General features: G+C 39.5%; 2 protein-coding genes and 1 long non-coding RNA gene across 4 annotated transcripts in view; all 3 read right to left on the bottom strand.

Moving 5' to 3' along the window:
- Nucleotides 1-69,113: 69,113 nt before the first annotated feature.
- On the bottom strand, nucleotides 69,114-78,978 carry LOC133972899 (uncharacterized). Of its 2 annotated transcripts, XR_009924495.1 has the most exons (6): nucleotides 78,774-78,978; nucleotides 78,516-78,644; nucleotides 76,097-76,173; nucleotides 75,083-75,275; nucleotides 74,053-74,157; nucleotides 69,114-69,406 (listed from the first exon to the last, which is right to left on the bottom strand). It is a non-coding gene; the product is annotated as an uncharacterized LOC133972899 (long non-coding RNA). The 2 variants fall into 2 exon arrangements; XR_009924494.1 differs by having other exon boundaries at nucleotides 78,516-78,978.
- A 4,610-nt stretch (nucleotides 78,979-83,588) lies between these two features.
- Nucleotides 83,589-132,046, bottom strand: nxph1 (neurexophilin 1). Its single transcript, XM_062409104.1, has 2 exons — nucleotides 131,570-132,046; nucleotides 83,589-85,518 (listed from the first exon to the last, which is right to left on the bottom strand). Exons 1-2 carry the CDS (start codon nucleotides 131,621-131,623, stop codon nucleotides 84,781-84,783), a joined length of 792 nt encoding a protein of 263 aa, XP_062265088.1. The 5' UTR covers nucleotides 131,624-132,046; the 3' UTR covers nucleotides 83,589-84,780.
- Nucleotides 132,047-142,251: 10,205 nt separating this feature from the next.
- The window catches only part of LOC133972728 (thrombospondin type-1 domain-containing protein 7A-like), a 132,957-nt gene continuing 131,029 nt past the window's right edge, over nucleotides 142,252-144,179 (bottom strand). The window contains exon 28 of the mRNA XM_062410306.1: nucleotides 142,252-144,179. This exon is cut by the window's right edge and continues 1,150 nt beyond it. The gene's annotated coding sequence lies outside the window, so the exon portion shown is untranslated.

Below are 144,179 nucleotides of genomic sequence, written 5' to 3'. Positions count from 1 at the left end.
TGCTATCAGTTGGGCCAGTGAGGCTAAAAGTGGTTTGCATTTCATTTGTCAGATCTGCCAACAATGAAATGGAGGATCCTCTTATCACGTTTCTATCTTATCCAGGTCATGGTGTCTCCAAGAGTTGTGTACAAAGGCAAATGGACTTGATTGTGTTTCACCTCACATCCAAAAGGCTTATTTAGTTATAGCTGAAAAAGTGAAATTTTCAGAAATTTAACCACTATGGATTGTTGGGTTCCAACCTCTACTCTGTTTTCAGTGATGTTAGTTTCATTCAATATGACACCGAAATATTTAGATTTAAATATCATTTTAAAATCCATTTCAATTAATTCTGACACAATAATTGCTTCAATAGAAAAAAAATCTGTATATGACACATTAAGTACAAAATACAATTAATGTGTTTGTTTTGTTTGTTCTCATGTGGGCATTTAAAATCTTCCAGAACTTTCTGGATCCATGCTGTGCTCTGCAAATACAAAGTGAAAATATTTCCATTAGGTGCTGTAATTAGCTGTGTAGTAAATTCATGGTAGGAAGAATTACCATCATGGTCTCATTTAAAATGATGCATTACACTCGTCAATTCAGCAGTTTGTTTCTACAAGCTGTTTTTAATGGACTTTTGCAAACAGTGGGAGCTGTTGATTTGCAGGAGGTAAAGCTGATCTGAAGCAGGACCGGCAGGAGTTTCTGACTGCGCCCAATCCATCAGTGTAGACTCTTGATAAGCATTAATGATCCTAGGAAATAATTAGTGCTATGGGTTGTATTAGCTAATGATAATATGTGTATTTAACATTTACATTTCAGGTAGAGTCATGACTTCAGCCTGCAACCTTTCTGACAAAGGTATATATGTGGGATTTTACTGGGGGAATTATCTAAGCTTCATGTTCTGATTGAACTAGTGTCGATCAAAGTAGCTAATGCAGCACAGCAAGTTCAGTCTGACATCATTCACCTCTGCACCCTGTCGTCACTTAAGCAAAGCAAACATGTTTATTTGCATCATAGTAATATTGTTGTTAGAGCTGTATATATAAAGCACTGTCGCTAAAATGAGTACTTAATAAAAGTTGACATCCTAACTATAAGAGTAGGAAAACATTATGACTGTATTATATTATAACTGATGAGTGTTGAAACTCCCTTTAAGTTACTCTATATAATACCCTGTGATTTAAACTTTGTTAATCAGCCAGATTAGATTGTACTTTAGAATGGAGTATCCAAATGTGTGGTTTATGAGGTCAATTGTTTTGCTAGGACATTGCATCAACTTGTATTTCCTTTTCCATTGCTTTACCTTGACCCAAACCAAACCATAAACCTAGTGTGACCCTAAACCTAACCTTACACTGAGCTAAATCGTATATTACACTGACCTAAAATTAACCATACACTGCCGAAAATCTAATCTAACACAGACCTAAACCTAACAATACACTGACTTAAACATAACCTTATGCTGACCTAAACCTGACTTTAACCTTAAAACATTTTTGCTTCAACCTTAAAATAGATTCATTCACATGGAACTTTTTGTCCCCATCAGGGAGAAAAATCTCCGTTATTTGGCTAATGCCGCAAGCGGCGACATTCACCTTCGAGGTCATTCACACACAGTTTTTGTTCTCTGAAGCTGCATTCAGGGACTGTCGGAAATGCTTATTTTCACTAGCTTAGCCACTGTTGGTGGACTATTAAGCTTAAAACATGGTGTAATTTACCTTGTTTTAAGTCGAATAAGTGTGTCAGGGCTTCCGAACTATCGCTTTAACTTCTTTGACCACTGATCCAAAGATAATCCTTTTCCCATTTGGAGACTCCGCTTTTGTCCTTAATTGGACAAACCTGATTTCAGTCTGAAATTTGTCCACAAAGGTTGCCTCTGACACACACAGACACACATTGAACACGTGGCACTAAACCTGAACCACAGATGATCCTCTGAAATAAAATAAACAGCACCAACACTGCCCCTCTTAGAACCCCATCCTCATAATGTCTTGCTGTACATCTTGAACAATACTTATTGGCCTATTTCACTGTAATGCCCCTCCCTATTTCTTGCAGACCCCTTGTGGAAGCGGAGGCACATAAGGTGAATCCTAAAATAAAGTCAGGGGCCTCTCTCACTTTGAAAAGTTTAAAAGGAGGCTGCCCATTCAGTGAAATCCCTCTTGGTAGCAGAAAAGAGAGCTGGAGGTGTTAATTTCATGGGTTAGGTCTTAAATTGAGCTCTGCAATTTTCTCCCTGAGTAGATTAGAGGAAGGTCTTCCTGTCCTCAGGTAAGGGAGCCCTATCCTACCTCTGACTCATCACATATTGATTCCTTCCACTGCTGCTTGACCCTCTCTAACCCCTTCACCACTTGTGCCCCCACAGCTTTGCACGACAAACGTGTTTATGGAGATGCAGCACACGTGGCTGGTGAGGAGGAGGGGGAGGATCAGCCCTCGGGGGTCTGACCACAACAAGCCTTTGCTGTGGCCAAATGGGTTCAGGCCTCTGGAACATTTGTTGATGTCGCAGAGCTACGATCACACAGCAAGAGCATTATTTTGTCCTCCGGCTAAAATGCATTTCATTACTTATATCTGCTGGGTGTGAGTGTGCGCTGCTGTCAGAAATATCAAAGAAGAACAGCAGAAATAGAGCACCAATGCTGCTGTCATATTGTTTGAAACACCAATTATCAAAATAATAAAATGGATTTGTCTCATGAGAACTGAACTGCATGGTAGGCATTGCTTTTCCAAATATGTACACAAGTGTTCTCAGGAGAAATCTGTGAAAATAAAATCACTTGTTTTAAGGGTGTTTTCTAACTAAACACAAAACTCCCACGGAAAAGTTGCAAAGTGAAAATCACAAGCTTTGTTTTCAATCAGCGTCTTCGCCGGGCTATAATTCCTAATTAAATTTTCTCATTCAAACCTCATTTCAGAAAGGTAGAGACAGTGCTCTCTCTGCATTGTAATTGAGTCAGAAATGAGCAGCCGGCACACTGAGCCAGCCTGCATTTTGTATAATGGCGTCATTTGTTTTGTGTCCATTAACAAGGAACGCAGTTTTATTAATTCCTCATCTTGGTTTCCTGCATCTTCCTAATTAATTCCATTTTGTTTTTCCCGCTAAGAAAGCTTCTGCAGATTAATGACGTGGAACAAAAATGTTGTCGAGATGCTGATGTGCTTCATCTACATGGGGTGAAATTTCTGTCATTAGACGCAATTGCATGATGACTACAACTATTTTTTTCTTCTTTCTGTTGGGGTCCTTTGCCCAAAGGCTTCATTCCGTCTACATAATTGATTAAAAGTATAAAGAAATCAAATGACTGTTGTGGTGAAAACGCTGCTGTGACATGTATCTTACCACCTATAGAGCCTAACTATGCACATCTTTGTGTTGTTCTTACAGCAATGGATTTTCACATGGAAGTGCTTGAGTCCACAAAACACTTCTTGAGTCTCAGGTGTAAACTTTGTTAGAGTAGAATCCAATACAAATGAAGTCAATCGACGTCTTCTTCAGACCTAATACAAAACCAAATACCTCCATACTGCGCTGGTGTCATCCAAGTGTAAAAAATAGGCCCTTTAAAAAAGCAACAACAAGCAAAAGATTTTCAAGTAATGTTATTTAACCATAACCTGGAGTGGAAATGTGACTATTTTTGATAGGGTTGATTTCCCAACAAAATTCCACTAACAATTAAAGTACATTTAACTGATAAACAAAATAGAGTGTCACAAATTATTTAAGGAAAACAATGTTGTATTTAGATTTAAAATCAAATCTGACATGTATTCATTGAAGTAATAACTGGGCATGTCTGAATCTGATTGATTCATGGAAATGTGCCTTGCCTAGTCTTAATAAGAAATAATCATACTTCTTTTCAAAAACATATTATTTCTGTCTTTTGTCTTACACAAAAATATGTTCTGAACTTGGGATACAATGTCAGATTTTAACATTTATACTGTAGTTCGCATGAGATCTTATTTTCAACCTCTCTTGTTTCATTCGACTGATAAAAATACTGCTTCCGATGGTTTATGTTCCATTCATTGTTATTCTGATATATGGTTTCAGAATAATCATGAGACCTTTGTGATGATGGAAATAACATAGACCAGAATAGCTCAAATCCAACATATTCAGCAATGATTGTCTGTAACTCTATCGTTATTGGTCCCCAGTGTTAATCAAGTTTGATATTTTCTCAATGTTCCGGAAGTGCTTTTTCCATACAATAGCTGGTGAATCATTTGACTTAGGACTACAAGAACTCCACTTCATGGTCGTGTTAGACAGCCAGCAGATCAAGTCTTTTAGAGACATCATCTGGGGAACATGAACTTGCAGTCCAGTCTTTGTTGAGATATTTCTGACTGGACCAAAGTGCTGGATCCAGAACCACAGAACTGTGGTTGTGAATCACAGCACTAGTATCCACTGGTTGATGATGGTGACCCAATGGTTTGCATGCATTAATGGACCTGATTGCCTACATTTAAATACTGTTCATTCGTATGTGATGTGTTTAGATGAAACACACTAATGATCTACTAATATCTGGTAGCTGAACCCTCTGTCTGGGCAGGTGTACATGTCAATAGAATGAATATTGTGTGAAGCTCATCAAGTGAAATGTTTTTAAACTCTGTAAGCACATAAAATGTTAAAGAAGATGTGTATTTATGTGGACAAGTCTGGAAATATACACTGTAAAATCCAATAGCTGCCCTGACATACATTCATTAGTTAACTTTACTAGGTTATCAACAATATGCACTTATGACTGGTATTTATCAAGTAACAGTTACTTGCATGGTGAAAAACGCAAAATACTTAGTGTTTAGAGTGAAGATTACTTTATTTAGAGTTATGCTCACTTGCAACAATAAGTAGCCAACACAGTCTCACTCCAACTGCGCATTCAAAGAAGAAGAAGAAGTGTGCATGCACAGTAGCAACATTCAGTCTCTCCCGCGCGCCAGTCCAGCACACAGGCCGGGGCACTGAGGGCAGCCTGCTGACTCGACTTTTGCGCCGTCTTGTTTATTCTTTTGAAAAATAATAAGGTAAGTTATCAAGCAAGTGTTTCTGTTAATATGTTTTAATTACTGCTACGACTGTTAGCGTTCGCTAGCTAGCGCTAGCGTTAGCGTTCGCTAGCTAGCGTTAACCCTAACCCTAATTTTTAAATCATGACCTCTACCTCTGATATTTAAAAAAGAAATCTTAAGACATCATTTTAGCCTGAATTTTAAGCAAGGTGCCTCCATTATTAGTTGATTTTGCCTAATGCTATCTTAATTTTTGTGCCCTTGCTCACCTGTGGTTTTTGTTTTTGTTGCAGTGTTTTTCTATCACGTGCAGCACATTGGGTGTAGACATGTGCTATATAAATTAAGATTGATTAATTACATGAATACCTTTGAGGTCTAATAAAATAAAAATGTTACATTTTCATATTTTTCCATCCGCTCCCATTCTAAGCTGCTGTGCCAATGTGAGGACAGAGAACTAATTCATAAAAGGAGCAATAAAAAAAAAATCTGATAATTTTTTTGACCAAAATTATTAGGAAACTATAGCCCAAGGTTGGATTTGCCTGAACTTGTACTTTATTATTAAAAACAGGTTCCTGTAATACCTGTGTTAAGCATGCACATATTAAGGATGCCAGTAGTTTATATTATGGGGGACATTTCATCTTAAAAAATCCAAAAAACTTCTCGTGAGCCATAATCCATATGTCCAGAACCAGCGTCATGTAAATTTATGTGCAAAAGATGCCATTTAATATATGTTTACAGGCTAAATCCGTCTGTATGCTGTTAGCTTTTAGGCACACGTACACGAGCAGTCATTTTGTAATTTTGCATGTTGCAAAATGTTGCAAGTTTGGAGGGTTTTAAACCTTTTTTGGGGGTACTTTTATTCGGTTTTGCCTGTGCTTACCGCAGACATCCATTGTTTGGAAAAATACAGGAAGCTGTTTCCCCGTGGAGCTCCAGCAGTGCTTAAAGGGGGTTAAAAACCTTCACCTGACATCTTATCAGCAAGGGGGTGAGTAGATGATGACCGTATTTTCATTTTTGGAGTTATAACCACCAGCAGTAGAACAGTTTTTGACAAAGTGCTGCACCTTAATTAGATTAAATTGAGAGACTATTCTTACTTATAATCTCCTTTGAAAATATTTCTTGCAGATGCTTTGGAACTGTAAGCAGTGCCTCTTTTCCGCAGACAAAAGAGGACAGTTGTTAAAACACTGTCGCCTAAAACATGGAGGTTTTACTGTAGCTTTTGAATGCTGAATTATCTATAGCTGAATTTGTTCATCATCCACTTCTAGAAACCAGATGTGACAGCGGTAAGCACCGTTGTTCTCCGAGGCCTCCCTGTTCTACTTGGTGATGACCCCAGTGACTTCTACAACACCTGCTTCGTAAGTTTTCATAGGAGCATCTTTAAGGAGCACACACAGTAATGGGGAAATTTGATTTGTATTTACCAGTGTCTCAATGAGAGTGAGATAAAAAAACGTAATACTGAATATATCCATGAGTTCAGTACAAACATTGGCATGGGCTGCTTGCTGACTGACAGTTTGATGTCTACCAGAAGGGTGAAGTTACCAGCCTAGCTTCTTTGAAGTGAGAGGAATACCTTTGATCTCCAAAACTGAGTTATTTAAGTACAAGACCTTGTACATATTCTTTTTTGTGGTTTCTGTTTTATTTTGAATGATACAGTGGAGAGAAACAGTAAATCCAGGGGGAGGGAGAGGGGATAACATGCAGCAAATGGCCCAGGACGGATTCAAACCTGGGGTCGCTGTGGTAAGGACACAGTAGGAGATGTGTCCCCCAGCAGTCTAAGCCTATAGCAGCGTAGCTATAAAATGGTTAAGGGCTACCTGAACCAGCTCTAACTAAAAGCTCTGTCATAGAGGAAGGTTTTAAGCCTGGACTTAAATGTAGAGAGAGTGTCTGCCTCTCTGACCCATTGAGAGAGCTGACTCCACAGTCACTATCAAATAAAGCAGAAATGCCTAAAAAAAATCTTAAATGTTTTCAACTTAGCTTAGCGCAAATCAAGGCAGTGAATATTTTGTTCACGATTACCGAGTATGCCACTGACTTCTATCCACTGCCATTGTTTGCGCTGAGCTAAGCCGTGATGTTAAGAGCTGAAAGCCAGCTACTGGATGTACAGACACAAAAAAGGTATTGATCATGTTGTCTCACTATGAAAATGATAGAGAAAGTATTCCTTTAATGCACAAGGCTGGAAGGCAGTGTCGGGCAGGACACAACAACTGCCAACAACATTTCCCTGTTGTAATGTAATGTTTTTGTTTGGTTTCATCACAGGATTGTGACACTGATGAGACCTGGGTAAAAGTATCTGTCGGGGTGCTGACTGTTCTCCCTGAAGATCTGCAACTCTTCCAAATCAGCTCCACCTTCACCCAATGTCTACTGCCATCATTGTTGAGGGAGGTATTGTAATGGATGAACTCCAGAACCTACCTGAGGCACTTTGCCTTTTGTTTGGAATGTCATACGCTTTGCATTTAGACTACCCTAAAGCCATGAAAAACACTTTCTGCTTCATTCAAAGAGTGATGCTTGGCTTGGGAGAGGACAAACTCCCACCAAAATTGCAAAGTCTTAAAAATCTCTTGTTGAGTTAGAATGCAAATGTACGAGTGGATTCAGTTGTTTTTTATTGTTCACTAAATTAACACACTCCACTCAAATTGTCAGCCCATGGGTTCCTCAGCAAGTATAGAGGCTGTACATGTATGTATATTCATTCACATATATGTGAGATCCATTGCCAGTTATTACCCTGTCAGGTTTTTGCGCTCATTGAGTAAAGCCACTTTGCACTTTTTTTTTTTTTTTTATATATATGTAGTTTTTATTTAGTGATTTTTGAGTAACATTATTCAGGAATACAAAAGTGCACTTGTCAGCTTTTGGGTTATTTCCCATTGGTGGGAAAGAACTGTTAGTCGTTACAGTTTTAAGGCTGTGTTTACTGTATTATTGATCTTGATATTGATATTGAGCTGTGTTTGTGGATGTCTTTCAAGGCAATCTTTAAGAAAAAAAGTTGATATAAATGGAAGAAAAATTAAAAACAATTGATATATTTGAACATTCAACTGTTATTACCTTGATTTATTATGTTTAATTGTAACTCCGATTATTTTAGGAGATTGTAACCTTTTTTTCATTCCTGTATAGATATTTGAGCCACTTAGATTGTTGAAGTAACACTTACTTGTTTTTTTAAGTGCAATCGGTTTGCATGGTTTTAGCAAGTAAGTCAGATTGCTGTTCAAGTAAATATAACTTAGAAATGCTAAGTTAGTCCAACTTAGATAATTGTGTTATATGGACTAAACACAGAGTAAATTTCACATGCAATGACTTAGTAGATTAAAATAGGAATTCTGAGTAGTCTTTACTAAGTCGAGAGTACATCTAAAGTAAGTTATCAAGCACACTCTACTTGATTGTTTTAGTTGCTTAAACTCATGTATAAGTGTACTCTAATAAGGAAGCACTAGTTACATGTTTTTTTAAGTGCAACCGGTTTGCATGCTTTTTTAAAGTAATGATAACTAATTGGATTTTACAGTGTATGAATGAGCTGTGGAAGAAAATGGATAAACTAATCTTAACATTGTTTAATATTAAAATTGTTTTCATATTTAGTTGAAAAAGGTTGTAATTATTGGCAACTGTAAGGTTTATTATTTATTAGAAGTGTTTATGTCACCTGGGTAAAAGAGGACATTTATCCATACACTAATGTGACTGAATAAAAAAAAAAGCATGAATGAATTGACTATATTATCATTGTTACCAAGATATCCATCACGAGGAGAGGCGGTGGTCTAGTGGCAGAAACTTGGACTATGGGCAGAGAAGGTCTCTGGTTCGTCTCTGGTTCGACTCAACGGAGAAACAAAAGACGAACCTGGATTGATCTGTCCAAAAATCCAAGAGTCTCCCTACCCTGTCTAGTGCCCCTGAGCAAGGCACCTTACTCCCCCAACATCTGCTCCCCGAGCGCCGTACATGGTCGCTCACTGCTCTGTGTGTCCTGCACCAGATGGGTCAAAAGCAGAGGTTAAATTTCCCTACCTGCATGAGTGTGCCTTTGCATGTCTGTGCATGTGTTTGGGACTAATAAATGCATTTTAATTAATTAATTAATCAAGATGTTCAAACCCTTGTATAAATACGGCAATGTGTGTGTGTGTGTGTGTCAGAGAGAGAAGATAATAGTTGTGTTAAAGGCTTTTGTGTTGAGGCATTTATCTCCTCTGTGGGATCCTCAATTGCACACAGGTGCAGGTGTGCTCTGGTTACTAACTGAAGCAGAACCAGCCTTGTGACCTGGACAACATGTGTCCATACACCACAGCAACGTCATGCATCATGAATGAACTGATGTGGGTACACCCTGGGGTCCAAGACATTAGAGTGCATTATTTATGGTGTTGTTCAGGTGTTGTCGTAGTCCAGTCTCATGCTCTAACATATCGTGTGTTGCTTTCTCATTTGATGACCTAATGACTGTTCGCAGGGTCAGAATTGCACCTTCCAAGTCAAACAAAGATACAATTGAAAGGCAGACAGATACACAGACAGACAGACAGACTGACTGACACACATAGTCCATATATGACAAATTCATCAAAAATAATGGAAGATTCATATACAGTAGAAAAAAAAATCTTTCTATAAAGGGAATAGACTTAACTTTGTCTAATAATTTTCACTTTATTGAGAACTATTTGATTCCAATAGCTTTCCTTATGGTCATCGCAAATTTAAATCTATTCATCTCCAAACTCTGAACAAAGTATCCCAAACTAGAGAGTTTTAATATATGTCCCCTTTGTTGTTGACAAAATGTGTTAGTTGATTTTATGATTCCCATTCCTTATAAAAGTGTTAACGTGTTATTGCTGATGGCTAATAACTATAAATAATGAGTTCATCTACTGCTTTAAAAAGTGCAGCAGCTCTCACACTTGCCCCTGTTGATAGAAACAGGTATTAAACACATCCAGAGGAAAGCGTCATGGATATCTGGGTTCTTGACTGCATTATTCTTGACTTGCATTATGGAAGTTTAATGGTGAGGGGCTGTGGCTGAAGGGTAGAGTGGTCGTCCTCCAACCTGAAAGTCGGCAGTTCGATCCCCAGTCTGACCCATCTGCATGCCGAAGTGTCCTTGGGAATGGCCCCGAATGGCCCCCCATAGAAGTGCTGCGAATACATGCACAGTATGAATGTGTGTGTGAATGGGTGAATATAAAACTGTACTGTTAAGCGCTTTGAGTGGTCATCAAGACTAGAAAAGCGATATATTAATACAAAACCATTTACCATTTACCATTAATAAACTCGAGCCTCTGTGTGTACCAAACACTGGTAAACAGTGTGGGAATGAATGAAAGCAGCTGAGTGACAGTGATAAGTAACAGATTGAAATGAACACACATGCATGAATGATTTAGATGGGATGGGGGAGTGCAGATTGTTCTCAAAATATCAAAGATTATAACGCCTGAGCATGAGCAGCGTGTGTATGTCGGGGAACGCCTTGCTTTTCAATCAGGCACCCACGTTATCAGGTTAGAGCAGCCACACTGCCTGCGTGAGAAGCGCTGAGAGCTGCGCTGCTCATCGCCTTTTTTCTCCATATGCCGCAGGCAACATTTTTGCTACACTTCCCATACCTGTTTCAGAGTAAAAGCACTCATTTCTGCTCATTGGGTTTAGTAAGGTTTGATTGATATTTTAGATTTTTGATGATTGACCGGAAGATGCACAGCTTCATGCTGTCTTATATTTAGTTCAGTAGATAGAAATACAATCGTCCCACGCTGCTGTGCTGTGCTGCAGGCATGCAGAACACACAAAGACCCCCCTGGGACAGAGTGGATCAGCAGCACAGCCGTCACATGTTGCATGTGCAGCCAGTGTGGCCCAGGCACAAGACTCATTTTCTAAGATCGACTCCAGTGTCATTAGGATCAATGCCAGTCACATTGTTGCGCCCATGATGTGGTTATTGGTAACCAGCCTATAGTCCTCAATGACCACACAAAACACTTTGCATTTTAGTTTTTCCATTCTCCCATATTCATACAGTGCATCTACTGTTGGCAAAGCCATCAGGAGCATTAAGGGGTTCAGCTTCTTGCCCAAAGACACATTGTCATGAGACTGAGATTGGCTTTGTGGTTACTGTGAATACTCAAATATTCTCCAATATATTAAAGACAAGATCTATATGAATGTGAATCATAGTATAAAGCACTTAGAGTTGTTGTTATGACCAAAAAGAGCTCTGTAAATAAAACAAATTTACCATTTTATCAAATAGACTGTGCAAACAATTTCCCTTTGTGATGAACATAAGCACTCTGGGCTTCTCAAATGTTAATAACATCAATTGTCAGACAGAACATCTCCTTTGTTCACAACTAACATGGTTCAATAGGACAAGCAGCTTTAAATGGTAAAAAGTTTCAGTATCAGCAATACTGGCTGTGTATTTATTGGTATTTTGTCAACACACACTCTTATATCGAGCATGCTTCTGAATCAACTAGTTTATTCAGAATGGCCCACATTCTGACCAGGACGAGAGGCGGAGAAGATATTACACCTGTCCTAAAATCCCTATATTGGCTGCCTGTCAGTTTCCGCCTTGATTTTAAGGTTTTTGTACTTTAAAACTACTTGATGGTCCTGCACCGACATATTTGACACACCCACATGGTTCCCCTCTAAGTGGAACCATTTAGAGGGGAACCTCTAAATGGTTCCCCTCTAAGTCCTATGGTATATGACTTTTAGTTTTTACAAAGTGACAGACTATTACCTTTTTTGAGTTTTTGCTTTTATGATCTGAACTGCTGGGACTGTCTGCCAGAGGATCTGAGGATCTTTCTAATTGCTTTTTTAATTTGTTTTCCTAATATAGTTTATACTCCATACGCACCCATACGCCTTTTTATTTTATTATTCAATTTTTGTATTTATTTATTTTCATCTTCATTTTACTGCGTGTATTCTGTCTGTCATATTTATATATTGTGAAGCACATTGAATTGCACTAATCTGCAGGAAAGGTCCTATATAAATAAATAAATAAATACTCTTTTCTGGCTACACACCATATCCACAGATGTGAAGGTGCCGATTCTCATTCCGGCTGCTTCACACTTGATTGCCGATCATCTGAGGCCAATTCCAGAGTTCATGAACTGAACAAGGGAGCATTTGTGAAACAAAAAATATATAAAAACAAACAGGAAATGATTTAATCTCAAGATCAGAGAAACAATTATGGTGAGCAGAGAACCTTGGCAGAGCTCAACAGTAATGACAATGGACACAGCTATCATCATACATACCCACAGACCAATTGGCAAGTGGCTAGAGCCCAAGCAGCCCACGAAGATGTTTTCCCTTTTTCCTTTTTACATCTAATGCAGACCAGAAAGATTATCTCATTGCTCCAGTGCATTCTGGGTTTCTTCCCAGTTGCATGTCCTCCGTAAACATCCACAAGGAACGCCATATGGTGCCTCGAGGAGGGAGGGTGGGTACACAGGCAGAGGAGCAGTGTAATGTTTATTTAAACAAAGCAGCGCTAGAGATTGTCTGTTGCTAGTGCCATGGGGTTGCTAAACTTCTCATTGAACCTAAAAGTTAGGTTTTCTCAAAAACGAGCCATTCCCCACAGTTAAATTTTCTACTGCAACACACATACATCTGTAACATTGACTCTCTCTCCATTTTCAAATCCTGTCTCAAAGCCCATCTTTTTAAACTGGCATATTCAGTCTGATATTCAATGTTTGATTCACTCTTAATTGTTTTGATCTTATTGATACATTGTTATCATTTTTGGTTCTGTTTTTATCCCTGGCTTGTAAGGTGACTTTGAATGCTGTGAAAGACGCCTATAATTAAAATGTGTTATTATTATAATTATTACATATACACATGTGAGCACACATACAGTGGCATACAAACACAATACCTGCTACGCAACAGGTACAATTCTGTTAAACACAAGATGTGAAAGCAGCAGCAAGCAACAGACACTGTTTAGCATTTCAGCCTCAGATTCTAATATCACAAACTAATGCTGCCATATACAAACCAAATTAATCCTAAGTGTTCTGTTCCGTGAACCTAATGTCATATATATAAACATTGCATAGAAATAACCATAAGAGTCAGAATTTGTCCTTAGCAAATGCATTAAATTAATAATAGGGAACAGAAGGGAACAACTATGAAGCACTTGCTGTTAAGACTTTATAACACACATTTTAAAGTGAAAGATTTTGTGGCTGTCCATTACCCTTGTTTCCTCATTGTTCTGAGCCAAAAAAGCCAGGTTATTGGATCGAGAGTCCACGCTGCTGCTCCACAAATGCTTTTTCAAAAGATGCAGTCAATAAAATCTGCACTCACAACTGAGAGATGTGACAGCCAGTGTCAGAGATATGCATATCAGTTTATGGAAGACTATAAATGAAACCCCTCATAACCCCCATCACCTTCAGATAGACTTGTTTGCAGGTTTAAAATCGTTAGTCTTTAGTCTTAAACTTTAGGGAGTAAAAAACGCTCCAACATTTATACGCTTTGCTAAAGCTAAGTCACTAAGAAATTGCACTGTGGCTCACAGGAAATTGTAGCAAAGTAAAAAGTTCAATACATTTGCTGCACCCATTGACTAAATCAGGTCAGGAGTTGGCTTTTTAATCGTGTATTCATTCATTATTAACATGATAAATTGGAGCATTCAAATACTGGAGCTGCTATGGTTATCCCAGGTGTAGCTGCGGCTCCCCCAAGCCCCTCCCTAGTTCCCATGACTGTAATGTTGAATAGACTGGCTGAGCAGAGCACTTAGCAGAGACCGAGTTGGCATTTCATGAAAAGTAGGTCTGCAGGGAATTGGAGAGCAGACTCAGGGCTGGTGATGTACTCGATCACAGACTCGGTCTTGGAGACAAGGAGCTGGGTAAGGCAGGACCAGTGTTGCCCCAGTTACTTTGAAAAAGTAACTTAGTTACTTTACAGATTACTTGATCTTAAAAGTAACTTAGTTACTTTACAGATTACTTGATTTTAAAAGTAACTAAGTTAGATTACAATTTACTTATTAGTTACATTCAGCAGCTGCCGACAACACCCCCGCCGCCTCAACATAAAAATGACAACCGATTTTGCCAACACTCACTTTATTAGAGACCGCTGGAGGGGGCCCCCTCGCGCGAATGGAGGGTTCCTGCAGTGGGTGCCGTAGCTGAGGTGATCCGTGAGAAGACACCGACACGCATGTAAGGTCGCTGCCGCTGACCGCCGTACCCGGTCCCCTCTAACGGCCCACCTTCCGCACCGCCGACGGACACCGCCCCGCAGCCCAAGAGAAAAGAGAAAGGCCCCCGCACCAGTGACGGCGTGATGCGCCACCGGACGAGGACCTCCCCCCCAAAAAAAACGTTGAGGCGTGCCGCACACCGAGCCTCCGGCGGCGTGGAGAGGAGGGCGACAGGGCGACTGCTCCCCCAGCTGCGGCACGTGCCCAATAGTAACACACAGTGACTTGGACAAGTTAATCTGATTACTGGTTTGGAAATAGTAATGCGTTAGATTACTCGCTACTGAAAAAAGTGGTCAGATTAGAGTAACGAGTTAGTTAGTAACGCGTTACCGGCATCACTGGGCAGGACACAGGCAGGCTGGCAGAGGTGAACTCGTAGCACAAGAGGTTAACATTGTACACTGTGTAAATAAAATGATTTGCTCAATAGTAGCCTGAAGAGCCAGAGTATAACAGGGCCTAGTTGATATTCAAATCAAATCAAATCAAAGTTTATTGTCACATGCACCAATGACAGCGTCATCGGAGCAGTGAAATTCTTCTGACATGGTAGGCAAACATCTAATCAGTAGGTGACTTTACAAAATGACAAAAAAATAACATACTATGTAACATAACATATAACATAACATTGTAACATATAACACAGTCAAGTGAATATTAAATTAAGTAATATTAATATATTTAATAACATATAACATAGTCAAATTAAAGTCAAAGTTAAATGAAGCAGCAGTTTACAGGTTGAAGGAGTGGGGAATATTAAATAAAATAATATGAATATATGTATAACATATAACATAGTCAAATAAATTCAAATGAAGCAACAGTTTTCTGGGTGTAGAAGTAGGGAATATTAAATAAGATAAGTATATGTGAAGTAAGTGTATTTGTATTTGTATGATTCGGGGGAGCAGAATGTACATGGTGACTATTCAGAGGATAGAAAAAAAAAACACAACATGCTATCTAACATAACATATAACATCACATCGTAATATATAATGTAATCAAGGGAAGCAGTAGTTTACAGGGTGAATGGAATATTAAATTAAATAATATGAATATGAACATATGTATAAATATAACATAGTCAAGTCAAAGTCAAATGAAGTAGCAGTTTACAGGGTGAAGGAGTGGGTAATATTAAATTAAATTAGATAATATGAATATAGGTATTACATAGGCAGATAAAAGTCCAAATGAAGCAGCAGTTTACAGGGTGAAGAAGTGGGGAATATTAAATAAAATGAATATATGTGGAGTAAGTGAATTTGTATGAGTGTGGGAGCAGAATGTACATGGTGACTGTTAAAGGGGTAAATGTTGATTGTTCAGTAGCCTGATGGCCTGGGGGTAGAAGCTGTTTGTGAGTCTGGTATTCCGTGCTCGGTTGCTCCGGTAACGTCTGCCAGACGGCAACAGTGTGAGAAGTCCACAGCCTGGATGGCTGTGGTCCTTGATGATCTTCCGTGCTTTTCTCAGACATCTTGTATTGTAGATGAGTTGCACGGAAGGGAGATGGCAGCCAATGATGCGCTCCGCTGTCTTCACCACCCTCTGCAGGGCCTTTCGATCAGCAGCGGAGCAGCTACCAAACCAGGCAGTAGTGCAGCTTGAGAGGATGCTCTCAATGGTGCGCCTGTAGAAGTTTGTAAGTGTTTTTGCAGCCATGCCAAACTTCTTGAGTCTCCTCAGGAAGTATAAACTCTTTTGTGAAGTTATATTGATACAAGTTGATGATAAGGAGCAGTTGTGATTTGGTGGTGAAGGAATATGGAAGAAACACACACATGCAGACAGACAGACAGACAGACACACAACACAAGCTGGAGACGGACAGGAAACATTCTGAAGGGGAAACCAGCAGGACCACAGGGAGAGGCAGTGCTCGTATACCTGACAGATGTATAAGAAATGTGGGCTACCGTATTTACCCTCCTGCAAATATGACCTGGACCCAGAAGATCACAAGAAAACAAATGCTCTCTGGCTTTAGTAAAAAGCTCACAGTCTTCCTTTTTTCCTTCATCTTTTTGATGTTTTGTGTTTGTGTGGAATTGTATGATGTCTTATAAGGGTCTGTGGATGTACAATAAAATCAGGAACTTCTTTGAAACAAAAAAAGGGGGAGAAAAAAACTATTCTTAAAGGACTTTCATGTTGCAAACTACGGTGTGCAGGGGAGCATGAAAAGGGCCCTGCACAGAGAGCCAGGGCATCAATGGCAATTAATGCAAGTGGTGTCTCAGACAAGGAGGCTAATGAGTTTTAATATACATGCAGGTGAGGGAGAGCTGAGTCGCTGAAGCCCTTAATGAACCCATGACAGCCTAATTAGCAAAAATTTACAATTCTAGGATTCTAATCAGAGGCACTGAAATGCTGCCACGTATCTTTGTATGAATGAGTCCTTTTAAAGGCTCCAATCTGCTGCCTTGATTGATAATTGCCTCTTTTTTTCTATCTCACTATCTCTGTCTGAATTGTAGCTCAGCCAACTTATTCAATAATAGCCTGGAGAATGTTTTTATAGTCACAAATCCAATCTAAAACACATAGACACGCATGCTGTCACACACAACATTGTCTTGGAGATGACATATTCATCTGTTTTAGTCAGTGAAATAGTATACACTTTTGCAATTGCATTTTTTATGTTAAAGCCCCAACAAGTACTTTTTAATGAAAACATTTTTTGACACGGTTCTAAAATTCTAATATTGCTGCCTCTTTATGACGTACAACAGCAAATGCGACAATCAGGGAGAAAACTGTAACCCAGAGCAGAGAACATAGGACACAGCAACATCTCAGGATAAAGGCTAACCCGTACACACCAGCACGCCAGAGTCTTTAGGTGAGTGTTTGATATTCCAGCCAACTTTAAGTCCCTATACACTGAGTGACTTGATATTGTCTCAGGTGGGATGTTCCATTTTCCCACGATAAAAGGAGGGGGGAAGTATGGACTAATTGTACCTGAACTTACCTATACTAATGGTTATCAGTTGTAATATAGTTAGAAGATTGCCTATACTAAAAAATGTGTTAATATTTTAGGTATCTTTATTTTTATATGAATATGTTGAGAACTTTTCATGTTATACAATACAGTAAAATAAATGCACATGCTCTCTCTCTAAATCAGGTGTCGTTCCAAAGCTTTTTTCTCACTTATCATTTACTGCACTTATCTGTTCTTTTCACTGTGGAGTTGCTTGAGATTTGCTATTCACTGTTTTGAACTATTTCTGGATATTCTGTCTGTTTGTGTGCTCTTGCCTATCCCCACACAGAAACACCTTGGCCAAGCTAGGATTCAAACCGAGAAGCGACAGTGTTAACCACTGCATAACCACTGCACAACCATTAACTGGAACATTCGGAAATATGTGAGACCATACTAATCCTGCGCTCATTATTAGTACTGGTAGCCTTTTATCAAACACAGAAATCTCATTTATATTCTTTATAAAAGCTGCACTGCAAGTTTTCATTGTGTGAGACGTGTTAATATTAGCTGTTATAACAGAGTTTATAGATTGTGTTTTTGCTTATCACAACACCCAGGTACATGGTTTTAGTAGGAGAGACATTCGATTTTTCTATTGGGGGCATGTAATATCGGCACTAAAGAGTTGCTGTTTGTTAAGTCACGTTAAGTAACGTGATTTGAGCTCCTTTACACAGATAAAAGTGATGTTCTAAAGAATTTTTAAACATTTGTAATAAACCAAGGTGCTCAGGTGGGTCGCATTATTATTGCTGTTAAGCAAACAGAGCTACTTGTCTCCTTTCTAGTTAACCTCACTAACTTAAGAGTCTATTTGTTAGTTAAAGATACTAACTGAAGTATCAAATAAAGAAAAATAAAATGATAGCAGAAACTCGTTAGATTTACTCCTCACTTTGTCTTTAAAAAAGAAAAAAAAAACATTTCACAGAGTCTTTGCAAGACAATTGCATTTACTTAATCAACCAGGAATTACAGTTTGTCAGACAGTAGATTATTTAGAATCGTATCAGGGCTGTGCCTTCTGCCTTCGTTGACTGCAGAAATTCTCACGTTGATTTGGTTTCAAGTTTCTTCTCATTACATGTTTTAATCAGTACCTCCTGCTGTTTTACAGTTTTTCTCCATTGCTTTGGCTCATTTCACGAAACAGAAATGACATTCTCAGAGCCCTAAGTGCAATTGGCAAAATAGCCCATATGGTTCAGCACAACTACATAGATCACCTTCAAAAGGTCATATCTCACCCAAAACAGTTAACTCAAGTTTCAAAACCAAATCATTTTCTCATACAAATAGTCAGTGCCCCCAAAATGAAAAGTCCCTTTGGAATTGTTTAGGGTTAGGGTTAGGGTTAGGGTTATCTCTCAGAAAAAGCAGGAGATTCTCTAAGCTTTAAATACATTTGCCAAAATAACAGATGGTTCAGCAAATCTCCATAGCACACCTGCAAAAGGTCATATCTCTCCCAAAACAGACAACTCATCAGTCAAAACTAAATCCTTTTCTCATACAAATAGTCAGTGCCCCCAAAATGAAAAGTCCCTTTGGCATTGTTTAAACACTACAGGTCAAAATGTTTAGATGTTTTGTCAGTATGGCAGTGGACCATAGAAATATCCCTCATGTGCACATTTCAATCTTTGCTCAGTCCTTGAATGGTCACTGAATGGTTACAGTAGATGTTTTCTTTCCAGAATATTATGTGTATCAAACAGAAAAAAGATTTATTCAAGGTTTCACATAAAATATGTTTATTGAACTCATACTGCCATGGAAATTGTTACAGTAATTGCCATACATCATAGTTACAGTAACAGAAAATGTGTACAGCACAATATATTGTCAAACAATAAGCACAACAAAACTAAAATTTGGTATAGTGAGATATGACCTTTTGAAGGTGATCTATGTAGTTGTGCTGAACCATATGGGCTATTTTGCCAATTGCACGTAGAGCTCTGAGAATGTCATTTCTGTTTCGTGAAATGAGCCAAAGTAATTGAGAAAAACTGTAAACTTACTGTGTGATTGGTGATCAGATGTGTAAAACTCAACCTTGATTATTAAAGTTCTAGTTGCACCTAATATTAAGCCGATGATCAAAGATATCCTTATTACAGCATATACCATGATGTTTTTCATGTATTATGTGCCTGTACGATTTTGACAGTGGAGTGAACTATTGTGCAGGTGATGATGTACACAATGAAATTATGCCAACATGTTCTGCAGAGAACGACCACTTGACTGAGAAGCGACAGTCAGTTTTGACCAGCAATATATATTCAATTGGTAATTGGGCTAACTGAAGGCAATTGTACCTAAACGTTTGCAAAGGTGTGCTAACTCATTTGAAATTTGTGCAAGCTGTTGAAAATGTACTTGTCATTGCAAGGATGTGCTAATACAATTGCAATTTGAGTAAAGGAATGAGATCTGTTGTGAACAAGTGCCCAGTGGTTTGGAGGTTTGCACGTGTTGTTTTGAGAATGTCATTTCTGTTTCATGAAATGAGCCAAAGCAATGGAGAAAAACTGTAATACATCAATGTAGGTCATCCTTCCCATTTCTAAATGGTGAATATGTTTCTCAGCTGCCCAGGTGTCAGCCTTCACACTCTTAATAATAAGTAATTTGTTATTTTAGCTTGTTGTATTATTTTTGAATCTTCCTCAATGTTTTCAGTTTTATATTTTCTAGCTCATAATCCTAATTAACGTAAGCAGTCGCCCTGAAACTATGCGTTGCCCTGATGTCGCCAATTGTTGTTAAGCTTGTTTTTGCAAAATTAAGTATGTTTGTTGCATATAAAGACATAGATTATTACTGATTAATTATTATATAACACTGATTTTAAAAGGACAATTAGTGTCTCAATAGAAATAATTAAAATAATTGAAATGTTTAAAGTAAAAAACATGACAAGAAAATACCACACAATATATGTGACAAATGTTTTGACAGTTTTGAGTCCCTAAGATAAGCATAATTAGAACTAAAGTCTCTTCCACCACCACATATCGCAATGTTACATTAATTAGACAGTTTTATCAAATAGATTTTCTAAAGTTGAACAAATGCATGCCCAGAATATTTCCCATACTTTACACAGCATGTAAAACCTTCAATGTGTTCTCTACTTTATGTCTTCTCTATTCTGTCTCTGGCAATCAAGCCCAGTGGTCCCAACCATAGACTGTATATATAGATGGACGGAGGGTCCGTGACGTCACCCATTGGTTTCTGCATAGTGAGAATGAGGCTAGTAGGAGGCGTTCCCCCGGCGCCATCTTGCTTGTGCTTACTCCTCCTCGGTTCTGGTTAACGAATCAATGGGCAAGGAGGAGGAGCGCGAGTGAAGACTGACAGCCGAGCGATGCTCACAGAGCTCAGCGTGTCCAGGTTAGCTCAGAGCTAAGGAGCTAGGCTACATGCTACCCGACGCTGCTAACCGGTTAGCGCTGTGCTGTAGCTGGTCGCGATCTTTACGAACTCACTAGAGGTAAGTAACCTTGAAACTACAACAACAAAACCTATGCTTTATCTATCATCATAATCATATGCTTACATGCCTCAAGTGGTTTTTAATGTTATTGTTATAAAAATTACCGTTTATTTAACATCTAATGAAAAGATTGAAGCAAGTTAACTAGAGAGTTGTGTTTTTAGTTGTGACTTGATTTTAATAAGTTAATATCAATACACTACATGTGTAAGCTGCATGTGATAGTAACTGTTTCACAAATGTACTGATACAGGCTGGTATATCCTCCATTCCCACCTCGTTTATTTAGCCTTTTATGGAATTTTAGAGTGAATTGGACAGATTAGATTATTACACCAGTGTTGTAAACAGTTCTCATTAATTATATAATTATTTTTCCAGAGGGAAGTGGAGAGACTTTATGTGGACTGTTTTCAACAACTCTGTGGGAGATTATCACCTTGAATATTACAGATGAGGTAGAAATACATTTTATCTATTTGTACTATGTTTTATTTCTGTCAGTACATTACATTTCATTTAGCTGACACTTTGATCCAAACTTACTTACAATATGTGGTTCAACTATGAGGGTACAAACCCAGAGCCCAGTACATCGGTTCTGTCTGAAATCTGTGGTGCTGAACACAGAATAAACTGTAAGAACCAGTCTTTGCTGGAACATACACAACATAAGACATTTTATAATGAGTTTCTTCTTTTCATTAGATGAAGCACTGCAGCACCGGATCTGTCCTCAGCAGCAACATGGTGGAGATCGGCGGCTTCAGGCTGGTCATCACGAGGACGACCTGCACAAGCTTCATCGGCCCAACACTTCACGTTTCTCCCTCAACTAAAGATGGCCTGCAACTGTCTAGAGTTGGCAATCATTGCTATGTATCATGGATAATAGATTTAATTTCTATATTCATTATGGTTGGTTAAAAAAATGATTATCTTTTACAATCTGATTTGATACACTTTAGATAAAAACCCAGTGCTTTATTTTTCTAATTCCCCATAAGAGACAGAACACCGTCAGCACAGCTGAGTCCTTCAGGCTCGTCCGTCCCTAATAAAATGACAGGAGACATAAAAGAATGGCATTATTGTATAGGACAGTGATTCTCAAATGGGGGTACGCATACCCCTGGGGGTACTTGAAGGTACTCCAGGGGGTACTTGAGATTTTGTTTTTATATATTTAAAATTAGCATCCATTCGGAAATCCTTGAAAAATTGTTATTTAACAAACATTCAATAAAATATAAGTGTAAGTTCATGAACTAAATTTTATATTCAGTAGGCTTTTCAATCTAATTATCCTTTTAAAAACAGAGTCTCCCCCATACCGATGGTTTGACCCGACCTGGCACACACCACCTGTCATCACCTGCCTTGAAAACTTCAACAATGGATTTGAGTTGAAGTGCAGCAGCAGCAATGCTGCTGAAACACGGAGGGACAAGTACCAAAGAAGGCGAAACCAGAGCAGAGAGCCTTCCCTAAACAACATCGTGAGAGCTTGTGCCTCTTCGGAGGCTCGCTAAAACGTAAAAGTTTTCCGTTGTGAAGTTAATGATTCATAACAAGTCCGCGTCTCTACCGGTACCCTTTCAAAATAAAGCATGTAATACAAAAGCGGAAATGAAATTGTATGACCTTAAAGCGAGCAAATATTTCACAATAAAATAACAGAAAGACACTTCAACAATATTAACAATAACATAGATTGGGTTATTTACACTTTTTGCTTTTTCTGTGGGGAGAGATTAGCCAACAGTGGCATTAAGCCACCACATCTTCAGAGGTATCTCCAGACAAAACATGAAAGTCATGTTGGTAAGCCACCTGAGTTTTTTAAGAGGAAACTTTCTGAATTCAGGTCATCTCAAGACACGATGCGAAAAGCCTCCCCGAAGCAGAGGGAAACAAGCTACCTGTCAGTATTCATTTCGATCCTTAAAGAAGATATTTTAAGATGATAAATATTGAAAAAATATGTTTTGAGCTAATCTTTTATTTAAAACTAAGTTAATAATTTATTTTTTGGGAAGAAGTGTTTAGCTATAATTAAGTTCATGAGTTCAGTTTGAGAACATATCTTTATTATGATCCCAAAAGAGGTCACTTTAAGTTGATAATTATTTTGATGTGCAGAAATCTTTATTTATATTGAGATAATAATAGTTATTTTTTATATCTTTTTATTTCAAAATAGTTCAAGAGAGACCACTAAAAATGAGCAATGTTATGGACATTGATGGAGTTTTAAAATGCTTTGCGCTGGTTAGGGGGTACTCGGCAGAATTTTTTCTTCGAAGGGGGTACGTCACTGAAAAAAGGTTGAGAACCACTGGTATAGGAAGTGTTACTTATGAACAAAGTTTCTGTCCAAAAAATTCTGTGGATATTCAACTCTGTATTTAAATTAAACAGTGCACTACCAAGACAATGCAGTATGGAGTTCTTCCACATTATCTTTGCTTTGATTGTTTGTAAGGTATGAAAACAGGTCTGCTCCTGGAGTCAGTGCATAGGTGATGAAACTTAGTGTTCAGTCTTGTTGGAGTCCTGTTCTGTCTCCTCATGTTGGACATCCACTGGTGCAGGCTGTCTGAGTCACCTGGAGGAAAACTCGAAAACACACCGATATGTGATACGCTGATTTTACAAAATTCATTGTAAATAGAGTAGAAATGTACAGTACACAGTTCATGCTAAAATTGTAGTTGCTATGTAACAATCAAGTTGCTTGATTTCTCAGAAGTTATTAAAACATTTCTGTGTACCCTTTTGTCATTGCTCAAGTGTTGTCTCTCAAGTGTTGACTGCAGAGGCTCGGAATCCAGTTCTGTCTCTTCATGTTGATCACCCACAGGTCTAGCCTCTCAGGATCACCTAGAGGAAAACTAAACGAATAAAAAAATATGTAAAAAACAATATCTGTCAGGTTACCATCTTCATACTTATGTATATGCAAACAATAAAATGTCAATAACTTCAGTCTTTTTAGATATCCCAGTTCACATAATCCATCTGGTGCATTGCCTCTTTGTGTTATTTCATATTCATATAGTTACTATTTCATGCCATGTTCACGTTTCTAACAAACAAGGGAGATAAGTTTAATAGAGTTTGAAAGTGAACAATTATGGAACACAAACTTAGTATTCACTGTAACCACAGATGACATCTAGTGAAAAAAATATATATAAATAACTATTATTATTATCAACTACCCTTGCCAGATGTATATAGCCTTAACCCTGCAAGACCCAAATATAGAAAAACCTAAAAAAAAAATTATTTGACCTTTCAGATCATGTTGTATGAGGCCTTTGATGCAGAAATGAAAGATTTTTTTAAAAAAAAAATGTTTATGTACGTTTTTAGAGAAATGTTGTAATATTGCAACATTGGGCTTAGTTGGGAGCAGGATTTCTGTATTTGTACTCACGTTGTGTGAACAATTCAGAACAACTAAGGGTTCATTTGCAGGGTTGATTGCTTACTTAGCCCCATGACGGTATATAACATTAATAATAATCACACATTAGTCATATTTTTATGAAGTCATTTATTAAAATTATTAAAAATATTAAACAACATAAAACTCTTAAAAAGCGCGTTTTTTCCCTCTTTTTTCTTTTTATGACATTGGTCATGAAGACTTTCATTGGTGGTGAAAGTCCCAAAAACAGTCCCTGTTGTCTAAAAAGCAAAGGCGAACATCACACTTTCTGCATTGCGTGTTGGTGTATCCTTTATTGCACTGTCTGCAGCGTCCTCTCCCTGTCTTCCTTGGGAAATGACCAACTAGGTCCTTGCGTACATCCAATGGGAGGTTTGCACATCTCTTGGATGGCCTCTTCTGAGCATTCAGAGGGCTTCCTGATATCCAGACCAGAAAAATCTGTGTTGGGACTGATGAAATCTTTTTTTCAGCCAGCGATACCTGTCACAAGGCATGGTGTGTTTCCTTGTTTTTGGCTCGATGTCCACGTAATTATCAGCTGGACAGACCATGGGTGGTTGGTTTTCTTTGTCCACTTCTTTACAGACATCTTCATCGGAGTCTTCATCACTCTCATCTGTGTCACTGATTTCAATCTCAACCTCACTCTCTCCATTTTGGACCAGGTCAATAACATCCTGCACCGTGTATCGCGGCTCTCTCCTTGCTGGTGGCATTCTGAAAATAAAATATCAATTAATTAACATGAATATAAGTTTTATATATTGTAGTACATAACCTGAAGGAATAGATAGGGTGGTGGACCAAGTGCTTAGGGTAGAAATGTTTTCCATGCAGACAATGCTGTCTGCCTGGTAAGTCGCTTTGGACAAAAGCGTCTGCTAAATTCCCTAAATGTAAATGTAAATGGTTTAATGGCTCTAATTATCATACTAAAAAGGAAAACATGCATCCCCCCACTTACATCCACACCCCACATTCAGGAACATTCCTGTCCCCAGAACTGAATTGTTCCATGGACAAACTCATGGAATTTTAGGTCAGGCTGATCAAATTAACTACATTTTTTAGAAATAAAACTTTTAAATCTGTCAAATTTGACCAGAACACAACACAAGGGTAGAAGGTATACTATCCATGTATAAAGAAAATACTCTGTTTCAGGCAGTGGTGTAGTGGAGGGAACACAACCTGTTTGAGCCCACTGCAACAAGCCAGCTATTTTGACTACCACATTCACCCAGTGTTGTATAATTGCAACAATTATATAATAAGCTCTAAAAGAAATTTGATGCATTTATTCCACACTAACTACATATGTACATGCTCTAGACATTATAATAACCAAAACAAATATAAAAGACATTTTACTTACATGCATCTGATGAATCCAGTCCAATGAAACCAATAGATGTTGTTCGAAGGAAACCTTGAGAGGTTGTGCGAGTTCAAGGCCAGAAGGCGTGCCTTATAAACAAATGTACGATCCAATAACATTGTGAGACTGAACAATAGGACCCAATGACTATGTAAATGTGGTAAAAAAGCAAGAAAAAAAAAGCCAGATTGTTTTTTAGGATGGTTAAAGGTGACGTTGTAATTTTACAACAAGGGGTGCTACAGGGTTAACATTAACAAATAGGGTTAGTCTCGATAATAAAACTCATGCTAAAGAGATAATATAACATCATTTAAGCTTTCATTCCTGTGACCAGGCTTACATATGTGCGCAGTAGTTTTATATGACGCACCAACATTGATCGCTGTAACTAATTATCCCCATGTCTACATTGAAACACTTCTCCACTATGTCTAAAGTGCGCACCGGTTTACTGTGACTAGCATTCACGCTCCATAATGTAGCATGAGGACCGCATCGGGCTGTGCTGCTCAGAGAGGAACCTACAGGCTATGCGGTGAACACAAGCTTAAACAACATTAGCTTAATCTCGACATAAGCTAACAAGCCATGCATCGTGAGCAACACTACCTGCTAAACATTGCTACGCTTCTAATATATGAATTAAATAAAAATCGATTTTCACTCACCGGAAGAACTTGACAACAGAGCTGTGAGACGGTCTGTTAGGTCAATGAACTGCACAGCCAGCCATGGTTTGTGTCGAGTGAATCGACGGGGATCCGCCGACATGAAGCTACGAGTGGACCGAGCAGCTTGCAGGTGGCTTGAGGGGAGCTAACGAGCGGCTAGTGACAAGCTGTGCCCGCATCGGAGCCTGTGCCCAGGTGTCAATCAATAGACCACGCCCCTAATTATGCGTAATTTTAAACCTCAATATCGCTTAAACGGGAGAGTTAGAAAAAAATTCACCCCCCTCAGAGTTGTCATGAATAAATAACCTCGCGATTGAGACTAAAACCAAAGGTTGAACCATGCTGTAAACAGGTTTAATTCTGCTCTAAAGTTGGGCATTTTAACATTGGAGTCAATGGGACTTTCTGTTTCTTGGAGCCAGCCTCTAGTGGCCACCCAGTGAACTGCAGCTTTTTACACTTCCGTATCGGCCTCATCGCTCAGCCCAGGATGTTGCCCCTTGGTCCCAACTCAATGGATACATTTGAAATTGTATTTAGCAATTGTTACTGCAACAGGAGCAAAATTTGTTTTTTTGTTTGGGGGAGTATATCCACAGCTGCTAATGATTCACATTCAGCCATGTATCAGCCTGATGTTAAATGTGACTTGAGTCAAAATCAACTACAGTGTGTTTGTGTCCATGGTCATGACACAAACACACTGTGTCGTGATACTCTGTGTCACCCAGTGAAGCAGAGTATCTCACTAATTTTGGGGCTCTATGGCAAAGAGGAATGAAAAAATTGTTGATTCAGAAATTATTCAAACCCCATAAATGTTTTGGCTATTTAAAGTGTAAAATGTTTTATTGTAAATTAACATAATTGTTTAACTTACCATCACATATTGATGAAGTGAAAATATGTCTTTGTTTTGCTCATCTGGATTTGTGCAGCTCACCTTCCAGGCAGAACTCCTCAGGCTCCATCAGATTGAATTTAAGTCTGGGATTTAATGGTTGGTCAAGGTAAAAAAACAACAACACTTGTGTTGAAGCCACATTGTCTTAGTTGTATGCTTCAGGTTATTGTCGCCATGAAAAGTGAAGTGTTGCTCCGGTAAGCCCTGGACCAGGTTTTACTCAAGGACCTTGCTGCATTCGTCTTTCTCTCAGATGACCGGTAAACAAATCAGCCACTTGCAGTAGCATCATGTCCTCCATAGATCATCTCCTCTGTTAAAATACTAAGGGCATGGACTCATTGTCCTCTAAGGTAGCTAGAGCCTAGAATAAAAGATCTGAAGTCATAGAATGAATGAAGAAAACAGGGAAACAGTTAAGTCAAAAGAAGACAAAGCCTCATGTCTTAAGGCCAATGGATAAACAAAAAAGGTTAAGAACTGGTCTAAGCCTAAGAGATATACCCTTGTTCCTGATAAGTGATAACTGTGCTGCGTTGCATACAGGATACCTGCTGCACCTAATCCCATCCCGATACCGATGGGTTAACGCCTGCTACGTTGATCTATACTCTCTCTCCAGGCGTGAAATTACTGCTTATCTGTTCTGTGGCTTCTACGCCATGTGCATTGTCCGACTAAGCAGATTCCCATCTTGTCCTCACAGAGGTAAACACACCACCGTGCGTATCTGCTCCATCATGGCTGAATGATTACACACTGCAATAAGAGACCAAACAAAGGCAAGGTATGTAGAGGTGATACAATGTAGTACTTTCTAGATGGCATGTATTCCCATGACCTCAGACTATTAGAAACTGTTCAAATCTGTAAAAGGTTGTCACAAAGTAGCATTTGTTTCTACAATCCTTACTTATTTTTGTTGCTCGCTCCTGGTGTTTGTAGAGTGCTGGGTGCAATTTGCTCATTTCACGTTTATGTTTGGCAGGTGCTCTTATCAAATAGGACTTACAACTGGGGTACAAGTATTACAGTTCAGTGCAGTAGAAGTGGAGCTGAGTCTTGATGAGGTTCTAGACGAGAGTGGGACACCTCTGCTCTGAATATGGCAGCAGAATGACTATGGAGGAGCATAAGGCGCAAGGAGCAAGAGGATGGCTTGTTATCGAATAGGACAGTGAGGGATGGATGGATTTAATTAAATTCAAGCAGATTTTTATCAACAAGAGGTAGCCATCAAGACTTATGAACAAGAGGGCAACATTTTGTCAGATGGGCCCCTCATCAACACCCGCTCCAGCACCGGGGTTTTTAAAACCCAAAGCTTATGACCTCCTTACTGGTCCCTAGAGGGTGCCTGGAATCTCATGAGAGCAATTTGCCCTGTAAATGGATCATATAATTGTCTGACAGAGGTCTCACTCTGCTGTTGTTTTAAAACCACGGACTGGGGCTTTTTAATTTTCCTGCTTAAACTGTTAAGATGGAGTGTTGGGCCAAAGCATGCATGCATGTAATTACTCCTGGGCTTATAGACATTGCCATTCTCTCTCCCGCTCTAGCTCCCTGCTTCTCTATGTATGTGTGCGTGCTTGTGTTATTTTGCATCCACGACATAGCGTTGCACTGGTTGATGTGCAATTTTCAAACTTCTGTTCCACTTCCAGATGACTCCTCAGTGCGATGGCTGCAGCTTGAGCTGAATTTTAAAAGCATTGTTGTGTCAAAACAATGAGTAAGCCGATTTGTATACAAAGGAGCAGAATGTAATTCCGAATGAGAATGTGTGCTATTCATCCCCTCTTCACAGCCCGTGACAGGTAATTCTCCAGGGTTCAAATATTTCTGGATATATTAATCATATTTTCCAAGTTATTTTTTTCATCTGTTGACCTGCACTTCTTGGAGTTAAATCACATCACAGGGATTAAAGGCAGCTATAAAACCAAATCCACCAATGTTTGCTAGAGGATGATATCAAACTTCAATTGGAGTTTGGGCTTTAGCAGTTTCATTTTGATCTCGATGAGATTTTCTGCTCATTCAAATAAAGCCACAAAAAGAGTCCTCCACCTGCCACGCAGCTAAATTATTATGAATCCTTTATTTCATAGGGATTGGAAGAGTCAATCATTTCCTGACAGAAGATATGAATAGTAAAGCGCTGGAATTATATCTGGCACAGCCTATAGAGCAATTCACACACACGCACACTGTCTGTGCATCAACCAGAGTCCATCACCATGAAATCAACATAGGGTGGTCATAGACCGATGCATTTCTCTTGGTCCAAACACACTGAATTTAATGCAATTATTTCTTAAATTTAAAAAAGTCAACCACCCCTTGGCAGTTTCAAAGATTTGTCCCCTGAGGAACATACTTAATGGTATTGGAGACCTTTCCTCCATGCAGTGTCTCCATGGGTGATATATTCACCGGGGACACTCTACCTTTGTTTGACTGTCAGTCAAAGCTAATGCATTTAAGATAGTGTTTTTTTTCCTTTCTTAATCCTTACTATGTGTACAGTTTTTGTCTGTCAATAATCACAATTGCATTAATATCACTTTAATTAACATTAGATTTCCAAATCCTGGGTTTAATTATATTATTTTTTCTATGTTTAATCATGAGAGTATTTGTTTTCTCGTCTTTTTTATTTAGTTATTTAATTCTCAAAAATACATTGTGATATTTTATAAAGTGATATAATGTAAGTACTGCCCTTTTACACTGTCTAGTCTTTACTCTCAAGTTTGATTGATTAAGACATTTATTTGCTGCCGATTAATCAAGACCAACAAAATGCCTTAAAATATAATGACACTGAGCCAAAAATATCATGTTCATATTACGTTGTGATAATTTCTCTGAGGAGACATAATTCAGTAGTATCACAGTAACATTCCATAATAAATGTGTTTCCTATTTATGCTCAGTCCATAGATTTTCAGATTTCCTGCCTATTTGCCACATTAGTCTGAAATCAGTCCAACATGATGTTGATAAGTGTGGTGATTTATCCTGATTTGGCTGATGGAGTGTGGTTGATGCCGTAGATGCTGACTGATTATGGAAATCAACAGTAAATTGTTTTTGAACGTGTCCCACTTCTCCTCAGCACTCCATGAAGGGCATGGGGAGTTGCATGCCGTAACTCACCACCGTGATGTCAGACTTGTAATGTAATTACAAACCCATCTGTCTCTCATCGTATGACAAGCGCAAAATGTCCAATTATGGTTTCGTTTAAACTGTAATTAGTTCGGCCCAATTTGCCGTCCTCCAGCGTGCTGCCTGTGACTAATGAAAGGGAGATGCATGATTCTTTGCTGAAGAACCTGAGAGATTTCTGCTTACTACACACTGCCTGTGTTAGACATACTTTTTGCCTTTGCCTTTTTAGGCAGGGCAGTAATTAATGTGGTTACAGTCTCATTCTTATTCATGCTTCTCACTTATGAGTATTTCCTCAAAATTGTCAGAGGCAGGGATGTTTCTAGCGCCTGAGGCCAAACATCCACTGGTACTCCTGAGGGGATTGATCTTTTCAGAGCAAATCATTTAATCATAGCTTAGTTTAATTCAAACATATTCAACCTCTGGTGAACACACTCACTGCTTCCACATCCCTGAGTCATAGCCATATGTCTCTCGGCCATATTTGGGATACAAGATATTTTTTTAAAAACGGTGACCACAACCCAGGGCTAGTACGTATAAAACCTTTAAGAAATATTATTAAACTTTGACTTATTAGTCAACATATAGTAAGAACAACAATCAAGTCTTTACCCACAATGCCCTCCATGAACCAAAGAGACCACTAGCAGAACTACAAAGGTGATGTGTTGAGGCTGCATTGCATTAATCAACACAGCTGAAAGCATTTTTGGGTATATGCTATGTTGGAACCCTGGAACATGATTGGTTCCTGCTGATGGAGGGGTTTTGTCCCCAGAGACTGAATCATGCTCATTTAAAAAAGAAAACATTAATTGTGTAGTTCTTATCACAGTGACGTTCTTGATAAACCTGGAGACAGAGCCATTTTAGTTAATGACTGATCTTTGAAACACAGGAAAAAACCTTCTACATATGTTCATTTCCGTTTAGATTTTAGTAACAACAGTTTTTCTTCTTTTGGTTGTATGTTTGTTTTTGCTTTTAAATAACACCCAGTAGCTTTGTTTATTTTTGTTTTAAATCTACCTTATGTGTCTTTATATGAATCCTTTATTTAATTATTATTAATTTTTCAACCAAGAACATCAGTTTTTATGTTGCTTTAATGAGCTCAAGAAACATATCCATGTTAAGTGTGAACCATCAGTGGAGATTGTGTGAAAATCCAATATACTGTATGTTTTCTGGTATAGGCTGTGCCACTGTGCCACACAGGAGGTTCTGGGTCCGAACCACAGACTGTATATGGTCCAAACCGACGGCAAGGGCAGTTCTGTGAGGAGTAGCGCCCTGTGCCTGTTTTTAGGTCCATGAGAAAAAATGAGATTGCTCGTAAATGTTCTGTTGATCAACTGATTGTGAACTTCTTCATGTTGTGCAGGTAGTGTGTGTGTGTGTGTGTGGGTGTGGTTGTGGGTGTGTGTTTATCTGACAGACCTTGCTTATTTTATCAACTCATCACCATGCATATTTTCAGTGTTCAGCTGCTGTCTGCTCCCCCTACGTGACTGCTGACACCTCTGCTGCTCCCAAACTATTTAAATCAAGGGAGACTTATAGAGAACCAATCACAAGCGGACAGCAGTGATGTCATTTATAAAGAAAATACAGTAATACACTGCTGCGGCTGCAGATAAAACACTGAATACGATGGAGAACGGAGCTTGAAAGAAAAAAATCGAATTCAGCGGAGGAAAAACAGTTATATGAGGGAACTTGTTGTATCGTTTTAATCATCCTAAACTGCAGGATTATTAAATTCAGAGACAGATGTGATTTCCCCAATGTATATAATTAACACAATTATCATTATATGCACATCTTTATCCGGGGATGGTTCGGTTCCGTCGGTCGATCTGTGTGGTACTGGACTCAGCTCAGCACAAAGATCAAAGATCAAAGATTTATAGAATGAATATCAGCTCACCAGTCAATATTTGTGATTGTCCTCTCAGTATTTATTTATTTAGAGTAATCAGACTGATTATCTCACATCATTGGATCCTAACCTCCACTCTGGGATATTATTTGGAATGGAGCTTTGAAAGTTAATAGCTTTTATTTATTTTTTGTGATTGATACACTGTGCCATCAGGCTCTGTGCGCCTGATGGCACAGTCACGTTCACAGCAGCGATTTTACACACACTCGTCCTTTATGATACACGCACAATGTTAGAAGATATATATAAAAACTATTAATGACTTTTAATAATATATATATATATTGGATGAATGGTAAATTCTCTTTAATATATTTAGAATGAAGATATTAGTTAATTCTTTATTTTGCAACTCACTGCATTTTCAATTAATCCTTGTTTGTCTCAGTACATGGGGCAACAGCTCAAACAGGGGAGCTATGCTGACCAGGAATACACTATCACAAGAGAAGAAATTGGGATTCAAACCCATGCGTGCAAAGCACAATGGATTAGACGTCCATCACCTTGGCCACACGGCCACCTCATTCTGCTTGCACAGTTATTCTGGATCTATTGGTTCTGTGTGTGTATAGTTGGATGAAATCGGGGCGATTTGAATGCATACAGTAAATATTAGCCACCTCAAAATTCCAGGGAAGCTCCTAAGTAGATAATAGACATTGATTTCATTCTCCTCTCACTGGATTGCTTGTCATGTGGCACAGGAGCAAAGACATTGAGTGGAATGACGACATGTGTAAATCTATTGAGGGTGATGGTACCTGCATTCAGGCTGTGATTAGCCTGTAATCAGCTAAGTACAAACTGATTATTAGCTCTTGATCATTAGCTCAGCTGACTTCAGGGAATCTGCTTTTGAACCAACTATTTCCTCTCTTCTGCATTTCTATCCTTGATTACAACACACTGCTCTGATTTCTGTAGCTGTGGCACCGACTTATCGGATCTCAGAGATGTCCACGTCCCTCTGACCTCCTCTGATAAGAGTTAAAGAGAAGAAAAACAGAGAGTATAGGGTCACAAACAATGGTCAAATTACATATGAGCTATGTTTAAACCATCAGCAGCTTTAGTTCTCACATATCAGAATATTGAGTAGAGTTAAGGAGAGCATAGAGATCGCTGCAAAAAAGTCCAAATAAATGAGCTGGATGCAGATTCACATAGGGATTACATTAATTAAGTGTGGGGGAAACACTTTCCAAACTATAGCCATGGCAAATTCACACTGAATTTAGAATGCATGTCTCTCCACACAGGACCAATGTGTCCCCCATCATTCATTCAGCCCAACTTTGACTTCCTGTCATTTCTTGTCACCGAAACAACAGTTGAAGAAATGTTCAGATTCATATCAATCTATGCAGCTGTGTTAGTCACATCAACACTTGTTGCCTTTTTTCATGGAAGACAATTCCCAGCATGAAATGCTCAGTCATACAACGACAAAGGTGAGGTTAAGAAAAGGGACTGCCACAAGGAATAGAAGATCAAGCATAAGTGGACAGTATTTCTCATCTGGGAAATGTTGCTTTGCCTATAGAGCATCAACACACTGATTTATTATGGACAGCCTCACGCCTGCAGGTGATCAATCACCACAACAGTCAGTTGGCACATGAGCTCAGTATGAGCTGAGTATTTTTCTGGATTTTCAGTATTAACTCTTAAAATCTAAGGCTAGTAATCTTGGAGAAGCTAGCAAGAGCGGGAAACGCTTGAAAAAAATGCAATCGATACATCCCACCCTCTCCCATTCGCTCTTGTGTCAAAGCTACACCTTTTTCGCTTACTTCTGGTTATCGTGGTGTATGTCTGCCCGGCTGAAGACTTTGGTCATGTGCAGTGAGAGCGTGGGCGATGGTGCATTCAGGCAGACAGTTTGGTTAGTGACAGACAGGTACCAAGGCCAAACATCACATTTGGACTGAATTAAATTGTTGTCCTATTGTTGTCCTTTTTCTAAGACCTATTTATGTACTGATGGCTTTCAAGACATGAGTTGGAATATGGTATATGTATACTGCACAGTTAGAAGTATTAATACACAAGAGCTATTCGATGTGTGAATGATTCAGATGTCTGGAAACAGGTCAGGATGAGGCCTGGCTAATGTCTGGAGAGTGAATCATTATGAATTTCATATTTCCCATTCCAGCCTGAAATTGTGCTATGTGTGCTATTCTACCAGGAATTAAGTATTGTAGTAAAGTTGGAAAAATTAAAACATGTTAAAATCTTTTTTCCACGTGCTCCTTGCAAACGTTTCATCTACTTCTCACAAAACATATTCTACACTCATGATTCTGAGGTTTTCTAGATTTCAAAAATCATGTTTGTCTTAACGATCGGTGTCTGGTTGCTCTAACATCATGACTTAACGGTTTGCAGTTTGTGGTTTTGTGGTCTCGCAGTGGTTTGGTCATTAATGACGAGTTGTCAGATATTATTATCCTAAAAAAAAAAGAGACCCTAGAAATTCTCTGTGCAGTGGCTTATCACCTGTAGTAATGTTTTTTTCCTATTTCTCTAGCAACATTAGAAATTATGATGGGAGGAAGTCAGGTGACGTGGTATGAAGATAGAGGAGAAGGGTTGGGTGGATGGATGGTTCTGATTTTGACACAGGAGACAGCTGTATATATTTTTTTCATTTTGAAACAAATAGTAAGCATTTCAATCATAATACAACCATAAATACACATTCATAGATTGTAGCCATGACGACGAAGGTCCTGTGGGGCTGGAATTGTAGTGGCACTGTTTTATGATCCACTTCCATTTGTGGTATCAGAGGGCAGGAATTAATGACCTACATATATGATCTTGTTGTTGTTGTGACATCAATCTGCCTCCACTGGGCTCCACCATTAACATCACTCTGAAAAAGCTCAACAGCCCAATGCAGACATGTACTCTTCTGGACCCGCTTGTGATCGGAGAATTTGACTATTCAGAAGAGCAGAAAATCAGCTCTGTGCTCACTTTTCTTCCAGCCTCATGAATCTGCCAGAGCGCTCTCCAATCTTGACTTGCAGACTGATAATAGCTCATATTTGTTTTGTGCCAGCTCAGTGGTTTTGTCATTCATAAGCTGCCACACCACAGCACAAGCCAGTTTTATCTTTCGGTTAAAAATATTCAGTTCAAGTGCAGAATAACTTCACTTAGTCACTGCTCTGTCTCTGTGAACCTGCTCTTTTTTACTAGCTGAACCTTGAGCTGTGAGGGAGCAGGTCAAGAGCCTCATTGATCTCAGTCTCAGGTGGCTGTATTTTGTTCAAAGCCCTTTGGTGCAGAGTGTACTGTGTACTTCGATCTATGGATGATTTATCAAGTCTGCACTGGCTGCGACTTGCTACAAGTCACAACACACTGCCATGGTGATTAATAATGTGCTTGAATGGCAATACAGACTGTAAGCTTGTACATGATGTGACAAGACGGGTCAATAACCAGCAGTAATAATGGGCCTTTGGAGAGGAAGGACCTACTGGTGTGATTACATTTTACAGCGCGTATGCCGAGGAACATTGAGAAACATGGCAGAATCCATGCTGTATATATAAATCAGCACAGACCAAGGAAGCTAGCTTTCATTCGACATAGTTCTCAAACTGCTGATAATGCTAACAGGCAACACATATTATTTTAAATGCAGATTTAAAAAGTAATTAATCATTGCAAAACTGTAAAAATAATTAATGTTAACAATATTCTCTTTACGTGTGTCTGCATTTTATATCCGGAAATCCTTAAACACATAATATTTACAAGTCATCAGAAAACTTGACATACAGCATTATTTCCTCTTGAATCACCTCTTTTTACAGACACTAGACTCCCCCTACTAGATCATATCAACAAAACTGCTCATTCAATTCCAGATCAACCAATTCAAAAACGATATGACACACGATGTGATAACGTTAATAAATAAACTCGTTGAATACCATCATCCCTACAAATGTTGTGAGTGCCACCCGAGATGATCATGATTGGTTAGAAAGTACAAACAAGCTTTATAAAATACTGATTATTTGTGCAGCCAAACCATTCTCCAGCACTGACACAGCGCTCTAGAGATCGGTCAAGCTGTGTAAAAGTATTGTCACGTGTGATGTCATGTTGATGTCAGGTAGATCTGAAAGAGTGGAATGTTTTGTGCTGTCACTCTCTGGCCATTGTTGCTCTGCAGGGAGTGCTTCTGTGTTTCCCTTGGCCTTCCACCAATCTATGCCTCTTCTTCACTGATAAGCTGCTCTGATCGGAAGTTTCCTTACCACAAATCATTTAGGTTCATTGATAGTTAGAATGTTGAGGTCACACATATACATTGGCCCTCTTAATCCCCTTTTCACACAGACCCTGACTCTTACATATGTTTTAAACAATACATCTTTATTAATTACCTTTATTCCACTGTATATACATTTTTTCATTACTAAGAGAATACATGGAGCCAGATTTTGTAAAGTTAAATCTTTTTTCATGTGTTCTGCATTAGAATGAGAGAATGGTTGGGTTCCATGGGGCTTTTCATTACAGAGTGAATTGATCAGCAGATGGGTTCAGCTGTAGCTCTGAATCTGAATGACTTCTACAAACTTCATATTCTACCAACAAGAATTTATCAAATATCTGTATTTCAAACCAATATGAAGCCCTAAATCCACACTGTTAGTAGCCTTGTTTAACATCTTCATTGGATATGTGTGATGATGCTACTTTATTCAGAAGTGTCTCCTTTTCATATTAATGAGGGGTATAATTACAAGAGAAACAAATCAATAATAATTATTATTATCATTTATGTTATCGCTGACTGATAGAATCAGTATGCTTTATATAAGTATTGGTTAGGGTTATGTCAATAAAAAATAGGATGTTCTAGAAATAGTCACATTTCTGGTGAGTGAGGAGACTACAATGTGTGAAGGGGAGACAGTGACATTGCCCGACTGACTGAATGACCCATGGAGTTTCTTTTCAGTACAATATTTTGTATTGTTTTCCAAACCCATACCCTCTCTCAAATATTGATATATACTGTATATATGCAATTCATGTACCTGGGTCGTAGCTACACACTAGGTACGCATGTAGCCTTCCTAGTGAATGTGAGTCACTGCAATTACACTATTACACTACTCTATTAAATATAACCTGTTTTTGATGACCAGAAATCATTATTAGTATTTTTCCTTTCTTACTTTATGAACAAACATAACTATTGTATTTCTTCATCAATCTTACACACATGAGTCAACAATTACCCATATTAATTTTCTATGTTATTTCATGCATGTGTGTTTTTCCTGTATCTTTGAAATCAATTTATTTAATCATTTAATTTTCAAAATCGTCATTAAATATCTTGTGAGGCGGTGGTCTAGCGGCGGTGAGACGGTGGTCTAGTGGCAGAAACTTGGACTATGGGCAGAGAAGGTCTCTGGTTCATCTCTGGTTCGACTCCACGGAGAGACAACAAAAGACGAACCTGGATTGATCTGTCCAAAAGTCCAAAAGACCAATCCAATAGTCTCCCTACCCTTTTTTAGAGCCCCTGAGCAAGGCACCTTACTCATTTTTACATTACATTTACATATCATGTCATTTAGCTGACGCTTTTATCCAAAGCGACTTACATTTTTAGAACACTCAGCATTTATGAGGGGCCATTTAGAGGGGCCATTTAGGGGTTCAGTATCTTGCCAAGGACACTTAGGCATGCAGATGGGATAGAGTGGGACTCGAACCGGCAACCTTCTTGTTGCAGAGCACCCGCTCTATCCCCTAGGCCACGCTCTCCCCTACTCCCCCAACATCTGCTCCCTGAGCGCCGTACATCGCTCACTGCTCTGTGTGTCCTGCACCAGATGGGTCAAAAACAGAAGTTAAATTTCCCTACCTGCATGAGTGTGCCTTTGCATGTCTGTGCATGTGTTTGGGACTAATAAATGCATCTTAATCTCTTGTTTTTGACAAATCGATATTTTCGTACTGACTTTATGAACAAATGTACATTTTGTATTTTTACATCAATTTAAAACACATAGGTCAGTATGACCCATACAGTAGGTTTTCACTATGAAACACCTGCCATTCATTACACAAAGCTACTTTTGCACATCTGATGCATGTTCGTCTTATTTAAAATTAATTATAGTGAGAACATTTATACAATACTAGTATTATCTTGTTGACATATTCTTCTCTAGCTAGATAACCATACATACATCAACATAATAAAATCCCTGATTAGAACAGTTTATTGTTAAAATATTATGTAAGTGTAAGTATGGCTGATTGCAATCAATCCAGACTTACGGCTGCAGACTTACGGCTGCAATGGTATGCATAGGAAGGGAATTATATAGCTTGTGTATCGAAGGGTTAAGGCCTCACCAACATTTTACATGTTTATTATTTGGGATATATATTTTGTATCCCCTATAAGACCGAATATATGTCAACAGCTATAAAAAACAACATTGTCACCATATTTTAGAAAAAGAAAAAGTAAAATATAAAATCGTCTTTGAATGACATGAACAAACACCTTCACAATGTAGACACAAATCAAACAAAAATGATGCAAGTGTATTTAAGTGATACAATGCACAATATGCATTTAAAATATGTATTGCAAACTCTATATATAGCATTGCTCAATATTTAATAACATAAATGTGTATTTTTGGCAGTCTGAAAAGAAACGTGTTGAGCAATCTCAAAATTGAACTCTGCATGAGAAAATAACATCTCAACTTTAACACATTAGTTTGTCTTCATGTTCAGGAAATAAGCTGCATGGAAATGGAATTGAAGAAAGCGAGAGATGTTTTGGTGGACAAAAATAATGCAAATAATGAAATGTACACCAGTTATAGTGGTACGCCTGCTAGAGACATTACATTTAAAGAGCCTTTTATTTTTCATTTTATTTGTACATTTGATTATTTATTTATCCTAAGTAAATATGTGTCTAATAGCATTAGAGCAGCTACCATGATATCAGTCAATGGGGTCAACATGAAGAAAATAAGCTTTCCATTTAATCTCTGTACTGAACCCCAGATGAATTAACTTTTACATTAGCGAAGTTTGCTCTTTTGGGTGAAGTTACCCTAACCATGAAGTAGCAGCTTAACTCTGGTGCACATGCATTAACTCTGTCCTCCTCCATGCACATATTCCAGCAGCTCTCCTTCCTCATTGTTAGGATGCTTCTCATTTTAATGACCCTGGTTTTATGCCAATTGCGTTAATTTCCTCAATATGTAAATTTTGTTAATGTGAACCCCCCTTTGACTGACAAAACTGTTGTGAGTTAATGAGCCCTTTGTAATTACAATTGCTATAGCAACAACGGTACCTGGGCCTGGATAATATTACATGCAGTCGGTTTTCACAGTCAGCACACACAGGAGACCAAAGCCGATTAAAAATGTCTCATAATGCAGAGACATTGCCTCGGAGCGCAAATAGGTAGAAGCACAATGCATCGTTAGCCTCTGAAAAACTTAACACTAATGCCATTAAGCCCACAGAATGCAGCATTACAACAGGCTCAGTATTTTCACTATAGCTTTTCATTAGATCGTGTCTGGAGCTGCTCGGCCTAATGAAACCAACAATGAACCAAATCAAAGACCTGACGGTTTATATCTGAATACTACAAGAAGCGCATAGCACCTCATAATTACTACAATGAATGTGAAGACATAAAAATTACAAATGGAGAAATGAGGCCTGTCCCTCTATACTGAAAGATGAAAGGAATAAGGGGAACTGCTCCACTCAGGTCATAGTATGAGGTTCTATCATTTTTATTTCAAATCATGAAGCCGTTAAAATAGATTTCTTCCATAAAAAATGATAGTGAGTATACAATTACAATAAAACTATTGAAGGCCTTAAATAAATTGTTAGGCCTATCAGCCAACTAATTCAACAAACATCTATCCTAATGTATATCTGGCAAACCGTTCATTTTCTTAACTTCAGACATGGCATGCACTCAGGAAAGTACAGGGACGAGTAAAAGCACACATTAACAGCAATAGAGCAATTGTCGCTTTTCAGATGTTTTACGTTTTCAAACTTCTCTCCAGTATAGACTGTATTTAAAAGTTAACAGTTTCAAAAGTTGACAGTACATTGTAGGACTGTTTAAAGGAGGACTCACTTATGACAAGGAATAACTCTGAAATAGCTCTACAGCATTAACAAAGGCCAAGCAAACAGTCCATTTCAAATAAGTAGGTTTAGAGTGGCCACTGCACTAGTCCTACAAATTAGGAAAGAGGTTTGGATTAAAAATAATGAATAACCTATTTGACCATAGTTGATAAAACAATCACCTCATGGTCCACTGAAGCTCCTTAGAGAGTTAAGTATAAATTAAACATTTTGCAATTTTGCAAGTGTGCAAATTCCATTTGATGAACATTATTTGATATGATAGAATCGATAAAGAACTGGACACACAAGACACCAAAAGTGACCACTAACTAAAAATTTACAATTTACTTCCAATTTCACGTGTCAAAGTGTCAATGAGCAAGACAAATAAATAAAGCAATACATTGGTGTGTGTGTGTGTGTGCGTGTGTGTGAACGCTGCTAAAGGCTTTGAGTGGTTTATTAAGATTATATAAATGTTCAATGGCTGATGGATGGGACTCAAATGCATAGAATTCACAGATATACCAAAGGTAAAAACTATTTTAATTCACAGTCCAAAGGGTCACTCACTGAATATTAGTCCAGCAATGTCAATTAAATCAGGCAAGGAGCAGGCCAAAAAACTATTAAACTTGAGCGCTATATACAATTGCTGTGTCTCAATTCAGGGAGAGCCTTTGCAGGATGTGGGCTACCCTGCCCATGAAGATTGTGGGCCACAAAGTCAGAAAGAAAATAAGTCAGTTTGGTCTTCAGAGAATTTCAATGATCAGTGTCTCTGGCTTGTCCCACCCTTATGGCTGTTGCCTAGCAACAAAGCCAATCCGACCGGATGAAAACATTTTAATGTTACTTGTTTTTTTAAGGTGTCCAGCTGTGTGGTTGAGTTGAAGCATGATACTTAAGTACTGGATGTCTTGTTGGTTGCCGGCTTCATTACCTCTTTCAAAAGATGTTGGAGCATTTGCTTTTTGGTGATGGAATAATGCATTAGTCAGCCGCATTTGAAGGCGCCTTCAAATAAGGATGGCCATGTTGTGCCTTGTGATGTAATCAGTCTTCAAATACATCCCCAAAAGATACGGCCCCTAAATTGAGACACAACTAATGTCTGCATATGAAGAATGAGGACATGACAGCTTCCAAAAGTGAAGCCAAAACATTTACTTGGTGGCTGTAATATAAATCATAAACTCTCCCCTTTGCATGTTGGCAGATGGGACATCTGCAAAACTACAAAGCTAAACTAAATAGTTTATTTTTTTCTGTCATGTAAGGGAGTTCTTATCATACTGATATATGTTCAAGTCTTAATTTTTCTTTGGTTGGAAGTTACCAAATTCATTTCCAAGAAACTTGATGGAAGGATGTGACACGAGCCAAAAAAGAAACCATTACATTTCGAGGCACATACGGACAAAGGGGCTGATGACCTTGACTTGTGATTGGTGTGGTGGGTAGGACAATCTCTATTGTGTACAGTCATTGGTGGTAGTAGCTTGTAGAACAGTATCATTCATCCAAAGTGTAACAAAAAAGCAAGGTTGTGCTGTTGGTTATTGATTTCTCCCTTGTTCTCCACTTCCTGGTTTAAAAAGACATGGGAGAAGGTAGACCAAGCAGCATTTAATTTCACAGTGATAGTGACTATTTTTTTATTTGACCAGATGATAAATGCACATTTGAACAAAGTGAATCATCTCTAGATTAAAAAAAATATATTTTACATTGCCAGAAATTCAAATTTGCCCATGGGGGACCAGAAAGATCTCCGAGCTTGCACCTCTTGAATTTTTGATTGGATCAATGAGTAAGAGCATTTGAGATGTTAGTTCAGCTGTTTTTCCAACCCCACTAAAACATTTTCATATTTTGTTCGAGGAAATATACCTGAGTGTGCCATCTCTCAGACACCCCTTTGTGATCCACAGAGGGAGACACTGTGACAGAGAGAGCCCAGCCGCTGTCAGCCTGTCATAGAGTTAAACTCAGTGTCAGCCAGGATACACTTTCTCACTGACATTAATTGCAGGTGACAGGGCTAAGTACAAGGCTCTGCACAATGACAATGATGACTCTGGAGGAAATTCTTCATGGTCCCCTCTCTGCCTGCTGTGACAGGAGTGATTATGCAGACTAGGAACTTGTCAAGACCGCATTATTCAACTTTGGCCGACTGAGGAGACCAGATACTAAACAAATGGCAGAATCTAATCAGTAAGGTTATTTTGTTCACTTGGGCTGAGTAAGTTGTTTTCATCTTTCTCTTAAACTTAATTATTTAAATACACATTCTTAGTTATCAGTCAAATTGCTTGATATGGTGCAACAAATATACCATTTTTAGTTATAATAATCATGTTCATAAATGTAACATTTGCTTGTTAACCAGGGAATAAGGAATCACCAAATTTATTGTTTTCTGTCAGGGACAGGGATATTGTTTTTCTCTGCGTATTCAAATGCCAGTTCACAGCACTTAACTGGAGAAAGGCCATGGAACTGGTCAGCTAGTTGTTTCAAGTGTTTGGCAAGCTCCTCCTCCATCTCATCTGTGAATATTCTCTTTGCCTCAGGTACTGCACTCCAGGCTACTGATTTTACTTCCCCTTTCTCTTTTTTCTTTATGAATCTTTTGAGGATTGTCTCAATATTTCTATCCCTTCCAGTTTTTCCTAAGGACTTCTTTCCTTGCATGACCTCAGCGGCTGCACTCTCCATCTATGCAAAGCGGTGTTTGGCCCCAGGTTGTCCTCCTGGTGTATAGTTTCTTGGCATGATGGCTTTTCTACAATGTTTATGACATTGAAAATAAAACATATATAATGTAATATAACACTAATACATGTTTAAGACTAAACTTTACTTGTGCTTCATGGTGACAGTGGCTCACTTTACCCCACACCATTTGTCTCACTTTACCCCACAGCCACTGTTTTAGAAAAAACAACATCTCTTAGCAATTCAGACTGATCTTCAGCTAGCATCAATCACATGGTTTTATATGTTGGAAGTTCACCAACATGTATGATATAAGTTTTTCTACGTGATTCAATTTGTTTTGACACAACAGTTCATTAAGTTCAAAGCAAGAACATTTACTTTTACATACAAAAAACATACTTTCCACAGCTTCAGCACCTCGTTCATGGCAAGGAGGGAGTGGGAGGGGCTTGAAAACATAATGGTCAAATGACCACAAATGTGTTCCGTTGCCTAGATACAGGGGATGTCTCACTTTACCCGATGTCTCACATTACCCCGCTCTCCCTTACAATGGGTCTTAATAAAGTCTGATTGATTTTTAGATCCCACTGAGATCTCTTCGATTCTAGTTGTATTATTGTGGAAGAGTTACACATTATAACTTTAAAACGTGTTACATTTTTGAGTGCATGCTATATCTCCACTTACTTCACACCAGGCATACAAATATATTTCCCATTCATCGTAACCCCATCATCCAATGCTATTTTCTACACCTTACATTTTCAGATCTGGTGCTGAAATGGCTGTTTTAATGGTCCTGATACAAGTGCTTTGAACTCATGGAGTGTAACCACCTTGGAATTGTCCTACTGAATCATTTCATATATTTGCACCATTCCAATTATTCTATAATTTATGACATTATTAGCTCTGCACTAAGGGACAATAACACTTTCGGCTGAAACTCAGGGTAATGACAATAAATGCACGGCAGTCATGGAAAATTATATAGAATTGTAAAAAGTCAGAACAATAAGTTAAGATTCAAAACTCGCAAAAGAATATCCGTAAAGTAATTTTTTCAAAATCAAAGTCAAATAGCAACTCAGAACTGAAACTATGCTGATTTTCCCCCGGTGTATGTATGTTTATGTGTGTTTGTTTGTTTCGGTATGAGTAATAGATACAGAGAGCTTCACTTGACATTACATTGGCCATCCTGATAACCTGAACTTCAGAGCTCTTTATCAACTCTCTCAGTTCACCCTGGTGTGGAGGAGGGTATGGTTCTGGAACTCAGCTATAGGTATTGATTATTACAATTAGCACAAAGAGATTATATCTTATTGGCTTCAGAGTGCACAAAATGCCAAAAAAATAAACAAATTGAATTTTCTTGAAATCAAACTTTATAATAATCTAGCCAGAAATCAATGAATGTAATGACATTAACTCAAATAAATAACCAATAAGAGGAGAAAATGAGGTAAAAATAAACTGGCAGTCCAGTCCTACTGTCAAACTAATTCAAAATCAAAGAGTTAAAGCCCACCAGTAAGGGAACAAAAGTGTTGAGACGTGGCAGGTTGGGTTGCGTCCCCTCGAAGCTCTGTGGTGGACCAATCAGCTGCAAGGAATCCCCATTGTCCACCGATCACCATGTTGTCCTGGCGCAGACCTGTTTGCATACATCACACTCTCTGCACACAGGCCAAGTTGACCCAGGAGAGGAAAACACAAAACAAAACACATATTGCAAAGACAAACATGGACCACAGTCTCAGAACAGTCGACAGAGACATGCTGCACACAGATCGTGGTTTGAGGTCTGTGAAGATCACAGCCATTACAAAAGATGCATGGAGCTTGAAGTCAGCCAGAAATGTGCAAAGGAGCGCATATGGGGACTGAATTAAATTAATTGTGTGCAGCAATAAAGTCTTAAAGGGATAGTTCACCGAAAAATTCTAATTCTAATTCACTCACTATCTTTGGCTCCAACACTGAAGTATCCCTCATGATAACCACGTGTATCACACCTTGCTTTCTTCTACATCCACGAGCATGTTCATGTGACATTAGTCATGAGCAACATTGTAGGAACCATCAATTTGCTTAATGATTGATGATTGCACGATGAAATTCAGTAAAGTGGCGCAAATTCATTTCTCAGCAATACACCTGGAATTCAGTTAGTCTGGGAATTTTGATGCACTAATAAAAATAAAAATATTTATTACATGAAGTAAGAAAACGTTTTGCTTATCCTAGCTGGTTTATCAGTAATCAAGAGTAATACTCAATGTTTTATTTCACATGAACCTGAAACTGTGTCAATACTGTTCACACGTGTTTTTTTTAATAAAAGTTTGAACAATTTATTAAACTGCTGTTATTATTTTATACATGGCATGTCTATTTTAGAGGTCTGTTTAGCAATTGACAGAATCTTCAGGCCCAATGCAAAAACGTTTCTGCAACAATATGGACGTTGTGCTTTTCATCTGAAAAAAATTTGATTTGAGGAAGTGATCTTGTGATTTTTTCCGCCATGAAGGAAATTAACACCATCGACACCCATGTGTGTGTCGGTCCAATATGGTAAAGTCAAAACAATCACATTACCAATAAGATCTGACATTTTCATGGGATTCATCCCTAGGCAAATCTCTTTTTCTTCATGTTATTTGTAAAACTATCACGGGAACTATAGTTACAAAATTTGGCACATGATATGTAAAGTTGGGCACATTTTAATAATTGGACTTAAAAAATGCATTAATAACATACAATTTTTTTATTTATTTAATTTTTTGGTCATTCATTTATGAACAACATGTCATTGTTTTTTATTTTTGAAAGATATGTTCAAAAGGGTGAAACTGATACATTTGCATTTCATGACAATGTCCTAAACCTGTGTCTACAACTCGGTGTATGTCTTGACATTTGTATGTAGATCCATATACTTAAATAAGAAAATATAGTATTCTACACTTAATGTAAATTTCTAAAACAATGTCAAAAAGTTAGATACAGTAAGTTAGCAATTCATGATTGACTTTATTCTAAGACAAAATTATGTTAGACCTGGGTTATTATAATATCCCACTACTTTCACCCACTTTGAAGATTTTGCCATTGCACATTGAATAGTTCAGAATTTTTTATTGATTTTAATAATGAAATGTATTATCAACTATTAATAAGAAAAACTTACTGGAGTGGTTTGTATCTTTAAGAAGCGAAAGTCAGGATTATAGTCAATCGCTTGGTTAAGTGTGTGCTGTATCCTTTAGAGGGTTGAAGCGGCCTGGAATGAAATGTCCACTTGATAGAGCCGGTGTCTGGTGTTCTCACTGTCACAGAACCCTTGGCTCACCAAAGCATTCCATCTGATTGACGGAGATCCTATTTAGGATAGGCTGCCATATAGAGCTGATACCAGTCACCTCTCCTGCACATCTTGTAGCAGCTGCTCGCTGGTCATGCAGCAACCCTTTCTCTTACTACTTACTCTGCTCTCAGGCTGCTCTGTGTGGAACCTGCTCAACTCACTTCATCTTTTCTCTACATTAGCCTTCCCAGGTAGCATAGTATTAGGGCCTCTTGATGCAATGATCCTGCACTTCTGTACTGCTTTTGGCCAAAATTTGCACACTTGTAAAATAACAAAAGATATCCCAAAACAAATGTGGGCCTTATTTAGCAAACATGCAGGGGGTAATGTGGATGTTGAAAATAAAGTGGACCATGTGGTAAAGTGAGACTACACAAATTCACAAAAACAAATTTGGGAGACCTTTCTGCAACCTTGGTTGACAGGAGCCAATGCCAAAGGGCCATCATTCCAAACAGCTGGATGTGTGCGAATTGGGATGTAGGCAAAATCTAGGTGCAAACATCCAAAAGTTGTATGAGAACAGTAGAAAAATGTATTCAGACCAGTCCCAGCCGCTTAAGAGCTGAATGGTTTTGTCTTGGCATGATTTCCCTTTGAAACGATGAACAATGTGATCGAACAGCATGTAAATATCTGCGGGAGTCGGCACCAACAGGCTCCCGCAGCCTGTTGGTGTCCTCTTGGAAGGACCTCTTCTAACACTGTTAGAGCAGAATCCAATACAATTGCAGTAACTGGTGACCAAATCTTTAGACGGAGTCAAACAACGGTATTAATATAACATGCCTCCAAACAGCTCCTGTGGTGTCATCCAAGCATGCTTGTGATGATGAATGTGCCCCGACATTCATACTCGACTCTAAACAGTGTAATTTACACAGTGTTTTAAACCTAAAAGACGAACAGAAGTGGCTAAGCTAGCGGACAATCACATGTCCGACGGCCCCTGAATTCACCTGGTTGGAATATATCATGGGACATTGAGGCTAAAACATGCTATAAATGACCTTGTTACGAGTCGACTACATTGTAAAACAGTTTATGTGAATGTCAGGTTTTAAAACATTGTGATTGATTGAAAAAAAAAATGCTTTTAGCTCAAGCCCCTCTGGTTGTAAATAGCACATTCAAGTGTTAAGAGGATCTGAACCCACTTTCAGGTAGACATGATGCTAAATGACCTCTTCCATTTAAAACCGTCTTTTATAAGTAATTCAATAAATATTAAAAAAATACTGGAATAGGTATTGGCGAGGTATGGTTGGATCGGTTTTTAATGCCAGCTGATTCAACCAGAATAGAGAGAGCTGCATAAGTCTTGTCAGGTAACAGATACATGTATGTCCTTCACTATACAAAAGGAACAGGAAACAAACTATTTGGTTCCTATTACAGAGATTGAATTCATTGTCTATGCTTAAAAGAAAGCTCATCTGCATAGGGTAAAATTATTTAATTGTAGAAAATGTCTGAATGCAATTCTGTATTTGTTGTAAAGCAGACTGTTCAGTGGAAATAATACAAGCACAAAGCCATCACAATGGAAACAAACAGATATTAGCATTTATAGGGTTTGCTCAACACCTGCCTCTTATAAGGCACCTATTCAATCGACTTTGTTTTTAGTTTTTTTTATTTGCGTATGATGGAAAATTAGTTCCTGTCCGTCACATCTCGTACAGCTGTCACAACCAATGAAGGACTCCATTTGTTTCTAGAGATTCCCACACTGTGCATTTACACCAATAGCGGTACACTGGCCGAGGTAGGCCAACAATCAATACAGAGTGGACACAGTCCAGCTCCTGCCTCAATTGTCCTTTAACCCAGAACGACTGCTGGGAGAACAAACCTTTGGAGTTAAGAGGAAAACTGCCCTCACCTCCAAATCTCAATATTCGCTCTTCTCATACTGATGAATGAGATAAGTGAATCCATTCATTATTATACGTTGGAAATAATTACATTATTGAAAATCAGTAGGCTACATTAAAACATTAAAACCTGTTTAAGTTTTTACTATTGCAAGTGAAGAACCTAGAAAAGTGAAGTCCACAGTGGGGAGTCAAAGTGATTTAGAGAAATATTGTCTTCCATTCTGGCCATGTACTGAATCCATGTAGTTCAGTCTTGGGATGGAGACAGTGTTGACAGATGTCGAAAATTATCGTATTTGTACGATCAATAATACTTAGTATTATCAGCTTTACTCTGGATAGTCAAATATGGATCACGTTTGTGTTTAAGAATCTCTTCTCACATGACGTCTTTTTAGCAAATCATGCTTGTGATGATGAATGTGAAGTCACGTCATGACACCATGACTCACATCTCAAGCCTCTCTGCAGACAGACCTGGTTACTCTCAGAAAATGACAACATAATGGAAATGGTTCAATGTGCAACAGAACGTTCTTTACCATCTTTTTAATACTTTTCTTAGGGGAATCATCTGTGTTCAGTTGCCTATTTAACCTTGCCTAAAAAAAATATTGAATACGTTTTTTTTTTAATACTAAGCATGGATACTATTAAATATGAATTATAATAATAATATCAACCACAATAATACATATTGTTAAGAGAACCAAAACATCAGCCATCACAATTATACCTACTAAAGGATTTATGGCCACTTACTTTTTACTTAAAGGGGACATATTAGGAAAATTCCACTTTTGTAGTCTTTCTACACGTTAATTTGGGTATCTGGCATGTCTACCGTCCCAAAAACTCTGGAAAAAAACAACTCCCGTGATTTGTTGTGGTTTCTCTATGTCAGAAACGATACGCTAGATGGCATTGAATGGGATTACGACCAAAATAAACGTCATAGTCACACCATGCCCATGTAGGTAGTCTCGCTACATGGCCTTGGACAGGCGCGCTAACGCGAGGCAATTCTAGCCGGGGAGCCGGGCTCGCGTTAGCTTGCTGCTGCTACCCGTCAGACATTTAAGTGGCCGCATAAACAAGGGACCCCCGGGACACCTCTAAATGTTGACTCAATAATTTGGAAGGATGCTGCTGCTGCGCCAGCACAAGCTTCTACTGCTCCCACTGCGGGGCTGCGCTGGGGAGCTGGGGCTCTCGCAGCCAGGCTCACCGGGAGTAAGGGGGGCGGGGCACTCAAAACAGGTCAATCTGAGGAGGGCTGTTTTAGAAAGAGGGTAAAAAGGGTGCTGTTTTAAAGGATCCTTAATAGCAGGAGACGTCCAGCAGCTCATGCTCTCCAGTTTGTCTGGAACAATCTGTAATCTTGTTCTTGCAGCTACAGTATTTATTGCATAAAAGGGTGTAAAACTTTTCTACCTTTTTCATGCAAGTCTGTGCAGCTCCATTATGTCACTGTACAGTTTATTTTCCATACAGCTGCAGAAGCCTACTTTGAGGGGATGTGACAAAAGACAAAACCAAAGACTTCTTAAGCAGGGAAGAGCCTTAAGTAGAATATGAAAAGGTGACAAAAAGGTTCCCAGCTGGTGGGACATGGAGACAGCACACAAGGCGTTGAGCCTATTCGGGAGCTCACACATCCCTTGGCTGTTGAATGCTATGTGAGCATCTTATACCACAAGCCATTACTATCACTTTAATGAAAATATGAGGAAGAAATTGAGCGTGGCACACATCAACTAGTAGATATGGCCTCTCTTTTTGATCCCTACTTCAAAACTAAATATATTGAGAATCAAAAACCCGATCACATCAAAATTACCACAGTAGAAGAGATCAAATCACTGCTGACAGAACAACAGGCAAGTGCCGACCGCACTTCAACATCTATCCCGATGGCTCCACCAGGGGTTAAAAAAAGAAAAGACTCACAGCTGGGAGTAGAGCATCTCTCTCAGATGAGCAGACATTACAAGTGGAGCTGAAAAGATACCTGAAGACCACCGAGGTCGGCAGTGACACAGACCCTTTGGCACAATGGAAATGTCACTCTTCAAATTTCCCATGTGTAGCAGAGCGAGCCAGGAAACATCGGTTGGAACATTGTCACCTGCCATATGTCCGTTATGTGGATGTCTTGTTTTACATGCCCTGGCAAGGTTTAAGTTACAAAAGCTTCTTTGTTAAGGTTGATTGTGCTGCTGATGTTCATAATGTTTCCCTAATATGTACCACGCTATTGGCATCAAAGTATTTTATCACAGTGAATTGTTTTAATGTCTAACTTGGGTATAATATAAATACATAGTAAAATTGTTAATGTTGGTGATGTGGAGAACAAATGAACGTACCATTTTTATGTTGAATACCTTGAATGACAGAAGCCTCCTGTTCTCGCGAACGTGATATCTCAAGAATGCCTCTCACTTGATGTCAATGATTAACTGATTTGATTTTTGTAGCCAAGGATCACAGTCACGGTTGCCTCACAAAGTATTGTTAGGTCAAGATCAAGATAACTGTGACTTCTCAAACACACGTTTTGCCTTGTGACTGTAATACCTAAAAAAATCTCAGAGGAATTCTTTCAAATTTTGACCTGAATATTTATTTGGCATCACTGACTAACTTAATATATTTAAGTGGTTTAAGGTCAAGGACATGGTAGACCAAAAAAAAAAGATTTGGCCCTCTTGAATGTGATTTCTCAACATAGACTTGATGAAGTTCAGCAAGCTAGGACTCAAAATAAAGTGATTACATTTCAGTGGTTACATCGACCTTATATGAATCTGGAAAAAAAACAGCTAAGAAATATATAGACTGAAACTACACTACTTGGCGTAAGCATACAACCACGGTGCAGTATTTGTAGTTTACTCATAAATAAAGTGTGAGTAATGTTAAAAAAGTATTTTAAGTCAGTGAAGTGTTTACAGAATCATCTTAAACCATTGGATAGGAAAATGAAATTTGGTTTAAGGTCTCAGCCTTACTGTGTGAAATGCCTTGAGATAATGCATATTTTCAAGCGAAAGATCACATTTTAAGCCGAGATCTACCACCCTGATATCTTCCAAGATCTTGCAATTGCTGTTAAAGGCTGAAAGTATGAGCATAAATAAACACAAAGAAAGGCAGTTGTGCACCTTTATCTATTCAATGCACGATATTCACATTAACATCGATTCATATTTACAGCATCTGTTCAGTGCATAATATTTAGCTTCAGTTCAACAATATGTTCTGCAGAGGAGCTGCTACTGCAGCACAATGCTTTCAAGAATAGGTTTTGCCTTGAATATGGCCATAAATATGACTATTTCCTTGTATGAAAGTAGTTCCTTGTACTCAAATAAATACTAAAGCTATATACATTATGGAACTGTGTGTCTTCCGCTCCTGCAAGAATTTCACAATAAAAACGTTTTAATTTGCTTTTATTTTGGAACAAATATAGAAAGTGGTTTTAATAACACAGCCTTTATGGACAAAGCGTTATGTTGGCCGCTGTCATCAGAGCAAAACTGGCTTCTGTTTTTTTGTTTACACCTGTAACCTACCTAAAACAGGCAAAATTGCTGTCAAAACACACCTGATGTGGCTACTTGACTCTAAATGTTTCATGTAAACTTGTGACATATCATTTGGAGAACTCTGACACACACCAGAGTGTGGTTATACCAATCTACCCAGACTGGGTTTGCACACTATTTTTAAAAGTATATTTGGGTTATTGCTTGAGTAAAACAAGCAATAACCATGTGTCTGAGGGACACAGAAACACAAATTCAGTGCAGCATACTGCATTGGGCTCGGGTCAGGGTCCGACACAAGAGTCAGGATGTCTATCTGCTTTAGGCAAAGTTAATTTTCTTTCCCACTCAGATGTGTTCACCCCTTAACTGTGACACGCATGAAGGGATAGTGTTGTTCCATTTCTCTATATGATGTAGGGGAAGTGGCCATCCAGCCCTTCAAACACCTCTTCAACCGTATCCGATTCAGGATCCCTGATAAAAAAGGGGGTGACGGATATTCCTGAATGCTTTACGAACAGACGAAGCAAATCAACATAGTAACTGCTGCGAGGGAAATGTTCATAAGTATGACAATTAGCAAATAACAATAATAATTCTGACTTTAATCCGGTAGCAAATAATAATGTCATTGAATTGCTGTGACAAGCGTTTTAGGGAAATCACTGTTCATGCTATCAACACAAGCATTGAAACAGTCTGAGTGAGAGTAACTAGTAACTTTGGTGTGTACGTAGGACCAAACTAATGACTTGATTTCAGTTTTATTTGGAAATTATGTGAAATTCAGCTTTTAAATGCAGACAAGCAGGCCTCTAACTCTATCATTTGATGAGGCTCATCGGCTTTTACAGTCGTATATAGCAGAACATCATCAGCATAACAGCAGAAATCATTGTGTCCTGCCGATTACTAAAGGTTTGGAATTTTAAGCATGCAGTGAAGCACGGTATTAGATTGTTTTGGTCAAAGGTTTGATGTTGCATGTCATCAATTTTGGCCGCCCCTCCCTCCTGTGTGTGAGAGTGTGAATGTTTGGAATGAGCTTTGATTTGTGTGGCGTGCCCAGTGGATGCGTGTGATTGGTTTGGCCAGTCTGGGCACGGCTGTGGTTTACCTCTGCAGGGCCCTGGCACACCAGCAGCCGATCATCCCTAATCACCTGCTGCAAAATAAGAGCCCTGTTCTTCATCAACGTCTTTATTGGCCGGGTACTTTTTCCGATCAGTCTGTTTTCAGATCTGTGAACCTCAGTATCTCTGCCTGGCTCCAGAATTTACCTGCCAGCCTGTCTGTTTCACCTGCGTTCTAGTTGCTGAAACCACAGCCAAGACTTTCCCAGCTGTCAAGCCTAGACACAATGACCAAGCACCACAGAGACTTTTCTGGATCTGAACCGTTCATGTTACAAAGACTTTGAACTCATCATTAAAATGTGAACTTATTTGTCGTTCTGAGTCTTACATTTGGGTGCCTCTCCTGCAACAATTGTAACAAAATCTAATGCAACTACCCGCGCCCAATGTTTTCTCATTTTCGTTTCGTTAGTTCTCCTGAAACATAAAAGTTATGCTACATCAACATTTGAAAAGAATAGGAAGATAAATGGAAGTCTTTCAAAAACTAATTCATGCCTGGTATTGAATGGAATGAAAACAGTACATAGTTACCATTCAGTCAACCAATGAATGTATTTTTAAAGAAGAATTAGCATAAATAAGTCATCCAAAACAGAAGCGATTCCCCTCTGTGTGGTCAACTAGCAGCTACATTTTAAAATCAAAGTTGGACTGACCTCGGTGACCTTTATTTCTCAATCTGTTATTTAATAACATGACAGATGATGTGTAGTCTTATGAATTGTATTTGATGTCTGTGAAGCTGTAGAAGTGTTCCCTATTCTCCAGGAGACAGATTTGCCAGTGTTGACCCTGTGGAGTCACCTTGGACATTACAAATAATGCAGACAGCTCAAAGTGACAGCTGATGCCACTTGAAGTCTGTCACAGGTCACTACTTGAAGAATATTTTTTTCTGAATGAGGAACACATGGATCTGTATCTGAAGAAGAAACCCAAAGATGCAAGAAATGCACGGTTAAGTTATCCCACAATGACCTTACGAATATGAGTGATCAACCACAGCAAGAGCTAGGGGTGTCAAAACTTTTTATCCAGAGGGCCACATACAGAAAAAAAATTGAAGGCCTGGGCCACTCACGACGCCACGCCCCCCTGCCCTGGAGCGGACTGTTGACAGTGCGCCTCAATCGCGTAGCTTAGGCCGGGGGCGTGGCGCCACCTCGTGTCAAAACTGAGAAGTACAATACAGTGGGCCATAGTCCATTACATTACAATTAATTTAGCTGACGCTTTTATCCAAAGCGATTTGCAATCAGTGCATTCAAGAGAAGAGGAGAGTGGGGTAATGTGAGACACCCCCTGTATCTAGGCAACGGAACACATTTGTGGTCATGTGACCATTATGTTTTCAAGCCCCTCCCATTCCACCCTTGCCATGAAGGAGAAGTTGGTGCTGATGCTGTGATAATTATGTTTTTTCACAAAAATTTTCTTTTTGCATGTAAAAGTAAATTTTCTTGCATCAACTGTTCTGTCAAAACAAATTGATTCAGGTAGAAAAACTTATATCATACATGTTGGTGAACTTCCAACATATAAAACCATGTGATTGATGCTAGCTGAAGATTAGCCTGAATTGCTAAGAGATGTTTTTTCTAAAATGTTGGCTGTGGGGTAAAGTGAGACATGTAGTACAAGTTAAGTTTAGTCTTAACCATATTTAAGTGTAATATTACATTACATATGTTTTATTTGTAATGCCTTAAACATTGTAGAAAAGCCATCATGCAAAGAAACTTCACCAGGAAGACAACCTGGGGCTAAAACCCCTCCCAGAGATGGAGAGTGCAGCCGCTGAGGTCATGCAAGGAAAGAAGTCCTTCAGAAAAGCTGGAAGGGATAGAAATATTGATAAGACAACCCTCAAAAGACTCATAAAAAAAAATAGAAAGGGGAAGTAAAATCAGTAGCCTGGGGTGCAGTAGCTGAGGCAAAGAGAATATTCACAGATGAGATGGAGGAGCTGGCCAAACACTTGAAACAACTAGCTGACCAGCTACATGGCCTTGCTCCAGTTAAGTGCCGTGAACTGGCAATCGAATACGCAGACAAAAACAATATCCCTGTCAATTGGACAGAGAAACAATGTGCAGGCAAGCTAGGGTGTGCAAGAGATCACATGAATCATAATAATCATAAATGTGCTTAATTGACCTATTACCACATGTGTTGTTATGGTAGTTTTAAAGTGGAAAAGGTAAGTGTCCTGAAGACATTCTGATCATTTCCATTGCTAAAAAAAAAATAAATTATAATTTCTTTTTTTTTTTCTATTTACATTTTTTTGAGGCGGGCCAACTTAAAATGGATGGCGGGCCACAGATGGCACGCGGGCCGTAGTTTGGACACCCCTGTGCTAGATGAACAGTGTCTATGGCTTTATATTGCAGAAGAGGGACTTTTACATTGCACAATTTAGATTTTCTCATAGGATATGCATCAACACTGTCTTCTTTACATGTATATATAAGTGTTTACCTTCTTACAAACACACTGATACAGGAGCACTTAAGATACAAAGTGGTAATACAATATTTAGGGGAAATCATTAAGAAAGGGGAATTTTTGGAGTTGTAGACTGCAAGGCTTCCCACTAATAAGATATTGTACTTTACTATTGTGTTTGTCTAAAAATCTCATCCAGCATCCTTAGAAGAATAGTGTTAAAAAGGTTAAAAGCTTTAACAATGCTACATCAACATAAAACCAATTTGGCTTAAATATAATTCCCTCATAAAAAGGACAAGATGGTGAATATCTCTTTTACATTTGAAAGGTTTACACTAGTCCGCAGTATGTTTACTGTTAATTTGCCCTCTGTGGGGTCAACAGAGTCCACAATCGGATGTTAATAAAATATCACCAGTTGTGTTTGAAAGTCACTGTCCCTATTCTGAGTCGAAAAAAGAATCAAGCAGCCTGCTGGTCTCACGTTACGATCTAGGGAAACAGTGTGACAGGCTGCTATCCTTGAGGACACAACCATCTCGAGAGCCTTGGGGAGCTGGATGTGCTGGGACCTGGTCCGCTGTTGCACTTTTGTATCTCTTTGCTCTACTGGGCGGCTGTGGCTGAAGGGTAGAGTGGTCGTCCTCCAACCTGAAGGTCGGCAGTTCGACCCCAAGTCTGACCCATCCGCATGCCGAAGTGTCCTTTGGCAAGATGCTGAACCCCGAATGGCCCCCCCATAGAATAACAAAGTGCTGCGAATAGATGCACTATGAATGTGTGTCTGAATCGGTGAACGAAAAACTGTACTGTAAAGCGCTTTGAGTGGTCATCAAGACTAGAAAAGCGCTATATAAATACAAAACCTTTTACCATTTACTCTGTCCACCTCCTACAGTGGATGGACCCCTTTCATTGATATAATGACACATCTCATGTTGAAGTAAACACAATATATATGATGAGCTGTACATACATTGGAAATTGTTATTGGTACTGTGTAAGTACATTGTGAGCTACTAGAAACTGACATCTCTTGTATTTGCAGACAGCCAATTAAGCTGATTCTATCAAAACAGATTAGTAGACATAAATATGATCTTCACTCAAAATCTTTGAACACAAGTTTGTTTTGGATAGCCTGGGAATGTGCAATATCAAGGACAATAGTATTGGTTTACTCTGGCTGCAGGCGTGTACAGCACAGCATGTATCTTGAGTCAATAAGGCTTGTGACATGTACTGACATAAAGAACCCTCTCAGAGCTTGTTATTGGGGCAAACAGCAAGCAAACAAACAGATGCTCTACTTGTCAGCCTGAGAGTTGGCAGAAATGAATTTCATAATAACATCCACATCTCAGCAGGACATAGAACCTCATTCTTTATATGTCATCTGTAGAAATTCTATTAATTTCACCGGAATTTAAGAGGGAGTCCCTGCACTTCCCCCCTAATGCTATGGCGTCTGTTTTCGTCCACACTGCATGACACAATGAGGCAAACGTGTGTGGGGTTTTATTTGGAGTGGTGATGTCCTGTCAAATTCTTTTTCAATTATTTGATCTGGACACACCATATAGAGCAATTTTTAACAGCATTGAGGAATTCTCTCATTTCTACTGGCAGAGCTCTCCATAAATCTCTGCATACTAAGTTTTATTGTTCAAATCCCAAATGTAACGTGATCCCAAATAAAACAAATGAGGAAAAAGAAATGTGATGGTGTACTTCTGAGCTGAATAACTTCTAATGGGTAAAACAAAGCTGTCAGTTCTGCAGAAACAAGATAATCAGATCCTGGGAAGCAGACAGTCATTCGACTTAGATGAACCTCTGGGTTCTCAGAGTAGATATGGTGTTAGGGAGAAAGTGGACCACAGTGCCAACCATCACACAACTCACCTTAAGACTCCAAATACTGTGTGAGAGTGCTTTCTAACCCCCAGTCAGAAGACATCTAATTGCTAATCTATAATCCTTTTAATACGCTCTGCCTTTTTTCCGATTGATCCTTTTCCAACCGGAACAGCAGCACTGGGGGCTACATTAATCCTGTTATTGAAAGCCCGGAGTGTAGCTCTAGAAATCCAAATAGCTCTTTTACCCTTGTCACCCAAACTCCCCACCCACTGGGTCCCCTGTTATTGTCTGTAATTGATAACCCCATCAAAATGAAACAAAAAGAAGATAAAATATCGGCGGCTTCATTCTCTGCATTGTATCTTTCCACAAATCTTTCCTTTTCGTGGAGCGATATATACAGCAGAGTGTAAATCATAACACTTAAAGGAACAAATGTAGCATCTAGTGGTGAAGTTTATTTTGCATCCACTTTGCCCCTCTCTTTCTAGGCATCTAGGAGAACTTCTATGGCTTTCCTGCATCAAAATGTCAAGTTATGAGGTATCGTAAGATCGATATATTCACAAATTGTGATTGATTATATAGTCTGTAAACTGGAGCTGATAGTTTAAATGTATAATAATTGTTCCCACATTATGGGAGTGCTTTATTATTAACGGTAGCTGTTTTAAGGCTAATGCAAGATAAAGTTAGCAAGCAAGTTATTCATTGGACTTGTTTAGTCAGCAAGGTGTAGGTTTATGGGTTAGGGCGAGCAAGACAGTGTATGTGTGCAGACAGGAGCAGCTGAAAGTTTCACAGAGGTAGCCGTGTTAAATCAATACAGAGCAAAAAATCTAGGGCATTCAAATATCTATAAAAGGGACATTTAAACATCCAAACCGAAACATGAGAGTTGCATGTGGTACCAATTCTGTGGGTCACTAATGTAACATTCTTCTCTCCTTCACACGCAGCCGCCAGGTGCATGTGAACTCAAAGCAGGGCAGCAGCCAGTATGGTTCTTTCCTTCAAACAGCAACTTCTCATTCTTACAGAACGCTTTGACTCCTCTCTACTGGCTGGTGACTCAGACTTTTTACAGTGACGTCAACCCGACTCCTTTACCTTTTGTACTTGAGCCTTTTCCTAAACGACAGCTATCGCAGCTGAAAGAAATACAACAACACTGCCAGGAAAAGGCAAAGAAGAGGACACACAAACAGAAAAGTTTTGCCACCAGCTTGTCTCCTCCATGAGCACTGCTTCGGGCTTGTGCATGTTTCTTTGCCCCGACAAACCCTTGCTGGAGGATTGTCCATAGCTTAGAGCGTTCATGACCAACAGTCTACAATCTCCCTTCAGTAGCAATTTGGTATTCTCTTGGCTCCATCATTAATGAGAGTGGCATACAGATGTTCGCAGAGACATACCTGTTATCAGTCTCTCGTCCCCAGCTGATCCATGTTTGTGTATGTGCCCACTTTCCGTTGGAAATTATGTATTTCCTGGGGGATGCCACCAGAAATGGCGAGCATAAACTAAGTTTTAGACCACCTCCTCATTTGAGTGATGGTTGTTCCTGGTTGACAGGGATGGCTTTTTTCATTCCTCTTTCAAACCATCTGTCTTCTTTGGCCAAAATTCTTACATTGACATTCTCAGAAGAGTATTTGTCCTTGAGGTGTGAGTGAACATTTCCTTGCCTGAGAAACTGGCTCTCCTATGCTGGTTTTTATGTTTCTCAAAAGAATAGGTCTGAGCAATCCTTGTTGGATTGGACTGGATAAACACATTTTGTTTGTGTCTGGGTCTTTTGTCCTTGGATTGGACAAGCTTCTATCTCAGGATGTTGAAATGTACAGGTTTGCTGTGTGGTTGAGGTGACACGTCTTCAAGAAACCCAACCAATCCTGCAGCTCTGGGAAATATGAAGCTGCCGTCAATCTTTTCAACTTACTCTCTCCCAGAAAACAACGTGAATCTAACTCTACCATATAGTAGCTGTCATGCACAGGTGTTGAAGGTAGTCTTTTCAATCGGCAAGTCAAAGGAGTGGATCATGACAGTGCTACATAACACATACAGTGTGTCGGGAGCTGTGTTGGTGCAGTTTAGGGAATTGGGCGGGGACTCATTTGTGGAACATCTCATACATCATTATCGGAATTTTTTAATCCTTATCAATGGATTAAATTATACATTTGTGGGTCTCCCTCGCAGCTGGCCAGTGATTCTCAAGGCATTCTGGTTACCCCTCAATTTGAAGTGAGGGTCTGACAATCTACGTTTGGAGGGGTATAGAGCCCTCCCCCTCGACCCCAACATGTATTGGTACAGCCATCCCCTAAACGTGAATGTGCAAAATCAAGGGGTAGGGCCAAGTGGTGAAATGGGATTGGGCAAAAGTGTGGTTTACTAAGGTGTTACAATTAATTTGATAGTGATCCATTAATGCTTGGTACCGGCCAACTAGAATATTTGAACAACAGTTTCATGTATTTCCCTCTCAAGTTAGGTGTACATTTCTTTTTTTTATTTCACTTCTGCTTCACTATGGCTTCAGGCAGATTATTTTTAAGTTTAAGCAGAGAGTGCAGCATAATTTATCCTTTTATGGGCTTAGCAGAGAGTTTTAACTATAATGTTTTTAACTACCAGTGTGGGTCAAAAATAGTATAGTACATATGAATAACCTCCCACTGAATAAGTATATACAGACATTTAAACCTGACCTGGGTTCATATGCTTGGAGAAAGTGACCTGCCCTGCGTTGGACTCTATTAAACTCTAGCCAGCAGAGCAATACTTCAGTGAGCATTGAACACACAGTCAGAAAGTTTGTATGGAGGAGTCATTTACAGTTGTTGTGGCATTAACTGTGCGCAAATAAAATAAGGAAGGAAAAGGTCAAATAGATAAGACCTGGGGGAGTGAGGCAAAAAGGGGTGTGTACTTGTTGCAGGTAATTCATTCTCCTGGATTAAATTGCTACTTGTTTCATCAAACATGTTCCAAGGCCCGAAGGCAGTGCTCTTTAAGACAGAATATTAATTAAATGGTTTTTCATGGAGTTATTGGAGTTTTAATAAGGATAACAAACACCTACTGAGTGGCCCCTTAAGAACCGTCTAAAAACGTTCCCCTGGGAAATGTACATCATTAAATATGAGGACAACCTTTATCTCCGTGTCATTTCAGACTCACTGATGTGGGTCTAATGGAATATGGGTAATGTAAATAGAAGGGGGAGGGGTTATGAATTTGATATAGTTTGTCAAGATTTATTAGTTTAAGTGATTCACACTTATGTGTCCCATGATGGACATCATATGTTTAATAATGATTATGTCAAAACGTAACATATCCTTAAAGGTGTTCTATACACAGGCAGTAACTAATGATCCTCTTGTGTAATCAGAACAAATTATCCCTTCATTATTTCTTTACTAACCCCTTGCACTTTAGTCAAGATTAAAGAATTTCTCTCTGTGTTTTGGAGGTTAAGAGTCTACTATGTTACAGAATGGCTACTCACTCATAGTAGTTAAATGAAATCCAGAGTTTGACCAGATACATAATGTACAGTAGCCATTAAAATCCTATGCATGTGTGAGTTTAGCAAAAAGAGACATTTAAAAATCCAAACCACAGCCAGCAGGTGCACCTTAAGTCAAAGCATAGTAACAGCCACTACGCTGCACTGCTTCAAACAGCAACCTCTCATTCTGGCAGCAGGATTTGATTCCTCTCTGGTGGCTGGTGACTCGGGCCTCATACAGTTCTTCTCCTTTTCTACACCTCAGAATACCGTCATCCTCTCTTTCCCATCTCTCCCCACTGTAAAGACTCTAAAGCATGGTTACAATAACCCTTCTTCCAGAGATTCTGCCTAATTCACAAGTCCTAATTCATATATTGGTAATAAATGAAGACTCAGCAAAGTAAGCAGCGGTGAATGATCTGTGGAAGTGATGCTGCAGTGTAATAATAACAAAGCATGCATGGTCAAAGCTGGACAGTGACTTTTGACCTGCAGGTCAGCTGAAACCAGGTAGAGATTTCAATGTGTTGTGTAGTGGTTTAAAAGTGTAGTTTGACCATACCTAACGAGTGATCCCACACCGCTGAGTCTTTTGATTGTTTTTTTTCTATACATTCATTGGTACAGAAGGAGACTTTCTGGAAGATGACACAGTCTCAGTTGTTCCGGCAATTGATCTACCACTGCCATTTAAAGACAACGCCATTAGAAATTTCCTGCAGGCTTTTGCTTATATGAAATTACTTGTTGGTAAAAAATGTCTCTTTTCTCAAAATGCCAGAAAGTACAGCACAGCTAAATTTAAATAGCTTCTCAGATAGTTTCCTGCAATGAATGTAACCTTTTAAATTTACTGGGGCAATTTCTTTAAAAAAAAACACAAATTGAGAAATTGGAGAGCAAACATATTAATGAAGAAAATATTGTCTGACCTGAGATGAACTCCCCATCTGTTACTTAGAATTCCATGTGCTCTCTGTCTTGACCGACCTAATGCAAAACCAACCAGAAGGAACAAGCAACAGTTTGGAGTGGACTTGTAATGACCGTTCTTTAACTGTGAAGATTCAGAAGATATTAATGAAAACTAATATTTCATGAAAATTTAAATGATTAAAGCTTGGGGGCTTTGTGCTGTTAGTCTGAATTGCTGCAGGAATGAGGGGCAACAAAGCTGAGAAGCAAATTGCATTAGTAAGTTGAGGAGAAGTGTATTAAAATGCAAATGTACAGCTGTTAATAGTTCTTCAAAAACCAATAATCCCCCACAGTCAGTCATGTGTCAAAATGGTTAATGGAAAAATATCCCAGAGGCATGCAGGGTCCTTTTTCCATTCCACTTTTGATTAAAGCAGAAATTCTGTTCAGGGAAAGCCATAGTTTAGGTCAGGATTGGATTGGCAAAGATGGCTTAATGTGGGCAGGATCCCAAAGACATTGTTCTGATGCCCCGATTTTGCAGATATGTCTCCTCATGGCAAGAATGCTTATCATGAACAAGAGGACATCGGGCTGCATATCTGATCTCCACTTATTACAGGCATTCATCATACAGCTGAGAGGAACACAACCTCTACTGCAAATTCTGATATGCTGCTGAATGGAGAGACAGCAGGCAATGTTAAATATAATCGGTGTCTTTTGATGTCGCTATTAATATTATCATATATGCAATCTGCAAGATATTCTACTTTCTCTGAATGAAGTGATGAAGACTTGAGCCAGCACAAATTGTAGAGAAAGGTCAGTACATAAATGAGGTTGGTTACTTCTTGGGAGATTATTTTGCAGGTGTATTTGTCTCTATAGATTTCAAAAATGTAAAGCCTGTGGATTGTACCAACAGTTTTTTTTTGTATAGAAATGATGAATCAGATTTTTTCTTTTACTCATAATTAAACTGAATTCAATAACTAATTTCACTGCTTTCAATGTTCATGCTTCGAAAACTTCAGGTCACATATATTCAAGTTGCTGAAATTTAGATACTCAATTTTGAATAAAAAAACTAAATTCAGGTTCTGTATGCTGGATACCAAAGATGAGCACTCGCTTCTGTCTCGAATCGATCCAACATTTAGCCAAGTTGTGCCACTTAGGTCATGTGATGCCCATGTTGTTTGGCAACCCTCTGTGACATAAACCATTGTGTTGGGAACTACTATGTTCGGACCGATACTGATACACTATTCCAATGGAGGATGATGTCAGAATGAGTATGTAGTGCATTTCAACTGCTTACTATACTGATTTTGTTTATGTGATTTTGGACTCAGATGCCCAAAAATGCATTCTGTTCCTTCTTACTGTGAAGAGAAATAGCCTAGCATATACAGGTGCATGCCAATAAATTAGAATATAATGGAAAAGCTCAATCATTTCGATATTTCAAATCAAAACGTGAAACTCATTATTTTATATAGATTCATTACACAAAGAGCAAAATGTTCTCCTCTCCACTCTTCCTGCAGACTCTTGGACCATGATTTCCAAATGAAATGCAAAATTGAATTTCATCTGAAAAGATGACTTTGGACCACTGAGCAACAGTCCAGTCCTTTTTCTCTTTAGCCCAGGTAAGCCGCTTCTGAAGTTGTCTCTGGTTCAGGTGTCTTGATAGGAGGAATGTGACAGTTGTAGCATATGTCCTGGATACGTCTGTGCATGGTGGCCCTTGTTTCACTGACTCCAGCCTCAGTCCACTCCTTGTGAATCTCCCCCAATCCTCTCAATGTTGCGGTAATCCCTGTTGCTTGTGCACCTTTTTCTACCACACTTTTTCCCTCCTCTCAACTTTCTTTTAATATGCTTGGATACAGCACTCTGTGAACAGCCAGCTTCTTTAGCAATGACCTTTTGTGGCTGTCTTCTGGACAACTGTCAAGTCAGCAGTCTTCACCATGATTGTGTGTCCTTCTGAACCCGCCTTAGAGACCATATGAAGGCTCAGGAAACCTTTGCAGATGTTTTGAGTTAATGAGCTGATTAGAGTTGGACATCGTGAGTCTACAATATTGAACTTTTTCACAATATTCAAATATTCTGGGATACTGAATTTTGGGTTTTCATTAGCTGTAAACTTTAATCATTGTCATCGCCAGGCACTAAATTTGACCTCGCCTCCGGCGATTGGACAAGCGTGTTTGTTGATCCAGGATTTGAGAAGGAATAATTAGACACTTATACATGAAGTTCTGGAAATTGAACATTTATTGTAAAACAATGAAATACTTACAGAGAGTCTCTGGGGTTCTGCCGGACACGTCACCAGGTTCACTGGATCATGTCGAGAAGAAACGCCCCACATCCTAAGTCCACAGTATTTGTACAGACACAGGGGGCAGCACAGAGGCGGTTCTTTTTCTTTGAGAGAATTCAGTTATTGGCCAGATGTATACTGTTTCCTCAAAGTGCAGTTTTTTGCAAGCACATCACTTTCAACTGACCAGGTGTCCCACTACTGTGGCCTTGGCCAACAGGGAGCCTGCTACATCGGAGAGAGACAGATTACATAGAGAGGAGGATTTCATATCTTTTTCTCACCACGTTTCATGAAACACCTCTTTGTATTAATTCTGGCATGACCTCTCTCTTCCTGAGAACCTGTGCTTGTTGTGCAAAGCCTGTGTCTGAGTCAAAAAGATAGACATCATCCCAAGAAAAGAAACAGTTGTAGCATAAGCATTATTGATTATCTAGATTATGCAGCTAATATTTATTCACAGGATATAGGTAAAATATAGTCACAAGATACAGAGAAAAAAAAATAGATATCTCAACATCATCCAAATTAAAAGAAATAACATTTATATGTGAGTTTCACTTTTTGAATTTAATTATCTAAATAAACAAACTTTTCCATGATATTCTAATTTATTGAGATGCACCTGTATATGTTAGTGAATCAAACAAAAATACGTACTACTTAATACTTTTTTTTCAGTTTTTACAGTATATTCATATTGAATGTATCTCTATTGTCTTTGAAATGTAATATAACTGCTAGCCTTTCAGTCTAAATGTTAACAGTTGGCTAGTAACAATGTCGGCAAGCAGAGTTGTATATATAGATGATGTTTAAGATGATGAGATTTTGTGTAAGAAAAGAGCATTTGTGTTGTAATGTTCATGACATTGCTCCCTTTATGTGTTGTTGTTATTCTACAGATGAATGATGCATATGAGAAAACCAGAGCAGAGATGAAGGAGGGCTACTGCTCTGCTCTGCTAAGATGTATAATTGTACATCATTGACCAGCTAGTTTTGATATTTAGGAATCATTGTAAAGAGCATAATTTTAGGGTATCTGTCACAGTTGTGATTATCCCTTGTCAAAAGCTCACGCTAAATCCATGTTAATCAAGGAGCATGGGCTGGAAAGAAAGGTAGGAGCTGGGTGGGTTGAACAGAAGTTGAAGGAGCTGAAACATAAATATGTGGTGAGTTGAATTATTAAGAGTGTTACAGTCTGAATGTTAAGATCAAAAGGAATGTACCAATGATATTATCTGAAAGTGGCTCAATGCTTCAGACCCCTCTGTACAAATCAAAGTAATAAAACTGTGCTATAATTTAATATGTATATATATATATAGAGAGAGACAGACTGTTGATGTAAAAGGGTAATACAAATGGAGGAGATAGCCAAAAAAACATAAGCAGGTTTATTGATAATAAGTTTTAATTGGTTTTGAACTGATAATATATAGCAATAAACAGTTACAACAGGCAATTGCTGAAAAATAATAGAACCCTACAATGCAGCTACGAGCCTGAATCTGAGGGCCGCTGGAGAGGCTCAATGTGACAGTCTGAACTATCATCACCTTCATCAGGCTCCATCATGTCCCTGTTGCTGATGCAAAGGTTGTGTAGAAAAGGGCAGTAGATGATGACCCGGGACCCAAATTTCCCCCTCACCACTAAAAAGATGATTCGAATTTTTTTGATACATTTTTACTATATTCTAGTATTTTTCAATTAATCTATCAGTGTATCATTTATATATTTATTCCAATAAATAAAAAATGATGGAATTTCCTAATTGTGTGTTTATATATCTACTAATGATTAAATGTATCTCTGTGATGTCTTTCACTTTGAGAACGCATGGAGATGATCAATTCTATGATTAATTTGTAAGAAATCTATACAATAATAGAATAATCAAGAGATAAATCAATATGATATCCATATGGTTTTAAGCTAGATGAATGAAATGTATTTTTATAGCCCATTATCATCCATGGAGGTCATCAGATGAGCTATGATGAGGGTTCATCATCTTGGGGACAAAAGGTCAGAGCTTAGTAGATGTTTGTTAAGGGCAGCTGATGTCAGCTTGGATTCATAACAATTATGATGGATTCCAGTGGTGACCTAGAATCTTACTCCTGCAGCAACATTCTTTCAAGCATCCTTCCATAAGTATCAAAAATGTATTTTTGTTTGAATAATTACAGAACATGAATGTATTTTGTGGAGCCTTGTAGCAATGCCAACAAAACTTAAGAGATGTAAGTCCTGCAAGAAGATGACTGTGTCAGCAGTCTCCAGAATCAACACACAAATTAGATTTCTGTAAGAAAGAAAAATGCAAAAGAAGAAACTCAGGCTGCTGCCCAGCAAGTATCGAGGCCCGCTGGCTCTTGGCAACCTGCCTTACTGCAGCATCACCAATCCAGTACAACATTGTACCGCATTGTGCTCCAGTTGCACCTCAATGCCAAGTGAAAACCGCAGCATTATGCAGCAGTACACTCAACTGGATGGCTTTTGTTGGACTGCTGATCTGTCCTTTTGGCAAAGATAAGCTGAAAACTCAGATTGACAACATTTGTTTCTCTGTCATTATGAATGGGTTACTTAGGGACAGTTTTGAAGTAAATACAACACAAAGGCCGGTAATACCATAACATAGCTTATAACACATCTGTGAATAGATTGTGGGTAATGAACTGTGTTTTCCATTAAAGGCTGGTTGATAGACTGTCCTTTTCTCGTTTTTCTTTAAGATCCACACTTCTACATTGACATTACTGAATTGTTTACCTAATTAGACGGGGTGACAAGTACACCGCATTTACGAAGTTGAGTCACAAAGAAGTGGTTGGGGTGGATGACGGAGAAAGAAACCGCAGAACAAGTGCACTCTCGGCTGGCTTTTGGCAAAAAAATCACTTTGGATTAAGGCTGGGCGATGATTGTAGTTTTGAATATATGATTTAAAAAACATTGTGCATGTAACAAGGTATTTTTTTAAATCAAGTAACGCAGTTACAATTACTGAAATTTAAATGAGTTTGTTACTCGTGTTAAGGCCAATGTATGCTTCTCCGTTTTGACGGACACGGACAGATAGGACCGCCTTCTCCAACGTGGAACGCCCTCTCCGGGCCTCTCCGCGGCTCCTCGGAGAGCTTTTCATGCAGCTCTCATTTTTCTAACTACACGTCGAAATGGCGGAGAGCCCACGGATAGCCCTTGGCTGTGATTGGTCCGCTAACGCCAGCATTTCGGAATGGAAACTTCCTGTTCCATTCCCTACATCACAATAAACCAAAATCACAACTATGTCTCTATGATTAATGTGACAAGTGTGTTAAGCCAGCGGCGTTGTCCGGCTGACGGTGGATGGTTAGAGCACTTACGGCATGTGTGTTACTACAAAGCGCTATAAGTAAGTGCCTTTTAAGTGCTACTAAAGTGTTAGTTTCAAAAAGTTGTTAGTGTTTTTTTTTCTTTTTTTTATTTTTTTTATTCAAGGTAAAGTCAGAAGAGGTATGTTTTTAGTTTTCGGCGGAAGATGTGTAGACTTTCTGAGGTCCGGATGTCAATGGGGAGCTCATTCCACCATTTAGGGGCCAGGACAGAAAACAGTCGTGTTTTTGATGAGTGTTTAGCTCGCAGTGAGGGAGCAACGAGCTGATTGGCCGAAGCAGAGCGGAGTGAACGGGGTGGGGTGTAACGTTTGACCATGTCCTGGATGTAGAGTGGACCGGATCCGTTCACAGCATGGTACGCAAGTACTAGTGTTTTGAACCGGATGCGAGCAGCCACTGGTAACCAGTGAAGGTGCCGGGCCAGAAGCAGCCGGTCAGTCACTCTCAATGTGTCTCTCTGAGCGGGTGAGCGGGGCTCAGGGCGGGGGGGCGGAGCCCAGGCTCTGTGTGTGTTTGTCGGCTATCTGGGAGCGCGTACAAACACATACACACACATACACACACACACACACACATACTGGTTTCCATGGTTTGCGGGGCGTGCACTTTTTATCATAACCTGTGGGGACCACCCTTTCTAGAGGTTGTGGAAGTATGAAAAAAATCAGGGACACTAAGAAAAAATCAGTTAGTACATACACACCTTAAAATATCTAAATTCATGAAGTAGTGTTTTGACTGTGCAAAATGGGGACCTTAGAAAAAACGGGTAGGTATGGCTGATGGGGACCTCATTTACATATCATTTGCATGACTCACACAACTTGTTATAAGACTAATGGGGACCATGCTTCAAAAAGCATTTTTATATACATTATTACTGATACCGTAAGTCCTTCCATTATTACATTTGTTAGAGCTGTTTGTTTAAAACTAATAAAGTCTAGCAAAAAAGAACAAAAGTTGTTGATAGAAAATGTAGAGATATAACATGATACCTGTAAATGGTGATAGGGATGCAAACATCACTTTGTACAGAAAATCTTGCTGTTCATGAACTACGCCTTACAATGAAGCAGAATTTGATAGGACTATTAGTGTAATGTGGTTGAAGTGAATATAAACTTATCAAACAGTGACGGGCTATCTATATCCCTACAAAGAATAATTCTTATTCAGTCAAATTTGTAAGATATTTTTAATTTCAGACAACCACATAGCAACCGCTTACTGGTGGTAATCTTCCCATTATTTACTTAATTTCCTCTTGTTGGCTGTAATGCGGTTATATATGTAGAATTTCACATTCTGCCAGCTCCGGTCCTTAAGAGCTTCTGGATCAGCCCTTAAACACTTCTCACAGTCAAACTTTGCTGGAGCAATACAAGATGTGATGAATCGATTCATGTGCCTTTCCACTGCCTTCACGTCTGTCTCCTTCCAGGGTGTTTTCTTCTTTTGGGCAGTTGTACCTTTAAGTGGTCGGAAAAACACATTTGTAAATACAAGGACTCCAAAGTGTGTAAGAGTTATAATCCAAAGTTACAAGTTCTATAAAGTATAAACTAACTTCTACAGTATAAGAAAACTAAAATATACAATTACTCTGCCAAGAAAACACTGATATGTGCATTCTGACTGAAATTGTCAGTGGGAAAGAGGATTTTGATGCCATTTTCTTATAAGCTGAACATGCTGTGTTATATTAACAAATAAACTGTTCATTCTGATCAATGACATGGACTCACATTCACTGACATAAATTTCTCAAAATTGTCATGAAGAAAAAAACTGTATTTATAAAATGTTGGATCTGTTGGATAAATAAATACAATGTACTGATTCACTCATTAATCTAACTAACTATGGAATTGTGAGGACGTAGGACAGGTGTTTGGTATAGGGACTAGTTGTTGTTTGTATGTTTATACTATTAAAACTGTAACTGTTATGAGTCCTACTTTAAGCACCTAATAGACTCTAGAATCAGCCAAACAACCCTTTATCTGATTATTGCAGGCATGAATATACAGATAAAACTACATTAAATGGGGGCAGCAACAGTTATGCGGCAAAGGTCTGAAATGACAAAGTATTGGTGGCAACATCTTAAGTTGGCAACACTGACAACAGTCTCTGATCTGGCCTTTTTTTTATGACTGCTATCTAACGATGTCCTTTATAGTCTGACTTGACCGGGGTTCTTCTACTGCTCTGGGGGCTTCAGGTGTAATGTTTTGACCATCCAAAATCATGTTGTCTGGTGTTGTATAATCGCAGACAGTGGGGCCCATTGAGCTATCAGGATCAATAAGAGGCAGAAAAGTGTTCTTAAAGTTTAGTTGAACTGAAGCATCACTGTCACTGTCACTTTCGGAGATGGTATCTGGTACGTGATCATCTGCACTCTCTCATGACGAATCAAATAGTTCAGAATCTTCCAGATCTGTGTCTTTCATCTAAAAAAATTAATGAAAAGATTATAATTATGTAGAGCTGTAACAGGTAGATGAGAAATTATTCTTTGTGCTGTTTTGCAAGTTTTGTGTCATAATTTGATTATTTTAGCAGTTTATATTATAATAAGCAGAATATTTTGACTGTTCTGAAAAAAAAAAGACTATCGAATTGCAGCAACTTGAAAAATTGAAGTGCAACTGAAAGTTATTGTAGGCCGTCTTAATTTTGGTACAAAAGTCTCAGTTTCATTTTTTGAAGTCTATAATCTGAAAATAAAGGCACATATGCAATAAATAATTTAGTAAAAGTGCATATAAGAATTTTTGAGATCAAAGTTGTGTCTGCTCTGCTAAACTAATTCTGAATTCACAATCTAGAAAAAACATGTTTCACACATTTTAGACACAACATTAGAGTTCATCATGGGGACCAGTTTTATCTAACTTTTTAAAAACAGTTACTACTTGCACACTGTCAGAAGGTGTGTTGTGGGGACCACGTGAATACAAAATGTAGAGTGATAGTTTATCAAGAAAAAAAATACTGTGAAGTTTGAAATCGACCATGAATATACCTCTACCACTAACCTTCAAGATGCCATACTTGAAATGTCATTGTATACCAATTTACATAACTTCTGACCAGTAAAGCTATTTCTCATTCACACAACTTAACACATGCTTTGTGGGGACATTTTACACACAACATTATAGTTCATTGTGGGGACCAGTTTTATCTAACTTTTTAAAAACAGTTACTACTTGCACACTGTCAGAAGGTGTGTTGTGGGGACCACGTGAATACAAAATGTAGAGTGATAGTTTATCAAGAAAAAAAATACTGTGAAGTTTGAAATCGACCATGAATATACCTCTACCACTAACCTTCAAGATGCCATACTTGAAATGTCATTGTATACCAATTTACATAACTTCTGACCAGTAAAGCTATTTCTCATTCACACAACTTAACACATGCTTTGTGGGGACATTTTACACACAACATTATAGTTCATTGTGGGGACCAGTTTTATCTAACTTTTCAAAAACAGTTACTACTTGCACACTGTCAGAAGGTGTGTTGTGGGGACCACGTGAATACAAAATGTAGTGTGATAATTTATCAAGAAAGAAAATACTGTGAAGTTTGAAATCGACCATGAATATACCTCTACCACTAACCTTCAAGATGCCATACTTGAAATGTCATTGTATAACCAATTTACATAACTTCTGACCAGTAAAGCTATTTCTCATTCACACAACTTAACACATGCTTTGTGGGGACATTTTACACACAACATTATAGTTCATTGTGGGGACCAGTTTTATCTAACTTTTCAAAAACAGTTACTACTTGCACACTGTCAGAAGGTGTGTTGTGGGGACCACGTGAATACAAAATGTAGTGTGATAATTTATCAAGAAAGAAAATACTGTGAAGTTTGAAATCGACCATGAATATACCTCTACCACTAACCTTCAAGATGCCATACTTGAAATGTCATTGTATAACCAATTTACATAACTTCTGACCAGTAAAGCTATTTCTCATTCACACAACTTAACACATGCTTTGTGGGGACATTTTACACACAACATTATAGTTCATTGTGGGGACCAGTTTTATCTAACTTTTCAAAAACAGTTTCTTCTTCTAACCAGCGAAGCTCTTTCTCGTTCACACAACTTAACACATGCTTTGTGGGGACATTTTACACACAACATTATAGTTCATTGTGGGGACCAGTTTTATCTAACTTTTCAAAAACAGTTACTACTTGCACACTGTCAGAAGGTGTGTTGTGGGGACCACGTGAATACAAAATGTAGTGTGATAATTTATCAAGAAAGAAAATACTGTGAAGTTTGAAATCGACCATGAATATACCTCTACCACTAACCTTCAAGATGCCATACTTGAAATGTCATTGTATAACCAATTTACATAACTTCTGACCAGTAAAGCTATTTCTCATTCACACAACTTAACACATGCTTTGTGGGGACATTTTACACACAACATTATAGTTCATTGTGGGGACCAGTTTTATCTAACTTTTCAAAAACAGTTTCTTCTTCTAACCAGCGAAGCTCTTTCTCATTCACACAACTTAACACATGCTTTGTGGGGACATTTTACACACAACATTATAGTTCATTGTGGGGACCAGTTTTATCTAACTTTTCAAAAACAGTTACTACTTGCACACTGTCAGAAGGTGTGTTGTGGGGACCACGTGAATACAAAATGTAGTGTGATAATTTATCAAGAAAGAAAATACTGTGAAGTTTGAAATCGACCATGAATATACCTCTACCACTAACCTTCAAGATGCCATACTTGAAATGTCATTGTATAACCAATTTACATAACTTCTGACCAGTAAAGCTATTCTCATTCACACAACTTAACACATGCTTTGTGGGGACATTTTACACACAACATCATAGTTCATTGTGGGGACCAGTTTTATCTAACTTTTCAAAAACAGTTTCTTCTTCTAACCAGCGAAGCTCTTTCTCGTTCACACAACTTAACACATGCTTTGTGGGGACATTTTACACACAACATTATAGTTCATTGTGGGGACCAGTTTTATCTAACTTTTCAAAAACAGTTACTACTTGCACACTGTCAGAAGGTGTGTTGTGGGGACCACGTGACTCCAAAATGTAGAGTGAGAATTTATCAAGAAAGAAAATACTGTGAAGTTTGAAATCGACCATGAATATACCTCTACCACTAACCTTCAAGATGCCATACTTGAAATGTCATTGTTTACCAATTTACATAACTTCTGTACGGTAAAGTTATTTCTCATTCACACAACTTAACACATGCTTTGTGGGGACATTTTGCACACTACATTATAGTTCATTGTGGGGACCAGTTTTATCAAATTTTTCTGAAACAGTTTCTTCTTCTGACCAGCGAAGCTCTTTCTCGTTCACACAACTTAACACATGCTTTGTGGGGACATTTTACACACAACATTATAGTTCATTGTGGGGACCAGTTTTATCTAACTTTTCAAAAACAGTTACTACTTGCACACTGTCAGAAGGTGTGTTGTGGGGACCACGTGACTCCAAAATGTAGAGTGAGAATTTATCAAGAAAGAAAATACTGTGAAGTTTGAAATCGACCATGAATATACCTCTACCACTAACCTTCAAGATGCCATACTTGAAATGTCATTGTTTACCAATTTACATAACTTCTGTACGGTAAAGTTATTTCTCATTCACACAACTTAACACATGCTTTGTGGGGACATTTTGCACACTACATTATAGTTCATTGTGGGGACCAGTTTTATCAAATTTTTCTGAAACAGTTTCTTCTTCTGACCAGCGAAGCTCTTTCTCGTTCACACAACTTAACACATGCTTTGTGGGGACATTTTGCACACTACATTATAGTTCATTGTGGGGACCAGTTTTATCAAATTTTTCTGAAACAGTTTCTTCTTCTGACCAGCGAAGCTCTTTCTCGTTCACACAACTTAACACATGCTTTGTGGGGACATTTTACACAAAACATTGCATTTCCTTGTGTGTACAAGTTTTACCTAATTGTTCACACACAGTTTCTACACAAACTCGGAACAAAGAGTGATCATATAATGATAAAACAGTGATGGACATGAATTTACCTCTTCAGGTGGTGTCTTTGGCCCAAAGGCACAAGCCATCAGACTCTCTGAGTGGACAGGATCTGAATCATCCTCCTCCATGGTGTTAACAGTGATGCTGGTCGTCTGTAAACAAAAGTAAAACGTTCCCAAGATTTACTTATATTATATTCTAATATTTCTATTCAGATAAAGTTTTGAGATTACATCCATGTCATAAGCAGGACTGGATACATTTGGCAAATGACCCTGATTCTTTAACATATAAAGTGATAGCATTTCAATGCTTTTTAATTATGCCCAAACCCATTACCCTAACCCTACCCCTTGTTTTCGAGGGTATTCTTTCCCCTTGAAACAGAGGTTGAAATCTTCCCCATCTAATTGGGACAGCCCTCCAAGAGCTGTTACATAACCAGTGGTCATCGCAAAAACCTGCAACGACATCAGTAGTCTTTGATGTAAACACAAGCGACAAAAGGTTTTGCTGGGTATGTCATTGTAAAAACATTATTGAGATCTCTAATGAACCAATGCTATTGTTTGCATTCACTAAAGTGACAAACCTATAATATCCTAATATCATCTATGCTAATGCAGGTGAATCAATGACTTTTCCATTCATCCAATGGAAGTTGAAAAGTTTGGACACTCTGCACTATTTCACATATAAATCAAAATCAGAGCTTCAGGCTGCTTGCAGAGGTTTGTAGACAACCCTGCTAGGATGCAGTGTTAATAGAGGATCATTCAGTTCAGTAACATAATATCTATAATGATCTAAACTGACCTTCAATAGCTTCTTAAAACTTTTGTAAATTAGATTCCTGTTTGTTATTTCATGTTCCTGTTATTTTCACTACACTAAGTGGTCGCTCATACATAGCAGCTTAAAGCAGGTTGTGATAGGCAATCCTGGTATTTTTTGTATATGTAACGTGTACATGGTTATAACAATATTAATACAGCCAAATTAGGTCCACATATTTCTCATTCTACTATTTGTTGTGATACTTGACTCATTGTATTTGCTGTGTTCTGTGCTACATACCTGTGTTTGCCATGGGCAGTCTTCACCTCTATAGTTATAGGCGATTTCTTCTCCTTCTTTGATGTCATCCAGGGCAAATAAACAAAGGTGGGGTTCTCCATTAACACCAATTTTTTTCATTTTGGAGTAAGGACGTCTGTGTTCATCATTAACTTGTCACCCAATTGAGCCATCTTCTCTGAAGGCATCAATACTTGAGAAATTGGAAAAATTGAAAAAGAAAAAATACAAATGTCACAATATATCACAATAAAACCAGAGCCCCACTTAGTATAACTTAAAATAGTATATGGAGTGTAGTTTAGGAATTCTTAAGTTCACTTGAAGGCAAACATGAATGCAGCACATCAGGGGTGGTAAAGTTTTCTCCTTCTCTGGGATTCTGCATCACTTATTATATCCTTAAAATGCAGATGCAGATTAAGATGCATTTATTAGTCCCAAACACATGCACAGACATGCAAAGGCACACTCATGCAGGTAGGGAAATTTAATCTCTGCTTTTGACCCATCTGGTGCAGGATACACAGAGCAGTGAGCGACCATGTACGGCGCTCGGGGAGCAGATGTTGGGGGAGTAAGGTGCCTTTCTCAGGGGCACTAGACAGGGTAGGGAAACTCTTGGATTTTTGGACAGATCAATCCAGGTTCATCTTTTGTTGTTTCTCCGTGGAGTCGAACCAAAGACGAACCAGAGACGAACCAGAAACCTTCTCTGCCCATAGTCCAAGTTTCTGCCGATAGACCACCGCCTCTAGACCTCCCCCCTATATATAACAAAGTTGTACCCTTTGCAAATATACCACATCCTGCAAACAATAAAAACATTTTCAATAAAACAGGAGGATCCATTAATTCTATTCCTTGACAATGAGTTTATGCTAATATATACTACAAAACAAACCAAAACTGACCACTGCAGCATTCTAGTCCCTATTAAATGTACTCTGGAGCTTTTCTTTTGATTTTAAATGATAATTATTTATTGATTATTTACAGCAGATACCACCTTACCTTTTGCTGCATAAATATACTGGACCTCTAATTTGCAGATGTGTATCATGTTGAATTGCTGATCCGTGGTGGCATTTCTGAAGGAAAAGATTAAAACAAATGAGTTTACTTTAAAATTATTGTTTGATTTGTTTGCTTAGTAAGATTTTGTGGTACTACAAATTGTTGTTGTTTCCTAAAACCTCATGAGGATTGTTTTTCTTGCAAAATTCAACTACAGAAACATTCTCCTTCACTCTCTGTCATGAGTAACGTTCCTGCCTACAGGATGATGCATACTCCTGTGCGTTGTTGCATAAACTATACACATCTACAAACATATATGCACCGTATATCTGTCTTGTGCATGTGTGAAAGCTAAACCGGGTCAAATCTAAAGCCAATTCTTTAGATTTTACCTGCAGGTCATGCCTGAAAACACCTTAAATGAGAGATGATTATGTCTGAATAATTATGAAGGAGTTTGGCTTTCACATATAAAGAACACAGCAGGAGAATTCAGACAGGAGGAGGCGCCTGGGTAGAGCAAGCCAGAGGCATGACATGATGATAAATTCAGTATCAGAGAGCATAGTATTTTTTTTTACAGCACATCAAAGATGATGGCAAAAGAATGTAATTGTATTTAGTTTTGCATTTACACCAATGTTACAAGCATTTGAATATGTCCTCATTATCAACAAAGAGTCAACAGGGAGATTTTTCATGCTGAGATATTTTTATTATCCCAGTCTCACGTGTGTGAGCTGTTAAAAACACTATGAATTTGCCTACTCGCCGGCTCTGAATCCTCCGGATAATCTCCTACTGTATTTTCTCAATGGCTTATTCGGACAATCTGCAGAGTTTTTACTGGGGGGGTGACAGAAGAAACTCTGGATTATCTGGAGCGTTTGCGTTTTTACAAACTGCCCCCATCTGGATAGTCTCTTGGTATCATCCAGATTGCAGTGCATGTTTAAAAGCAACTTAAAGAGAGTAAAGTAAGAAGGAAAACAAAGCAGCAGCTATTTTCTGTTGTGATTTTATACGGGAAATAGATGCATCACTATTTAACTTCATTTAAATTCAACAAATGTGGTGTTATTCCCACATAATAACTGGTAGTGTTGAGACCTTTTCTCTTATCTACCAGGGCAACACAGAACAGAAGTGGGTTAAATGAAAACCATGAAAGAATTATCCATAGACTATTCAATATTATTAAGATTAAGATTAAGATGCATTTATTTGTCTCAAACACATGCACAGACATGCAAAGGCACACTCATGAAGGAAGGGAAATTTAATCTCTGCTTTTGACCCATCTGGTGCAGGACACACAGAGCAGTGAGCGACCATGTACGGTGCTCGGGGAGCAGATGTTGGGGGAGTAAGGTGCCTTGCTCAGGGGCACTAGACAGGGCAGGGAGACTCTTGGATTTTTGGACAGATCAATCCAGGTTCGTCTTTGGTTGTCTCTCTGTGGAGTCGAACCAGAGACGAACCAGAGACCTTCTCTGCCCACAGTCCAAGTTTCTGCCACTAGACCACCGCCTTATGAATACAAATACACCTTTCAATTACATTGACCTCATCACACAAGAACTTCTCTCTCCCCTGCTTTAGCTGTACAAACACTTTAACTTTCTATCTGCAAAAAAAGTAATATTCACAGTAAAATTTCTCAGCTTTTACCTGTTTATTTGCCTGACGTTAATAACCTACTGCTCTACTTTTCTATTCTAGACATTTTATCATATTAGTGACTTGTCATTTGTGATTGTAGCTAATTTAACTTAACTGCAGGTTTTAGATTTAATCTTCTATCATTTAATTCCAGATTTATGCCTCTGACCATGTTTCTTTAATAACCTGCTCTGCCTCTTCCACATGAACCTGCCCATGTTAAATAAGAAAATAAGTTAAAAGGGCCGGTTCATAACCAGCTTCCAAATAGAGGTTATCCAGAGCAGCCAGGTTACACTTCCTCTGTTGTTTAAAATTTAAAGCCCCTCAGCGGAAGCTACAGTCAGACTTAAATTATTCTGTATAATGGTACTGTGTAAAATGAGAACAGCTGTAATTTGAATTGTCTGACTATAGTCAAAACCTGTGCTCTATAATGTTCTCTATTAATTAACTTAAACATACTAAATATAGCATAACAGGGCTTATATTGATCTTAAGTTCATCATAACAAAATGAGACTCAAAACTCAGAAATGCTTGACTTGATTGTCTCCTTCAGTTTACATAAACTCCTACACATATGCATCATGCATGCAAGTAGTAATAGAAATGCAGTAAAACATTTGAGGTCTTACACTTAGCCTTTGTAGCTAATCAGAGCTATTAATCATGCTAGCTAGGTACAAGTAATACATGCAATTTGAGGATTCAACACTGCTTATAATTATTTAAGATACAACTGTGCTTACCTTATGCTTTACTTTTGCTCCTCTGCACATGTTCTTATCTTCTTAGCTAGTTTCTCCAGCAAATAATCTTCTTTTACTGTTGATAGCTACCTCTTGATGCTGAAAATGTCCTCGCTGCTTGAATCATTCCTAATGGGGACAAGGAAGTGGGTGGCACCCAACCATATTTGGAAGATGTGTGTGTGTGAAGCAGTGGGTGCAGTACTAACTAGAAACAGTAGGGCCACCAATGAGCAATGCTCACACACTCACACTCACCAAAAAACATGTCGTATGGGCCAATGCTTAAAACTTCACGGGCACCTTCAGAGTAGCTCTAGTAGTCATTTAAAAGGGTTATCCTCATGGGGACCGGGATTTTGGTCCCCAAAGCGCAACCGGTCCCCATGACGTGACTGTGTAAACAGTCAACGGTCCCCATCGCGTGATGATTACCAGAACACACACACACACACACACACACACACACACACACATTCACTCGCTCCTGGTAAACTTATGCTCTCAGATCAGAAGTTTGAGAAGCTTCTCCTCAGTTGTATTTCATTGGGCCTAATGTGGTAAAAAAAGTATTACATTTTTGTACTACTGCTTTATTTGAAGGCCTGTTGCCCTGTTGATTACAAAAAATATGTTTAATGTGTTTAACTGTTCAGTACTATTCATATTCATTACATTTAAAAAGCAGACATAAAAGTAACTTAAAAGTTACTTTCCCTAGTAACTAATAACTTTTGATATACAGTAACTGGTGAAGTAATTCAATTACTTTTAAAATAAGTAACTAGTAACTGTAACAAATTACTAATTTTCAGTAACTTGCCCAACACTGATCATTTGTACCTGCCAGATGATACATTATCTCACATGTCAGCATAGATCTCAATGGTTTCTTTCCTTCAGTTGTTCTACCCCTTCATTTGTTTGTGTATAATCTATCAATGTCCATATGACATGTTACAATCCCCTATGGGCCCTCTACGTCATTGCTAAGGTTGATAGAAATACTAACCCTGTATCCATCACATTTAGAATCAAAACGAGTGGTTGTGTTATATGCCGGCCTCTACACTAAGGGTATTTAACCATATACTATCACATGTTGAAGAAATCCCTGCTGGCTTGTTAAAAGTGAGCATGGAGGGCAAACTGTCAGAGGCAGCTCCTTAATGAGGACAGCTATAAAGGCACCAAACAGACTGCCAATGAACACACAAACCTGGCATCCACTTAATTAATTACTGATAAGTTGTGAGCAAGCTAAAGGCAGCGGATTTCCCTACCCCAGAGGCTCTAATCTGTTTAAAGCCGACTGCTGATCCTAACTGCCGAGTTGGAGGATTCAATGGCAGGTGCCACTGTGAAGTCCCAGAACAGACGCTATCAGTCTCGCATCCCAATCTCCACATCTCCCAGGGACTGAAATACAAGTTTGCCTCCACATGTCCAACTTTCTGGCACGCTCGGCTATTAGGAAATCTGCTCGATCACACATGGTGCGAGATCAGGGGAAGCTCCAAGAAGTAATTAAAGTCAGGCACGGAGCTTTTGTGTTCTGGGTCGATCTTACTGTGGAGGCGACACAATGCTTTTCATCATGACACATAATTCATCATGACACATACTAAGAAATGAATTTGTAAATTAGTAATTTCCTCTGACTCAAGAAAAACATTGGGGAGATAAATTACATTTGTGAAGAGATATAATTGTATCCAGTTAGTGAAACACATTCATAAAACATTGCCATATTATGCCTCATAAGAAAGCACACTAATTATCTATAAACTGTGTTTCCAAGTGTAATGTAAAAATTGAAGTATGTGTGAAACCTATCTTGTAGTTGGAAAGTAACCATTGCAGCCCTGTCTAAAGATTTGTATGACCTGTATCTACATACATACACAACCTGTCCAAATACTTTATGTCCTGAGCTGTTTTATGGTCTGAACTGTGTTGACCTGAAAACTGTTGGACCCTTTAGACTGAATGTATGTCTGCTTATGTCCAAAGGAAACACATGTCAATCATTATTCTGTGTCTAGATTCCTCTCTCCTCCTGCGCCTACAGAAACAGTCTGAGCTGGTTCTGAGAGATAGCCTTAGTCCTCCTATATAAGATCCTTGCATTTGACTTTCCTGCATCTTCAGATCATTGTGACTCTATGTGTTGAAACCTTTCTGCAGAAAGCCCCTTATTAAATACACAAAGACAAATATGGTGTTCCAGCCTCTTGTATTTCCAGATTTCCATCACACATGTCAGCATTGATAGTGTCACTGAATATGACATCACTGTGAAGCTACAGAATGACCAAGATTGGTTCATCTATTAATTTGTTTTGTACTTGAAGACTCCTTCTTCAGCACCCCTCTGCAGTGAGTAGTTGCATCACTGGGAAGTCTGTTGGCAGATGCACAACCTTAGAGACCAAACTGAATTCACACACTGCACCAGACTTCACTGTGCTTTGATATGTATTCATGTATTTAGTTTTGAGATACAGTTAAAGAATGAAGGAGCAAAACAGTGGGTCTTGGGCCTCATGTGGGCTCATTGAAACAAATTGCTTGATTTCTAAAATAATTGGAAAAAGAAGCCAGTGGGACTAAATGGTCAGATGAACGTCAGCACAATAACATCAGTCATGAATGCTTTAGACTAGAGTTAAATGGCCTTATGAAACATGTAATGCATAGTAGAGATTGGTAGCATAAGCTTTCACTTTAAATTCAAAATCCATTGAAAACACCATTGACCATAAATCTAAGATGCAAAAAATACTGAATAGCAAAGGGACTTTGGACCGTTATTATTTACCTCTTACATGTTCCACTGCTTGCTTGTCTCCACATCAGAGAGACACCGCAGCTCTGCCACTGCTCTGCTCTGACTGGCATGTGTTTAAATGTTAATATGTTGGTATTTACTCTCATCAGACAACATGGGCTTAGGGCATATCTAGATATGTTTGTTCAACAAGGGCAAATACAACATCTTTACAGCTGTGAAATGATGATTGTCCTTCTATCACACACAACATGAACTCTGAAACTGATTGTCCACACCAGACTTTATTACTGTTTCAGCACAGGATAATAAAACCTACCTTATTTAGGTTATGAACAAGCAGGCCAGAAGTTGTGCTAATAAATCTTGGTCCAGTTTATTATTATAATCATCTGTATTATCTTTATAGCATCTGTTGCTTTTCTGTTTGTTGTTGGTCATCGTGGTAGCATCTAGTTGTATTTTAAGTTTTAGCCTCAGTTACATTCATGGTGACAACCCAACATAAAGCTCTTATTCTGGTCATTATTAACTGTTGCATCTCTGACATACATTTACATGTGAAATTTCCCCTGCCTCTTCTGCTTGAATATCAAACCACTCAAACAGTCAAACCCAGGTCTTTCTGCTTCAGAAACATAACTGACTTTGGATGGTTGTGGTCCAGGCGCACTGTGGGCTTTTTTAAAACCATTCTCGATTTAAAAGTCAGCTCTGGCAAGTTACTCACACCAGAAGGACTTTCACCATGGTCTGTTTTCTGCAGCTCTGATGTTAAACATGGATTCTAAGGAACCCTGAGATTAAAAACTCCTGACCGGAGAAGTTTACTCTGAGTAAAGTAAGTGCATGGTCGTTAAAATAAATTCATAATCAAGGGAGCTGTGATACTACATGTCAATATGGTAACAGTTAAATAAAGAACAGTAAATCCAGTGGAGGAGGAAATACAAATGTATAGAAAAGCACATTTTTCTTTAAAGAGGTAGTGATAGGTTTTGGTCTTTATGTGTACCCAAGGGTACCTTTCCTAGTGCAGAGCTCTACTCAATGAGACAAGGTTTTCAAAAGTTTCCAAGTTAGCTATAGTGAGTGTTCGGACAATCCCGTTTAACCTGCCGCCTGGTGTAGTGCATGCTGGGAAGGAAATTTAGGATATTCATTATGACTGTAGACAAGTTCTTACCATCTGTCAACATCTTTACTGCCAAGAGTTAGAACTGTCACATATGATAAGCTCAAGGTGACTGGAGTGTAACAAATGCTGTTAATTTTCAGACGAAATGATTCAGAGAGAGAAATCAACTCAGTCAGCTGGTAAGTGGCTACACCAACTGAAGAAGAGACCTCAATACAGACATCTGAAAGTTTAGTGAATAGCTTCAAACCAAAGTTATTCTGTGTGGCACACATTAACACAATATGGACTTGAGAACATAGCATGTGCACTACTTGTGTTCATTGTACTGGAAGATATAAAAAACATACAGTTCGTCGTGTAGTTTTGAATGTTGTTACAATAATGGTCTAAATTGGTGTGAACATACATAGTTTTTATTGAATTGTAATTCTTTGGAGGGACACCTGATTCGCCTAAGCAGACAATCACTAAACTATTTAACACATCTGGAAAACACCATAGGTCAACATAAACATGAGGCTGTCAATTCAAAACTTTGCAAAAATGTATATAATGATTAAAAGAAATTTACTTTGAATTATATAATAAAGCAGATACATTACATTACAATACAGCTACTTACATTAATTGCATTCAACCATTAAGGGTACAAACCCAGACAAGCAAGAATCACGTAAGTGCAATTAGCTTAAAAAAAGCTGTGCTACATGTAAGTGCCATACATAAGTGCAATCTATAAGTTAGGTAACTTTAATTATGTGGCTTATTCACAATGGTCTCACATACCTCTCCGTCTTACTTCCAAAGGCTGTGATGAGTGTGGCAGCTCTTATTGTGCACTGTCCTCTTGTCCAGGTGCCATGAGCGGGGTTGGAGGATTGTGTATTGGTCAGAGCTACAGCTGCAGTACAGCTGGAATTCACCCGGACACACAGATACTGTTTCTGTGTGTGGAGCTGAGTTTTTGACCTACCGCTTTCCACAGGTATGATGTAACCAGACATCAACAGATCATTACTGCCAACAAGACTCACAGGAATAACTCACATGTACCAGCATTCACTTGATAAAATTTACTGTGTTCTTTAATTCATATGTACATGTTCAACCCCCATCCCAACCCCCCCACCCCACACCCCTGAGTAAAGAAATTTCAATCAATACTTTTAATATATTTAGTTAGTTTGACAGCTTTTTTACAGGATTGCTGTTTTCATGAAATTCACATCTAGGGCAGCAACATAATTTTCTTTGCAAGAGAAACCAAAAACGAGCATAGATGGAGTGAACAAGAGGACATAGCGCGGAGGGGAACACAGCTCTTGGGGGCATGTATAGAAGCAGTGCAAGTTGGATAAACTATGTACAATACAAACCATTCATACAAATTAGGCTCTAAGATATATAATTCAATACATTACAGTTGATATATTAAGTGACAATGAGCAAGCCCCATCTTCCCGAAGAAGTCACTGATCGATCGGTCGGGTGATCGTACATTCAATCAGCCGAGAGTGAAGCAATCACCCAACGGAAATCAGCGTCTGCCTGCGCTGGCATGAACACAGCCGAGGATTGAAAGTGTTTGACAGTATCTGTTACCAACAGTTTCTCTCCCGAATGAGACTCCACTGAGGGAGAAGTCTGCTCAGTCCAAGCTCACCCCTAGATAGATAAGACCACCTCACATTTCTAAAAGCATCAAACTCACATTTAGTCTTCACTCTCCTCTTCAGATGCCTCACAGGCACCCAAGCTAGCTATTTTATTTTATATATTTTTAATTATTTTTCAATGAGGAGTTAATTTTTGTTTTCTAGGATGAACTGCAGAGCGTAAATAGCACAGCAGGGGCAAACAGTCAATATGTTGGTGTCCAGAGAGTTAATGTATCATTTATGACATATGCTAAGAGAGATAAACAAAGTTATTACATTTATTTTGTGAACTAGACATGAACGAAAACAGATCGGAGGAACTTAAAAGGAAAAATAACCAAGAGGTCCAATAAGCCTCTGTTATCTACACATGGTTTAAAAGGGATAAAACATAATATATGGACAAACCAACTTTAACTACAGCCTTCAGCTTTTCAGATAAGTGTAAGCTAGTTCGAGTCTTACATACCATCTTTTTTCAACAACCGTTAATTGTTAAAAGTAACTGTTCCCTCAAAACTCTGAACGCTGAAGTAGAAAATCATTAGGGATGACTGACACTCTGGTGTAGACATGTTTAGGGACAGTAAGGCTAACAAACACAATTCTGTGGAATGGGTAGAAGCCCAATTCCATGCTCCTTTTGTCCAAGGTGTGACTGAGTGTATTCAACTGTCAGCCAGAGGGAAAGTAGGGTGTGTCACTATGGTAGTTGTAATCTGGGCACACTTTCTGCACCAGTTTGTAGTCGGTACTGTAGAAGGAAATGAAGATGCAGATGACTTTGAAAGGTTTGGAGCAGAGCCAGGAAACATGGCTCTGGGTCTGCTCCTGGTAGCAGGTCTTGGATGGGTCGAAGTTGCAGAGAGTGTTCTTGGCACCCTTCTCCACCTTCTCGTACTCGATACGGCAGTTGAAGGACTTTGAATCCTTTGCATCGATGACGGACTGCTGCGATGTCACATCGAACTCCACTATCTTCGTTGGAGGGACCAAGCTGACGGACACGTTGCCCTGACCTGTTGAGTTGTGGCGGAAGTAGACACTGAAGGTGCCATTACCATGATCCACAATCTTACCGGTGATAAGCAGGTTTAGTTTGACCGTCTTGATGTTGGAGTGGAAGTCCCCCCAGCCGAACATCTTCTTGAATTTACCGGTCTTTACCATCGGCCGCCGCTTAGCCCGTGGCCGCGAGTCCTGCAGGTCTGTGGAGTTCCTCAGCCAGTCCCACAGGTCCTGCTCCGAGTAGGGCTCTGGAGTGTCATAATGAAGGTCCAAAGCTGTGCTGTTTTCTTTGCCATGCAGAGTCTGTGTCAGCAGCCGACTGATTGACATATCCTTACTGCTCTCTGTCCATATATGCTTTAGCGTTGATTTGGGGCTTCCCGATTTGACATGGGCACTTGTAACCTGGGAAGGGGACAAAAAAGCATCCATGAGCTGATATGTTAGATATATGAACATCAATTTTGTTTCAGGCTACTATAACTTTTATCTCTACCTTTAGATTATTTACTTTTTGATGACATCACTTTAAGAGAGGAGTTTGCATTTAATTTTGCTACTTTGCTTCCATTGTGTGTGAAGCCAACCAATTAGAAACATGCATCATCTTTAAAGTGGACAAATAATCCCCACAAACTCCGACTGACACTGAGTAAATTTCCAGGGTCAAATGTCTCTGCAGTATTCACAAGAAGTACAGCTACAGCCCCAGTTGGCACTGATGGAAGACAAGCAAGGGGATAAATGTTGCCCCTTTGGTGGACTGTGACATCTGTCCGAGCACACAAACTATCAACGCAGTTGTCACCTGACCGCCACATTACTGTAAAAGTAGAAAAAAAACAATATAGTATATGGACTACACACAGAATGGCACTGGTAATGATGCTAACCATAGTGACTATCTGCTAGCCACCATGTAGGCCCAGTGAGTGTGCTGCACCCCATTTCAAGAAGGTTTCCTGATAAAATGTATGTAAAAGTTATTCAAATTCAAAAAGTATTGAATGAATGTTTTTGAGCTTTTATGTAACTGATCTCTTCTCTTCTATAATTAAATCCCGTAATTATTAGCACATACCTTTGTTACTAAGTCTTTGTCACAGAAGGGATCACTGTGTTTTTTTATAGTTTTTACTGGAACATTAAAATATGTTGGCAACATCCCATCACCAACTGTGCATCAGTGGACTAGTATACAAAAAGCTCAATACTGATATCAAGGAAGTCAACACTACACATATATTGTGTAGTGCTGTGTATGTAATTAGCCAGTTAGGTCTATGTTTCTGTTTAGTATTTGCAGTAACTTTCAGTGCCAGCAGATTTAACCTGGATCATTTCTGTTATAAACTATTAAAGAATCTTGTGGAATTTCAAGGAGGTGACTAACGGCGGTCTCAGTTTAGATCCCAAGAAGGGCTTTGGCTTGTTCTGCCAACACAAGGACACAATTTTGCACTTGGTGAAGTGATGTGCCATGATAAATTACTTATCTTTATCATCTATATCTTTCAGGAAATATTGACTCACTTTAGAGCATGCCATTTTCTACAAAATTGACCAATCACATATACTCAATAGGGCGTAAGAGATAATCAATACTTGCTGCAAGTTTCAATTTCAAATCATGACAGCGCACAGCTCCAAATTGAGAATTATAGTGCAACAAGCTGAGCGAGAAAGAGAATACAGCAATCAAAGTAAAACATATTGCTCCCATCTCCTCCCTCTGTACAATAGAAGGAGTAGCTACTGGCTCACACAGATAAAGGCTGTGGCTGTTCAGCGGGTAAAGACCAGACTATTAACTAAAGAGTGCCCCTTGAATTGATGATTGATGAACCCATGGGTTTTCACTATTTAGTGCCAATGAGTGGAATTAGGTTCATGCAGGCCCCAGTGGAGCTATGTGACATTGATTGCCTGATTTCTACTGTAAGACGTGACAGCAGATACGTCTTGCTGAGGTTTTTTCATTTTGCTGGCTGCCTTGTGGATCAATACTTGGAAAATAGGGTTTCGCTACCAATCAGTTGTTCCTCTGAATTGTGTTTCTTTCAGGACCGTCGGGAAACACAGTCTCCTTTACACATACTGTTACAAGGAGAATATACCTGCACTGTGAATTATGTCTCAGCCCCTGTGTTCCCCACAATTTGCATTTAGTCTATACAACTCAAAAAGCAAGAGCGTTTTTCTTGGTAATGTCATCACAGGCTGAAAAATTATCTAGACCATTTTTATATATGATTTATTTGTAGAAATTTCAAAACAGGACTCAATGTACAATAGTCCTCACAGATAAGAAATGAGAGGATAACATATCAGACAGCCAAATGGTGAGGATACACATTACAGCCCTCCCACCCCCTCCCCTCGCCTCCCCTTCCCAAAACAAATATACAACTAAAGCAATTTGATACACAAACAGAAAAGAAAATTAGCAGAGAGTTTATTAATGGCTATTCAGTCACATACCAGTAAACAATACCATTAAAATAAAAAAGAGATGATGAAAAATGCAGTTGGCTGGTTATAAAAAGGGGTATTGGAAACATTTGTATAAATTGTACATGTCTGTTAATACCTTGATTTGCAATTTCAGGACATTGTGTAAGTCACCTGTTATATTATAAATTAAAAACTGAAGTGGTTTCTGAATGTTACCTGAAGTTTTCTATAACCTATAAAGCACAACTGTTTCCCATAATGCATCATGGAAAGTATTGTATAACCACAATAGTCACTAAGGGCAACAGGAACCGACTGACCTGTCTTATAAATGCAAATAGCATGGCTTTTCTCTGTATTGTACATTAAGTGATTTAAAGTAGAAAGTATCAGTATATGTACTAGTATTGGTGTTTCTGGCCTTGGGGATAACGTTATGTTGAACAAAAGGCTAACTCTGTGGTACTGACAACCTAAAGTGAATCAATACAACTTATGAATGATGATAAATACCCAGCAGTGGTGGCTGCAACAGTGCCAGAAGTGAGTCAATGGCTCTGTTTAAACCATCAGCTTGGGAATGACAACTGGATTTACAGAGTAGAGTCTGTGTCTTGACTTCAACCAGACCAAATTTAAGTTTTAAAACAAAAAGTAATCATGAGCCACACTTTGGAACCAAAGGATAACTAGAAATCCTGAGTTAATGCAACGTTAATCGTACAGTGTTGAGTTATATACCAGTTACACTTTGAGAATATGTCAAAATCAATCAAAAGGGAGGAAAAAGACAGAAGCTGAGTGACTGGCCCACTCAGTGGAGGTGAGGAGGATCTCAGGGGATCTATCTTTAGCCAGAAGGTTTACACCTTAAACTCAGACAGCACTCGGCTGCGTGAGGCAGACACACTCAGCAATCATTTCCTGTTCAAAAAGGTCAGGTCCTCATACTGAACAGTATCACAGTGTGGTGGTGGATGGGGATTACATCGTGGTGGAATCTTGATAATGTGACTGCTTAGGAAAAAAATTACCATAAAGTATATAAATAACAGACAAAGCACTTGTCATGTCTTCCATCCTTTTAGAATAAGTTTGTGTTGTCATCTGTAGACACATACAACCAGGATACAAGTTGTTGGCTACAAATGACTGGCCTTAAAGTATCATTACCATATTATACAAGTTAAATGATCAGTGTAAATACCATACATTCAATCTTACATAGCTATTATTATCAATGCACTAAAATGTATGTATGATGTAGCTGGTGGAGGTGGGGATAATATTACATACTGCTAATTAGAATAACAAACTGTCTAGGATGTATCATATACGATACAACCTTGCCAAGTAACTACTCTATCAAAAGTAACTACTTGGTTGAACATCTTACTTAGTTACAACAGGGCCAGATTAAGTCTATCTGGCAAATTAAATTGACAAGGTGAAAAGCCAGCAGCCACCACAGAGCTCTTACCATTTCATTTTTAATTGGGCTTTAGTAATGCATGCTACTATACAAATTTGCAATTAATCTGATTGCCACAAAATAATTGCCTAGCAGACAACTGAGGGCCTTCGTGGCTGGGATTCCTGATTCCTTTAACATTCTTTTCTACTCAGCTGTTTGTCCAGTAATAGACCAGTAAACAAGTACATTTGTAATGAAGCATTTAAACAAGAGATTAATACTTTGTGCATTCAAGCAATAGCTAAAAACAATGCTAGTTAGGCTGACATATACACTGAATTGCTGTACTGTTTAACTGCATTCGTTCAGTCTAACACTGTGTTAGCCGATGTGTGTGCGGGACTTTTACATTGTTCTTAGTTGCCCTAACAATTAAAGGGGACATATTATGAAAATTCCACTTTTGTAGTGCTTCTACACGTTAATTTGGGTATCTGGCATGTCTACCGTCCCAAAAACCAAACTCCCGCGATTTGATGTGGTTCCTCTTTCTTAGGTACGATACGCTAGAGTGAATCGAATGGGATTACGACCGAAATAAACGTCATAGTCACACCATGCCCATGTAGGGAGTCTCACTACATGGCCTTGGACGAGCGAGCTAACGCTAGTCAGGCTCCTTGGTCCGGTTCGCTTGCGAGCTAACGCTCTCCTAGCTTCCTAGGGGCTCCCCGGCTAGTGTTAGCTCGCTGCTGCCACCCGTCAGACATCTAGGTGGCCGCATAAACAAGGCATATACAGACATTTCATTAAGACCCCAAGGAACCATATCAACTGTGGTAAAATGGGCATAATATGTCCCCTTTAAGTGATACATGTCTCCTTTCAGTCTGTACAGACGCTGCCATGGCAGTTGCACAGAGTAAATTATGTTTCCACAAAGATCTTGATTTTTTTTTTTTAAGTTTAAAATTGCAATTGTCCCCATTCATGTGCCTGCTTTTCTGTCTCAGTATGTGGAAGGTTAGTGAGCCCTCTCTTAATCTTATCCACAAAGCTCTGATTGGTCAATCAGTTCTTGGGCCCAGACATCATCCTGCAGCTTGTTCTGGGCTCAGGGCCAGCAGGTCTGCTGGATCCTGAAGCTGCCAGCTGTAGTACGCTCACCGGAGGGAACGGTGCATCTGGTAAACATGGCAGACAATGCGGCCAGCACGCGCCTTGCAGATTCCTGACCAGCAGCCAGACAGCCAGTTGGTTGCCCCCAGGCAAGGAAGACTGCTGGGCAACAGCAGGCAGCACACTCTCTGTCTGTTCTCATCATCAGACATGACTTCTTTACTAAAGTCTTTGTCTTTCACAATAAATGTATAATTATGGTGAGAATAACTTTTTCTAGTTATCTAGCTAGATAGATAGATAGATAGATAGATAGTGGTAGACAATAATGGTTGACGGTTTCACGATTAACCACATGTGCGAAATTCATTTCCACGGTGTGAAGTTCATGGTAAAAACTGTCCAGCATCAATCATAGTGAGCATCCGTGTCCCATATACAGGCGTGTGCATGTGTGACGTTTCCTTTGTGTTTGATTTACTTAATGTGTATATATTTATACACATAAATATATACACATTGAAACACATTGAAAGCAGGTGTTCTGGTGTGTTTGCACACACCAGAACACTTTCCACACACAACACAGCAAGTGGATATGATAAGGGTTGGGATGCGGCATTTACTCTTTTCATTTAGTCAGTTAGATGTGATGGTTAACGTTAGGGTAAGGGACTGGCAAATGCATTATGCAAATGAGTGTCCTCACTAAGCTAGATGTACAATAATGCGTGTCCATGTGTGCTGATACAATCCCTGATACATGCTGTGGGAACATATTGTTAAGATGTTGGTTACAACATGGCCACAATGATAAAACACATACTTTGTGATTGTATTTCATGCGTGGGCTGTAGAGCTCACGAGAACGTTTATGCCGCTAATTGCTAACGTTCGTACACATACTTATTATTCTAGCTTGTATAAACATGTTCATCTCGATGAGAGATTGATTAACAGCTTGTCGTCAGTTAAAACATTTGCATAATGTTGTAGTGAACAGCTGACGATTAGTTGCTTTGAGACACATTTGTGATGATTACATTATCATGACAATAATGTTATAACATGTGTACAATGTCACACATCTGGGGTGTCTTTTGATTCTCAGATGCACTTAATGCTGCCTAAAAGTTTACAGCACATCTATACAAGAATTTTAAGATGTCCCACTTGTAGGAGACATTTTCAAGAAGTAAAACAGTTTTTAAATCAGAGTTCACAGCATGACATCACTTCAGCATGGCTGCTCTCACAGTCAGTTTAATATTCAGCACAGGGGTGAACTGGTAATCCTGATGCTCTGGCTGGAGGAAATGTAACATTCCACAGCTCCCCTTCGGGAATTGCAATGTATATTAGTGAGGTGCTATGGTGTTGCGCTTCTGTATATGGAGTTAACAGAAGACTAGTCAGGTAAAGTTCATAATCCCTTGAGTAGGGAACCGGGGTACATGATGCCCTCCTGCCACTGTGAAAACATATGTTTAAGCATTGATTAATGAAATCCACTTTGCATTTCTGACAATTTCAACTGAGGTTTTCTGGAATAGAGGTGAACAATTATTGAGGAAATAGTCTGTTGAATAGGAAACACTGGACCTGAGCCGAGGAGGAGAAAGAGCACGGCCTCCCGAGAACAGGATGAAACCGGAGCTTTTTGTTGTGAAGGACGTGAAGTCCAGTGAGTAATATGTATTATTGAACACTCCAACCCCTCCTCTTTCTCAGTGCTTACAGTGTGTGTGAGTGTATGTATTCATTGTAATTGATTCATTATAATGTGCATTGGTTGTGTGAATGGGAATATTTGTGCTGTGTCATTGTCAGAAAAACAAGTTTGCAAGTGTTTGCCGATGCCTGCTTGAACTTATTGTAATTTGCCTAGGTTCACACTAAATATCATTGTCAGGCTATAATTTGTCTGCAGAGGTTTGTAACCTTGTTGTGCACTTGATGAGCAATTTACCTGATATGTAACATGTTTATGTTTAAATAAACCTCTTGTAATCTGTGCCTGTATGTGTGTTCTTGAATACCATTAGGTGTTTGAATTTGCTGTACACATGTATAAGATGGAGAAGGAGATCCCATAGGCGCGTGCAAGTCAGATGTATATATATGCATTATTGGATTTTAATTAGAACATAAATCTTGTTCAAAGGATTTCCTTTGCTTAAAAAAACAAATAGCAGCATTTCACTAGTTTTGAATCCTAATCTGCTTGTTGATCCGTCAAACAAGTTCCTGTTATTAACCTCTGGCAGTGTCCTTTCACTCACCGTCAACAAGAAGATATTGTTTCTGCCAGTGGTTACTGAGAATAAACAACAATATAAACAGTAGTTCCTGAATGAGAAGTGTTTGCTAGATATAAAGATATTGTTTGCCTGTCTACTGTGATATTGTTTGACATATTTTGACCTGGAAAGTGTTTAAAACAGTGAGAAGAACTGTACATGCAGTGGCAACATGTGCAGCATGAAATCTGCCTGATTTCCTGTGAATTCTCACAGGAGGTACTGAGCATGTGGTCTATAAGATTGGAGATGTGTGACGTCTGTCAAATATGGATCCTGTGAATTGTGGATTTTGTATTGTATGTGTTTGGAAAAAAATGTGTAGCACTGACCTGGATTTGATCAGGACTGACTGATTAATGATTGAAGAAGGGACTCTCTGGTTCCGACACAACAGAACAGTAGAACACATTGTGTGGAGCAACCAATGACTCAGTTTTTAAACTGGTAGATTGGTGTGAGTTTAATTGTGGAATTGAACAACCAATCACAGGGTGGAGCAGTGTGAGCTAAGACAGAGCAAATGAACAACACAACAATTATAACTACTACAGCTATAAAATCCCAAGTGAAGAATTGAACATGAACATTCCTGCCATGTGTCCAAAAAAGATTCACGAAACCTCAAACTGCAAAAAAGGCTAAAATAGGACTCCTTTTATGATCACAAAACGCATCTCATCTCAAGGCACTTAACACAGTAAGACTGACCTTACCATAATATAGAGAGAGCCAACGATATACTGGTTCATGTTGAACATTTTCAGCAGTGCAGGAAAACTTGATAGTCATCACGGTCACTGCTTTAGGTAACGTTATCACAAAGATGTCATTAGAGATTTTAACATGATTTGAGGTTATATATTTCCATTCTGAAGCACGGAGTCAGGGGTTATAATTTAAAAAAAACTAAATGATTGGGACAGAGCGCACATTTAGGAGGCAATTCATACCAGTATACACAGTTCTGTGACAAACTGATTCAACTAAATTTATTTAGAACTTTATAAACTAATCAATGTGTTTTACAACTGCACACCGCATTCTCACATGCAATTTTAGTTCTGTATGTTGCCTGTGGACACTTCCGCACAAGGACCCGAGGAGCGATTGACCCTCTGACCTTCATAATAGTGGACGACCCTCTCCAGAGCCACAGTACCGAAAATGTATCAGTAGAAGACATTAGTTTGTAGATTGTTGGTCAACACTGGACATTTGGATCAAGTAAAATACCCTGATGATAAAAATCATATGTACAGATTTACTGCAATGCCTTAAACTGAGCTGTTCTTGGGAGAAATCCAGGGAGTTCTTTCATTTGTTCTTGTAATTAACTTGTCGCTTTTTGACGAGCACACAGGTATTATTGATGTGGCCATGTTTCTGCCAACAGCTGGAGAAAAGGACAATAAATCAAATGAATACACTTGCATTGGGATCCATGTTGTATTGTGAGCACTATGGTAATTTGCTCCTCAGTGACTTGAACGAGAAATGGCCCGAGAGCTCAGACTGTATGAATTCATACTGTAAATATTGTATTGGGTAGCAACAACAGATACCTATGGAACATATTCCCAGTGAAGCAAATACTGTTAATGTCAGTTTTATGATGGGCAAACAGTCCCAGACTTTCTTTTTTAAAGAAGGAGCAGCATTGGCACCATTCCATTTGCTCAGTTTCCAATAAGACAAAAGAAGAAAAAAAACGATCTGAGATGAGAGAGCTCGAGAATCTTCCCCATCATGGTAGTGAAGCAGAGGGAGCTGTGAAGCAGAGGGAGCTGTGAAGCAACGCCAGAATTAAATGCTGGACGGAGAATCACATCCTGAGCAAAAAGTAGTGCATGAAAGAAGCCCAAAGAAAGCTCCAGAGAGTGAAAACAACAATGAAAAAGAAAAAAGAGCATTACAATATAGAATGAGGAGGACTGAAAAGTATTGACCCTGAACATATGGCCTATTAACCTTCAGTTCAGCAGAGTACACTGATAAATGAACATACTTGAAAGGCCTGCAAGGGTGTTCATTTTACAGGTTGAGACACGGACACAAGCAACTAACATATTTTCTAAGGTATCAGATTTCCCTACTGAGGGAATAACACAGGGAATTACACTGTGCAACAGTTCATTCATACATTTTAACCGTGGGCAATACGATTTCAAGTAAAGCAACACCCAAGAGCGAATTAAATAATTTTCAATGGCCCAGAGTGGTTGTCTGTTTGTATAAACAATAGACGGAATAATCTTTGGTATGATGCTATGCACACGTGCTCACTAAGTCTCCAGGCTTAAAATAATTACAACAACCAGGTGTTCAAAATAAAAATCCATAGGCTACGACCTTAAATACATGGAGAAAACCTTAGTGTAGGTCAACACCTCGGTGTGTGGTGGTGTTCTAATGATGTTCAATTAATTTGAATGAAGGTACTGTGACATCTATCAATTATACTGTGTTGCAGACTGTTCAACTAGCGATGACCTGAAGTCTGGTGTTGAAACCCCTGACTCTTTTATTTGTATTCTAGTTCTTATCAGTACACGTACATTTTCTCTTATAAATCAGTATTGAGAATGTTGTCTCTTCGTACGGATCCACTTCTCATTGTTCTATTCCTCAAGGGTGTGGGGCCCGCTAGTTTTAGCTGTGCAATTATCAACAGGATAAGGATTATATCAGACATGAATCAGAATCTAACTTTGACACCCTAGCAGAACCTGTGTGAACTTGGTTTAACAGCCCTCAATTACCTTTATTGCTGGACCAGTCCCCCTCCCCCTTGTTCTTCTCAGCTACAGAAATTGTTTGTTCTCACTGTTCATATAAAATGAGAAGTGTGGATTTGGAGCAACGCAATTTGGTTGTAAGTAAGTAACCTATGACACGGTTCCATTAGTCTTACCAGAGAGCTGCTGATCATTTTTGAACAACATATCACAATGGTATATTGTGTATAATGGTGCACAACAAGACCTGTCCTTAAGAGTTGCTGTAAAGTAAATTACATGTAGGTGCGATTGCAGTAATTTCCATGTGTTGAAACCGTGGCCATGTAATATGTTTGATGTGTGGCTGCAAACAGCACTGAAAATGATAACAACAAAAAATAAAAAGGTCTTTATCTGTGAGCTGATTATGTGGGAGAGACTTTTATGGGTAATACAGATTACCATCTCTCCTCTGATGTGCCTTCTGCTCTGCGACACTGAGCGGCACATCCACACGTGGCCAAAGCTTTCCAAGGATGCTCTCAGTCCCAGTGCCCACATCTACTGAAGTGTTCCTTGGAGAGAATAAGTGATGGAACCCTGTCGCTAAAAGTTATCGACACCCACACCACACAATATGAGTCAAACTATTAGTGGCTGGCAACAGGCAGCTGCTAAGTGGTGCTTGAATGTCACAGATTGCCCGTGTACTGGAGCTGCTGATGGTCATGTAAGCAGACTGTTAGACACATCACTGGAGCAGACTTTCTTTTGCTCTGTGGGACTGCAAATTCAGACAGAGTGTGTGTCTGTGTGTGTGTGTGTGTGTGTGGTAAGGTCTTGCCCTTATATCTCTGTCTTGGTGCATTTGAGCATTTATACATTTAAACGTTCTGACAGATTTAAGCAGTTACAATGATTTTGCTAATAAGAAAACTGGCCTAGAAATCAACTCATATCAATTTGTATTTTTGAATTTGTGGAATTCCTCTGAAAGATGCAGTGTTGATTAAGTCTTTCAACAGTGCTGGACTGAAAAAAAGACACACTGATGATTCTCTAAGAGCGGGGTAAATATCTGCACTCTTAGTGTTTAGTTCTCCCTATTGGTGGTACGGACAGACCACGGGATCCTCTGGACACCATGAATGTGCTCCATCTCATTCTGCCTGAGAGATTTAAAAGAGTACATTTTGGCCTGATTCTATTGCAAGCATATTTCATATATTATTTGCATTCACCCTCAAAGGAAAAAGCAGGACGGTTTATATCCTGACTGATGTCTGATGAAAAACCTGAGTTGTGGTGATAAGTACCCAGTCGTTTTTCTATCTGTGATTGACTGAGTACCTCTGTGTGTGGAGCACCTCTTAATATACAGGTGGGACCTAATTGCAGTGTATATTTATTTTTGAGTGTATGACAGATATCGTTGCAATTTGTGAAAAGATAGACTTTTTATGAATATATAGTGTGTATATATATATACACACTGTATATAGGTGGCCATTTAATTTAATGTCATTTAAAACCGTTCTATGTAAGGACATAGATCACATTATATTATTTCAGTATTTATTTTCTCTAGTTTATTTAAACGTTTGCAATGTGGAAGTCAGCTCCTCTCCTGCTCCTGAATCTCCTGTAACACCTTGTCACCAGTGGGATGTTCACATTTGCTCACTACACGCTGAGCAGGAAGTCTAGCATGCCCCATAACACAGCCAGCTAAAGCAAGTTCAGAGGCAAACAGTTTGTTTCCTGCATGTGGTGGAAGTGGCTAAACAATGACAACAGAGTGGTCCAGTCCCCTTTAAAGGGACAGGAGCTAAAACCAAGTGTTTCAGACTGAGGCTGAAAAGAGGAGTTGCAGCTCTAGACAGTAAAAGGGAGAAAACACAGTCATGTGTTTTCTGAACATTTAACCTTCGTCAAATAATAAATCACAAACCTGTAAATGTGCATGATGTATCTCCTTTTCACTGATCTGATTTCGGTTTTTCTTTCTTTGAGTTGACTTAATTTTATCTGAAGTCAACTAATAAATAAAAAGAATATTTATGACATTACTTTTGTTATCCATTTTTTTATTTAGTTTAATATGACAAATAAAGGAAACGTGGTAGAGACAGTAAAGATGTGAAATGGAACAGGGTGAGAGAGGATGGGAATGAAATGCAGTAAATGGTAGGGCCGGACGGACGTCAGCAAATTACATGTCATTTAGCTGACGCTTTTGTCCAAAGCGACTTACATTTTTAGAACACTCAGCATTTACGAGGGGCCATTTGGGGTTCAGAATCTTGCCAAGGACAGTTAGGCATGCAGATGGGAAAGAGTGGGTTTTCGACTCCACGGAGAGACAACAAAAGATGAACCTGGATTGATCTGTCCAAATCATAGCCGGGATTCGCGCTGGTGGAATTCAGAGGCATATATGTCCCGAGGTACCATAAATCAAAGCCGGCTTTATTTTGTCAGCACGCAGATGGCCCAAATACACAACTCACCTCAATTAAGAAGCAAGGAGGGGAGCTAAAAGGGAAAAGTGTTTGGAGAGGAAAAAGGGCACCTGTTCGCCTGTCATATCTGCAGCTCCTCTGATCAGCGGCTCGGAGCCCCCCCTCACCCCTCCCCTCCGAGTTGTTTCAGCACTGAATTAATGATGGCAAACAAAGCCAAAGCCTCCTCACGGCCCCTTTTGTGAGTTCATTCTCTCTCCACTTTGGTCCCTCTCAACTAATCTTCAGTGTCACACTTAATGAGATTTTCAGTTTGTAAAGTAAGTGGAGCAATAACTCCCCCAGCACACGCCGCCATTGCCGATTCCACCATCGCCTCCAAATGCTTTTAAGCAACCGCTTCTGCACCTTCTGTTTCTTACTCCCCTCAGTGAACGATGCATTATGAAGGATTATTACTTATACAAATCACATTAAATTATGCAGCCTGCAAACACAAAAAGTACAGTAGGCATGTAATGTGTGGCGTTATTATTCATAATTAGCACTTTTTGCACTTCTCCAGTCCCGGGGACTAACAAACAATGAGTCATAAATCATCATGAAAATTACACAAACATGCATATCGACATTAGTGTAATTAAATAGAATATCTGTTCATTTTTTTTGCCCTCTGCAGAGGCTGTTTTATTTCATGTGATTAGTGTTTTGATGAGTGCGAAGTTAAATGTGATGTGTCAGGCTACTGAGAGGATCTCATAAAGAGCAGAACATTAAAGCTGTTATCTTTTACTAGATCCCGCTGTTCCCTGCTTGCTGTCATCAGAGTGTGTTCATTAACCTCACATACTTAAATGCACGACTGCAGTACTCCATCTCCATATGTATTTTATTTTTAATCTCTGGTTAGTCAGACGTTTGTCAGACTTTTGGCTTTTTTGCCTATCATCTGCTGGTATTGTGCCTTTGAAGTGAATCCTTAAAACCATGCAGTGCTAAAAAGTTCAGTAGAGTATCAGAGACAGACATTATATTTAATTTAGCATTCTGAGAATAAAATGTGTCCGACTAACTTGCTTATGTTGGAGAATCTAAATTATGAACACTTTTCATTGTACTGACGACCCTGTGATAACTTAAGTTTGACCAATAAAACTTAACTTATGACTAGAACTAAATCTAACTTTTACAAATGAATTGATACAAGGCATTCTGTGCAGGAAATCCTATGAGCTAATGTTGTCTGTTTGATATAATGTTAAATGTTGGATGTAAATCTTAGAAATGTCAAGGTTATTCACAACATTTAACTTTATTCTGGAGATGCTAAACTTAGTGGGTATCATTATACTGCTCATCATTCATATTTTGTAAAAGCTAATACAATTTTTATAGAATAGTTTTATTATTTGCAGTTACAACAAACAAAAATACGTTTTTTTCCTACAACTTAGAGAAAAAATAATCTATTTTTTAAACAGTCTTAAAACAATAGCCGGGAGCCGTTTGCATAACAGACAGTCTCTGCCTGCTGAAATAATTCCCGTTGTTAATCTCAGCCATTAAGAAATCCCTTCTTAAGGCAGTTTGAGACGGGAAGCAGAAATCACTGGCCTCATTCTGTGTGAGAGATGTCTGAATGGATCAAATGGTTCTCCTCCATGGAGAGTGTGGAGAGTGGAGAGTCAATTTAAAAGGAGGAATAGTTACAGCAAGAACACCTGGTTTCACACAGACTTTGACCAGACTTGGAAATTGTGAGTTGATCCTTTAATTCAAGTGTTCTCAAACATTTTAGACCAATGCCAATCTTTCCTGTCCTGCTGTAAACTGTTTTTATTTTTTTGGCTCTATTACAACATTATAAATAAATAATAATTTCATTAAATGTATGCTATGGCTATAATTTATAATTGTTTATTTCTATGTGAGAATGAAGCAAAGGATTAATGAAAATAAAGATACACACAATTTAACTTGTTCTTAGGCTCTGATGGCCCAGTGTGCGATAGTGTTAGTACAACACAGCCAGATAGACCAGTGAAGAATTTCTTATTTTTTAAATAATGTGAAATACTTATTCATTGAGATCAATCTAATTGCTGCATATAAAGATTCCAAAAGAAATGCCAGAACATCTGCGTAACCCACTGGGGACTGGCTGCAGTACATACTGTATATGTGTTTGTCATACACACTACTGCATTCATTTTAGCAAATGGCACTGAAAAAATATTTTTCATTTTATTATTTTAGTGATAGCTTTGATTTTAATTGCTAATTTGAAGCTATAAAAATAAGGTGAGCCATCATGATTGGCTGTTCGGTCTGATTCATGATTGGTCAGGCCCTCGATATGTTGTCTTCATTTTCCTAAATGGAAGTGGAGACATGTCCACCATTTTTATATCCAGTTACTGGATCAGCCTGATAGCAGCATGTACAGCTGCACTCTTTAAACAGGAGAATGACGTTTGATGTTTTTCCAGATTTTTTTTTCCAGAACATTTGTGGGCTGCTCCTTCAGAATAAAGTACATCAATAAATCTGACAGCATGGACTTTCTTAAAATAACCTCAGAAAATCTCCTACATCAAATAATAACATGGAACACTTCATTCTCTGAAGCTTTTTCAATGCTTCATATAAATTATCATTTATCATTATGCACTTGACTAAAGATTAACTTTAGTTTGAATCTCTCAACCAGTACAAATGAGCATGAATCTGGAGAACATTTCCAACAATGCAGGTTCAGACTTGAGCGCAGTTAAACTAATGTGTGCTTCAGGAAGATGTTAGCAGTGTTTTCATTGAATTCCCCTGACGTCTGAGGTGCTGGATGCAGAGTTTGTTCCCTGTTAGTCGGCTGCTGCCTGCGTACACAAACACACCATGTTGTTTGAACATGTTGCTCTGGGATTATTGTAATTATTTTGATTACTAATTTAGCAGTAGGCTAATTTACAAGTCACTTTATTACAGCGGGGATGTGGTGCTTGCTCCTCGCTCGGCGCAGACTGTGCACTGAATACGAGTAGAGACACAATTTATCACTTAGGATGAACCATAAGGCCTTATATTGTAGGTCCTTGCCAGTTACACATCATCAACCACATACACACATTGATGTGACTCTCAGTTACATATACAACTAATGACGTTGATGCCTATTCAATTTGCGAGGACAGCAAACAAAAGGAATGAATACATTTACATTGTCTTTCAGCTAGAAATTTAATTTGTCTGATGCATGTAGAGGGATTTCAACATCACAAAACTATCCTGCCATAGTTTAAAGTTCAAAGCACTAAAAACATGTTGTACACCTCTCATAATAACATAAGAGATCTCTAAGTAGGTGTTTTGCTCCATTGTATGTGTGCAGTGCTATTTGAAGCGTTGTTTGCAGGATCCTCACGCTTTTGTCCGCAAAATGTATGCTTTCCAAGCAAAAAAACAGGCAGACCTAATAGTGTGCAATCACTTACTTAATCACAATGCAATGCAATTCTCTCTGTCTGGCAAAAACTTCTCTCTCACACTCAAGTCTTATACCTATACTGGAAATCTGTGTGTGCGAGCAACCTCTGTGTTAGTGAACATGCACCCCTGCTTCCGCCATGCATATTTGTTTCTGTGGGAGCTGTTATAAGGACAATAAAAATAGGGTATCCGCCCATTTGTTTAAATCAGTTCCGAAATGTAACGGCTCTGATTTTTCAACACACATACAAATAGGGATCACTTACATACAAATTTAGTTAAATACGCATCAGCAGCAATGTTACAAGTAACTTTGTGTGCATTCCAGGCTTCATGTTCTTTTTATTTCAGAAAAAACTGTAATAAACACACACACACACACATATACATATATATATGTGATATGAAATATCAAATATCAGTGCTTGAAATTTTACCCAACATGGGAATCTACTAATTTTACAGGTCCTATATATCTGCAGGGTGAGACCAGCAAAGTTCAGAGATGTCCAGGTGGTCAGTCTCTTATCTTGGCAAGTGCTTAAATTGGCTGTGTTTTGAAATATATTATATTCTTGAAGAAAACAGTTGGAGTTGAAATATCAAATTTGCTGCTGCCAAAAGCTGAATACAAGTTTTATTTGGACAGTTTTGCAACAGCGCTGCCACAATGAACAGTTGCAGTGTGATCTACACTAAAACTTACTTTATGTTTAAACACACTTCACAAATTGGAAAACTGTATATTTTATTACCCTGTCAATTAGATATTTTTAGTAAGATGGATTCTAAAAGATTTTTTTTTAGAACAAGATGATGATTTTAACTTGTATATTCTTTTTCAGCACGTCCTGAAAATAATATATGTCTTTTTCACCTTTTCAACAGAGTCCAAAGTTCCTTTTCTCAGATTAATATTCCCCTTCCTAAATTGAGTTGTATCTAGCTCTTTGCATTAGCCAACACAACAGTTGCTCCTTGTAAAAGCCCTGAGTGACTGTTAAGCTGAAGGCGAGACAGCAGCCTGGGGCCCCGGTGCCTTAGCTGTCCAAGCCTGACCCACAGCGCAACCCTGGTGGCGTGCAGTGGCGTGACTTCCTACTCTGCTCTGCTCACCTGGGACCAGTTCCCAGACTGGCCGAGTGACTGACGAGCATGGAGCATGTTTGAGTGGGTCAAAGGTCATACCTCAGACACATAAAATATACATTCTACTGCCTTCTATTATGATTTTTAAGTTACTGTTACTACAGTTACTGTGGATTTTGATGACAGCTGCCACTCTGCTGTGTCAGCTTCTAAATTTTCTTTTTGTACCACTGTACCACACTATCCATAAACCAGGTAGCATGATATAATGCTTAATTACTTCAATCTGTTTGAATCTCTCTGAAATTGAGGCAAATAAAAGTCAAGCCACTATTTAATCATTTATGCTATAGTCACTGTTTTGTTATATCTGCTAACATGGAATTGTAGAGATTCAACCAATGACTAAAGTCTCTTTTTGCATCTAACTGAGAACAGTCTTGCTTTGGACAGGAAAAACTGGAAAGAGAAAATGGCTATAATGTATCCATTAGCCTTAACAATGCAGTGTATGGCTAGTTCACATTATTAAACTAAAATCATTTTGGTAATGAAAAATGCTATATATTTTTCGATCAATTTATTTATGCATTTTTACCTTTGTTTGATATTGTACTAAATATTTCATTTATACATTTCAATGTGTATGTATTTCTGAATTTCTACATTTAATTATTTCTTTATTTCTATTTCTGTATGCTAATAAGGTAGGCAGTTCACCGCAGTCTAAAGCCGTATGGGTTATAGGGGTGTGATTGGATCTTCCACTACTAACTTGACTTTACTATTTCACAGGTTTATCTAGTTTTCCCCAACTGACCAATCCCGCTTCAAACTGATATTAAATAAATCAATAGATACATGTTAAAAAATACATAATTAGCCTTTTAATCACGAAAATGTATTTATTTTTCATTTATTTATGTATTTAATTATTTATTGCTGCATTTATTGATTTTTACTGATGTCATTTTTTTGTCCCTCAAACTTGTTTTGACAGAGTACTTCAACTGCACAGTGTAATATGTAAAAATGTATGTTCCTTACATTCCAAAAGTTGGCAGGGAAAGATTTATGGTTTCTACATTTCACAGTCCTCTGTGTGAAACCCCTGATGTCCTTTAAACTCTCATGTGTGATCAAATATATATATATAATATATATATAGATTTTTTTTTGCCGCATGGCAGCGACTGGTCTGCTGCTTTATTTGATTTGCTCTCGCACACACAATGAAATTTGTTCTTCTCTCAAGAGCAGAGATGCAGGGAGATGAATTAGGAGTGCGCTGGTGCTGACCTGGGTCTGTATTAGGATGGGAGAAACAGCAGGCAGGTAAAGACAGAGCCATAGGAGAGCGGCACATCACTAAGCTGAGTTGTTGCCTGAAATTAAATTAAAGCCATAATCCAATAAACTACCATTTTTGCTTCCAATGACCCCGGAGAACCTCCTCTCAAACCACCTATGACAAGCTTTAATCAATATGATATAAGAGCCGAAGTCAGCTGAGACAAAAAATATGGAGTTACAGGCTCACTCCAGCTCGTTTTTTTGGCTGCCTGTAATTACATTATATAAATGCTCCTTAGTTTGCTACTGTCCATCATTGATTTTCAGGTCATGAGGGGACATTAAAGAGGAAGATAAAAGAGAGGGGAGGAGAGTGTGAGTCCGTGCATTAATATACATTCACTGAATCAGGTTTTTAATTAATAAATAAAACATATATAAAGTAATACTAACTGTTTACAATTTCACTATGAAACTACAAACTGTTTCATAGTCTGAAACAATCTGTTCAGATTCGAGTTTCTTTTCTTTAACAAATTCCAAAATGTTGACACTTTTTTTCTTAAAAATCTTGGGTCCAAGCTCAGGAGCGATAATAAAATAAAATGTCTCAGTTTCAGAAACTGTAATATAATTGATACCAAAAGGCCAAATTAGTGTCTAGAGTTCTATTGGAGATAATAATATTAATAATAATATAAAAAGTATAATACTTCTAATATTAATCCTACTTCTACTAATAATAATAATAATATATATTTGAATATTATTGAGAATAATGAACAACCATATTATTCACTGCAGCCATAATGCACAAAAAAGTATAGTTTATGACAATAACAAATTTGTGTGATGGAAAAAGAAACAAATATCCAGCACACTTTTTTTATTATAGAATCAAAGGGAGAACTAATAAATGCCTTTGAGCCGCTCTCATTGTTCTTTTCCAATTATATTCGTACCAGCTGCTCCCCATTCAAAGCACGTTGCCCTGCTGCATGTCTTAAAAACACACCTGCGATGGAGGTTCATTTTCATTCCGGTGAAGCCAACCGAGTCTCCCCTGCATCTCAGGGCTGCGGCAGCCCCTGAGAGGGCAGGGCGAGTGGATATGAGAGCCAACATCAATGTGGAATCTGGGTAAGCTTGGCTGTAAATGAACAGATTATCCCTTATCAGCCTGACTGAAGCCCCTATGTGAGGGCAGGGGGAGGAGGGGGTGCGCGGTTAGGCTAACACTATCTCTGCCGCCCCTTTTTTGAACATCATAAGCCAGGTAGGTTTAAGCAGTACGTCCTCTATTCCAGCTGCTAATGGGAAAATCAAAGGCCTGCATTGCATCTGAAGCCAGAGGGTAGAAGCTGCAAAGCGAGTGTCATGCTCGGGATTTCATACCGTGTCTGCCTTCCTCCCTGTGTCCCATCAAAGCAGAGCGGCAAACGGACGTGAGCTGTTATCCGTTACCTGAGGACTAATTGGCCCTTTAATTCCATATCAGATCCGTGCTCACTTCATTGGCTCTGAACCGACTGAGTGGCCACACTGTGTCATTTTATCAAGGCATTCTGTACAGGTGGGGCACGTAGCAGACCCACCAATAGTTAAAAAGTCATCAATTCTGTTCACATGTTCCCGAGGATCTCGGGGCAGTGGGGTATGTACTGGTCACATCCTTGCAGACAGGCTATTACTGTGACAGGATGTCTAACAGAGGCAAGCACTGGAATGATCTGTGAGACAAAGATCTAAGGGAGGAGCGACATTTAAAACCAGATACATGCTCTGTTGTCTAATGTGGTGTGACAGTATTTGGAGTGCGAGTGTCTTATGGTTGTTAGAAGCATTCATCCATTTTGTGCCCCCGTAACAACCCCTCAACGATCAAACAGCCGATTAATACTTGTGTTATGAATGTAAGTTTGAATGGAAGAGATTTTACACCAAATACACAGTGAAATAGAGCGTAAGATTTACTAAATAACAGACTACATCTAAATGGGAGAAGTCCAACAATCATGGACACATTTTACGGGCTTCGGCCACGTATGTGGCATAGTGAAAGTTGGACTTCTATTTATTTACCGAACTGCTTCCATCACTTTTCCCATATGGTGCTCAGTGGAGTGCAACACAATGAACGCCAATAAGGGAACATGTTCTGAAAGGGTCATCTCTATTCCTACGATTCATCTTGTCAAGACAACAAGGTACAAGAGACAGAATTGTTGACTGAGACACCTTGGGGAGGCAGCGCTATGCAGCCATCCAGTGTTGTGCCACTTCAGAACTAGTTCAACTGTATGAAAGTTAATTTTATACAGATGAATATGAAATAGTTCACGATTATTTGTTCTGTTTTTTTATTGTGATGGTTATGATTTAGATGACAAATTGACGATCATGTATTTAGTTATTTAGCAATGGTATCATAGCAGATCATATCCTCCAGTCACTTTAACACTCCTGACTCCTCACAGTCCTGACTGTGAGTATCAGGTCTCATGTTGTAATGAGCATGAAATGTTTAATACTTGATGTTTAAATGAAGTCTCACAAACAGGAAGTTAACATCATATACTGATCAGGTTAAACTGAGAGCAGGTCAGAGTGTGGAAGGAGGTCACAAAACTCCAGCACAGTACAAACCAACCTTCTGATCATTGAGCAGCTGTGGACCAGAGAGAAACTCTGTATTTTCACAGTTTGTTGCCACCTCTCTTCAACAGAGTAACTTACCAGCTTGTACCTCATGTTACCGCTCCTCTGATCTCACTTTGCTTGTATCTCTGAGCGGGTGGGTGGGGGCGAAGCCCCGGACACATACACACAAACACACTCACACATACATATCTTCGCTCCTGCTATTTCACATGATGCTCTATACGATGATGATTCACTCTCGCTGGAGTGAACGCTGCTCAGGTTCATCATTTGTAAATTGATTTGTACAGTTCGTTTAATGAACGATTTTTCCACTTTCATGCACAACACTGCAGCCAGGGAGATGCTACAGTGGCCATTTGGAACATTGGAAATAATAAAGACATCTTCCTGTAGACATGCTTGTAAAATGCATTGTAAAGAGACAATTCAAACCTATTAATTTTTGAGATTGACAATCCCATCCCTCCAGTGAACGACATCATCAAATCAAATATGTCGAACTTTGATGGCAAAACATGAGCAGATAAAACCTGAGAAGATAAAACCTGAGCGGACAAGACAACAACAACTTATGATATTTCTTCTTTTCTTTGTATTCTAATTAGCATTAATGGGGCTAATGTGAAGTTTGTCAAAAGGGTTGCACCAGACGCAAGACCATGTGGTATTTAAATTCAAAATGGTTTGTCCTTTGGGTGAAGTAACATGTTGAGCAAATTCTATGGTGCAAGATACTTATAGAGTTGACTCTTTTCCCCAATGGTGGAGAATAAAAAAAGGTCAAGAATTCAATTAGGGTTCACCGTCTAGGGATAATAATTTTATATTCCATGTTATTCTACCCACTAGATTTACATATCTCTTTTGGACTAGACATGACCCTCAGTGGCACACCAATCTCATCGGTGTCATCCACTTGGGGCCATGAACATCCACTCAAAATTTGCAGGTATAATTTTCAAGAGGCTTCATCATGGACCAAGTAAATTACCTCCATATATTTTGAAAATAAATCAGAATATCCACCAAGTTAAATGACCTGTATTTATATAGCGCTTATCTAATCTTCATGACAACTCAAAGTACTTTACAGTACAGTTTTTACCATTCACCCATTCACATACATATTCATACAGTGCATCTATGGGCAGCACTTTTTTCTAGAGGGGGAATCTGGGGTTCAGTATCTTGCCCAAGGATGTTTTGGACACCTGCAGATAGGAAAGACGGGGATCAAGATGCCGATCTTCTGGTAAGAGGCCAAAGTTGTGGTTGCCATTGCGCACCTTATCAATACAGCAAGATCAGAATAAACCCTTTTTTGAAACAGTCATTTAATAAAATGAATTAACCCTCCATCTCCATTTAGAGCCCTCGCTCCAAAAACAATTACTGCTATTTGAACAAAAGGTGCCTAGGTTGACCTTGACTGTGTCAGGACCCATGCTATTGTTCAGCAGCATGACAGGGATTTTGTAGGAATAATGTCCATCTAAAATGCTTATTGTCCTCTTAGTGTGCCTTTCAGCCTGCGATGTGTACCATTAATCACAGAGGACAGAAGCTAGCTGACAGCCTCAGACTGATGGGTTGAAGGCAGTGGCAGAGTTTAATTGTACAGGCCAGAGAAGAAGAGCGTTGACCATCCAGGGGTTGAGGCATAGCCTGTGTATGGCAAACTGAACATAATAAGGCCTGATTTATGTTGTTCCTCTTAACCATAGAGCTCTATTGTTGTCCAAAGCCACTGCTACATTGGGCGACATGACCCCCTATTACCATGAGCACACACAGACACACACACACACAACACACACTGTATTATATTTTGACTCAGCCACACATACACCAACCTACTGTCCCAAATACTACAGCACCAAATGTGGACAAATCCACCCAAGTGGTCGAGTACCAGTATTGAGCCTTTTTTAAAAAGGCCCGAAGTTGACGTTATATAAACATGAATAGAAGTGGTTTAAATGTATGTGTACTAAATTATCAATTTTCTCTATATGACTGTAGATCTGTTCCAATTAACCAGGTTTGGTATCAGAAATGTCCATGTGTATACTCTGTAATTATATTAAAAGAGAAACTCAGAGAAGCAGAGTGGTGAGTATGAAACCACTTCTGTTCTTGTCCTGGTGAATGAGTTTCAGAAACATTATACTAAATCTACCGTATGAGTTTGTGTAGTCTGAGGGTTATTCCCTCAATGCTTGCTTTTTTCACTCTGTGCTTATTAGTGACCGGTTTATTTGAATTTGTGTGTGCAGTCCCACTAAACCAAATTGAGTGTATTTATGTGTATTTGAGACATATTTCCGTCTTGTTTGTTATATTGAAAGTCCCTTGCCAAGCTGTGGCGTAGGGATACCGTCACTTTATGACGATTTGCGGTTCACTTTTCAAGTAGTGCCCTGAGATAACTTTTAATTTAATTAGTATTTTGCAGATTTAATAGCCAAAATATAATATGTTTAAAAACCCCTCTGATTCAGTGTTTTGATTATGTTTTTGTGTGTGTTTGTGTGTTTGTGTGTATGTGTGTGTGAGTGTGTGTGTGTGTGTGTGTGTGTGTGTGTGTGCGAGACCTCTGAGTAGATCCAGCTTTTTCTCTCACTGTGAGAAGTAAGACATCTAAACGCCACAAACAGCAGCTCATATCTATACACTAACAGTGACATTATTTGTCTCAGCTTTACAGAAACAAGTACTCGCTGAAGAACTATTTGAAGTTTGTAATAAAGGGGCAATAGGTAAGTTTTGCTATAGCCATAAAGTAAACATTTAGATCCAGAGCTATTATCTTATTAGTCTGCGTAAAACGTCGAAATGTTCAGCATCATCCTGTCGGAACTATTGTGGATATTTTTCTAAACAGACTTTTCCTCTGAGATTTTTACAATTGGCTGCCTTTTTGTGTATCCACGTGTACATTGAAAAACAGATTATTTGGGAAACAATGAATTCACATCAAATGCTATATTGTGGCAAGACAAGGAAAGGCAGAGACGCAGGTACTGTTTACTGTCGTTTATTCAGTAGCAAGAAAGAACTGGCACATGTTCCCCATACGGGAAGTATATATAGCTACAGCCTCTAACATTACCCATCAACCCACTGGGTGAGAGGACACACCCATGAGTGCACTCCACACAGCCCTCCCCCGAACACCCAGAGGGAAAAAAAAATTGGACAAAAGTCAGTACCTTCCAGGGGGTTTAACGAGGCGACCATAACGGCTACGCCGACCCCCGTCCGCAAACGCAGGGGTGGAACAGGCAGAAGGGACATCCTTTACAACAGGCACAGGATCAGGAGGCACGACTGGAGAAAACAACACAGGGGTCTTAGAAGGGGGGCGACCACGACGGGGAACCCGGGCCGGTAGCATCTCTTCGCCGGCCAACAGATGAGCTGGCTTAAGCCTGTCTAACGAAACGCGCTCCCTGCGCCCGCCCATGTCCACAATGAAACTTTTAGAACCCGCCTCTAACACTCTAAACGGGCCGTCATACGGGGCTGGAGGGGAAACCGGTGAGCATCGTGACGCACAAAAACAAACCGAGTGGTCGCGAGATCCGTTGGCACGAAAGACCGAGGAGAAAAATGATGCACAGGCACCGGTGCACAAGCGGCCTGTGACGCAGGACGCGCAACAGGAACCGGAAAGGGGGCCGAGCTCTGAGGCAGAAACTCCCCTGGGACGCGGAGCGGCTGACCGAGCACCAACTCTGCAGGCGAGGCATCCAGGTCAGCCTTAGGAGCCGAGCGCAACCCGAGCATTACCCACGGCAACCGATCCAACCAGTTTGCATCTGAGAGCGCAGCCCGCAATGACGCCTTAAACGACCAGTGAAAACGTTCACACAAACCGTTAGCCTGGGGGTGGTAGGCAGTGGTACGGTACAAGGTTGATATGCACATGATCAAAACGCTTGGCCGGAATCAAAAATGGCTCGAGGGGCGCCCTAGTGTGCTGGTGAACTTTTGCGCGCTGACACGCCACACATGTGGCTGCCCACTCTTTGACCTCTTTGCGAAGGCCAAGCCACACAAACTTCGAAGACACCAACTTCACCGACGCCCGGACACCCGGATGAGAAAGAGAGTGCACCATATCAAAGACCCGACGGCGCCAAGCAACCGGCACCACCGGGCGGGGGCGGCCTGTGGAGACGTCGCAAAGGAGGGCAGGCCCACCATTTTGCACCACTGCCTCCTCCAGCTCCAGATCGGTACTCGCAGCTCTCAGTGCAACGATACCCGGGTCCCCAGGTTGATCGGCAGCCAGTGCTGGAAAACCTGCCTAAGGTGCGACAAATGCTCATCAACCGACGGGCTGGCCACCAAGATGTTGTCCAAATAGACGAAAACAAACGCGAGGTCACGTAACACCAAGTCCATCAAGCGCTGAAACGTCTGCGCCGCGCCTTTAAGGCCGACAGCATTCGCAGGAACTCGAAAAGCCCAAACGGTGTAATGACTGCAGTCTTGGGCACGTCCTCTGCCCGCACAGGCACCTGATGATAACCTCGCACCAAATCGATTTTAGAAAAAATTGTCATGCCCGCCAGACGAATCGAAAAATCCTGAACATGCGGAATGGGATAACGGTCATGGGCCGTAATGTTATTTAAACGGCGGAAGTCACCGCACGGCCGCCAAGACCCGTCCGCCTTGGGCACCATATGGAGCGGCGAAGCCCACGGGCTGTTGGACCGCCTAACGATCCCAAAACGCTCCATGGTAGCAAACTCCTCCTTCGCGGTGGCTAACTTCACGGTGTCGAGGCGACGCGAACGTGCGAAAACGGGCGTACCCGCAGTGGGAATGAAATGTTCCACGCCGTGTTTAGTAACCGCGGCAGAAAATGGGGGCGTTGTCAGCGAAGGAAATTCCGCCAGTAAGCGCTGGAAGACATCCTTTGATGCCGCGAAATTAGCGTGTGTTAACGGCCCGGGTCCCCCTGTCTGACACGGAAAAGACGCAGAAGACACAGCATCAATGAGCCTGCGATTAGCTACATCCACTAACAACCCATTAGTGCACAGAAAATCTGCTCCGATAATAGGAACCGTAATGGAGGCTACAACAAAGTCACACAGAAACTTGCGTCCATTGAAACACACCGTCACAGACTTGGTACCAAACGTCTCTATAGCCGAACCGTTAGCCGCTGTCAGACGCGGACCACTGCCACAGGCCGAGACGTCCGTAGCTGCAGGAGGGAGAAGGCTCTTCTGCGCGCCGGAGTCCACCAGGAACTGATTACCTGATATGGAGTCATGAACGAACAGCAGCTCCTCTTGCTCGCCAGCGCCCATGGCTGCTACCGAGCGCCGGCTCTTCCGTTTCCCGGTGCCTCGAACGCGCACGGAGGAACGCAGCGGCGCGCCTTGCTGCCGAAGCGCTGATGGAAGAAACACAGCTGGCCGCGCTGTCTGCGGGTGGAAACCGCAGCCGTCAATGCCGGAACCTCGTCCTCCAACGTCGGCTGCAAGGACTCCACGGCCACACTCTGCACGGCGACATTCCTTGAAGTCAGCAGGATCCGGTCCGCCTGCTCAGCCAATCCACGGAAGTCGCCGGCCGCCAAACAAGAAGAGTTGGCGAGGGCTGCGCGCACCTGCAGCGGGAGCTGGCGCAGAAAGATGTGCGGAAACAGGAAACCATCATCCTCGGAGCCCAGCAACGACAGCATCTCAATCGGGGTTTAGAGCCAATCACAGTACAGAGACAGCCTTGGCAAAAGTCACTAATGACCTTTTAATAGCCTCAGATCAGGGACTTGTGTCTGTCCTCGTTCTGTTAGATCTCAGTGCAGCATTCGACACAATTGACCATCAAATTTTATTACAAAGACTAAAACAGTTAATTAACATTAATGGAACCGCCCTTAACTGGTTTAAATCGTATTTTTCTGATCGCTCCCAATTTGTGCAAATTAATGATGAGTCATCTGTGCGCACCAAAGTTAATCATGTTGTTCCCCAGGGCTCTGTGCTCGGCCCAATTTTATTCTCATTATATATGCTTCCACTAGGAAACATTATCAGGACACACTCAGTAAATTTCCACTGCTATGCGGATGACACCCAGTTATATTTGTCAATAAAACCTGAACAAAGTAATCAATTAACTAAACTTCGAACATGTCTCAAGGACATAAAAACCTGGATGACCCGCAATTTTCTCTTATTAAACTCAGACAAAACAGAGGTTATAATACTTGGCCCCAAACACCTTAGAGATGCATTATCTAATGATATAGCTGCGCTAGACGACATTGCCCTTGCTTCCAATGAAACAGTCAGGAACTTGGGAGTGATCTTCGATCCTGATTTATCCTTTAATAGTCACTTAAAACAAATTTCTAGGACCGCTTTTTTCCACTTGCATAATATTTCAAAAATTAGACATGTCCTTTCACAAAAAGATGCAGAAAAACTAGTCCATGCCTTTGTTACATCGAGACTGGACTATTGTAATTCATTATTATCAGGCTCCAGCAGGAAGTCGTTAAAGACTCTACAGCTTGTCCAAAATGCCGCAGCACGTGTCCTTACGAGAACAAAGAGAAGAGAGCACATTTCTCCAATATTAGCTTCGCTACACTGGCTTCCAGTTAAATCTAGAATAGAATTTAAAATTCTCCTCCTCACCTTCAAGGCCCTTAATAATATAGCGCCTTTATACCTTAAAGAGCTGTTAATACCTTATAAACCCACTAGAGCACTCCGCTCCCAGAATTCAAGCCTACTTGTCGTCCCTAAATTCTCTAAAAGTAGAGTAGGAGCCAGAGCTTTTAGCCATCAAGCCCCTCGGCTGTGGAATAATCTACCACTTTCAGTTCGGGAGGCAGTCACCATCTGTTCGTTTAAAAGTAGGCTCAAAACCTTCCTTTTTGATAAAGCTTAAAGTTAGAGCTAATTAGTGCGCCAGAACGTTACTTGTTCTATTTTATGACACATGACACACGGAGCTTCTCTTTCCAGCTTCTCCTTCCTCTTCTCCATCCCTATCCCCCTTCCCCGGAATCCCTTTGCCTTATCACCCGCAGATCCAGGGCCTCTGTGGCCGCACCATGGATTACGGTTTGTGGATCGCGCACCGGGGGTCGCGGTGTTGGATCCATTGTGGCGGATTCTGAGTCATGTGGGCTGATCGTGGTGCTGGTGGCGGACCCTATGTCGCGTTGGCATTGGGCACGGGCGGTGGACCAGGACCGCAGTGGTGGCTTGTGATGGGTCCTCCTGGTGGGCGGCGGTGGACGGTGACTGAGGACTGAAGTGGCGTCTGGTCTGTATGGTGGATCGTGGTCTAGATGGTTGCTGAGCATGGACTGTGCTTCATCAATGCTGCTAGAGACTTTGATTATTGATGATGTTCTCCTGCACGTGGCATCTATTGCACTTCTGTCCGTCCTTGGAGAGGGATCCCTCACATGTGGCTCTCTCTGAGGTTTCTACATATTTTTACCCTGTTAAAAGGGTTTTTTGTAGTTTTTCCTTACTCTTGCTGAGGGTTAAGGACAGAGGATGTCACACCCTGTTAAAGCCCTATGAGATGAATTGTAATTTGTGAATATGGGCTATACAAATAAATTTGATTGATTGATCTCGTCCATCAGGTCCACTGCCGAACCATCGCCCAAACCGGGAAGCGACAGTAGCTTGTCTGCTCTCTCCGCGGCTGACAAGCTGTAGCGCCGGAGGAGAAGCTGCTTGAGGGCGGCGTACTTTCCGCGCAGTGGTGGGGCTCGCAGGAGCTGCATCACGCGCCGGGTGGATTGCTGGTCCAAAGCCGCGACCACCAAAAAATACCTGGAGTCGTCTGCCGTTACTCCTCGCAGATGGAAAAGAGCCTCGACGTACAGAAACCTCGGCGCGGGGTCGTTCTGCCAAAACTCCGGCAGATTAACGTGCTCTGCGGAGCTGGTCGGTCGCGGAAGCTGCGGCGTCATGGTCGTTGTGGAGACACGGTCCACGGGCGCCGGGGAAGAAAATACGTCTTCCCCCGATGAGGAAGGGACACTATCCTCCTCTACCTCGAACATGTCCAAAAAACGGGGTCACCAATGTGGCAAGACAAGGAAAGGCAGAGACGCAGGTACTGTTTACTGTCGTTTATTCAGTAGCAAGGAAGAACTGGCACATGTTCCCCATACGGGAAGTATACATAGCTACAGCCTCTAACATTACCCATCAACCAAATGGGTGAGAGGACACACCCATGAGTGCACTCCACAATATACCAGTTTCTCTAGGCGTGGTCAGCAGTGCTATGGGTCTAATTACAAGTTTGAGGCTAAATGTAACACTACTGCACCACATTACAGGCACTCCCAGCGTCTGAAGTTCTGTTTGGGTTCTTATCTGGATAGAGATATTTTGTAAAATGTCTTTCAATGTTACCTCTTAGCATGCTAACAGCCTGCCTTGTCACTTCTGAAAGCGAGTCACTGTAGCTCCCAGTGCCCTGACGAAGCAGTGCTGCTGAGAGAGAGTATGATAACTTCTTGTCTTGTAGTGTGAAAGAAACCATGTCCGGCAGTTACATACACCAACTCTATTTATTCTATAGGGACTGCTGAACTGTGGTTTCTATGGGTATACCCCAAGCTCTTTACCTAATGGTGGTGTTAGAATTTTGTTTACGTTATGTGAATGTTAATTATGACAACTTAAACCAGCGTATGTCCATTGGTTAATACTACAAGTTTAGGACTGCCCCTGAATTGCTTAGTATTTGCCCGTATAACCACTCCCAACAGTGGTGTGACAGCATACTGAAACACCCTGCAGTACAGCTGTATTTCACTGAAACAAGGTGAGAAGCAACAAAAGATTTGTTTTAGGGGTTGTTGAGTTACCATTAAATGTACAGCAAGTGACATTACGGGCAACTGAAGGGATCTTGCTTGTTTGAAAGCTAGAACCACTGCACTGGTGTTGAATTTAAAGGTTCAGTGTGTAGAATTTAGTGACATCTAGTGGTGACATTGCATGTTGCAGCTGAATACCCCTCACCTCACCCGAGAGAACCTGTGGTAGCCTTCAGTTGTCATAACTACTCAAAAGGTGTTTTTTTTTCCTGTTTGGACGACTGTACAAAACTTGTGCTAAACAGCAAAAGTATCTTAATTCACGAATTAATCCCAATGGCTTGGAGGAATTATCTCTTTTGAGGAATTATGCTTTTGTATTAAAACATGTGTAGAGGCATTCAGTATTATTGATGGTATCCTAACAATGATTAAAAAACAGCAAAGTAGAAACAATTAAAAAAACGCAGATTGGTAAACATACTGATACGCTGTTGCATTGATGAAATTAATTTATCAAGCCAAGAAGTTGAATAGTGAAATGGCAGCAAATTAAAAAGCTTTTAAAAGACATTTTTTGATAAATTATAATTAAAAATTAAAACAAGAACTAAACCGAAGCAAACTTGACAATGCACGTAAAGCTGTTCTCTCGATCCATGAGTCACCAATTCCCAAATCTTTCTTCATTTTCAACTACTTGCAACTACTACTGTTTGTCAGGGTTGATCTTAGTCACATCACCTGCCTGATTCACAGCTTATCCTGTCCAACAGCAAACACACGCAGTCCGACTGACTCTCCTCCATTTTGAATATGGCTGGAAGCCGTCTGATGCGATGCTGTAGAGTTTAAACTGTGAGATCCTTCACAGTATTTCATGGTCATTTGAACAGCTGCAGTATTAGCTGTACAGGCAATTTCCCCTGGTGACAGAGAGCAGCTCACACCCATTGAGGATTTAGTCCAACTTTTGTATAGGGGGCAGTGCTGTTAGAGAGCCAATTCCATCCCTGCATTCACCACTTCAAGCCAGTGCTGGAGCTCAGTTGGTGTGTGTGTTTGTTTGTGTGTGTGAGTGTGTGTGTGTGTGTGTTTGTGTGTGTGCATTTGTGTGTGTGTGTGTGTGTGTGTATGTTCGACATGCATAGCTGATGATTGTAGCAAGCTAAACAAACAGTGAGAGAGTGGGCAGCATGCATGGCTTATAGTACAATAACAGACTGTGTGATTAGACACAACCCTTAGGCTAATGATAAAGAAATACTTCCTGTGTAAAGTATTCAGCCAAATACATAAACATTACACAGGGGCCCTGGTATACATTAGTTTAAGAGGCCATGGTAATGTCTTCATAATGATAGGGCATGATTTATGACAGACATGTACTTTTTTATTGTTGGTGAGTAACACCAGGCAGGCGAGCTCAAGGGCCTTGTAAAAAGCATCGAGTACTTCGACGAGATACCGCTTCCCTCTGACAAGTTGTGAAAGATGCTTTTGGCCTGTCAGTCATGGCGAGTTGACATGGGGCGCTCGGTATCTGGCGGCTAAGGAGTAGATTAGCACTTATCAGTAAAACATTTCCTGTCCCATCCTCTGGTCGTGCTCTGCTGCAGATTAAAGTCTGTATTCACGCTGACTGTAAGAAATCTGCACAAGCAAATGCATTCAATTAACTCCAACAAACTTTTTTTTTTGCCTGAGCTTTACTGCCGCAGCCATTAACCTCAGACTTAAAGCCAAATAGTTTTTAAATTTTAGCTGAGTCGAAGAGACAAACTGTGGTTTTATTGGGGACTGGGTAACAGCGGGATACATTCTACAGCAGCAGTACTGCACCCAGCTCTATTTAATGATGGCCTCATTACTCAAAAAGTCATTTTACTACTTATTAGTGTCTGGGAGCAGTAATTCATTACACTGCTTTACAATTACACCTCAATAAGGAGCAGTGCATCTGTTCACATCATTGGAGATCAGGTTGAATCAGTTTATTCCTTTGGATTTATTTGTCCAGGCTGCAGAATCTCTGAGCTGTTTTGTTTTTAAAGTAGAAGCTTTACATATTGTCTACTGGCCAACTGCTTAGAGATAAACTTTGTTCACTGAACAATTATTAATCACAATTTCTTTTTTTGCAGTTATTATAGTATTTTGATGCTGCTGATCCTTATTGGCCCTATCTCACTCCTGGCACATCGCAGGTTAGCTTCTAGTCTCCTTTTACTCGCTTCAGTTATCATCTCCCTGCTCCCATTTAGTTTAACCTGCAAAGCCTGGCACATTACTAACATGAGGTATACAAAAGTGATTGAACCAAAAAAAATTAAGTGTGAAGTAAGTGATTTTTTCATTGTGACTTTAAGGAGCTTTATCAAGAACGTACCATGCATCTACATAGGTGAGTATATACCCTCTGTTTGTTACAAACACATGATCTGCTTGTGTCCCAAGTAAAACTGGTGGCTCTGAAGACAAACATTTTCTCTAACTACCTTCTAAATCAGCCAATATATACATTCGATGAAAGAGAAGCTCATTAGGTTCATAAGATGTCATGACGAGGACGTTATGTTTTCGTCCATGTCATTGTGTTGATTTGTCGACTGTTTTTTTATTGTTTATTTGTTTATCAGCAGGATTACACAAACACTACTGAATGCTTTCCCACAAAACCTGGTGGAGTGCATGCATGTGATGTTATCGATGACAATTTGTTGCAGCTGGATTGATTTTTTTTAAGTGGGCTGTTGAGCCTTAGTGGAGGCATGCGCTGGACTGAGGGCCAGTCTCCTTCTCTTTTGTGCTAATTGTGAAAACAGTAGTTTCAAATTTGTGCACATGAAACCATCTTCCCTGTCACCTCTCAGGGAGGTAGTGCAGACATATCTCAGCTACCCATGGAAATATCTCTTAGCTTCTTGATTAAGGCATTTCAGCTGTAACTGTCCCGCCTCTGTCCTCTTAACACTCAGAGCAGTCGCACAGAAATCTGCTGCACAGAAATCTGCTGCACATCATCATGGGGCAGTCGCACTCTTTGCGTCCTGACCAGCTAATGTTTTAAGTAATGGCTTGTGAGGCCTGACCGATCTTCTCGAACTGCGGGGCCCGGTGCTCAAGAGAGCCGAGCGAATCCATCAAAGGGACAGGATGAATTAATGCCACAACACCTCACTACCTGTTAGGAGGAACTCCCATCAGCAGTAATTGATTTGATGAATGCTCGAGAGGGGAGCTCTGTGTGACAGAGAGACACACAGAGCGAGAGGAAGGTCCACGCTCTATTAGGATCCTTCACATGGGAGGACAAAAACAGGTTTTCACAAGAGGGGGTGACTTAAAGCAACTCAATCTGGGTTAAGACAAATAGACTTCTGTGATTTTCTGATCATAATTTTTTGAAATGTGTCCTATTTGTATTTGCACAATTCAAATACTTGATATTATTCCTGTGGTTTGTATCACAAACAGCTTTCCATATTACGATCCATAACAACAACTATGGTGCACTCACAGAGTGAACATGTATATCTAAGATAAAGTCTGTGCACTCTGTACTGTATTGAATGAGTGTTAGATTAGAAATCAGAAAAAGACATGATCCCATGAAATACGGAACCGACTAACTTTCCTCCCGTCACACACACACACACACACACACAAACACACACACACACACACACACACACTGAGAATTAGCACTTGAACTAGCATAATAATAATACTTTCTAATGAAACAAAAGCAGAAAACACAGTTAAACCGGAATTACCCTGTTAATCATTGTCTCTTGCCTACTGCTGTAAAATCTGACTGATTCAAGACCTGTTGTAAAAAAAAGGTTGCTCATAAAAGTCACATCCTGTTTGCTGTGAACTCAGTCTCGTGAATAAATGGGCACCACTCCACCCCACAATATGCTAATACCTGGGCCTCAAAATGTTCCAACATTTCCACCGTGCAAAAATACCTCCTTCCTGTCATTGAAATAGTTATTGGCCAATTAAACCCAACTAGAGGTCACTTATTATCAATGTTGTGGTGCTTTCCACCACTGCTCATGGTCTTAATCAGCAGAGACAAGTAAAAACTGTGAGCTGGGAAACGATTGTGTTCAAAGTTCAGATTATTTTCGTAATTTCTAATTTTTTACATGAAATCAGTAATAACTGAAGAGCAATCCCCCCCCCCCATTAGAAGGAATGTAATTTATAAAACTAGGTATAATATTGGTTATTTAACTGGTTCTCATGGGATATTATCAGCTGCATTTTTGTCCAGTAAAGGCAATTTCAGTGAGATGCACTGATAAATAAACCAAACAATCAAACAGACACATATCACCAGTGGGTGCTGGTTTAAAGGTGATACTGCCTCAATATCAAATGATTTATGAAAAGTACCTTCTTCACCTCACAGTCTTCTATGGTGTTTCCATCATCTGTATCACTCCGACACTTTAAATTGCTCCTGTATTGCACAGCTCTGAATTCAGGGAAACGAATGTGATCATGTTTACACTGTATATTTGATCAACGCCCAGCAAGGAATTCGTTTTTCTATGACTGAGTGAGAAAAACAGGAATTGATGGCATTGAAATGATAAGAGGTAAAAAATGTAGCAAATGGCAAACAATGAGAATTGACTACATCCGATTGCCAGGAAGGAAGGGAGGTTTGAAGTCGAGGGTCAGCTTATATAAGACAAGTTATTCATGTGAATCTGAGGAGGGAGTGCGAAGAATAGAAAGGCAGTGAGAGTGCGATAACCAGACAAGGAGAAAGAGAGAGGCTGTAAATGAAAAAAGAGAGATAAGGGAAGAGAGGAAGGTCTCCTCCTTCTCGTCGCCACTGCATCACCTGTCCAAAGGATGACTCTCATCCAGCTGACTGACAACTGTCAGATCCAGACACACGCTCCCTTGTGGCCGTTTTCTCTGCCCTCTGCTGTGACTGCAAATCCAAATGTCAATTCTGAAAATCATTACGGCTGCAATCTTCAGGGCTGCTGTAAGCAATGACGCCCTGTCATCTACCGAACTGGTGGACTGAAAAGGCCTGCGAATCATCTATTCCCTCATCGCTCACACGGGCTGTAGGTCTGTGTTGTAATTTATTGATTAGTGGAATAGGATGAGCTACATTAAAGTGTGTTTGCAGTAAAATTAACAAATTCAGTTTAACAAATACATTTCTTATCATTCAAGTTATACTCAAGGAGTTAAGTTACTATGCATAATATACTACTTGAAGTGATGAGGCCTTATGAGCTAACTCCCTTCTGCATTTAGTGTCCTTTCTTCCTGGAGCTAATTGGATTTCTGGCTTGCTAACTCCACTCTCGTCAGCTTAATTTTCACTTGCTGCCTGCAACTTTGTTTTCAATGGAAAAGCTCAGTACAGTGGTTTTAACACTATACTCTACCTATCCAGCACCTATCCACGTTAGTAATGACACCTTGTACACATAGTGGCCCAAATTGCTATTGAAAGGAGCTGATAGGGAACAAACCTGAGCAAAAAAGAGGGACTCTATTGGGCTTGCTGACAACAAATTTCCAAATTTATGCTAATTCTGCTCTGTCTAATGGCCATATCCCAGATAACAGTTAACGTGGTGAACTTAGTTAAACATTGTGTTCTCATGTTGCTTCCCTGCATGGCTCAGATACTCACAAGTTCAGAGCTTAATAACAAATGTTGTTGCGGGTAGAGAACAAGTACATTATAAAAAATATTTTGTCACTATATAAATTGTCATGCTGACATCCACATGTGTTCATCACGTCTCATAAAAATGGTTCATATATGTATGGTCAGTAGTCTTTGAATATTATAGGTAAACTAGTAAAACTGAAGGGAGCTTTGACAGTTTGCAATAACGTCTGCATACAATTCTTGGGTTTAGAAACCTGGCTTCACTTACGATCGACAACGTACCCAGATGCAACGAGCAAAGTTCAACATGGTGGTAACGTTAGCAGGCCTCTCACTTACAGCCTGCGCTGGCCTTGTGGCTTACGGAGGCTATGTCCATACACAATGAGCGAGTTAATGCTACCTAATATGATTTGCTTCAAACACTAGTTGACTGCCTAGTTGACAACACTTAACCTAGCAATGGCAAAACATAAGACTAAAATTGTGAGTGAAAAGACATTATGCACCTGCAGTGTTCAGTGATTTTGTAGTTGAATAAAGTGGTGACTCCTGAGAAATCATCAGCTGCACATTAAATACAAGAGAACCCCAGATAAACTGTTTATGTCATATCAGCTCTTATATTGAAGCTCATTAATCTCAGAGTTGTGAAGAGTGACCAATGTTATAAGAATCATGTCATGAAAAGGTGCTAAAGTCCGCTTATCATTTAATATCAATCAACATTCCATATTTTGTATGTTCTGCTGTTCATCTCATTTTCAGGTATAGCGACAGCTTGTGATAATTAATTAATGTTGGTGTTTATTTCAATAACTAACAGGACAAAAACTGCAACATTTTAAACTTCCTGACCATAATAAGTAACCATGACCTTCACCATCGTCGTTTGTACTTTTTCATTCCATAATGCAAGTTATGGCTATAAATGATAAAATAGGTGTTTTGTCTGAATGTTTGTTAATCCCATCCAAAGCACAAAGGATCATTGCCATCATTATCCATTGTGTTACTTCCTGATGTGCTGCCACTCTTAACGTTTTTATAAGTTTAGGGAAGTCTTGACCATGGTTAGGCTGAGAGTTATACAGAAGTTCTTTCCTGTCACAGTCACATCCTTTGTTGAACTTACTCCGGCCTTCCCTTCGGAGAAATTAGGCTGCCAGTTATATCCCCAAAGAAAAAGGGGGTTGTTTCAGAAAATGTGACCAACAAATGTTGTTATCCTAAAGTGAGAAGAGTCACTATAGGTGCCTGTGGCTAAGGGAGTTGAGAGGGACGTCCACTAACCAGAAGGTCAGCGGTTTGATCTCAGGCACCTCAAGTCTGCATCCCAAATTCTCATTGGAGAAGATGTTAACCCCAAATTACCCCTGACAGCTGCAGCAGCAATACTTGAATGGTTTGTGGAAAAACACTGCATACAAAATGTGTGCTGAATGGGTATGTATGACTTGTTTGACAAAAGTGCTCTAATTGGTCAATAAGACTGGAGAAGTTCTATATAGATACAGTCTATTTCACCACTTAAGAATCTTTTATTAATTTCTAATGAATTAGAATTTCATTCCTGCTCAGCACATCTCGTTTTTGTCTTAATGAACAGTTGTCTTCATGCTGGCAGCTGCTGAAGTTCACTGCTCTCTCTACCTGTCCTATGAGCAGGGAGAGAGGGAATGAGGCAGGGATAACACTGCAGTTGTCATTTTGCTGTTAAACCTAACTGACTTTGTAATTTGTTCCTCTTCAAAAAAAAGTGACAAAAGAAATAAGTAAAACAACATCTGTGTTGACAATTCGCAGCCTGCTTCTCCTCGCCTGTGTTATATATCAGCTTGTTTGTTAGGAGTGACAGCGACAGCACAAACAGCCCTGCTTGACAGACATGTGGGTGTTGACGACAAATTGGAATAGTGTACTGCTAAAGCTGCAAGATCTTCATCTTGCAGATCAGCAGCCCAAGGTGACTGGATTTCCAGTCACCTTGACTGGAAATCCTACATATTTACATATTTCATGTCATCTCAGACATGTTAAGAAAACTGTGAGACTAAGAGAATTCTTTAACAGTTCTTTCGAAAGGACGAAGTTGGGTTCATTGCAGGATTTACACTGTTGAGTAAATTCTCATTGCATTGAACAGATTTCTCTGCTTCAGAAATAGTGCAATCTTTCCAAGCAATATGTGGGCTTATAGTCTGGTTTTGAGAGCTCACATGAGTATTCATCACTCATTGATTTTTGTATAAGTCATCCATGTCTCTGGAGCAGGGTGACAATGTCCACATGGTCAGTCACTGTAACATAACAGGATGGAAAGATCTAAAGGAGAAGATAACGGACATGGCTGGTAACTCCCGAAACTGAGGGCCATGACTGCTGGACTGTGAAGCTCCGATGGGAGATCCATCACTGCCGACGCGGCAGAGGGAAGCATCTACCCCCACCCCTTCTTCCTCTCCATTTCCACTATTTTCACCTCCTCCTTCTTTGGCTGCCTCCTTGAAGAGTGCAGGCTTTCAGCCTGTTCTGTTTTACTAGTCAGTCAAGCCCATCATAAGGTTAGAAATTAAGGCAATCCATCACTAACAGCTCTAAATCCACTGCCTGCATCATTGTATCCAGTATCATATAACAGATGATGGTGTACCATGGTTAACGACTAAATTCAGCCTTAGCCATTCCAACTAAATCACTTATATCCTCAATATTAGATATTATAATATCAATGTTATTTGGTAATTTGCCTCCATCTATACATTTTTATTACAACACAAGGACGAGTTTGTCAGATTTCCCAGAATTCACTATATGGTAGCTTAAAATAAAACCAAATAACATAAATAGATGCTTAAGAAACAATTTAATCAATCAATCAATCACATTTTCTTTGTATAGCCCATATTCACAAATCATAATTGGTCTAATAGGGCTTTAACAAGGTGTGACATCCTCTGCCCTTAACTCTCAACAAGAGTAAAGAAAAACAACAGAAAAATAACTTTTAACAGGGTAAGAAGAACGTAGAAACCTCAGAGAGAGCCACATGTGCGGGATCCATTTATGACATATTTTAGCTTAATATATAGCATAATTAAATTACTTTGAAATGATTCCAGTATTGCACTATAATATTTCAAACTGTGTTCTGTTGAGAATATCCATCTATATTAATACACCAGTCATGACACTGCCACACAATTGACTGTGTACTACAGATGGGGTGAATGTACAGATATAGAAATAATGATGTACAGTCCTGATCAGGGTATTCGATCAACTGCACTTCATTTATTTAATGTGACATGTTTTCTCAGTGTATTCATTACAGCAGTTTATAATCTGCATAACTAGAAGTGATGAGTAACAACTTGTATTAAAGGTCAAGTGTGTGAGTATTATTATAAAATGTTGACAGATCTGTGGGGAAAGCTCTTGATAAAGTCTCTCTGGGGATGAGAAGAAATGTTTTAAATCATCTGCTAAAGACACTATGAAGGCACATGACAAAGCAACAGCACAGGGCACAATCTCACAATCTCAATCTCACACAATCTAAATCCAAGTTCTAGTGGTGTCACATATGACGTCCTAAATTCACAATGGTTCCATCCCAATTACTTTTTTTCAACAATATTAACAAATTTGGCCCTGTATAAAAAATCTAAATTAATACAGTATCTGCAGGAGTAAATCAGGCAGAAGTGTTTGAAACAAAAACTTTGTAAAGGAAATAAAAGAAAGCTACAATATCATACAGCTGATAACATGTTTCTAATGATAGATAAACCTTGGTCATGATCACCAGCTTTGAACTTAACCTGCTAACTTAGTTAAATAAGCTAAATTATCTTGTAAAGTACTGATAATTAGTCCTACTCTGATACCACTCTAATGCTACAGTGACATTACGTAGAAAACTCCATCCCTGACTCTCTGGATGTGTTTTTCTTAGGCTGTTTTTGTTTACTGCAGTTTCATGGTGGAAACCTTAAGCCATTCATGATATTTGCCATATCAAAAACACAATATGATGAAAAGAAGCTTCTTTTATGAGAAGCCTCTGTTTAATTCAGAACAATGGGAGATTCTCACGTTGGAGCTGATAGATGTTGAAGAATTACTTTTTCTTAAAAAACTACAAAGAAGAAAAGAAAGATGTGGGAGGAGATGGTCTATACGACCATTAAACTGAGTGAGGCGATGATACCAAGCGGACCAATCGCAGCTCTGGAAGTCTGCATTGCCAAGATGCATAGTTACATTTTATGGAATGTGCACATCAGGGTATGGAGTAGGGTACAGGATATTGTGCAGTGTAGGGGACACGTCTACATGTAGGCTACGCAAGAGCTTGGGCTAAATTCAATGCAGAGTCATGAATTGGGCGTAAGACTCATAACCTCAGTCATATCTGGAAAGCGAATGTTGTGGTGGCCTGTTTAAGACCATGATTATGTATTTGCACCACCCTACACTTACATCTGGTTGAGCACCTTGATCTGATTAAGGGTCAAGGAAAAGTCCACATAATACATATCGCATGCATCACTGGGGAAGCCCGGTTGTTAATAGTCCTTCTGGTAAATCTGGTAAAATAGAACAAAAAACTGCTAAGAGAAGCAGCCAACATTTCACAGACAGACGAGTGTGACAAAAGCTGCGAAGAAGATTTTATGGACCAGCCAGGTTCCGGCACACCAAATATGTCACCAGGGAAGCTTTTTCCATTATACACACTAACTGCCCATTTCAGCTACTGCTGATCATTTGGACTGAACAGCGTTCAGGAAGTTAACGCAACAAGAAAAATCCAAGAAACTCAATATGTTACACAAAAATATAAATCAAGGCCACCTTAACGCTCATTTGGAGTCAAAGGTACCGTATTCCTTCTCCTCATTGTTCTCTTTAGCATCACAGCTAGTTGTTAACTATGCTATGTGCTGCTTGGCAGGAAGTGAACATTGAGGTTTTTTAAGTTTTCACTGATGCGGCTGAAAATTAGATTAATTCAAGTGCTGGGACTGAACCACACTATCAGGCTGCAGGCCATCAAACCAAAACAGTAAGTGCGACTTTAAACAGCAGTGGAGCTACTACACTCACAGATACCCATATACAGTACAACTCTATGATTTTTTTATCTTCATTTTAAATGCGAATTGCTCACTGCACAGGATAAGTTCTGAGAATTATGTTGGATTCAGATGCCTAGTGCCTTCAAACAAGTCTTTTGAATCCTCTCATGTGCAGATGTGAGTTTTGGAGAGATCTGCTCTGTCGCAGACTCTGGAGCCACAGGAGCACCTGGAGATGCAAAGCAGGGTGGACCAGGTTATCCAGTCGCTCCTAACCTTCAGAGACATTCCTCTCCCCGGGCTACTTCAAAGCGCTTCTATCGAGGTGCTGCTTCGCCATAAAAGGATTGCACTACGAGGAGAGAGAGAATCGAGGGGTGTGTCGCGACCCTCAGGATCAAACCCGGGTCGTGAACAGGCGCTCGATTTCCAGAGAACAACACCCTTTGGTGATCAGCTCCAGGTTTGACCTCTGAACTGTGGAACGTGATTGAAAATCTGGAGCAGTGCATTGTGTGGAGAAAAGAGGCTGTGGTCATTAATCACACCTACCACCTCGCGAGCGCACCCATACACACACACAGACACACATAAGCAAAATACAGGCTGCAGAGTCAAACTGGCTTGTTATTCTAAGAATATTTAAGGGATCTTGCTCTCCAATTTAACACCTTCAAATATCCAAATCCAGGGATGATTCCCCTCATTCAGCCCCCCTCTGGAATCCAGACACCACAGTGTGTGCTATTATTATTGACTTTATGGCCAAACACCAAGGTCAAGTGTTGTTTTCGCTATTTGTGTGTGTTTGCAGCCGCCTGGGGAGGCTGAGCTCAGATCAGAGGAGCCCAGGACTCACTGGCAGGTTCACAGAGGTGCCAGTTCACACAGTTTAAAGTGCTGCAACAAGACTAGGTCACCTTGACATGTCATTTCCAAAACTGTGAATTTTCAAACTGCCTGCCGAGATGCAGTGGGAAGTAGGTCAAAGGTCAGCTCCACAGAGGTAGCCTCTTTTTCCATTATAGTTTCATTTTAGTCATGTTCCAAAAAAATTATAAATGCCCACTTAGTGACTTTAAAATATTTAATCAAAGATTTAGCCCCAGAGGTTTTAATGTACTTTACAAAAAAAGTTGCATTGTTTAATTTATTTTTATATTTATGGGGGTTTTTAAACATACAAACACATGGACAATTAATTTGTTTACTCAGAGCTGAAACAATGAATTAATTATTCAATTTGATTTTTCTAGTGAAAAAATGCAGCTACTTTATTATTCTATTGAAGCTTTCAGTTTTTTTATATGCAAATAAAATCGAATTCGCCTTGGTCAGACCAAAACCTTAGTATTGGCTCATGTTTCAACTTTTTTTCTTCCAAAATCTACTTACACCAATATTTACATTTGAGAGTAAAAATATCACATGATTATAATTCGGCCAAAATGTATTATATAAAGATGTGTGTTTGTGTGTGTGTGTGTGTGTGTGTGTTTGTGTGTGTGTGTGTGTGTGTGTGTGTCTGTTTATGTTTCCACATAAATTGATTTATAAAATAATGTAAACCAAAATACAAAAAGTGACTATGGGACATTTTACAGTGTAAAGGTAAGCTTGTCAGTGCTGTCTGGTGGACAGACTCTGTCTGTTCTGATTATTCCTGTTACTAAAGATCAGTGTCTTTTGCTGAAGTTGGCCAGGTTTATCCTTCATTTGTAAAAAAAAAAAACAAAGGACAATCAACAATCCCCAAACCTCTTCTCAGAAAGTCCTCTAGATATCTTAGCACCACCTGCATGAATGACCTCTAAAACTCTTTTTTACATCCCATGATACCTGCAAACACCTCTGGAGCCTCCTCAAACAGACTTATTAGGAACAATACAAATGCCTTCGAGCATCATTGGAACCTCAGGGTTGTTTAAAGACCCGCTGAGGCCCCCTGGAGGCCCTTAACTCTCCCTAGATATCTACTTCAAGACCTTCCACCCCACCTGTCAACGCCTTGAGAGGCAGTGGCGGTTTGCGTAAGCGTTGTGTGCAAAAGCTGCCGAATGTAACAGAGCCGGGTAACAGGGCTGAGCTGAGGCCAGGGAGACGGCAGCGGGGGGAATTGCCATGTTGTTCTCCAAGATTGAACTCTCAGCCCTTTTGTACTCGTCTCTCTCAGGAGCCAGGGCTTGAATAGCTCTGAGGTGACACCTCCATGCTGCTAAGTAGTAAAAAGGTTGAAAAAGGAACTGAGAGAAATGTTCACTTTGTTGACATCTGGGGAGAGAAAAAAACACACACCACTGCACTGAACTGTATTGTAAAGCGCTTTGAGTAGTCATCAAGACTAGAAGCGCTATATAAATACAGACTATTTACCATTTGCACACTCCACTGCTCTCACTTGATGGTCACACCATGCACTTGTCCCTACTTGTTGGCCATGTGTGTGTGTTTTGTGTGTGTGTGTGTGTTTGTGTGGCACAGCATGCAGGCATTTCCACAAATGCCTTTGCTATATAATTGAATTAATAGTGGCCCACTCTTGATTTCAGCTTCAAACAGCTCATTGAAAACATATTGCTTTTTCATTACAATGGACTCATTTCAAGTCTGTGGACGGGAGAGGGGGTGTGGTGAGATGGGGGCTCGCAGGCTGCTGCTGCTGCTGCTGCTGCTGGTGGGTGTTCACACTGTGTGAACTGTGCTGTAGTGATCTCAGTGGGACTTTCCTTCCCTCCCCACCCTGCAGACTGCTTGACACTCCAGGCCCCATTTGTGCTGTTTGATAATAACACTTTAATGTGACTGTGGTGGCTGTTGCCAGTGGGACCGCTGCATCTGTTATTCCCATGAGAGACAGGAGGGAGAGGTGGTTTGGGTGGGTGGGGGTCGGCAGCAGCAGCAGGAGCAGCAGCAGCAGAGGAGAGAGCCAGAAACCATGAGACGTTCTTCTCGCCTGGGTGAGAGAAATGTCTGCCAGTTTTTATTAAAACAATGTCAACATGGCTCAGATCCTACAATCCCTCCTGTAGTATGAGTTTATGTCTATGAATATGAGAAGAAGTCAAACTGATGACATTGAAATCCAATGATTCCTCCAGAAAATGAAAACTCATTCGGCAATAATCATAAATCAAGGGAGATATATTAAAACAATGTTGTGAGAGCATAAGAATAATCAACAGTGCTCAAATATGAATGAAATATGAAAAACAAAATTTTAAACAACAGAGATGACCATAAAAAGAGTCAGGTATTGAGTCAAAGGCCAGATCAAGAGGCTACGAAATTCAAGAGGTGAAATCTCAGTTTTCAAAATATATTTCACTGAGATTCCTGAACCCATATTGTTCTTAAAAATACACAGACAGCTGTTAACGTTAACACAATTATTCTTTCATTCATATCCATCAACTTATTTAAATTGTTGAATTAGGAAAATCATTTGTAGCAGCAAAATTGCAGGGTATTATAAAATGGAAAGAAAACTTAACCATGAAATACAATATGATAACAGATTAGAGTGTTATATAGATGCCGAAGAAGACACAACACCTCTATCATGTATCCATATAAACTGCTGCTGTTTAGACGTGCGGAATTCCCATTAAAATGATGTATGAATAGAAATCATAATCCCAAATGGGACTATTTTGTCCGGGAATAATGAGAGGTGTGATAATTAAATAAATGGAGCCATAGGTGGTGGTCCCGCTCTGCCTCTGTACGGTAACAGTTTACCTGCCGCGGTATTATCGGGGTCAAGGCGCGTCTCGCGGACAAGAGGCTTAAACAGAGACTGGAGCCTTAAACACGAAATAAAACCATCAAAATTCAGCTCTAATCCTCCGCTGCTGCGGATAAGGCTGATGGTTAACGCGCTGCACAATAAACTCGGTTTACTCGAGCCGGGATGATAGTGTGTGCGCGCGCGTGTGCGTGTGTGCGCGCGAGTGTGTGTGTGTGTTTACCAGCTATAATTCAACTCAGACTACACGGCGAACAGGATTTAGTTGGAAAGACTAATTTTGTTTATTTCATTGTTTTATTAAAACACACACACATACACACATATTTTCCTAATCAGTATAATTTTTTTGTTACAATAAAGTCATGCTGATATTTGATGTCGACAAATTAAATCTAGCTTCAGAATTCAGAAAAGAGGGTTATATTTTAGAAGAAGAAGAAGAAGAAGAAGAAGAAGAAGAAGAAGAAGAAGAAGAAGAAGAAGAAGAAGAAGAAGAAGAAGAAGAAGAACAGGCCAACCAATTTGTTAAGGCAAAAAACTGAGAGAAGACTGAGAGACTGGAAAAGTTAAATAGCAAGCGAGGGCAATACAATATCGGCTTTAAGTATTATTAGTTTTCAACTAAAAAAATCTGGTGAATAAATGGATATATTATGAAACATATGTTAATCGTCTGGCCTGTTTAAATCCCTGTTAACCACATATTTAAGGTGTGGGGCGCAGTGTTTAAACGCTTTCAGCACCTTGGAGAGCTCCACGTCCACCCGCTACGTGGTGGCTTTTAGACAAATGAAGAGGACACGAATACAAACGCACGAACACGCAAAATCATAGACACGCACGAACACGATTGAACAACTGCAAATAAAAGCTACAATACTGCCACAAAATAGTAAAACACTTACATTCACAGATTGCAGGATTACATTAAATAATGTGTGTCCGTGTGTGTGATACATTAGAGTAATTGATGCACTTTATACTCCACCAACTTTCATTTTAATATATATATGTAAATAACACCTGCTGGTAGTGGTCTGACATCTTCATCTTATTAGAACAAATATATTTAGACTAAATAAAGATTTCCGTCATGGATATTTGAGGCGTGTGTTTGATTAGAAGAAATTAGGATTTAAAAGTTCACTGTTTTCTATTTTCTCACATGAACTGAAAATCAAAAAAATATTTTGTGAAAATTTAAAAGGCTAAAGAGGATCTATTTCAATTTTTGGGGGGATTCTACCTGTTTATATGGGAAACTGAAAACGTGAAGTAATGCTGCATGTTCCTTGGGTCAAAATAAAACCATTATTTACTAATGTTTAACAATACATTTGTTATACAATCACAAACCTGGATCCTGCATTAGAACATAGTTTCAGCTTTATAACCTCACAAATTAAGTTCATCCAGGAATTAAAGAATGTTTTTTCTTGTTGGTTAATTTGAAACGAGCTTAACTATAATAAAAGTACATTTCCCTCAACTTCAGTTTGTTTTCCAGGACGCGCCCGGTTAGATATCCAGCCGGACAGGTCACCGGGTCCCTGCCTAACCCGCTCGGAGTGTGTACTCTGACAGTCCAGGCAGTCAGTGGATGTTTGGTTTGTTAGGGCGCCCCCGTGAGACCATTTTGCTGCATGTGCCGGTTAAAAATGTCTGTTCTTGGCGCCTCATTTCCTAAATATGTATAAACAAAAACCGATGAATATCCCATAAAAAGACATGCTGTCTGTGTCAAATCACTAATTTCGACCCTATCCTTATGTGTAAAAGCTGAACATCCTCAGCAATATTGAGTAGCTGCATATTACGCACATAGACACCGGACAAAGCACACGCGGTGCAACTTTCTCTGTTAATCTTTATATTTCTGTCGAAGTGTAGTTATAACAACGAAAACAAAAAAGTATAAATAAAGTTAAAAGTTGGGATTCTTGCTACACACACTAGACAGTTTATCCAAATTGGCACGCGGTGAAGCCAGTCAACAGCCGCGGACTGTTGTGCGTGTGAGCGGAGGAAAGTGCGCCACTGCGAGTAAATAATCACAGGTGTGTCCTCCAGACTTTGAGCGTGAGGCAAAGTAAAAGCAGAAATGCAGACTGAGCGGGAGAATCAAACTCACCAGGCAGAGCGCGGGCGTCAGGAGGAACACGGCGCACCAGCACGTCACCCGCATCCTCCCGGCACTCAAACTTCCACTAATTTCCCACTCGGCTGGTAGTTGCAGCTTTGCCGACCATAAATCCACCCGGTGTCAGTCTCACAGCGCGGCCAAGCTCCTCAGCAGCCCAGGCGAGAAGAACAGGGCGCTCCCCATGGCCGTGGAACACAGACTGAGAGTTGGAGACGAGGGGGGGGCGCAGGGGACGGAGGATCAGTTGATGCTGATGCTCCGGGTGAGGATGTAGGGGTGAGGGTGGTGTCAGAGGGTTCGGGGGGAGGGGGCAACAAACAGCGGTTACTTGGGACTTAATCCAGGTATCAGGAGCATCGGGGTCATAGCTGTGCGCAGGGTTCGAGTCCTGATTGTCTGGCGGCGGGCGCATGCAGCGGTCTGAGCGCTCCGATCTGAAGGGAACGGCGGAGCTTTCCTCTTTATAACGAGCGCCTGCATCACAACCTGGGAGAGTGTCGCTCTAGGGGAGGAGGGGTGGATGAGAGGGGAGGTTGGGGAGGGGGTTTAGGAAAAGACGAATAAAACGCGTGGAGATCGGTGCAGGATGCAGAGTGCGCACACTCTCGCTCTCTTTCTCCCCCCCTTTCTCTTCTGGTGGAGAAAAAAAAAGGCTGCTGGTGGAGAATGAATGAGCTCCTCTATTCAAACAAGCCCAAACTAAACCTGAACAAACAGCGGCTGCTGCTCATGGGGCCATTCGAATATGTGACGACTCGTCACCACTGTCAGGATCTATAATGTTAAGAACATACGTAACTTGTGCATCCAACAGGGCACCACATGAATATATACACACACAGTTCGTCTGTGTGCCTAACACTGCAAAACACACACATCTTATCCAGTCACCTCTCTATATTTAGAAACCCCTAATTTCTGTGGAACAAGACAAAGTGTCAGTGTGATGAAATAATAAAGTACAAGAAAGACTTCAGCACTGACATTTTGCATTTTAAATTTCGAAGAAAAAAAATCTTGAAGTAATTTGATTTGCACTGAGGGTCTTTAGGTCATAATCCATAAAAAGGCCATCATATCAAACCCAGTTCATGCAGCTGGTGGCTGCATGCTGCTTCATCCATTCAAAGTAACGGTTATTCTATATTTAGTTCTCAAATGGCCTCCCTTTCCCAAACAGAGCTCACATGACTGGACACATGCATGTAGCGTACAACATGTACGAGTACAGTTACAGGCCGTGTCATGTATCAGGTTATTTGCAAGAGCAAAGGATTTATGCTGTTTCTTGTTGTAATAGCTGTTGATACAGAAGACTTCAGAAGTTCATCAGTCAGTAGGAACAGATACAGAAGTTGCTCATCTTCCTTGGCTGGTTCTCTGACAGTTTGACACTTTTCAGACTGAACTCTTCATGAGAAGCTTTGAGCACACAACCCCTGGTTTCTGTTAAATCATCCTGAACTGAAATATTGAGGATTTCATTTTGTTACTTTGCAGCTGAACTACTCGATTATTCATGTGTTTTGAAACAACCTAATCAGACAGAGGGCTTGATGGACAGGGCTGTTTTAACCTTTCATGGATGTCAGTGGCAAAAGTAATCTCCCTCTGATTCTCCCCATGTGCGACTGCATTATGTTTCCCTCAAATGTGATGAGAATGTGTTGGTAATGTACGTATTTGACAAGTTACATCAGTAAAATCGTATTAGTCAGTGTGTTTGTTGTTTGATCTTGCAGCACATAATTCAGCAGAAGTGAAAAAATGCACTGTATCAAGTCAGTTTATGGATGTGTTATATTTTCTGAATGCTACAGACTAACTTCATTGGATTTATTTGGACTTTTCTTCTCTTTTATGTGTGTCTACCCATAAACGTGAATTACGTCTGTCTTGTAATCTCAGAAAATGGATTGTTCAAATGCATATTGAGAACAGAAATAAGTATTATTGTTGTGACTGCAGCGTTTTTTGAAGTGTTTTATTGTTTAGTTTAGACTCTCACAGCACTTGGTTCGATCCTGGTCTGGTTCAATGCAGATAATGTCCACAATTACTTAAGATACTTAAGTGTTTATTTATATTACCCCACCATGTTTCCCAAACGTTACCCAAAATGTTTGTTTTACCTGAACCAGATGGGGCCATGGATGTTGGCCACCTAGTGCATCTATATCCATCCATTTATTATTATTTGTTCTGGTTATATTTAAATAAAATATTTGTTTCTTTCATGTGCAGTGTCTGATTTGCTCTGCATTATGGATTTGCCACCTTTAGGTCTTTATTTGTTTAATTAATCAAATGACCACAAAGTATTTGCAACATAGTCCCCTAAGAGTTTGGGGCCCCTGGACAGTTGCCCGCTTTGCTTGATTAGTGATCCAGCCACGCTGTGTCAAGTCATTGTTTCTACAAGTTTATCTCGGTGCTCTTTTTTCATTTGTTTGCAATTATGCTCGAAAGACCTGTGAGGTTCCGTGGCAATGTCCTCATTCACATCAACGGTCTGGATATCTTCTCATACTCTGTGTTCTACCGTCGTCCCCTTCCTAATAAACTTGGTGATCTTGATGGTGGATCATAATCGTAGTGGTGGCTGATCATGGACTAGGATTACAACAAACACTGCTTGATATTTCAACTGTCATCACTATTACCTTCATCTCCATCAGACATATTATAATGTATAAATAAACATTGACAACCCTTTCCGTTATGCTCATAATGTTTTCTTCTAATACAACCTTATAATCAATGTTGTATAAATATTTTGTAATTTTGATGATGTGCTCTGCTAAATCTATTGCACATCTGTTCGTCCTGAAGAGGGATCCCTCACATGTGGCTCTATCTGAGGTTTCTAGACCTTGGTATTCGTGAATATATTTAAATTTGATTGATAGATTGAAACTCAAAACAACAAACAGGGTTATATTAATATCTAGGTACATTCTAACTCCAGGGACTTAAGAAAAGTATGTTGGTGTGCTGGTGTGTGTGTGTTGGTAGGCTTGTACTTTGTGTGAACCCTAAAGAGTTGTCATTTTTGGAAAGTGAGGACATTTTGGTCGGTCCTCACTTTTTGAATGGGCTGTTTGAGGGTAAAGACCTGGTTTTAGGCCTAGGGTTAGAATTAGATTTAGGTTAGGGTTAGGGTTAGGGTCAGGGTTAGTGTTAGGGTTAAGCATTTTGTTTGGATGGTTAAGGTTTGAGTAAGGGGCTATAAGGGTGGTATTATGTCAGTGAGGGTCTTCACTAAGATAGAAGTGCAAATGTGTTTGCATGTGTGTGTGTGTGTGTGTGTGTGTGTGTGTGTGTTTGTATGTGTGTGTGAGTGTGTGTGTCTGTTCTCGCTGCCAGCAGAGGTAGGACAGGGTGACCAAGGCCCGCTCAGATGCTGAGTGTGTGTTTCTGGGCTGGAGATAGATAGCGCTCTTTTTGTCAGGGAACAGAAGGGGCAGGGAGGTGAGCAGAAAAGAAAAGACGAGAAGGGCCATGCTTTAATAAATCCCCAGCAGTCTCATTGCTACAACATTGCAGTGTTCTGGCATTGTCGCCATAACTCAGCCAGCAGGGCTGATGGGATCCTGCTCTGAATGGCCCAGATAGCCTTCACAGGCCCAGCATGGCATGCAGCACCAGAGCAGGTGAAGATAAATCACAGGGGGTCGGCCGACTTGCATTGTGGCTGCAATAAAACACAGTCTCTTCTACGGTAAGCTAAAGGGCCAATAATTCACGATTAGCTCAGCATTCTTCCTTTTTTTTTTCAAGATTCCAGGAGGAACAGTTTGCAGAAGTTGAACTGGGAGTCAGGAAGTGCTACAGAGACCAGCAAGGTCAGGGCTTGGAGCAATCCAGGTCAGTATTCACTGTGGTTATGTTTATGTATGACAATTAATATCTCATGATTTAAGTCCAGTGCAGATGTTCAGTGTCAGAGGAGGAATTAGAGATGTCTTTATGTAGAGAAGAAGTATGTTAGGTTGGGGGGATTACTTGAACTTTAATGTAGGAGACAAGGTTCATGTTTTGTCACAGACCGTGCTGCCTATAAATGCACTGTATGAATGTGTGTGTGAAAAAGTGAATAGCAAAAACCTGCACTGCAAATCACTTTGATTGGTCCTCAAGAGAAGCGTTATACAGACCGTTCACCAGTCCATCGTCAACGAGAGTAATCTGGAACTTTGCTGATCTGTTGACATGGTGGCCACATTAAACCTGTTACCATAACTACACCTAACCAAGCATGAAACCTAACCTAAGCCTGGAATCGGTTACTATGACCACATGTTTGACAAGGAATGACCTTTCAAAAGAATAATCCAGTCACTTATGATCAGTTTGTTTTTTGTGGCTCAAGAGGTCCAGCAGGTCAGCAGCTCGATCACGGTCTTTCCAATTCTATTTATCCTTGGTATTTGATAATAGAAATATAGTAGAATAGAAGTGCTGCACATAAATGCACTATGAATATGAGCGAATGGGCAAAACAAGTTATGTAAACATGGCCCTTCAAAATTAGAAAAGTGCCCTGTAGGTCAGAATTGTCTTCTGTATGTTTAACACCCAGTGCTAATGTTTTTTTAAAATAAAAAATATTCTATTCAATGTATTCACATGCAAACAATGTATGTCCAATCTCCAACATCTCATCTTGTGTGCTTTAGGTGATTTTAGAACCAAATCACCAAAAAAACGTGAGAATAATAAGGGACATTTAAAGACTATTCAAAGAATACTTCATCATTGACTTCTGGTCAGAATGGGACTAATGTAAGTGGAGGGCACACCATTTAATATTAATATTTATTACTGTTATTTAACCAGCACTATGTTAAAAGCAAAGTGTCTCCTATGGTTACCCAGGCAGAGGCCGACAATGATGTGCAGTACAAACTCCAATAGCCACAGAGAATTAAAAAGCTTTCGCATCGAAACAATGTTAAATATTAATATGACCAAAATAGCTAAAAGCTTTTTTTATTTTTTATTTTATTAGTCAGTTAGGTTCATGCAGCAAGCAGATGAGGTGACCGAAATGTATTAAGTTTACCAGTACTTTTCCACTCGTGCTTTATCTTTTTCCTTCACTTCTCAGTCTGACAGTGTTTAGTCCACTTCTCCTTGGTACATTTCTGCCTTGTTTTGTTCTATCCAATCTGTAGTGATTGATGTACAGGGTCCATCCCAGTAATTTCATTTTCAGTCAACATGGAAGTGAGGAGCAGTTGCTGGGAGCAGTTAACGCCCTTCATGAAAGTTGAAGAAATATATTGAGAGTGCAGTTATCTGTGTCTGTCAGCTTCCAGTCACTTCTACAGCTGTTTCCATCTCCTCCTATTTTTTCATTGATGTAAACGGGTACATTGCTTGGTATTAAGATGATATATCATTTGACAACAAAGCACAGATTGTTTGTTTCTCTGTCAGAAAACAGAAGTCAGGGAGCAAAACATAAAAATAGGGAAAATAGACCAAACTGGGAACTTGAGCCATTATTCAAAGGTCTTTGTTGAACAAGACTATTTCATTATCATCTGGGTATTAACATGTTAGTTTTGCTAAATGCTATCATTTAGCTTTGCAGCATTGAACAGCATTGGATCAAACGTAATTAAATAATGTTTTAACCCCCCCCCATGTGTAGCGTGTGAATATTTACCATCATGCTATAGTTATAGAGTAGACAGAGGAGACTCATATAACGAACACTGTGATGGGCTGAAAGCACAAAGACACATGACCGCACCAGTTCAGCAAGAATGTCTGGTTTTAGATAAAGTTGGGCTATTGTAGATCACACAGTTGCGTATGTCAATCAAACAATCAAAGCTTTATTTTCTGACAAGAACAATGATACTGGAAATGTTTGAGAGCCTCTTGATGATGATTGATAACATTTTGAATGATTGCTGTAAATCATTATGATGAAGTCTAAGTTAAGCAAATTACAATAAAATTAAGGATAGAAACGGTTAGTAGGGGTCCGGGTTGGCAAACTTATAGTGTCAGCGTTGGACTAGTTATTGTCACAGTTAGAGTTTGGGTTATAAACAAAAGAAACATCACATGGAACAGCTGCTGGATTGTGACACAAAGGACAAACTACTTCCGAGAGTGGCACTGAACATTGTCAATGGACATAAATTGTCAGCTGTGTAGGCATCCAGTATGAACATAACTCCAAGGGTAACTGGGCTTGTGTGGATTTTGTTTTGCTTCATGCAGAGGAGAGTGAGACTTTATTGAAATGTGTTAAAACTCAAAACTCATTCCAAACGTTTCTTACTTAACTGACAAAACAAAACCTCACAAGACTTGTTGGTTAAGGAGAGGGAACAAAGTGAAAGCTCTCATCTGAGGGCAGCCTGGCCTTGCCTGTGTCATTGGGTAAGTGTGGGCATCAGTAAAGCACCGAGAGTTAGAACGGAGCTGCTGATTTGTGTCAGTGTCACAGAGTGAAAACCATTCACGAGAGGGATGTGAACACAGCTGGGACTTTGCTGCCATTACAAAGATGGGATAAAAAGAATGTTCCGTGGTTCTCAATCTAACACCTGTTCTCCTTCCTCCTCTCAGCAGATTGTCCCTCATTGATAGAGTATAATCAGGAGGTCGAGTTGCTAATTTTCCAAGCACACCTTTTGGTGCCCATTCAGTGCCGGGGGAGGAAATTACAGGGTAGCCTCTTCCTAATAGCTTACCATTGAGCTGCAAAGAGGAGGGGCAAGAGATAAAGGCAGGAGAGAGGAAGAGGATGATTGCTCAGCTGAGTGACGGTGGCGTCCAGTGGCATGAATATGTTTGGCTGGCTCGGCTCCATCGCCAATTGTGAGGGCAGATGTTGCTGCGGGCCCTCAGGCATGGCCGTGACGCAACAGCAGCAGGTTTGCCATGGCTGCTGCCCAACCAGCTGCCATCTGAAGTGTCACTCCTCATCCGGCAGCAAGGGATAGGAGTCAAACTGGGCTTGACCAGAAGGGCCAAGGGCACGCTTCACGCCACGTGTGGTGACAAAAGGCCCGCATTCTGCAGTCACGGTTGATGCTGCCAGTGCTTTTCAGGAGGATGTGAAGGGTGGGCGGGCTGAGGGGGAGCTGACAGAGACAAATGGCTGAGCAGAGTGTCGGTCACAGGATGCAGCTGCTGCACATCAATCGCTTCCTCATCACAATTTGAACGAGTGCCAGCGTCAGCCTGGAGAAGCAGGGATGGAAACTCAAGTTTCCATGTTCCTTATTGAGGGGATTGAATACAAGCCTACAAGTGCGAGACAGACGGAGATTTGAGACTTAGAAAAACTTTCAGAAGTTAACACGAGTTGAGCAGGAGATCTTCTTCCTCTGTGCTGCTTCAAATCATTAGATAGTCTGCAATAAATGGTGCTTAGACAATTCTTAAACAACGGGAGATGAATCCGTTACAACCTTTGTCTCCTGACTTTGTTCGTTCTAGCTATTGCTCATGATAACATTGCACTTACAAACTTTTGTGCTGATATTTAAGAATGTGGTGATGGTGCTGGGCAGTATCCGAAGGAATTGAATTCATATTGGATGATATTCAATGGTCGTGCAGGAAATAGTTAGTCCTTGATGTAGCGATCATGGTGGTAACTGGGTGTGTAGCGTGTCCATAACATCTGTCCAACCATGTGCAAAAGAATCCCAAGAACGTTGGCACAGATAACATACAATAAATATATGTATGTTTTCTCGACTGATAAGTGTGGTTTCTTGCCTGGAGCAGGTGGTTGTTGGAATTGTTCCAAAGCAGGTGTTCAGTTTATGTGACGTTGTTATAATGCGTCCAATGAGGAATGCTGTCTCTTCAGGGTAGATTGGAAGCAACAGTGACTCGCTGTCCGAAAGTGACATAACATAAAGTAAAGTCAAAAAACCATTTTACATAGACTTGCCATCCCTGGAGAAAGCAGAGTAAAGGAACGAAGGTGGTTGGTGTACTCTCCATATATCAGTTCAAATTTGACAATGCCAGTTGCTTTCTGTTCTTGATGATTTGACCGACCGAAAGTCATCCCCCTAATCTGTTGTTTCACTCTGTTTTCCCCGAAGGATATTCATACCACGGCAAGAGACAATTTCAAAAGTGAGACGTAAATCATTAATAAAAAAATTTGAACAATCTGGACTGAACCACATGTTTTTCTTCTCTTGGAAGTAGCTGTTAATCATCAAGACAAGCACGGTGGTAAACATTAGTGAGCTGTGTGCAGTTTGCTGATGTTTAACCAAAACTTACTTTCTGAGGTCTCCATTTTCAAAAAGTCCTTCTTCACTGCTACCTGGGGTAGTGAAGGTCAGTTTTTATTACGGATTGACATTCTTCAGGCTAGACATTAAAAAATCATGCACAATCAGAAATTAGCCTACCACTGTATTTGCAGATATTTCTGAAAGCTTTTTTAAAGGCAGACCACCACTTCACTTGATTGAGACAGTACATTCTTTTTATCAGGAAGAGATGATCTTTTATCTCTGCGCTCCCGGGAACAGAACCTAGAAACAAGGAAATGCTGTGTCGATGATCTTTAGTGTTTGACCGAGCATCCTTAATCGAATTTTTTCACCAGATCTGGATGTCTCTGAGGTCAATCCAATGTCAGCCGTTAGAAGTGGGTTTTACAACATGACTTAATTGATTAGGGCAGACTGTAGGTCTTCCTTTTCTTAGACGGGGGGAATTAATTGAAAGACAGAGACATGATTATGTGAAGTGCTGATTAAATGAGAGGACAGAACACATGTAGTGGCCTGTCTCTGTTTTACTTCCAAACATCCGATCATAATCTGGGGCTCTGGTGATAAAGGCAATTACATTACTTCAACAAGCAGAGGACAACAGGGCAATATCATTGAATGCATTAAAACGGAAATCTGTGCATCAGGATCTCCTGGGTGCAAATAACCCAGTGAGGTTAAAAGAAAATAGCAGAATAAGGCGGGAGAGGAATCTCCAGTGCAGAATCGGTGACCTTATTGTGTGTTTGTAGTTTTTGTGTTTTTTCGGCCTATTCACGGGTGTGAGTGTATCAGTTTATCATAACAGAGATCAACCCACATTGACCAGCCCTTCTCCAATCTTCTCTTTTGTCTCGACTGGAGTTTTACACAAAATTAGAATATTGATTAGGCTGTTAATCCCTTCAGACAATTTATTGAAAAGTACAGAAGTTTAAATGAAGGCTGCATGCAGAGTTTTCTTGAACATCGCATGTGTGAAGATAGGAACTGAAAGCTGCTGTGACTGCGGTGCCTAAACCAGAAAACTGTATCCTGGTTGAGCGGAGCAGTCTGCAGACTTTTAGCTGTCTTATACTGACATCTGGTGGTGGAATATATTACAATGGCCCATTTAGACTTAAATGATCTGCAACTGTTAAACTGATGTGACAATCCCTGTCTGTTATTGCTTCTGGTCCTTGGAATGCTGCAAAAACCCCAGATGCACCAAGGCATGGATTCTACAGTTCCTTTATAGAATGAAAGTTGTGGTGGAGATGGAGCACATTGGACCCATTGTTTCTGTACATCACCCAGCAATTTGTCTCCAGTTCATGGTTGGTCACAATATAGGGAGATTTATGAGGGATTATAGGGAGGACCGATAACTAATTTTTGTATTTTCAAGACATTGAACCGGAACATGTTAGTATTGCACACAACCTCTTACAGTTGAGTTGTTTCCCTTTTTTGTCTGAATCATCCTGGGAACACGGCTAGTGGTCAATGGTCTGTACTCTTCAAGTCTTGATGACCACTCAAAGCTTTTTTTTTAGCAATCCACCCATTCAAATTAGTATTTATAAAGCTCTATGACTGCTTTATAGACTTTTATCTGATCATTGTTACTGTCACATCAAAACTAAATCATGGTTTTCATAATGAAAATCAGGCCTACAAACTTTAAGAGATATGAATACTGAAATCCGAGTTGGTGGCTGTATTGCTACAGTGTTGTATTTTATTATGCATAAAATGCAGAGTAATCAGAGAGAGCCACATGTGAGGAAGTGCAATAGAAGTCAACAAATACCAATGTTTACCGAATTGAGTAGAAGAAACGTGATACACCTAGAATAGAATGTAATATTCTAACTTTTAATAACTTTTACAAGTTGAGAGGAATCAATGACATTTCTTGAGTAATAATATACTTTTTGTTCTTGGTAATTTTTTCCTAATGCTTTTTTAAAATGAATAATATTGAGCTTGACGTGTATAAGCTATAATAACAGGTCACGGTTTTCAAGTGTCGGAGATTACAACGTGACCTGTCCCAGAGTATCAAATCGAACAGAATTGTCTTTTTTGGCACAAACAACAATAAAGCGGTGTCACGTTTCCTCTGAGTATGATATCTCCACTCTGTATGGTGTGGTTAGAAAACATCTAAAGGATTACAGAAAGGTATAATATGTTATACATCGGAATAAATTGTAGAAGTCAAAATAGAAAAAAATGTCACAGATTACCCGAATTTACCCGAGTGTTTGCAGATGGGTGTTTGACTCACTGCACGACCAAAATATTATTCTAGATTTTCTTAACCAAAGCATCTAATTGGCTTTGTCATTTTGTAAAATACCAAAGTGTGATGTAATTCCTCACTTTAATTAACAACTGCAGCCTCCTGAACATATTTTACCTTCACCTCTTGTGTGATTGTGATACAATTAAATTAAGAATCAATCCATGAATTAAGAACAAATCTTACCTTCAATAATTGATAGATTATTAAAAATTACCTACGAGTCTCTAATATTCATGGACTAGATAGTCATTGTTGACTGAAAGATACTTCTGCTTCATAGTCAATAACATGAGAATGCACTTTCAAATATCCCCCTTGTTTATTATCAGCAATTAATTAAATACAAATAAACAAACAGTAGGAAATGGACAGATTTATCTGCAAATTTTTCACAAGGTTATCAATTTCCCTTTAAGCACACCCACATTCACACCTCCATTTTTTTTCTAGTTTTTATGTATCCATAACATCTTGTGTAGTAAAAAATGAAACATTATTATGGTACATGAACAATAATTTAAAAAAAAAGAAATATTTAGTGTTTGCAGATGGGTGTTTGACTCACTGCACGACCAAAATATTATTCTAGATTTTCTTAACCAAAGCATCTAATTGGCTTTGTCATTTTGTAAAATACCAAAGTGTGATGTAATTCCTCACTTTAATTTAACAACTGCAGCCTCCTGAACATATTTTACCTTCACCTCTTGTGTGATTGTGATACAATTAAATTAAGAATCAATCCATGAATTAAGAACAAATCTTACCTTCAATAATTGATAGATTATTAAAAATTACCTACGAGTCTCTAATATTCATGGACTAGATAGTCATTGTTGACTGAAAGATACTTCTGCTTCATAGTCAATAACATGAGAATGCACTTTCAAATATCCCCCTTGTTTATTATCAGCAATTAATTAAATACAAATAAACAAACAGTAGGAAATGGACAGATTTATCTGCAAATTTTTCACAAGGTTATCAATTTCCCTTTAAGCACACCCACATTCACACCTCCATTTTTTTTCTAGTTTTTATGTATCCATAACATCTTGTGTAGTAAAAAATGAAACATTATTATGGTACATGAACAATAATTTAAAAAAAAAGAAATATTTAGCACTTTATTTACAACTCATATTCCAAGAAATATAAATTAAACATTCCATTAATTTACTAGCAACTAATTCCACAGAATATTAAACTGCCATTCTCCAGCAACGATATGATGCCTCAATTCTAACAAATAATACAATGTTCAGTTTTGGTGACAGGACCCCGAGCTTTCATCAGGCAGTGATGTTAGGCAGCACTGTATGGTTTCAGTTTTCACATCAAATTGTTGCCGTACAATGATTCTTCCTGAAATGTGCTCTTATCAGTAGAAAAGCTCCTATATGGGATTTGATCATGGGATCCAAAGATCGACCAGGCTGATGTAGTCAGACTGAAAGCTCTTTAAGAAAGTGAGGCCACAACTCTTCCTCTCTGTGAAAGACATGAATGGAGAGTCTCAGTAAACATGAATGGATGAGTGACACCTGTAAGACAGAGCTGAATTTTTCTTTTCAGATGTGAACAGGAAGGAAACTCCTCCACAGGGCTAAGGACAGGGAATTGTTTCTTGTATGAAATCAAACTGAATCAAGACCAAAATGTCTAAAGAAGATAGAGGTACACTCTCTTTTTAGTTAGTAAAGATGTATCAGCCAAAACTTACTATTCGTAAACCTTCTCTAATGGTTGTTATTAGAAAATAGGGCAGAAGCAAAGATTCTGGGTTGAATTGCAAAATCTAGAAGGTGGGAGCACATCCATGAGCTGCGCAGAAACTGATGATTCACTTCAGGAATCATGAAAAATGACAAAAAAGTAGTAAAACAAGTTTGAAGGTTCAAACACTTTGACCTTTTGACATGATCGGGCATCGCGCCACGGAAAGTAGTTAGTTTGAAGCATAGTGAGATCGCAAAATAATTTAGACAATTTACGTAACAATCAAGAACAACAGAATTTATTGATTTTGCGT

This window comes from Platichthys flesus, chromosome 17, assembly GCF_949316205.1.
Source record: "Platichthys flesus chromosome 17, fPlaFle2.1, whole genome shotgun sequence".
NCBI lineage: Eukaryota > Metazoa > Chordata > Actinopteri > Pleuronectiformes > Pleuronectidae > Platichthys > Platichthys flesus.
Note: the sequence above shows the minus strand (reverse complement) of the source record. Positions and strands in the feature narration are given on the sequence as shown.

Excerpts from the sequence above, each read along its gene's own strand:
- nxph1 (XM_062409104.1), bottom strand. The coding sequence starts at position 131,623 with ATGCGGGTGACGTGCTGGTGCGCCGTGTTCCTCCTGACGCCCGCGCTC. Across the intron at positions 85,519-131,569 it reads TGACGCCCGCGCTCTGCCTG|GTTACAAGTGCCCATGTCAA; the intron begins GTGAGTTTGATT and ends TCCCCTTCCCAG.